Source organism: Mesoplodon densirostris, chromosome 19, assembly GCF_025265405.1.
Source record: "Mesoplodon densirostris isolate mMesDen1 chromosome 19, mMesDen1 primary haplotype, whole genome shotgun sequence".
In the NCBI taxonomy this organism is placed as follows: Eukaryota; Metazoa; Chordata; class Mammalia; order Artiodactyla; family Ziphiidae; genus Mesoplodon; species Mesoplodon densirostris.
Window position 1 is genome coordinate 1,619,405 of NC_082679.1, and position 117,762 is coordinate 1,737,166.

Genomic DNA, 117,762 nt, shown 5'->3' on the forward strand with positions numbered 1-117,762 from the left:
GAGTCTCTGAGCATCGTTAAGGAGACCCCACTCCTCCTGGGAGAAGGACACAGCCACATCCTCAAAGATCACATGGCCCTGTCATGAGGGGAACAAGTGAATTCACAGCAGCCTCTGCAATCAGGACCCCCAGTTCATGGTCATCCACCCCAGTGACCCAGCTCAGAGGACACACCAGGTCCTGATGCCACAGGAACCTGCTAGTGTTATGTCATTCAGTTAAAACAGAAGAGGGAGACAAGCAGTCTCACAAGACGCTCTGGGGCTGCCCCACAGACCCCCAGCCACTCTCTTCAGAGTCGGCTCTCCTGAGATCACACAGATCACATCACATACAATGACACGTGTGCTCAGCCCCCTGGAGTAAAGCCTGGGGACAAGGGCCCTGAGTCCATGCTCACACTCCCTCCCTCTCCACTGCCCAGCCCTGCAGGGTCACAGCTCCCTCACGTGCCCGACCGTGACCCCCACCCCACCCCACGCCACCACCTCGGCCCCAGGCCTTCGGCACCTCATCGTGTTCCCCATGTGCCACCCAGCACACAATGCTTCCCCAGGCCTCTGCGGGACCCGCTGCTACAGGCGGTCCCAGCACTGCTTTCCGTCCCCCCACCTGGCCCTGATCCCTGTTCCCACGTCAGCACCCAGACATCGTGAGGGGTCAGATGCCCGGAGCCCTCGTCCTCCACAGTGTCCCACGTGCTGACCCCACACCACTCACCCCTTCCTCTCTCTGCTCCTCTCATTCCAAGCCCAGCCCCCCAGCCCCCAGCCCAGCCCAAGACCCTGTCCCAGCTGCACTCATCTGCCCTCAGCTGGTCTTTCCTCCAGTCACACACTCTTCAGGCTCCAACCGCAGTCATCACAAGACTTTGAGCCTGTGTAGGGGAAACAATGCCCCAGGCCTTACCTCCCTGTCATCTGACCTCCATTCCTGCCTTGCTTCTGAATCCATACCTTATCCACCCCTTTGAATCCTGTGCCACGACCAGGACCTCCCCCGAGGCCACTCCCACCCCCCACACACTCATGGTCACTGCACTGCCTTGTCCATCTGAGTGATGACAGCCACCCCTGTCCCCGTGCCCAGGGAGGTGAGCCAGTCCACGGAGAACACCCTCTCCACCCTACAACTTTCATGGCACCCAAACATGACCTGAGGGCCTGGAATCTGACCTGGTCCACATGCCATCCACCTGTCAGGGTTATCAATCCTGAACCCCACCTTCCCTGAACTCCAGGTGTGTTTCCAGTGGCCCACCTGACACCTCCTGTGAGACACCCCGGCAATATCTCAGACTCAGCCTGGGGACACGGAACTCTGGACAGTCCTTCTGTCCATTACTCCTACTTCTGACTTCCCGTCTCAGACATGGCGTCCCCACCGTCACCTAGAGGCAAACATCCTGGGGTCATGTCAGACTACTCTCTCTCATCCTGTACAGCAGGAAATCAGCTGTACCACAAACGAGATTCAGAGACTCACCTCCTCTCCTGCTACAGAGCCATTGCCAGGATCCAGTCACAGTCGACATTCACCAGGACTGTGCCTTCCACTGGGCCCCTGGCTCCACCCTCACCCCACCCCCCCACCGTCTTCCTCCTCTGGGCAGGCAGAGCAGCCTCTTCAGACCCAGCGTCAGATCACTTCCCTCCTCTGCGGCCAACGTGGCATGGACACGCCCCCTCGGGAGAGGCCCAGCTCCTCAGGCTGCCATCCCAGGAATGACTCATGACCTCAGTCTTTATCAGCCCACATCATGGGTCCTGCAGTTTCCTGAACACTCCCCTCTCAGTCTCATCTCCAGGCTGTGCCCAAGGACATGTCACCACTTGACCTTCTCCACTGGATACATGGGAACACCTCTGTACAACTTCTGGCTTTGATTAATGATCCTGTGCCTGAGATGATGCCAGGGCCCAGACCTAAGGACCCATAATCCCAGGACAACACTGTCTCCTATATCTGTGTGTCAGGACCAGGGGTAGGGATGACGTCTGGGTAGGTACTGGGGCTTCTTCCACTTACCTGTCCAGGGACCATAAATGCTCCTGCCACCATGGGAACCTGGGAAAAGAGGGAGGATCTGAGATAAAGGTGATTATGGTGAGGATGTAAAGGCTGAGCTGTTTCTTCCCTTCCTTTTCCTGGACATGAGTCATTTGAGGCTGACCTCTGACCTCAGATCCTCACTCTTCAGAGCTATATCTTGAGAACTCGATAGGCCTAGACAAAGACTCAACGTCCTTGGGACTTCCCTGGCAGTCAAGTGGTTAAGACTTCAAGCTTCCACTGCAAGGAGACCAGGTGCCATCCCTGGTTGGGGAACTAAGATCCCACATGCCGTGGGGTGTGGCAAAAAAAAAAAAAAAACTCACCCTCTGTGAGTCTCAGTGTCTTCATGTAAATGGCAACACTTAGGATGTCTAACTCATAATGCATTATTACCTCTTCCATGCTGAGATTCAGCTATTACAGAACACAGGATTAAGATTTCTATAAATGTTTTTGAAAATTAGGTTTTACTTGTCTTTCAAGGCTTTCTGAGACAAAGTATCTTTTTTCAGCCACCAGTTACCTAATTTTATGACACCACCCTGGTGCCCTACAATTCATTCCTATTATTACACTACCTGAACTTAGTGACAGAATCCACAGGTTTAAGGCAACAGGCCCATAAACTGCCCTCTTTTGAGAAGCCAGTTCCGATCCCTGGTCCCCAGGCTACCAGGAGTTCTGTCCCCCTTGGCTACAAATTCTGGGTTTCCCATGAACCCCTCTCGGTTTTGATAATTTGCTGAAATGACCCATGAAGTTAGGAAAACACTTTTCTTACTTTTTCTGGTTTACTATAATGTATACAACTTAGGAACAGTCAAATGGAAGCGACCTCTAGGTCAGGGTGGGGGGGATGGAGGGCAGCAGGGGGTTTCCAGGCCCTTTAAGTACAGGCCACCCTCCCAGCACTTCCACTATTTCAATGTGTTCACCAATCTGAAGGAACCTTGAATTTCATTGTTCAGCAGTTTTTATACTTAATCTCCAGCTCCCCTCCGATCCTTAGGAGATGCCGGGTAGGTCTGGGAGTTGAAACTTCTAATCACTTGTTTTTTGTAGAGAGCAGTCCCATCCTGAGGGTATCTGGAGAATCTACCCTATGTCACTTCATTATAATAAACTTCCACGTGATAAAAGGGGCTAGTTGTGAATAACAAAAAAACAGTCCTAATTCCCAGGCAATTCTAAGGGGTTCAGAGCTCTATGTGAAGAACTCAAGACAAAACCTAAACATATATATATTATTATAACACATATATTCTTATTTTAGGCAGCTATTACTTGCTTACACAAGATTAACTTGCTAAATCTATACATTTTTAACCTTGTAGTTTCCTGGGAGAGCTGAGGCAAGTGTGCCCTTGACTGGGTCTGGGCTGCTCCACCAGCATGGCTGACCTTTTTCTGACTCCACAAGGAGTGGGCAGTCGGCTAAGTGTTCAGAACAGTGAATCTACACAACCTCACACCTCCTTCTCCATCTCCATCCCAGGCAAGGCTCCTTACTCCTTATACCCTTGCTTCCCCAGAAAGCCCTAGAACCACAGGACCCTCCCATCTTCAGGCAGCCTCAGAAAGCCCCACCCACTCTGCCCTGCCCTCCAGCCCCAGGTCTGTCTACTTTCATCTGAGGTCCCCTTGCACAGAAAAGTGACAAGACTTTCCCTCCTAAATTTGAGTCCAGACATGGCCAGAGTCCAGGACTTAGGTTGTCACCACATGGACATTTGAGCTAGCGACCTCCTCCTCCAATTCCAGATTAGGGCCTCCAGCAGCCCCTATGTCACCAATTGGCCCCGACTGTTAACTCCTTCCTTTTTTTTTTTTTTTTGCTGCCCCACACGACTTGCGGGATCTTACTTAGTTCCCCCACCAGGGGTTGAACCCAGGGACACAGCAGTGAAAGAGCCAAGCGCTAACCACTGGACCACCAGGGAACTCCCTCCAAAATCCAATTTTAATCTCTCCCTGACATGTCTTCCAGATGCTCAGCCAAAAGAAAAACTTTATTGTCCTTTACTCTGTCCTTTTGCTTAGAACAACATTCATTGCCAATTATCTTGCAGGTTTATTACGAACCTTATTATTTGTATTCCTTTGTAAAAAAGTAAAACAGAAACCTCAGTTAGAGTTGGCACACCAGAAGGGGGAGCCCTCACTGACCTGAGACAATAACGGAATCCAAAAGGAAGAAGACGACTCCCTTCTCTCCTGGAAAGGACTCAGACAATGAAAAGCCATGGACTCTTTGGTGACTATAGCCCTTCTAACTTCCCTCTTTAATCTCTATAAAAGTGTTAGTTCATCATGGCCGCACATCTTAATTGCAATTCCCTGATGATCCTGAAAGAAACCTCATCTTTGCAGAAGAAATAGCCGGGAGGCTATTTGTTTCAGGTCAACAACTTCCATAGGCACCACTCTGGTCCAGAAGCCACCTTACTCTCTGGAGTGGAATGCACTGGGCTCTCCCAGGTCTCCCTGCCTCCACCCTCAGCTCCCCCTTCCCAGTCTGTTCTCCCCTGGGCAGCCTCTGAAATACTTTAAAACTCTAACTCAGAGTGTCTTCCTGATTTATTCACAACCCTCCATGACTTCCAGAATGCCCAGACTGTTGACTCCTCCATAATGCCACGTCTCTGCAGAAGGGACTCCAACCCCAGGTTTCCAGAATGTTCCCTGCTCTTGTGACTCTCCAAGGATTTGCACGTGCCAAGCCCCCAGCCTTTAACACTCTCCACACGGCCTGTCAGAAATAGGGCCACCACACACGCACACCTAAAGTTCTGGAGACGGGCCTGAACCGCAGTGCCCTGAACAAGAGACCCTCATTGGAGGCTTGAGGATTCGGGTCACGATCTTGGGGTGGGGGGGGCCAACAGTCACCTGGGGCGGGTCCTGTAGCGCGCTGGTTGCCATAGGACCCGTTGAGCGCGGCGGGATAATGGTGGTAACGTGGCCCGAATATTCCGGAAGCAGGTTCCGCATCCCGCTCACTCCCGCGGAGTGTGGACGGCGTCCCCTCGAGCTTTTTCCAGTTTCCATTACCTGGACTGCAGCCAGTGATCTAGAGCTTTGGGTCCTGCAAACGCAGCAAAGGCCCCCAAACCGCCGCCAACAGGAAAGACACCGGAAGTCCGCCCCCTCGTATTTCAAAATCCCGGAAGAACCTCTGTTTGGGGCCTTCATTGGTGCGGAGAACAAGCCGATCCGCGCACAGTCTTCTAGGTAATGTAGTTCCCCTCACGCCACCGAGTGCGGTGCGGACGAGACCCACCCCCAACCTGTTTGGGCACTAATGGGCCAAGTCGGTGCGGGAAGGACAAATTAAAAACACGTCAAGGGATTTCCCTGGCGGTACAGTGGGTAAGACTCCGGGCTTCCACTGTAGGGGAGGCGGGTTCGATCCTTAGTCGGGGAAATAAGATCCCCCAAGGCGCATGGCGGGGCCAGGAAAAAAAATGTATTTACAGCACCTGAAACTAAGGGAACCTTGTAAATCAACTATATTTCAAATTTAAAAAAAATTAAATAAAAACATATAAAATTAGAACCAAGAAAACCTGTATCCATAACCTTTATAAAATTCTGCTTTAGCTCGTATTTCTCAGCATAAAACTTGATATAGGATTAGAAAAAAATGCATTCCTGTTGTGAAAAGACTGAGACAAGCTACAGTCCTTATTTGTTGTTTTTGTTACTTTATGAAAATCTTGGAAGAGTCTTCAAGTAAGAAAAATCAATAAGATTTTGGAATGAAAAAGGGAATTATATGCAACAAAATATCTCGGTGTGCTTCATTATTGGGTAAAATAATAACTACATAGATAACATTAGTCTATCGTTGATACTGTCCACCTCAGTAAACCTGAGAGGCAGTAATCAAGCACAACACATTTACTTGGGATCACAGAATTGCAATTCGGGACACGCATTCAAGTAGCAACCCAAAAGGTATTCTGCTAGGGAGTAAAATTCAGGGGATTTTAAATGCAAAGAGAGTTTTGTATTACAGAATTTTAATTGGAATTGGAGGCAGAAGCTAGTATTGTTTGAACAGGATTGTGTACTAAGGCTATCCCTAGAGGGAAGTAATAGTCCATTAGTGTGACAAGTTGTAAGTGTTATTGCAGTTCTTGGAATATTTGCAGGTTGGCTTGGATCAAAAGTTCATGGTTTCACCAGGTGGGGAGGTGCAGGATGTCCACTAATTAATAGCCTCCCAGCTCCAGGTTAAAACCCCTTGACATCAGTGATTCCATTTTATTTCACATTCTACAACACTATTAATTTGGCATGCCTTGAAGGAGTTCTCAAAGCAAATATAAAAATTTTCACAGCATATGCACAAACTATATAATAGCAGCCTTCTTTTATTTAAAAAAAATTAAAATTGAAACAAGAAAAAAAACCCTTTAAGAAGATATTGAGCTGCCTATAATTTTTAAAGAGTTAATATATAAATAATAAATTCAATAAGTACTACTATTTTTTAAGTACTACAAATTAAAAAGAGGAAGATTTAAAACCTGAGAAGGCAATATTCTTTTTTTTTTTTTTTGGCCCCACTGCCCGGCTTGCATGATCTTAGTTCCCCGCATAGGGATTGAACCCAGGCCCACGGCCGAGTCCTAACCACTGGACCACCAGGGAGCTACTGAAGGCAACATTGTTTTATTTATTTATTTATTTATTTATTTATTTATTATTTTTGGCTGCGCTGGGTCTTCGTTGCTGTGTGCGGGCTTTCTCTAGTTGCAGGGAGCGGGGCCTACTCTTTGTTGTGGTGCGCAGGCTTCTTGTTGCGGTGGCTTCTCTTGTTGCAGAGCACGGGCTCTGGGCACATGGGCTTTAGTAGTTGCATCACATGGGCTCAGTAGTTGTGGCTCGTGGGCTCTAGGCGTGCGGGGTCAGTAATTGTGGCTCATGGGCTTAGTTGCGCCGCAGCATGTGGGATGTTCCTGGACCAGGGATCAAACCCGTGTCCCCTGTATTGGCAGGCAGATTCTTAACCACTGTACCACCAGGGAAGTCCCTAAATTTATTTATTTATTTATTTTTATTATTATTATTTTTTTTTGCGGTACGCAGGCCTCTCACTGTTGTGGACTCTCCCGTTGCGGAGCACAGGCTCCGGACACTCAGGCTCAGCGGCCATGGCTCACGGGCCCAGCCGCTCCGCGGCATGTGGGATCTTCCCGGACCGGGGCACGAACCCGTGTCCCCTGCATCGGCAGGCGGACTCCCAACCACTGCACCACCAGGGAAGCCCCCTAAATTTATTTTTAACATAAGCCCCACCATATGATTTTTCCGGCAAATTTGTTCAATATATTATCCTTTCCCCCTTACATGCCTTTGGCAACTTTACTGGAAATAAATTGACATTATTAGGGTTTGTATATATCTACATTCTCTACGCTTTCCCATTGCTCTAAAGTTAGTGTAGATATACAGTAAATTCTTAAATAAGAAGAAAAATATTTTCATATTTCTTGTTTTCAAAACATCCTTCATGCTGCTCAGCCAGCTGGTGTCTGTGTCCAGCCCTAACTCAGATCCTAATTCTGTTCCAAATGCCCATCCACGTCCTCAATCCAATGCGTCCACTTGAATGTCTCAAACACACCATGAACTCATCATGAATAACAGAAATTCATTCCCAATTTCAGTGAATAGTTTTGCCATCCAAACAAGTTTGAAATTCAGATTCATCCTTTGGCCATAATACTCCACACACAATGCTAAGAAATTGTGACTGTATCACATAAGTCTGTTCTGATGTCTGGGTGTCTCCCTTTTGTGTTTGGGTTCCAATGTTATTAGCGTTTCTCTCCAGGTACCAAGTTTCCATGCATCTTTTATCTATTGTACCAGCATGCACTGATGATAATTGGGTCGTTGATTATTTTATAAGCTGTTGAAACATTTCACCTACTTCTACTGCTATTTCTGCATTTATTAGCTAGAAATCCTCTGTAAAGAAGAGTTTTTCCATAATCTTCCGTTCAGTTACCTCAAAATACAGTTTGTAAAGATCAGGGAGGCAAGAGCTTGATCCCTCAACTCTATTTAGCAATTTTCCAGGATAATTATTTGGGCCACTAACATCATGCTCAAACAGTACTGAAATGTTTATCTCAGGGATAAGGTGCACCTGTTGCACACATGCTACCACTGTGATCGTGGTAGCCACTCTCCTAGTAGGAAAAAACATTTAGTAAGTGGCTCTTCTTTTCAGATAAGTCTCTTATTTTATTTTATTATTAAAAATTTTTATTTATTTATTTATTTATTTAGGCTGTGCCCTGTCTTAGTTGCAGTGCGTGGGGTCCTCCTTGTGGCATGTTTAGTTGTGGCATGCGGGATCTTTTTTAGTTGTGGCATGTGGGCTGTTAGTTGCGGCTTGTGGACTCTTAGTTGTGGCATGAGAACTCTTATTTGTGGCATGTTTGGGAGATCTAGTTCCCCGACCAGGGTTCAAACCCAGGCCCCCTGCATTGGGAGCACAGAGGACCCACTGGACCACCAGGGAAGTCCATCTTATTTTATTTTATTATTTACTTATTTATTTGGCTGCGCCATGCAGCAAGCAGGATCTTAGTTTCCCGACCAGGGATCGAACCCATGCCCCCCGCATTGGGAGTGCTGAATCTTAAGCACTTGACTGCCAGGGAAGTCCCAGATAAGTCTTATATTTTAAAATTAATTTTATCTGTTTTAGTCCATTCGAACTGCTGTAAGAAAACATCATATATTGGGTGGCTTATAATCAACAGGCATTTATTTCTCACAGCTCTGGAGGCTGGAAGTCCAAACTCAAGTTCCCCATGGATTCAGTGTCTGGTGAGAGGCCACTTCCTGTTTCATAGAAAGCCCCCTTTTTCTTGCCATGTCCTCACACTGTAAAAGCAGTGAACTTTCTGGGCCCTCTTTTATAAGGGCACTAGTTCCTTTCATGAGGGTAGAGCCCTTCTGACCTAACCACCTACCAAGAATCCTATGTCCTAATATCATGACATTAGGCATTAGGTTTTGAACATAAGAATTGAGGGGAAAACAAACATTGAGACCAAAGCAGTATCTATTTCAGGAAATTGAGTTAGAAATATATGGAAAAAATAGTTAGACTTGCTGGGGTTTCAGCAGAAACACTGAGATGTACTCATGCAGGAAAGAATTATTTTGTGTGGGACACAAGCAGAATGCCACATCATCTCCTTCCTACTTGGCATCCTGACAGGTATCATCCATTTCCCGTTATGATCTTGGCTTAACTCTTCTTTAATTGTTCCTTGATTGAACATACTGAAGCCTACAAAATTACCTCTGAAGCTTTGAGCTACATAAAGTTGAAGAGCAGTGCAATTTATTGGGAATTCCCTGGCGGCCCAGTAGTTAGGATGTGGCACTTTCAGTGCCATGGCCCCAGGTTCGATTCCTAGTCAGGGAACTAAGATCCCCGAAATCCATGCAGCCCGGCCAGGAAAAAAAAAAAAAAAAAGCATGCAGTTTGTGACTGAGTGACATTGCAGTGTGTGCATTCAGGTTTTCCTTTGTGCTCCTGTTTGCTGAATGCAGTCTACAAAACAATATCTCCCTTTAAAGGGAATACATCTTCAAAAAACAGAAGGGACAAAATAAAGATACTTGGATAATAACATATGCTTAAAATTATAATTTATGTCAAAGCACCCTCATTAAAAAAAAATCTACCCTATATTTTCCCAACTTACTTTTTATGAACTTCATCAATTTATTTAAAAGTTTATAGAAAGGGGGCTTTCCTGGTGGCGCAGTGGTTGAGAGTCCGCCTGCCGATGCAGGGGATACGGGTTCGTGCCCTGGTCCGGGAAGATCCCACATGCCGTGGAGCGGCTGGGCCCGTGAGCCATGGCCGCTGGGCCTGCGCATCCGGAGCCTGTGCTCCGCAACGGGAGAGGCCACAACAGTGAGAGGTCCGTGTACCACAAAAAAATAATAATAAAATAAAATAAAAAATATTTTATTCATTCATTCATTCATTCATTATGCGTTACGTCTTCGTTGCGGCCCTCGGGCTTCTCTGGTTGTGGCGCGCGTGGTAGCGTAGTTCTTGTTCTACAGCCGGCCGGGAGCGGGTGTCTCTGTTCCTTCTAGGAGCCTGGGGCCCAGAGGCCTGGAGAGGAACTGGCAAAGGAAATGCAGAGGCTCTAATGAAGGAGGCGAGGCATGGGATGTTCCTAAAGGGGACGATCCAGATTTCCCTGTTGTGTTTTTTGCGTCTTGTCATTTAAGATGCTCGGAATATAACAAGTGGACATACTGTATTGTAAATGTTTTAATGTTCGTATTCTGCTGACTCAACATCCCCACGGACTGGCTGTGAGCACATCCCCACCCCCCACCCCGGGTGACTGGGTACACCAGAGTGATGAGGCTGTGGCCCCAACTCAAGTTCCCCTTCTTGTCCTCCCATGACTTAGTGATACTCCAACCCACCAATGAAATCCCCTCATGACTTTTGCCTGGGTACTCCGCCCTGATCCCCAGTAATGGCACTTACCTAGGGGGCCCCACTCTTCTCCGCTCCGCGGCATGTGGGATACTCCCGGACCGGGGCACGAACCCATGTGCCCTGCATCGGCAGGCGGACTCTCAACCATTGCGCCACCAGGGAAGCCCCAATAAAATATTTTTTAAAAAAAGAACTGCACTACCCAGCAGGCTGTGCTTTGCGGGATGGCTGTGAGGGCCGGACTGATGGCGTCACAGAAAAAGGGGCGTTACTGGCTCTCGTTGTCAGGGGCGGGACTTCCTGCGCCGGAGAAGCGGGCTTTTCTTTGTGGTGAGGCTGGTGTGTCCCCACCCACTACAAGCTCTTCCCGGGACTTAGGGACGGAGCGGGGAGGACAGCCAGGAGGGCCCACCTGTGCCTTTGTACGACCTGGGGGAGGGTCAGCTAAGCCCTCTGGACCCGCCGGTCTCCGGCGCCCTCACGTGGCCCTACGCTCCCCGCGGTGCGATGGCGGCGCTGGTGACCCCGGCGCAGGTGAGTGGACGGTGAGCCAGGCCACGCCCGCTCGGACCCCACCCACGTGGCCGAGGCGCGCTGCTGTGCACGGTGGTGGTGTCCTGTGAGTCCTCACCTTGTCCTCCCCAGGGCATTGTTTTCGGAGCCTCGGGATGGGGTCGCTTGTGCTCCGGGTGGGAATCCAGGTTAGGGGCTTCACGCGGAGGGTCCCATTTCTGTCAGTCAGTGGGACGCTGTGTGGTAGGGAGAGATGTGGTTTCTCGAATCCCCCTAACCCCATACCGCTGGCGTGGAAGGACCCGCAGGGAGGAGCGCAGGCCGCACAGTCCGGAGACCTTTCTGTGTGTTGCGGCCCCGCCCCTTCCCGAGTCTCGGACCTTGAGCAGCCTTCCCTGTTGCCCTTGGTTTCTGTTTTCTCGGGCACAAAACAGGAATATTAAAGTTCCTCCAACTGGGTTTGAGGGAACTAGAAAAAGCACATGGGTGACGTGTATCCCCCCGCGTCCAGCACGGTGCAGGGAGCATCGCTCTGGCTTTCTTTCCACGGAGGCGCCTCCTGAGCCTTTGTTGATGTTAGAGGCTCATCCCTGGGGGAATCTGACCCTTGGGCTTCCCAGCTGTGTAACCTCTACAAAGATAAGGGCTGGGGTGGGGAAGAGGCAGGAGTAGCCTGCAGCAGCTTGGGGATTGCAGCCCTGCTAGGACAGAAAAGGTGTCAGGACAGGCAGTGCGCCCAGAAGGCCAAGGAATTTGTCTTTCAGTTTACAGCCAGTGGAACTGGCTTCCCACTGAATCTGTTTTCCTGTTTGAGGTTCCGTTACATATGGTAAGTGGTGATAGTGTGCAGGAGTGTGGTGTCCCTTTGGACACAAATACACAAGAGGTCCTGGGTAACTCCATAGCCGTGGCCCTGAGTACCCTCATCATAGTCCTGATCGCTGTCAGGACTTGTCTTATTTGTTAACTTCCCATTCACTTGGCTCCTTCCTCACTTTTTTTTTTTTTTTTTTTTTTTTTTTTTTGCGGTACGCGGGCCTCTCACTGCTGTGGCCTCTCCCGTTGCGGAGCACAGGCTCCGGACGCGCAGGCTCAGCGGCCATGGCTCACGGGCCTAGCCGCTCCACGGCACGTGGGAACTTCCCGGTCCGACCCGCGTCTCCTGCATTGGTAGGCGGACTCTCAACCACTGCGCCACCAGGGAAGCCCTCCTTCCTCACTTTATATCAGACTCACTCCAGTGTGCTGTCCTGAAAGAGGCTTTTCGTGGTGCCCCGTCGAAAGCAGACTGTAACCTCTTGTCATCTCGCGCTATTTTCTTGACTTTGGCATCTTTGGGTCCCTGTGACATTGTCTTCTTCATTTATTTAGTTGCTTGTTTAGGATCTCTTCCCAGCCCCCGAGCATGAGCACCTGTTGCTGCTCATAACCTAGAACAACAGCCTGGGCTTATAAAAGGTACTCAACAAATGGTTCAGTGAATGAATGGGTCTCCCCCTCAGGTGTTTGCCTCACACTTATAATAAATACAGTCTTTCTCCCAACTATGGCCCACAGGGCTCTCTCTACTTGAATTGCCCCTTGCTTACCCCCAAGCTTTTTTCCCTCCATTTTTCCCTCACTCACCGCACATGGCCAGGCAGTCCTGAACTTGTCAAACTCCTGCCCAGTTTGCAGCTTCAGCTTGCACTCATCTTTGTCTGGGGCCCTGTTCCCAGATCTCTGCAGGGCTATCTCACCACTCCTGAGCATCAGCGTCACCTCTTAGGATAGTCTTTTTCTCGCCGTTTTATAATAATTCTGGCTAAGATACCCCTGCCCCCACCTGCCAATCTTCTGGCAACTCTGTTCCTGCTTTTACTGGATGTTCAATTCCCACTTCTGCTCTTTAAATTTGAGGTTGTGGCTGATTTTCTAGAGCTGCCTGGGGCTCAGACCTCTGGCTGTGACACGGAGGTAATGATGGCATTTACCTCATGGGCTGTGGGAGGATTAGTAAGAGTCACAAAATACATTGAACACGTAACTGTGCCAGGCAGTCCAGCATCTGCCATGTAAACATTTTCTCTTTAGTTCTCCAAACTGCCTGGTGAAGTGGGACTGATTGTTGTATTGATGCAGAATCGAGGCTTAGAGAAATGATGGGATGTCCTCCCTGTGGTCGCACTGGCAGGAAGTGTCAAATTCCAGAGTCTTGATTCAAACCCTGGAAGTCTGGCTCCCGAGCAAGGAATCTTATTGTGTAAAGGTCTCAACTTGGGGCAGGTGCACTGTGAGGACCAGGGAGGCTTAGGTGCTATCACTTTACTGTTACCATTGTTGGAATTATCATCACGATCATTTTCCCAGAGCATTTACCGTCTCTCCCCAGTCCTCATGGAACACCACTGTCTGTGTCACTGTGACACTGTCTGTGTCATCTCCAGTGATTTCCTTCATGGGAGGCTTTTCTCTCAGCCACAATTGCATTATGTCCCAAGGTTGCATGTGCTTCCCCCTTGAGCCCAACACAGAACTTGGCGATCCGGAGGCCTCGGTGATTCAAGCCTGGGTCTCTGCATCTTCACCAGCAACAGAGTGACAGGGTTGATCCCATCCAAGTGCACAAGGCCAACACCACTACCTGTGTTTGACTCTCCAGGTGGTGATGACCTTTAAGAATGTGGCTGTGACCAAGAAGAGTGGGGACAACTTGACCTGGACCAGAGGACTCTGTACCAGGAGGTGATGCTGGAGACCTGTGAGCTTCTGGTCTCACTGGGTAAGTGCTTAGCTCTCACACCTGTGGGGGACCCCACCTGCCTTGTTTCTGGGCTGATCAGGAAGGTCACAGGAGTCACCTTTCCTCCTCCCCACAGGTCCTGCAGTTTTCTGGTCCCTTCTCCTTCCTGGTCTCCCTGTGTCTGTAGCAGTGATTGGTGGGAAAGAAACAATGTCCTTCTGAACACCAGCCCCCATCCCAGTGCCCAGCACCCTGGGGCCTCAGTCTGAGGTCCCTGTTCCAGATTCCACAGGAGGGAAGCTGACTGGCCCAGCCTGGTGACATCAGGTGTCCCCACAGCCCAGTTAGCAGGGCTGTTCTCAGAGGGTGAGTCAGGCAGACCGCTGCATGGCATTTGTCATCAATGCCACCCAGGGATCTTCCTAAACAGCACAATCTCGGTTCAAAGGTCCCTGGTGTCTACATAATCCTCACATGTTTCCTGTGGCCTGGGCAGATTGCTATGTGGCAATACTTGGAGGGCCAGGGAAAGATTCTCCAGGAAGCTGTATAGGCTCTGAATCATCAAACAACAAATAGGACTATTTGTCCCATAGCCTGGATTGATGTGTCCGGGAATCAAGGGGTAGATATGTGAGTGGTACCACTGACCGTTAGCCATAGAGAGGCACTAGGGGAAATTTTTGCTTCCTGTCTTCCTGAAGCACTGATTGTATAGAGGTCTTAGTAGCAAAGGGAAGAGTGCTTTCACTCCTGCAGTAGAATGATTCCGTTGTCCTGGAGAGTAACACTTCCAGTCTGCCACTTTGCGCTACACATGCTTCTGAATCAACAGGCAGAGTAAGAGTTACTGTGCTGGCCCTGGTGATTGAATGTGATTATCAGGTGCAAATTGGACTATACTTCCCTCTGCTACTTGCACAAAGGAAGTGTGTGTCTGGAATGCAGAGATCCCTTAAGATGTCTTGTCATGATCTATGGTAAAGTCAATGGAAAACTATCCACAACCTACTTCAGGCAGGACAACTCATGGCCCAGACCCTTCAGGAAAGAATGCTTTGGTCACCCCACCAGGGAATAAAAAATGACCATTCGAGGGCTTCCCTAGTGGCGTAGTGGTTGAGAGTCCGCCTGCCGATGCAGGGGACACGGGTTCGTGCCCCGGTCCGGGAGGATCCCACATGCCGCGGAGGGCCTGGGCCCGTGAGCCATGGCCTCTGAGCCTGCGCGTCCGGAGCCTGTGCTCCGCAGCGGGAGAGGCCACAACAGTGAGAGGCCCACGTACTTCAAAAAAAAAAAAAGAAAGAAAAAAAATGACCATTCGAGGTGCTGCTGAGGACAAAAGGAACATGGAATGGATTGTGGAAGAGCTACATATTAGTTAGCTCATGTGACCATTAACAGAAGTGAGGATAGTAATGTCGTATTCCTAATTTTTGTCATGAATGTGTGTGTACAGCCAATATCTTTTTTGTTTTGGTTTGTTTTTTTTTGCGGTACACGGGCCTCTCACTGTTGTGGCCTCTTCCGTTGCGGAGCACAGGCTTCAGACGTGCAGGCTTAGTGGCCATGGCTCACAGGCCCAGCCGCTCCGCAGCATGTGGGATCCTCCCGGACCGGGGCACGAACCCGTGTCCCCTGCATCGGCAGGTGGACTCTCAACCACTGCGCCACCAGGGAAGCCCCAGCCAATATCTTTTTCTTCCTTATTTCACCCCCTTGTCATTTAACAGAAGATGTGTTGACTTCACATCACAGTATTTAAGTATTGTTAAATTTATATCATAGTATTTGGTTATAGGATATCAAGGAGGAGAGTGAATGTTACCCAGGGAATCTGTCTCCTTTCTGAAGAAAGAGTTACTGTATTTTTGGTTGTACACAGGATAGTTGTATCATGACCTTGTTGTCTTTATTTGGAGATAAGGAGTGGTTTAAGTTTGTATGGTGCCAAGTTGACAAGAGGTAGACTTGTGATGATTAATTTTATATATCAACTTGACTCGGCTGTGATACCTGAATATTGTTCAAATACCAGTCTAGATTTCACTGTGAAGCTTTTTTTTAATGGAGTAAATACCTATTTTTTTTTTGTAATTTTAAAATTTATAGACCAAACACATGTGCAAAAAGAATGGCCTCAACTTAATGGCATGTTGTCCCTTAAAAAAGTAGAAAAATAAGACAAAGCCAAATTAAGCAAGACTTTGGTTCAGTATTATACTGGAAATTTTAATAAAACGAGACTTCTATTCAGTATTGAGATGGAGGTTATAGTCACAATAATGAGGCAATAAAAAGTAAAATTACTCACATTGTTAAGGAAAAATTAAAACTGATCTATGGAGAAAACTCTATGGGATCTCCAAACAAAGCATAATCCAGAATAAACATATACAATGGAATACTACTCAACCATAAAAAAGAATGAAATTTTGCCATTTGGATGGACTTGGAGGGTATTATGAAATTATGAAATTTTGCCACATGGATGGACTTGGAGGGTATTATGCTAAGTGAAATAAGTCAGATAGAGAAAGACAAATACTGTATAATATCACTTACATGTGGAATCTTAAAAATACAACAAACTAGTGAATATAACAAAAAAGAAGCTGACTCACAGATACAGAGAACAAACTAGTGGTTACCTGTGAGGAAAGGGAAGTGGGGAGGGGCCATACAAGGGTAGGGGAATCAGAGGTACAAACTGTGATGTACAACATAAGCTACAAGGATATATTGTACAACACAGGGAATATAGCCAATATTCTATAACTATAAAATGGAGTACAACCTTTAAAAATTGTGAATCACTATATTGTACTCCTGTAATTTATATAACATTGTACATCAGCTATACGTCAATAAAAAACAAAACATAACATTAACCAAATAAACCCTGCTAGAACGACTGAGTATCTGAAGCTTGAAGAATTCAAGATCCATATAAAAGAAGCCATTCTATTTGCAATAGCAGTAAACAGTTGAGAACTTCAGATCCCCCCTCCCCGCCCCAAATGTCTGTGTTGAAATGTACCAGGGACTTGTTTTAATCATGCACTGTGAGACATGCAGACATGGAAGTTATTATGAAGAGGGACATTTACACGGTTCCCTAGAAACAGGAAGCACAGCATGTCACACTGGGCTGCATATGCTGGGCCTCCACCTTCTGCTCAGGAGGCAGGTCAAGAAGAGCATGGCTCACAGCCTTGAAAAATTCTGGCAGACTCTGGGCTTCAGGGGTCATCCCTAGTTGCCACCCAGAAGAGGACCTTCACCCAATCATGAGGCACCTTTATGGCATCGGAGGACTTCCAGTCACCAGAATTGGGATAAATGAATGTCTGTTCTTCATAAATCACCCAGTCTATGGTGTTCTGTTTTAGCAGACCTATAAGACTAAGACAGACAGTTTGAAATTTTTCAGCGGGCTCCGTTTTGGAAGGGTGGACCCTAGTTGTCCTATACCTAGCTCTGGTATAGGTACCAGAGCTAGGTACCTATACCAGAACTAGGTACGGTATAGGGCAGAGAGGATTATTGGTTTGGTGTGTGAGTTTGATAAGGTTATGGTTGGGAGTGTGGGCTCCAGATTGGTCGGTTTTTGTATAACAAGCATGCTTATAGGGGAGGGATTTGTTACCTGCCGGAATTAGCTAGCTCTGAGAGGGATAGCCTCGCTAGGAATAAGGCCCCAAAGGCCAGAGTAGGAAAAATACAAAAAAATAAGAAAATATAGTCAGTACAATTAAAATTTAGCATACCATCAGATGTAGAAAATACATGCAAGATGGGTAAACAGAATTTTAAAAATTAGAGAAAAAAAATTAAGACCCAAGTAAAAGGAGAGATATCTCACATTTATGGATTGTAACACTCAATATTTCCTTCTAAATTGATCTATGTGTTAAGTGAAATCCAAGTCAGAATCTCGGTAAGCTCTTTTTTTTTTTTTTTAATAGAAATTTCAAAGTGGATTCTACAATGAAAATGCAAGTGCAAAGGACCAAGAATAGCCAAACAACCTGGAAACAAGAAAGTACTAGTGTAAATACAAATAGATAAATGTAAGGGAATAGGAGGTCTAGAAATAAACATACACACAACTGATCAGTTGTTTTTCAGTGAAGGAACAAAAGCAATTTGGTATAGAAAGAATGATTTGTTACATCAGTGTGCGGTAGCAGTTGGGTATGCAATTGGGTATGCAAAGAGAACTTATAAAAATTAAATAACTATGGATCATAGACATATACAGAAAAACCTAAAACTGCAAGAGTTACAAAATACTGGGTTGGCCAAAAAAGTTGGTTCGGGTTTTTCGGTAGCATCTTACAGGAAAACCTGAACGAACTTTTTGGCCAACCCGATAAAACAGGAACACAGGTTTTGACCTTGTGTGGAAGTCACATGCCCTACATCCTCTCCAGTATTGCATGTGCTGACTCTATACCAGTCACACCTTTTTTCTATCTACCTCCTCTCATCCAAAGCCCAACCCCACCTCTCCCACCACAACCCAAGAGACTCCCTGCTGACCTCATTTACTCTTGTCTTTTCCATTATGGTTTATTACAAGATATTGAATATAGTTCCCTGTGCTCTACAGTAGGACCTTGTTGTTTATCTGTATATAGTAGTTTGTATCTGTTTATCCTAAGCTCCTAATTTATCCCTCCCTCCACTCCCTTTCCCTTTTGGTAACATTAAGTTTGTTTTCTGTATCTGTGAGTCTGTTTCTGTTTTTTTTTTTTCTTGTAGAATCTTTTATTTCAGTGATTAAAAGAAGGCACTAAACGGAAACTGTGCTGATTTACATTAGGCATGCACCTCTACCTGAAACTGCTGTTAGTTTTTGAGTGGCCTAAATCTTTATAACTTATTTTTTCATTTAGGCACATCTTTAAATTTTTTTGGACCCCAATACACAGGGTAAGTTAACTTCTTCCTTGTGGCAGTTTAGTATGAGAATTATGTTCACTGGCTAGATTCCTTTAACCACAGGGCTCTAGACTCTCAGGCTACCTGTACGAGCTCAAGACTGTACTTTATATAGATATATAAGTGAATCACAGTATAAGGGAGAGAAAGAATCTAGAAAGGTGAAATGTACTGTATGAATATTCCATACATCTTTTTTTCCAGCACTGATAGTCAAACACTAGATAAGGAGGGCTACAGTCAAGTACCAAATTACTCTTCCCCCGCTGCTGCCCTTTCTGAGAGACACAAAGATGTATGTCGATGTCTCTAGAAATCTGAAACAAATCCACACAAATAACAGATTATTACCTATGTGGTCCCACTATCAAATTATAGAGCAGTTCCACTATTAAAACTGTAGGGAACCGTTAATGGGACTATGAGAAAAGCTTCATCCCACATACAGTAATATACATCTAGTAGAATTTTTCATTCATCTGTCATTTGTTTTCCCAAGATTAGCATTAAAAAACACAACCCCAAATACATTTGACCCTCAAACACCCCCCCACACAAAAATTGGTCTTTGTTCATTCTCAGATGACAGGATGTCCCAAGAGTGACAAAGGTGGGAGCCGATCCCCCCATAGCCTTTTCTTCAACCATCCCATCAACTGCTCTTCATTTCTTGAACTACCTTCCTTTTCCAAAGAGGTAATGCTGAGGTCAGTCAGAATGGCTTTCTGAGAAGACTGGCTTGGACTTCTGTGTCTGTTACAGTCGATTCAAGTTGAATTGGTTTGTATCAATGAAGCGCCCAATGCAGTTCACAAAACAGGCCTCAGCCGGACTGTCCAACTTTGGCCCAGGCTTGTCTATGCATTTTTCCCAACAAAGTTTCGTCATCTGGTGCACCAGCTGGCTGGAAGTGCTGCTTCTGAGTCTCTACCTCCATGAAATGCTGCAGCTGCCAGTCAACCAAGCCCAAACCCACTGGGGAGGAAGATGAGGAGGAATCCATCCCAGTGCGGCCACGCGTGCCGAGACGAACTCCGCACCAACTCACCAACCTTCACGTCTGCTGCTGTTTTGTTTTGTTTTTTAAGATTTTTAAATATTTTATTTATTACCATTTATTGTTGGCTGCATTGGGTTTTCGTTGCTGTGCACGGGCTTTCTCTAGTTGTGGCGAGTGGGGGCTACTCTTTGTTGAGGTGCGCGGGCTTCTCATTGTGGTGGCTTCTCTTGTTGCGGAGCACGGGCTCTAGGCGCGCAGGCTTCAGTAGCTGTGGTTCGCATGCTCAGTAGCTGTGGTTCGAGGGCTCTAGAGTGCAGGCTCAGTAGTTGTGGCGCGCGGGCTTAGTTGCTCCGTGGCATGTGGACCAGTGCTTGAACCCATGTCCCCTGCATTGGCAGGCGGCTTCTTAACCACGGTGCCACCAGGGAAGCCCCTGTTTCTGTTTTGTAATAAGTTCATTTGTATCATATTTTAGATTCCACGTATAAGGGATATCATATGGTATTTGTCTTTCTCTTTCTGGCTTACTTTGCTTAGTATGATAACCTCTAGGTCCATCCATGTAGCTGCGAATAGCATTATTTCATTCTTTTTTATGGCTGAGTAGTATTCCATTGTGTGTGTGTGTGTATACACACATCACATCTTTATCCTTCCATCTGTTGGACATTTATGTAGTTTCCATGTCTTGGCTATTGTAAATAGTGCTGCTGTGAACATAGAGGTGCATGTATCTTTTTGAATTAGCGTTTTCTCCAGATGTATGCCCAGGAGTGGGATTGCTGGATCATATGGTAACTCTATTTTGAGTTTTTTAAGGAAACTCCATACTGTTCTCCATAGTGGCTTTACCAGCTTACATACCCACCAACAGCACAGGAGGGTTTTCTTTTCACTACGCCCTCTCCAGCATTTATTTGTTGACTTTTTTTTTTTTTTTTTTTTTTTTTTGCGGTATGCGGTCCTCTCACTGTTGTGGCCTCTCCCGTTGCGGAGCACAGGCTCCGGACGCGCAGCCTCAGCGGCCATGGCTCATGGGCCCAGCCGCTCCACAGCATGTGGGATCTTCCTGGACTGGGGCACGAACCCATGTCCCCTGCATCGGCAGGCAGACTCTCAACCACTGCGCCACGAGGGAAGCCCATATTTGTTGACTTTTTCATGATGGCCATTCTGACCCGTGTGTGGTGATACCACATTATAATTCTGATTTGCATTTCTCTACCAATTAGTGATGTTGAGCATCTTTTTATGTGCCTATTGGCCATCTGTATGTTCTTTGGAGAAAAGTCTATTTAGGTCTCTGTCCATTTTTTTTTGTTGGGTTATTTGTTTGTTGTTGTTGTTGTTATTCAGTTGTATGAGCTGTTTGTATATTTTGGAAATTAAGCCCTTGTCAATCACATTGTTTGCAAATATTTTCTCCCAGTCCGTAGGTTGTCTTTTCGTTTTGTTCATGGTTTTCTTTGTTGTGCAAGAGCTTATAAGTTTGATTAGGTCCCATTTGTTTATTTTTGCTTTTATTTCTTTTGCCTTGGAAGACTGACCTAAGAAAACATTGCAATGGTTTATGTCAAAGAATGTTTTGCATATGTTCTCTTCTGAAAGTTTTATGGTGTCATGTCTCATGTTTAAGTCTTTAAGCCATTTTGAGTTTATTTTTGTGTATGGTATGAGGGAGTGTTCTAACTTCATTGATTTACATGTGGCCGTCCAGCTTTCCCACCACCACTTCCTGAAGAGATTGTCTTTTTTCATTGTATATTCTTGCCTCCTTTGTTGAAAATTAATTGACCATAGGTGTGTGGGTTTATTTCTGGGCTCTCTCTTCTGTTCCATTGATCCATGTGTCTGTTTTTATGCCAGTACCATGCTGTTTTGATGACTATAACTTTATAGTATTGCCTGTGGTGTGGGAGGGTTATGCTTCCAGCTTTTTTCTTTTTCCTCAGGATTGTTTTGGCAATATGGGTCTTTTATGGGTCCATATAAATTTTAGAATTTTTTTGTTCTAGTTCTGTGAAAAATGTCATGGGTAATTTGATAGAGATTTCATTGAATCTGTAGATTGCTTTGGGTAGTATGGCCATTTTAACACTATTAATTCTTCTAACCCAAGAGCATGGGATAGCTTTCCATTTCTTTGAATCATCTTCAGTTTCTTCTATCAGTGTTTTATAGCTCTCAGCATATAAGTCTTTCACCTCCTTGATCAGGTTCATTTCTAAGTATTTTAATTTTTTTTTTAACCCCACATTTATTTATTTTTGGCTGTGTTGGGTCTTCGTTTCTGTGTGAGGGCTTTCTCTAGTGGCAAGCGGGGGCCACTCTTCATCGCGGTGTGCGGGCCTCTCACTATCGCAGCCTCTCTTGTTGTGGAGCACAGGCTCCACACGCGCAGGCTCAGTAGTTGTGGCTCACAGGCCTAGTTGCTCCGCGGCATGTGGGATCTTCCCAGACCAGGGCTCAAACCCATGTCCCCTGTATTAGCAGGCCGATTCTCAACCACTGCACCACCAGGGAAGCCCAAAGTATTTTAATTTTTTTAATGTAATTTTAAAAGAGATTGTTTTCTTACTTTCCCTTTCTGATATTTCATTGTTAGTGTAAAGAAGTGCAGCTGATTTCTGTGTGTTAATCTTGTATCCTGCTACCTTGCTGAATTCATTTATCAGTTCTAGTAGTTTTTGTGTGGAGTCTTTAGGGTTTTCAATATATAGTATCATGTCATCTGCATATAATGAGAATTTTACATCTTTCCTTTCAATTTGGATACTTTTTATTTCTTTTTCTTGTTTGATTGCTCTGGCTAGGACTTCCAATACTATGTTGAATAGAAGTGGTGAGGGTGGGCGTCCTTGTCTTGTTTCAGTTTTTAGAAGGAAGGCTTTCATCTTTTCACCATTGAGTATTATGTTGGCTGTGGGTTTGTCATAAGTAGCTTTTCTTTTGGCTGCGTTGGGTCTTTGTTGCTGCCCGCGGGCTTTCTCTAGTTGCAGTGAGTGGGGGGTACTCTTCGTTGCAGTGCGTGGGCTTTTCATTGTGGTGGCTTCTCTTGTTGCAGAGCATGGGCTCTAGGCACATGGGCTTCAGTAGTTGTGGCACGTGGGCTCAGTAGTTCTGGCTTGCAGGCTCTAGAGCACAGGCTCAGTAGTTGTGGCATACAGGCTTACTTGCTCCGCGGCATGTGGGACCTTCCTGGACCAGGGCTTGAATCTGTGTCCCCTGCATTGGCAGGCAGATTTTTAAACACTGCGCCACCAGGGAAGTCTCATAAATAGCTTTTATTATGTTGAGATATGTTCCCTTTATACCCACTTTGGTGAGAGTTTTTATCATGAATGGATGTTGAATTTTATCAAATGCTTTTTCTGCGTCTATTGAGATGTTCACATGGTTTTTGTCTTTTTTTTTGTTGATGTGGTATATTACATTGATTGATTTACATATGTTGAACCATCCTTGTGACCCTGGGATGAATCCAACTTGATCCTGCTGTATGATCTTTTTTATGTGTTGTTGGATTTGGTTTGCTAATATTTTGTGCAGAATTTTTGCATCTATATTCATCAACGATATTGGCCTGTAATTTTCTTTTTTGGTGGTGTTTTTGTCAGGTTTTTTTGTATCAGGGTGGTGGTGGCTTCATAGAATGACTTTGGGAGTGTTCCGTCCTCTTCAGTCTTTTGGAAGACTTTGAGATGGATTGGTGTAAGTTCTTCTTTGTATGTTTGGTAGAAATTGACCTTATTTACTCTTTAGCTAATCTGTCATCCAGTCTGACACTCTTTAGGCTTCACCAGGAGTTATCACAAAACTCTGAGCCTGTAGAGAGGAAAACAGCACCAGGTCTTATCTCAGTGTCATTTGATTCCATTTACTGCTTTGCCTCTCAATAAATCTCTTATTCACCTCCTTGGAATTTCGTGTCACTCCTGGATCTTCATCTGAGGCCAGCTCCCACACCACACACACACACGCACATGCACACACACACCTCTCTCTCTCTCTCTCTCTCTCTCTCTCTCTCTCTCTCTCTCTCTCTCTCATGGTCACTGTACTTCCTAACCTGTCTTAGTGATGATGACAGCCTCCCCCCCCACCCCCCCACACACTCATGCACACACACACACACACACACTCTGTCTCATGGTCGCTGTACTTCCTAACCTGTCTTAGTGATGATGACAGCCACCACCCCTGTCCAGGGGTCCAGGCAAGTGAGCCAGTCCATGCAGAATACCCTCCCTTCAGCCTTAATGGCATTGCCACATAACCTGTGGGGTGTTCCTCTTAAGTCTGACATAGTCCACGTGCCAATCTCCTGCTTATGGGTAGCTTTACATGAACCCTCTCCTTCCCTGAACTCCAGGTGTATATTTCACATGCCCACTTAACACCTCCACTTAGAGGTGCCTGCAATACCTCAGACTCAGCATGGTGACACCTAACTCCTGATAGTACTGCTGTTAATTACTCCTGCTATTGACTTTGCATCTTTCGCCTAAAGCCAAACTTCTTGGATTTATGTGAGACTTCTCTCACCCTTATAGCAGTGATCATTCCTACTAAAAAACTCAACCTAATACTACAAGCAACTTCTTAGAAAATATTTGGACATAAAGGTAAAAGTCTTTAGGGACTTCCCTGGTAGTCCAGTGGCTAAGACTCCGTGCTCCCAATGCAGGAGGCCCGGGTACGATCCCTGGTCAGCAACTAAGAGTTAGCATGCCGCAGCTAAAGATCCCACACTCGGGCTTCCCTGGTGGCGCAGTGGTTGAGAGTCCGCCTGCTGATGCAGGGGATACGGGTTCGTGCCCCGGTCTGGGAAGATCCCACATGCCGCGGAGAGGCTGGGCCCGTGAGCCATGGCCGCTGGGCCTGTGCGTCCGGAGCCTGTGCTCCGCAATGGGGGAGGCCACAACAGTGAGAGGCCCGCGTACAGCAAAAAAAAAAAAAAAAAAAGATCCCACACTCAGCAGCTAAAGATCCTGCACGCTGTAATGAAGATCCCGTGTGCCACAACTAAGAGGTGACACAGCCAAGTAAAATATAAGTAAATAATAAATAAATAAATAAATATTTAACAAACAAAAAGGTAAAAGTCGTTACCTCATGCTGGGATTGAAGCTATAATAAAAATTTTATGGCTATAATACTAAAATGATTATGGTGCCTTCCCAAATAATTCAAAATAAAAACAATATTCCGTTGGAAAATAAATTTTTTTTAATTTTTATTTTTATTTTCCTAATTTTTTTTTATTAGTTTCTGCTTTATAACAAAGTGAATCAGTTATACATATACATCTGTTCCCACATCCCTTCCCTCATGCATCTCCCTCCCTCCCACCCTCCCCATCCCACCCCTCCAGGCGGTCACAAAGCACCGAGCTGATCTCCCTGTGCTCTGCGGCTGCTTCCCACACTATCTATCTACCTTACGTTTGGTAGTGTATATATGTCCATGCCTCTCTTTCACTTTGTCACAGCTTACCCTTCCCCCTCCCCATATCCTCAAGTCCATTCTCAAGTAGGTCTGTGTCTTTATTCCCGTTTTACCCCTAGGTTCTTCATGACATTTTTTAAAAAATTCCATATATATGTGTTAGCATACGGTATTTGTCTTTCTCTTTCTGACTTACTTCACTCTGTATGACAGACTCTAGGTCTATCCACCTCATTACAAATAGCTCAGTTTGGAAAATAAATTTTTAATTAATGCAAAAATGTAATTTCCACGAGGGAGAGAAAGATTGCTGTTTATCCAATGATAGGGGCCGTGCCTGGCAATAGCAAGCACTCCATAAATAAAATGATGGGTACAGATTTCCTGATTTTGTTTTTTTTTTAGCCACGCCACATGGCTTGTGGGATCTTAGTTCCCCCAACAGGGATCAAGCCCGTGCCCCCTGCAGTGGAAGTGGGGAGTCTTAACCCCTGGACCACCAGGGAAGTCCCTTCCTGATTCTTTCTTTTTTTATTTTTTTCCTGATTCTTTCTTGAAGGCCCCATTCCCCTGTCCCTGCTTCCACCCCCGCAAATGCTTACCTGGCTTTGTGGGCAATCTAGCCATGGTTGGCCGGAGCCAGGTCAGTATTTGTTCATTGGATTGCACAGAACTGAGGAGGGGGAGTACCCCATACCACAAGGTCACCTGAGGTGGGGATGCAGTGCCTACGTCAGCCCCATCTGGGCTGGAGCTGATCTCCATGGTTACAAATAGAGCACAACATGGGTTCCTGTCCGTTTTAGTATTGTGGCCACAAAATTTTTATTATAGCTTCATTCCAAACGCTTTTGAACAAAAAAATTTGTTGGACTTTTACCTTTATGTCCAAATATTTTTTAAGAAGTTGCTTGTAGTATTAGGTTTGTGGGAAAGAGAAGATCTGGGGTGTAACCTACCCGAGACCAAATTTCTCATTGTGCTGATCACTGTTTCTGAATGCTTCTCCCCTTGTGTCCAGACATTTAAAATGAATGTTAGAGGGCAGTGGAGGTACAGTTATGTGCATTGATGTCTGGGCCATGGCTGTCTTTCTCACAGGGCTAAATTACAAAAGTAAGTTTGATCATTCATCATGAATCCCTGGCGGGGAGGGGGCGTTCATTATACACAGAGGCTGCACCCACTGAACATGTTGCTATTTTCTCTTTCCCAAATTTGCCACTTCATACCCACAAATAAAAGACTCAGCCTGTTAGCCTTTACAAAGATTTAAAGAACATTATATAATTTCCAAGTACCCATAAACTATAATAATATATCTTCACCTTGCTTGGATGAGGGCGTTCATTCATTCATTCATTCAGTAGGTATTTATTGAACACCTAGTATGGGCCAGGCATCGTGCTCGGTGCTCAGTGAATACTGATACATGAAAAAGAGACTAGAAGTGTATAGACCTTCAACAAGTGTAAGAAGGGGTTTCCCCAGAGCCCTTGCAGGATTTGACTTTGCTATACATGTCTTCCTGACTTCTGTCTTCTGCTCTGAGCACAACCCTTCACCACTCGACCCGCTTCCACACAAAAAAATGACTACTTCTGCATGTTGTCAATGGGTTGTGCATGGCAATGGGCAGTATTTATGTAGGCAGCACAGACAGTAGCTTTTCACTTAATGTAGCAATAACACAGTATTAATCAATGGGCACTGCCTTCCATAGCGATTGAACAGATGCTTGACGTGGGTCAGGTCTCTTAATCCAAAAGCCACAGAGAGAGTGCAAAATGGGAAAAGTCTGCATCTGAGAAGGAACACTGCTAAGGAAAAATGAATTTGTTTTCAATTTGGTTTAAATCAGGTGTGGGATTCTACCCTCCTTTTGAATCCCCAAATAGGAGAATCTCAGCACATAGATAATCACAAACTGTGTGAGTGTTGAAATCCCTGCCCTGCTGAAAGGCAGCACCAGGCTCACAGAGGTACACATCTGTCTCAAAGTCACCCTGCCCTTTGCAAATGGCAAAGATAACTTCACATGTTCTGATTTCCCCTTATTTCAAGGCTACATCATGTGAACTCCATTTAAAACAATGTGATTTTGCACTCCTGTAATGGATACCATGAGCACATTGAGATGTGAGAGTATGGGACAGGGTGGGGGCACCTTTCTACCAGTGTGCAGAAACTAGGGAACAGTTCTGAGGCTCAGGATAGGAGAAATAGGTACATGGCCCTAGTGGCTTAAACCTCAGTCCTTGAAGGATGTGCCCCCACCATCATTCATAGAAGTCCTAGCCACAGCAGCTAGGCAAGAAAAATAAAAGGCATCCAAATTGCAAAGTGAGGAAACATTGGAATCATAATGGAGTAATTATAGTTCAGGTGTACAAAACGGATTGGGAATACTATTGAGGCTCTGGTCTCAGACACATCCCTGTACCACTGAGAACTTGAACTTTTTGTGAAGTACCAAACCCCAGGACACCTACAGCTATATTTAGAACAACATCTGCCGGGTGTAACCTTATGGTCTCAAGGTTCCCCTTTGTCAGTGCAAGAATTTCAGACCCCAACCAATGCTTGCTTAGCAAGCACCCTTCTTACCATCTCTAAATAATTCCTTACAAACAACACATGTAACTAACTGTGCCCTTGCAGTTTTTTGCCTGTATAAGCTTCCTCCATTTTGTAATCCAGAGGAACATAGTTCAGGTGCTTCTTGAACCTGTGTCTCCCAGGCTGTAGTCTAATGAACCATAAATAAATGCCTCTTTATTTCAATAAGGTCTCCATTTCTGAAATTTAGGTTAACATTGCTTGGTGTAGTTGGTATTACCCAGTGTGAACTCCAGCACTTCTTCAGACTTGGTGTTGGCATTCAGTACCTACATGGACCCATTGCGTTTAGCCATCTTTTCACTCACATAAAGACTGCAGAGAGTCCTCCTGAACCCAAAACTCTCATTTGGTCAAGGTTTAGATCATAAATAAAATTGGGTGTCTCTCAGTGTTGACTTTAGTCCTCCCTTTTGGGAGTGGAGTTTTTATGTTTCTTTGTTTTATTTTGTTTTATTTTAATCTGTGCCACTTGGTAGGAGATTCGGGTTTCAGGTTTCTTTTGATTTTGATGAGTACTCAGAATAATGCCAAGTTCTCATTCAAAACAAAACAAAACCCTGTCAGCTTTGTGTTTAACACCTATGGGCCCTCATCCTGTAATGACCTATCTAAATGGGTCCATTTAACCTGGTATGATTTAAAATTGCCCTGGCCAAAATGGGGAGCTTTTGAAATTCCCAAATTTGTCAATCTTCATGCATGCCTAGAAAAAAATACCAGAAACAAAAATTAATGGAAAGCATATTTTTAAAAATTTATTATTTATAGCTGCATTTGGTCTTCATTGCTGCACACAGACTTTCTCTAGTCATGATGAGCGGGGGCTACTCTTCGTTGCGGTGCACGGGCTTCTCATTGCGGTGGCTTCTCTTGTTGCAGAGCGTGGGCTTCAGTAGTTGCAGCACGCTGGCTCAGTAGTTGTGGCGCATGGGCTTACTTGCTCCATGGCATGTGGGGTCTTCCTGGACCAGGGATCAAACCCATGTCCCCTGCATTGGCAGGCAGATTCTTAACCACTGTGCCACGAGGGAGGTCCCGGAAAGCATGTTTTAATTGATATTTAGAGGCCTCTAAACATAATACTGAGGAAATTGCTCCCCTCCAAGCTGTGATTAAAAATTGACTCAGACTGTTTCTAAACTTAAGAAATCATGAAATTCTTTACCCCACTCCTATTCCCCTCCCAATTCTGCACCTTCTCCTCCATTCCTTTACCCAGCTCTTTCCAAACTCCCTTTTTATTTAACTTACCCCCTCTCTTTCTCCACCAGATACCCTCCTCCTCCATCAGTTAACACTCCTGAGACTAAACCCCACTCAACCCCCTTGTCCTGGCAGCCCCTATTAAAACAAAGTCCACCTGAACCCTTTATTGTCTTTGTCCCGTGGAGTAAACGTGAACTTAGGGCTATAGCTAAAGAATTCTGTGATCCTTTTTGGACCTCATTTCCTTTGCCAAACAATTTAATCTTGTTATACAAACCTATGAACCAAGCTATTCTGATCCTTATCAACATATACACATGCTGGTAATGGAAGGCAGAGCAAAAGAATGGCTTAATAAGGTGGATTGGAAAAAAACTATAGAAGACTTCCAAAAGAAAACAACTGATGATCAAGATAGGGCCAAAGGCTTAGCCAAAACTGTTTACTGGATATTCCAGAAGTTTCCCCAAATATTACTGACTGAAACATATCCAACTGTATACTCAAAACCTAAGGAGCCTGAATTCTTTGAAAGATTTCAAAAAACTTTCAAACAGTATTCAGGGATGGAAGATGTTAATACCAACTCATGAACGGTTTAGATTAAGAACTTGCCACTTTAGTTAAAAGGCATCAGTGAAATTGGGCAGCCATGGATGCCCATGATTTATGCAGTTTGGCACAGCAGCTGTCCAAGACCATACAGAAATAGCCAAGAAGAAGTCTACTCAGATAATGAGTTTACAGCTTCAGCAATTGACTGGCCAAAAAAGGCCAACACGCCTCCAATCTTACAATGAAAGACCCTCCAACACAGAAGACCTTCAAAGGTACCTTTGCTATTATTGCAAAAAAAAGCCTGGGAATTTTAAAAGAGCTTGCTATAAATTCAGAAAGTCACTCAGAGAGAAAACAAAATCCTGCTAGCCCTTCTCCAAACAAAGGTCCTATGCAACTTCCTTTCTGTCTCGCCTAGGGCTGCTCCAAGGAAATACCTTGGGTTTCTCCCTTTCTTCTCACTAACATTCTGGAGAAATTGAATTCACCATTGTTTGAGAGCAGACAGAGCTTTAATTCATATGGGGTACCACTCTTTCTGTTCTGAATCCCACCACTTTGAAACATTCTCTTCTGTGGAGTACTAAAACAATTTCAACTGTGGGAGTTTCTAAGCACCCTATGACTGTTTTTAAATCTCAACCCACTCCATTCCAACTTGGCCCTGTCACAGAGACACATTCCTTTCTCCTTCTTCCTTCCACTCCTGTACACATCCTCAGAAGAGACTTCTTAGAGGCCCATAATGCACGTTTCCTTCCCACAAAAGGGGGAAATGTTTTAAATCTGGAAGAACATTCCAATCAACAAGGCCCTAATGACGCAAATTTAGGCCCTGCATGTGAAGCTGCCATCATTTTTCTCACATCAGTCATAACCCCAAGAAAGGATGAACTTGTACAAACACTACAGTCCCAAATCTCTATGGATAGAGGGAAAATTCGTTCAGCAACCCCAATCAAAATAGATGTAGACTCATCTTAACCCCTCCCCAACATCAAGTAATAGCTCCTCAAACAGGAACCTATAAAAGAAATTCAACATATCATAAAAGACTATATTAAACAAGGTCTAGTGATTCCTTGCACCAGTCCTTGCAATACCCACTTCCTCCCAGTTAGAAAACCTAATGGAAGAGGCATTTTGTTCAGTATTAAAGAGCCATCAATAATATAGTCATTATCCCGCTATCCAGTAGTCCTTAATTCCCGTATCCCTTTATTTGCAGTTCCCACAGACAGCAAGGTTTTCACGTGGCTGATTTATGTGGTGCTTTCTTTGTTATGCCAGTGGATCCAGACAGCCAATCCTTGTTTGCTTTTACTTGGAATGATCATCAGTACACTCGGACAGTATTGCCCCAGGGATATACAGAGAGTCCTATTTACTTTTCTCAGATCTTAAAATCATACCTTGCAGATGTTACTTTCCCAAATGACTTCACTTTACTCCAATATGTGGATAACCAACTTCTTTGCTCTTCAGGCATGCAGGCTTCTCAAAAAGACAGCCTCTAACTACTTGAGCCTGCATTATAGCAAAAGATCAAACTGTTAATATTTATACTGATAGCCAGTATGCTTTTTTTTTAAACAAGAGGCATCAGCCACCATGTCCCCCTTTTTTTAAAATTTTATTTATTTATTTATGTCTGTGTTGGGTCTTCATTGCTGCGCGGGGGCTTTTTCTCTAGTTGTGGCAAGTGGGGGCTACTCTTCGTTGCGGTGCGTGGGCTTCTCATTGCGGTGGCTTCTCTTCTTGTGGAGCATGGGCTCTAGGCACACAGGCTTCAGTAGTTGTGGCACACGGGCTCAGTAGTTGTGGCTCACGGGCTCTAGAGCACAGGCTTAGTTGCTCCACGGCATGTGGGATCTTCCTGGACAAGGGCTCGAACCCATGTCCCCTGCATTGGCAGGCGGATTCTTAACGACTGCGCCACCAGGGAAGTCCCAGTCAATATGCTTTTGATGTTACCCATGATTTCGGTATTATATGGAAGCAAAGGGTTTTGTTTGTTTGTTTGTTTTAACTTCCACAGGACAAACTATTAAGAATAGCCAATATATATTGGACCTTCTGGAAGCTATTAAAATACTAAAACTTCTGGCCATTATAAATATCTCAGGTTATTCAAGGCTTGGTTCAAAGGAAAGGAAATAATTTAGCCGATACTGTAGCAATGACTGCTGCTCTCTGACCCACTTCAATAAAGCTTTAATTATTACCTAACCTTATGTTACCTTACGAGATTTACTGGCAGAAACCTAAAACAATGTTTCTCCAGAGGAACAAGACAAATCTTATACCAGGGATGTAAATTTTGGGAAGATCATAATTTATGGTACGGGTCTAACAATACTCCAATTTTGACTCATAGCCTCCAGGAACATATTATTGAACATACATGGTGGCCCAGATAAAATGATAAGTGCAAAACAATGCTACTGAAAACCATCCCACAAAATAGCCACTGAAGTATATTTGAAGTGTAACCTTTGTCCAAAACGTAATCCAGGTAAACCCATCCATTTCTCTAAAGATTGTTTTCCTTTGCCTTCAGGACCCTTTGAGGTATGGTTAATGGAATTTATCCAACTGCCACCATCTCAGGGATATAAATATGTAGTTGTACTAGTATGCATGTTTTCTCACTGGATTGAAACATTTCCATGTTGCAGGGCTATAGCACTTTCAGTAGGCAAAATTCCTTTGGAAAAAATAATTTCTGCATGGAGTATTTCATCTGAGCTTCAAAGTAATCGAGAAACTCATTTTACAGGGCAAATTATTCAGTCAATCTGTAAAACTTGGCCTTTTATTTCCCCCCCAGTATTTCCACTGCCTCTATCATTCACAGGCCTCTGGGCTAGTGGAACTTACATATAGAACCATTAAGGCTCAATTGGCTAACAAGACATGGAAACAACCTAAATGTCCATTGACAGAAGAATGGATAAAAAAGATGTACCTATATACAATGGAATACCAGTCAGCCATAAAAAAGAATGAAATAATGCCATTTGCAGCAACATGGATGGAACTAGAGATTATCATACTAAGTGAAGTAAGTCAGAAGGAGAAAGACAAATACCATATGATATCACTTTTATGTGGAATCTAAAATATGACACAAATGAACTTATGTATAAAAACAGAAACAGACTCACAGACATAGAGAACAGACTTGTGGTTGTCAAGGGGGAGAAGGGGTTAGGGAGGGATGGATTGGGGGTTTGGGATTAGCAGATGCAAACTATTATACAATATATATTGAATAGAATGGATAAACAACAAGGTCCTACTGTGTAGCACAGGGAACTACATCCTGTGATAAACCATAATGGAAAACAATGTGAAAAAGAATATATATATATGTATAACTGAATTACTTTGCTGTTCAGAAATTAACACAACATTGTAAATAAGTATATTTCAATAATAATAATTTTAAAAAGACTTAATTGGCTAAAGTAGTTGAATCTTTTAATCTACCATGGCTGCAAGCCCTGCCCCTAGTATTGCTCAGCGTAAGGTCTACCCCCTTTGGTAAGCACCGACTTTCTTCCTTTGAAATAATTATGGGAAGAACAATGAGAATATATAATGCACTACATGAGCCCAATGTGGTTAAAGGAGACCTCTTAACATATTGCCAAGAATTAACTAAAGACATTAAAGCTTCATGCTTACTAGTACTAGAATCTTTTAAAAGTGAGTAACCTTTAAGAAAATAAAAGTGAGTTCCCAGGAAACAAAGACATTAAAGAAAACAATTTACAACCAAGTGACTGTATTTATCGGAAAAGACATCTCCCTGGAGATGCTTTGCAACCTCAATGGAAAGAGGTTGTTAATCAGGTATTAACAGGTTGTTCACTAAGCCATGTGCAGCAAAACCTTTGGTGTTCAATCATGGAGTCACGTTTCTCATTTTTAAAAGGCTACCAATCCTGAATGGACCTCCCAACCCATTGATGACCTTCGTCAGAACAAGAAAAACTTCCCTGGGTCAGAAGCAGATGACATCTGAGTAGACAGCTCATCGCAAGAGTCGAGACCAGGCCTGTAACCCCAACTTTGTTGATAGTTTCAGACTGTTTTTCTTTTTGTTAACTGAGGTACCTATACACTTGACTTTGTCACAGTGAGGGTCAATAAGCCTTTTTACCCCTTCCTCATGTTTTCTTTAATCCTGGTAATCCTGATATTGGAATTATTCATCTGTCATAAAACCTTTACCTTGAGGAATGACAAATTGAAATTGTAATGGTGTAATCATACTCAGGCATACAAAATGGATTTGAGCAGCCGTTGAGGATCAGATCTCAGACTCATCCCTGCGTCACTGAGAATTTGAACTTCCTTTGAACTGTACCAAACCCAAGGACACCATCAGCCATATTTAGAACACCCAGCAGCTGCACCCTTTTGGTCTAAAGTTTCCCCTTGTAACTCTGCAACCATTTTGGACCCCAAGCAATCCTTGCTTAACAAGCACCCTTATTTCTTGCTTGCTCCAATTATAATTCCTGACAGACAACTATGTAACTCACTATGGCCTTGCAGTTTTTGCCTTCCATTTTAACCTTTCTCCATTTTGTAGTATAGTAGAATACAATTCACATGCTCCTTGACTCTCTGTGTCCTGGACTAAATATTTTTTTGGGGCGGGGGGTGGCTTGTGGGATCTTGGTTCCCTGACCAGGGATTGAACCCGTGCCCTTGGCAGTGAAAGGGCAGAGTCCTAAACACTGGACTGCCAGAGAATTCCCTCCTGGACTACATTCTTAATAAACCCCAAATAAATGCCTTTTTATTTCAATCAGGTCTGTTTCTGAAATTTCGGTTTACAGAAGGAAGAAGTAAAACTCACTATTTGCAGATGGCATGACACTGTATATATGGAAACCCCAAAAACTCCACCAAAGAACTGTTAGAGCTAAGTGAATTGACTAAAATTGCAGAATACAAAATTAGTACACAGAAATCCATTGTATTTCTGTGCACTAATAATGAACTGTCATAGAAATGAAGAAAATAATCCCATTTACAGTTGCATGAAAAAGAATAAACTATCTAGTAATAAATTTAACCAAGGAGGTGAAAGACTTGTAGTGTAAAAACTATAAGACACTGAGGAAATAAATTGAAGATGACACAAATGGGAAGATATACCATGCTCATGGATTGGAATAATCAATCTCATGAAAATATACGTACTACCCAAAGCAATCTACAGACTCAGTGCAATTCCTATCAAAATACCAATGACATTTTTCACCAGAACTAGAACAAATATTTCTAAAATTTGTATGGAACTACAAAAGACCCCAAATAGCCAAAGCAGTCTTGAGACAGAAGAGCAAAGCTGGAGGTATCATGCACCCAGACTTGAAACCATACTACAAAGCTATCATAATTAAAATAGTATGGTCCTGTCACAAAACCAGACACATAGATCAATGGAACAGAGTAAAAAGTCCAGAAGTAAACCCACAGTCATATGGTCAATTTACCTATGACAAAGGAGGCAAGAGTGTACAATTAGGACAGTTGCCTCAATAAATGGTGTTGGGAAAACTAGGTAGCTACACGTGAAAGAATAAAACTAGGGGGCTTCCCTGGTGGTACACTGGTTAAGAATCTGCCTGCCAATGCAGGGGACACAGGTTCGAGCCCTGGTCCAGGAAGATCCCACATGCCACGGAGCAACTAAGCCCATGTGCCACAACTACAGAGTCTGCGCTCTAGAGCCTGCGAGCCACAACTACTGAGCCCGCATGCCACAACTACTGAAGCCCGTGTGCCTAGAGCCTGTGCTCTGCAACAAGAGAAGTCACCACAGTGAGAAGCCTGCACACTGCAACGAAGAGTAGCCCCCACTTGACGCAACTAAAGAAAGCCCACATGCAGCAACGAAGACCCAACACAGCCAAAAATAAATAAATAAATAAATAAAATTATTTATTAAAAAAAAAGAGGGCTTCCCTGGTGGCGCAGTGGTTGAGAGTCCGCCTGCTGATGCAGGGGACATGGGTTCGTGCCCCGGTCCGGGAAGATCCCACATGCCGTGGAGCAGCTGGGCCCATGAGCCATGGCCGCTGAGCCTGTGCTCCGCAACGGGAGAGGCCTCAGCAGTGAGAGGGCCGCATACCACAAAAAAAAAAAGAATAAAACTAGACCACTTACACCATATACAAAAATAAACTCAAAATGGATTAAGGACTTAAATTTTTTTTTTGCGGCACGCAGGCCTCTCACTGTTGTGGCCTCTCCCATTGTGGAGCACAGGCTCCGGACACACAGGCTCAGCGGCCATGGCTCACGGGCCCAGCCGCTCCGCGGCATGCGGGATCCTCCCAGACCGGGGCACGAACCCGTGTCCCCTGCATCGGCAGGCAGACTCTCAACCACTGTGCCACCAGGGAAGCCCACCCATTCATCTCTTGATGGACAGTTAGATGGCTTCCATATCTTGGTAATTGTAAATAATGCTGCTATGAGTATTGGGGTGCATGTATCTTTCTGAATTAGTGTTTTTGGTTTTTTTCAGATATATACCCAGGAGTGGAATTACTGGATCATATGGTAGTTCTGTGTTTAGTTTGAGAAACCATCATACTATTTCCCAAAGTGGCTGCAACAATTTACATTCTCACCAACAGTGTCAAGAGTTCCCTTACCAGAATGTATTCTTAAGTGAAAAACTATGGTCCAGAACAGTGTATAAAATATACCATGTTTTCTGAGTCAAGTAGAAGAGTATAAATATAGGGACAGAGATTTAACAGATTGGAAGGACAGGAATGAAAGTGATGAAATTTTCTTGTCTTGTAGTTTTGAGTTTGTACAAATTTAAGTATTTTCCATAAAGTTTAAACAAACAATGCTCAATCAAAATGGAATTTTAAAATCCATAACATCAAAAGTAAAATGGAAGAAAAATTGAGAGATTGTTTGTTGCCTTGATGGTATATCCAGGATAAAGAAAGTGGCTTAACCCAGAGGGATATCAACTATATCCCAATATAAAATAAAACTTAAAAAAAAAAGAGGGATAAAACCACACACCTGAGTACAACTAGAGGAATCTGAATAAGATCAGGTGATAGTATCAACGTCAGTATCATTGTTGTGATATAATATAGTCTTACTATTGGGGAAACTGGGTAAAGTACACACAGGAATCTCTCTGATTCCTTCCCTTCCCTTTCCCTTTGCTTCCCTTTCCCTTCCTTTGTCCTCTCCTTTCTGTGCCACAAGGTGTGCAGGATCTCAGTTCCCCAACCCGGGATTGAACCTGGGTCACGGCAGTGAAAGCACCAAATCCTAACCACTAGACCACCAGGGAACTCCCTCTCTGCATTCTTACCCTTGCATGTGAATCACTGATTTTCACAATAAATACTTCAATTAAAAAATCCAAAGGAGGGAATTCCCTGGTGGTCCAGTGGTTAGGGGGTGTTCTCCAAGATCTTATCGAATATTTGTATGAAGTTGTCACTTCTGTCTGGAGAGATCCTCACCAATTGTGAAGTGTTGCTTCTCTGGGATGCGGACTTTGTAAGGGAGGAGGAGTGTAGTGTATCAATGTCATTATTCAGCTTAACTTTATACACCAGTGGGTTCATTCAAAATATTCATAGTGAACATTATTTTTATAATACTATTTAAGGTTGAAGTAAAAAATATCACCAGTGTGATGAAAATAGGTTACAATACTAGAAAATGAAGCAAAATAAGGGACAAAGGAAAGAACCAGAAATCTTGATAAGAATCACAAGATGAAGTTAAGTAACAAAAACATATGCCAGTAGAATTTCCCTGGGAATTTGGGAGTGTGCATAAATCTGAGTGTCTTAACAACCATGACATTGCTTAGGTTGTGGATCAGTCCACTCTTAATGACCTCCAGTTAGTCACAGGTAGTAATGATTGACCACTTCCCCTGATCATAGAGGTTCTGCAGAGACACAGGAAGGGTCTAAATTAAATGCCCTGTTCTCACTGAGTGCAGGGTTACTCCATTCTTCTAAGAGGATGTCTGGTCCAAATTTTTATTTTCTGTTTAAGAAAATTATCTTATAAATGGGACATGTCATTGAGATGAAATCACAATAAGGCAAAGATGATAAGAGATATATATATAGATGATAGACATACAGATGACAGGAGAATGGATCCACTTCTATAGGTGAGGAATGGAAGCCAAGGCCCTAGGAGTGTAGAGAGTGTCGATTACTATGATAAAGAGGACATCCAAGTACTTGAGATGCAATGAACAGCCTTCCGCCAAGGATAAAAATTTAGAGACACATCATTGAAGTCTCCATGACACAACATGCCCCTCATCAGCAGATACCACAGACACTAGGCATCTACTCAGAGTAGGAGCTCATCTTCATCTTATTACTCACAACCTACCTTATCATGAAGCCTCTACAGTGAACCCTGTTTATGATCAGTGTGTTTAGTGAGAAGCCAGTGAAACAAGTTGCAAAACAATGCAACTGAGGAGAGAGGGGAAGTGTCAGGCACTCCTAATGCACGTTGATGAGGGGCAACATGCCTCTGGTTTCCTCAGCAAATGCCTTTCCTGTTTTTATGGCTTTGTTCTTATGTCTGTCTATATCTATATATATATAACCTACATAAGGTGGTTCCTTTTTTATTGTCCTGACCTCAGGAAGTGAAATTTATTTTAAGAATAGTTAATTTCCGGTTTCCTGACAAAAATGTTTTCTAAGAATCAGATACCTGAAGAGATACTTACCAGATGTGTATTTGCTCCCGTAACAAGGATGCCATGGCAGCATCTGAGTGTGCAATGGGGACAGGTAAGCCTGAGATAAACGTTTAGAACCTCACGATGTCATCTGCTCCTTGGAAGTGATTACATCACCTGTAAGTGCACTGACAGTGTCTGCATATGGAGAGGAGACAAACTTTGAAAAACATTTGAGACTGTAACTACCCAGAGCTATTAAAAGTACTTAGGGTTTCCCTGGTGGTGCAGTGGTTAAGAATCCGCCTGCCAATGCAGGGGACATGAGCTCGAGCCCTGGTCCGGGAAGATCCCACATGCTGCAGAGCAACTAAGCCTGTGCACCTAGAGCCCTTGCTCCACAACAAGAGAAGCCATCCCAAAGAGAAGCCTGCACAACGCAACAAAGAGTAGCTCCCACTGGCTGCAACTAGAGAAAGCCCGTGCACAGCAACGAAGACCCAAAGCAGCCAAAAAGAAATAAACTAAAAAAAATAAAATAATAAAAGTGCTTAATGAGATAGATATCCATGAGGAGTGGCAGAAATTGATGGTGGAAAACTGGTTTTTGAAATAATCAAAATCCCACTGGAATGTGAGGAAAAAAAAAACATGACATCTAATAAGTGAGAGAAGGAAACCACTAAAATGCCTACTGGGGATTCTTTAGTAGATTTAAAGGCTTTTCACAAAACATAATTTCTTCCTATAACTCAGAGCATTCATGGTAGTAAAACTGAAGGAAAAGGCAGGGTGAGGAGAGTTAGAAAGTATATCCACAGTTGTGCAAATGAATGTTAAATGTGCATTATCGTTTTGTTCCATATTTTAAGATGTCAGTAGGTACCACATGGGGGACTTGCCCGGCGTTCTACTGGTTAAGACTCTGCGCTTCCATTTCAGGGGACAAGGATTTGATCCCTGGTCTGGGAACTAAGACCCCACATGCCATGCAGTGAGGCCAAAAATCAAAAAGTACCGTATGTGTTTCAGACATGTTTCTAGGAATACAGACTGTATCAGTGCACAACATGTAAATACATACTTTCCTACTGGAACTTACTCTGTATTTGATAGAAAAATAAAATAAGCAGTTCTTCTATGATATTAAGTTGCATCGTGTAATAGAAGGCGATGGGTCCTAAGGAAGTAAGAAGGTCAGCGAATGGGTGATGAAAAAATTATGAGTTTATGATGGGTTGAGGCACTAAAATGAGTTTCCACATTTGGAATCATAGTGAAGATGAAAACTGAGGACATATTTTAGGTGGTTTCTTCCTTTCCAATTGCTACATATTCATTATTTTGCCGTTTTTGGTTTTTTTTTTTTTTTTCGTATTGAATGAAATTGGAACTCCAGGATGATACTGAATAAGAGAACAATGAGCAGCTGCCCTCCTTTTATTCTAATGGCAATAGTTTAATAATGGTTCAAAGGTATAGTATTTCTAATAGCTCTTTGTAGATGTTGTAGGATTAAGAAGGCTCACTTCTGTCCATAGTTTGATATCTCTCTTAGTGTACTAGCACTGAACATTTCACAAAGGAAAAAAATTTTTTTAATTCCCATTCACAATATTATCAGATTTAGAAAATACATATGCAAGACCTATAAAAAGAAATCTAAAAACATTTCCATCCAAAATTAAATAAGATCTACATAAAAGGAGATGTATCATGTTTATGGATTGGGACACTCAGTATTTCTTTCTAATAAAGACTAGGAGAATTCCCTGGAGGTTCAGTGGTTAGGACTCGGCGCTTTCACTGCCCTGGCCTGGGTTCAATTGCTGATCAGTGAACTAAGATCCCATAAGCTGCGTGGAACAGCCAAAAAATAAAAATAAAAATAAATTGAAGACTAAATGCAATCCCAGTGAAACTCCTAGTAGGATTTTTTGTGCTGTATAAGCTGAAAAGTGGATTCTAAACTTCATATGGAAAGGCAAAGAACCAAGAAAGGCTATAATGACTGAAAAAAAGAAAGTCAAAGGAGTATACAACCTTGATTTCAAGACATTCTATAAAAACAAATTAGTTAATACATGAAAATACTGGCATAAATAAAGTAGATAAATGCAACAGAATAGAAATTCCAGAAATAAACATATACATAAATGATTGACCTTCGATGAAGATACTAAAGCAATTCAGGGGAAAAGGTATAATCTTTTAAATCAGTATCACTGCAGCAATTGGGTATCTAGATTTTAAAAAATAACTCCCACAATTAATTGAAAATGATTCCTTTACATCAATAAAAACCCTAAACCATAAAAGTTACAGGAGGAAACGGGAAAAAGTATAAGAATGGACAAATTAGACTACACTAAAATTAAGAACTTTTTCTCTGGAAAAGTAATTGAAAAGACAACACCAATGCTGGAAGAATGTATTGCTAAGTATTTCCATTAGAGAACCTTAATAATTCATGAAGAAATGTCAAAACTCAGTAATTAGAACAGCAAATCAAATGAATAGAAATTTCAATAACAATATATGGAAGACCACTCAGCATCATGTCAGTAGGGAAATGCAAATGAAAATCACTTGATACCACTATATACCTATGATGTCACAAAAATTAGAAACCCTGCACATACCAAGTGTTGGTAAGAATGGAAAGAATGGGAACTGGGGTTCTGGTGTTTCTGGCAAGACTATAAAAGGATACTACCACTTTAAAAAGTTTGACCCCACGTAAGTTAAACATTCACCTACTCTACAACACAGGAGTTGTGGTGCTAGATGTTAACTCAAGTGAAGAAACACATAAGTCCAGAAGGCATTTCTCCAGTGTGAACTTTCCTCTTTTTTATGAGCTTGGAGCTACATACAAAGAACTACACTCATAAGGCCTTTCTCCAGTGTGGATTCTCTGGTGGACAATAAGACTTGTTCTGTAACTATAAGGCTTCCCACATTCATTGCACTGAAAAGGCTTTACTCCAGTGTGGATTCTCTGGTGGACAATAAGACTTGTTTTGTTACTGTAGGGCTTCCCACATTCACTGCACTGGAAAGGCTTTGCTCTAGTGTGGACATTTCGGTGGCTAACAAGTGTATTCTTTAGCTTGAAGGCTTTCCCACATTCATTACACTCATAGGGTCTTTCTCCAGTGTGGATTCTCTGGTGCTCAGCAAGTCTGATTTTCCTCTTGAAAGCTTTCCCACATTCGCTGCACTCATAACGCCTTTGTGCAGTGTGAACATTCTGGTGTTTATTGAGGGCAAAGCTGCTTATAAAGAAGTTCCCACATTTCTTACACCCATACACTTTTTCTCCATTGTGAATTCTCTGGTGTACAATAAGACTTTTTTTGTTGACATAGGCTTTCCCACACTCACTGCACATATGAGGCCTTTCTCCAGTGTGGGTTCTCTGGTGGATAATAAGACTGGTTTTATAACTGAAGGACTTCCCACATTCGGTACACTTAAAAGGCTTTTCTCCAGTATGGATCCTCTGGTGCACAAGAAGTTTATTTCTGTAAAGGAAGAGCTTCCCACATTCACTGCATTTATGAGGTTTCTCTCCAGTGTGGACCTTTTGGTGCTGGACAAGTGAATCCTTGCGGGCATAGGCTTTCCCACATTCATTACACTCATAGGGTCTTTCTCCAGTGTGGACTCTTTGGTGCTGAACAAGTTTACATTTGTAGATGAAGACTTTCCCACATTTACTGCAATCAAAAGGCTTTTCTCCTGTGTGAACTCTCCGATGATGAGAAAGACCCCCCCTGAGTCTGAAGAACTTCCCGCAGTCGCTGCACCCATAAGGTTTTTCTCCAGTGTGAACTCTCAGGTGCTCTGTGAATTTATACTTCTTACTGAAGGCTTTGCCACATTCGCTGCACTCGTAATCCCCTTGCCCAGGGTGAGAGACCTCCCTGCTCTGTCTGCTTCTACCTGGATGCTGTCCATCGTGGGAGGGCTGCTGCTGGGGAAAGCCCAAGCTGCCTAGGAAAGCCTTCTCAACCTCTCCACATGTGAACATATTGTCAGGTAAAAAGACTTCGCAGCTCGTCAAAAGCAAGGCCCCATTCTCCTCACTTCTGAGGTGTTTCTCTCCACTGGGCTGCTTCTGGTGCTGTTGTAGGTGAGAAGTGAACATTTTCCCACAAGCCCCAGAAGAGGATGGTTTCAGCCCGGGATGCACTCCTTGGTGCTCAGCCAGGTACAAAACGTCTTTCTCTACCAGGGCACCCGTATCCGAAGTAAGAGTCTTCAGGATAGATAGGTCTGGATTTGGATTCCTGTCTTGTGCCACTTGTTCTACAGAAACACATTGTTCAGAAGTAGCCTCCTCAGTACTTACTGCAGGCCAACACCCTGAAAGCACAAAAATGCTGATAAACTGTATGGAGACGTTAGTGGGACAGGACCCCACTACAAATCTGTGCATGACACATGTAGGAATAAGCCCATGGGTTTGTTATTAAAACAAGGGAGAAAGGATCAAGTGGTAGAAGGGGATACTGTGCAATGCTAGGCCTCTGATGGTCGCAGAACAGGAAATGTCTCAAACCAGCAAGAACACAGGATACCAGGATGTGGCGCCGTGCCGGGAGGGGAGGCTAGAACAACCCACTCCTCGGCCAATGGCTTTCAGCAGGACTTTCTGGTGGTGACAAGTGTCAGCTCTGTAGAATGTGTGTCTCAATCCAGGAAAATGCAATTACACCTGACTATCAGTGTTCAAAGACAATATAAGTAAACATGTACCTCTCATGATACATTAAGGATATGCATATACAATATACAAAATACATAAAATTGGAGAACAGTGCAGAGGGGGAAAGGAGAGGTGTGGAGGACACTAAGGTGGAAAACAGGAGTCAGAAATCACAGTAGAGATGAACAGTGGGCAAAGTGTTGAAATGGGGAGAAGTGGAAGAAAGAAATGAAGTAAGAGCACGATGAGTCTTGACGTTGAAAGAGGAGAGAACAAAGGACATTTCCCTGTAGGATTAGAACTCATCAATGATATCCTGCCTTCCTACAGCTCCTACTCACCAGGCTTAGGATGCAATTAACCCTCCTCCTATGACTAGAGAGGGGCCTACCTCGTCAGGGACCCAGGGTTGTCTCCACCCCTCAGCTCAGGCTGGGTGACTATGAACCCTACCAGATCAAAGTCCTCAGAGGAAAGTAGGCCATTAGGAGAAAGACACTGGCCCAGAGTGAACCAACCAATGACAGACTTCAGGAAAAAAATGTATCACTAGAAGAACCTTAAGGAGTCTTGCAAAAATAATCTAGGGTTGACCACAAATGCTGACCATGTAAGTGTCTGTAATTCCTGACACAGGCAGTGCAAAAAAAAGGGTTAGAATATGTGACACGGATCTTGCACACATCTGAACAGTCAACACACCTAGCAGTGGCAAAGCTAAGTGGCATCAGTTGGGCAGGCTTCAAGCCTCTGAGACCAAAGGCTTCTGTGAAAGGCTTCAGGGCCTATGGTACAGGGCTGAACACACACAGGGTGGGGGAATGCAGCTCAAGTGCCAGGAAATCGGGGAAGTAAGCAGTGTCCAAGGTCCAGGCTGGGAAGGATGGAGTGAGCCATGCAAAAAAGAAGGGCAGAGTCCCATACGGGGCAATGGTGTGGGAACAGGGGTCCTTACCCAGGGAGGCTATAAGTGACAGGTTCTCCAGCATCACGTCACAGTACAGGAGTCTCTGAGCATCGTTAAGGAGACCCCACTCCTCCTGGGAGAAGGACACAGCCACATCCTCAAAGATCACATGGCCCTGTCATGAGGGGGACAAGTGAATTCACAGCAGCCTCTGCAATCAGGACCCCCAGTTCATGGTCGTCCACCCCAGTGACCCAGCTCAGAGGACACACCAGGTCCTGATGCCACAGGAACCTGCTAGTGTTAAGTCATTCAGTTAAAACAGAAGAGGGAGACAAGCAGTCTCACAAGACGCTCTGGGGCTGCCCCACAGACCCCCAGCCACCCTCCTCAGAGTCGACTCTCCTGAGATCACACAGATCACATCACATACAATGACACGTGTGTTCAGCCCCCTGGAGTAAAGCCTGGGGACCAGGGCCCTGAGTCCATGCTCACACTCCCTCCCTCTCCACTGCCCAGCCCTGCAGGGTCACAGCTCCCTCACGTGCCCGACCGTGACCCCCCCGCCACCACCTCGGCCCCAGGCCTTCGGCACCTCATCGTGTTCCCCATGTGCCACGCAGCACGCAGTGCTTCCCCAGGCCTCTGCGGTACCCGCTACTACAGGCGGTCCCAGCACTGCTTTCCGTCCCCCCACCTGGCCCTGATCCCTGTTCCCACATCAGCACCCAGACATCGTGAAGGGTCAGATGCCCGGAGCCCTCGTCCTCCACAGTGTCCCACGTGCTGACCCCACACCACTCACCCCTTCCTCTCTCTGCTCCTCTCATTCCAAGCCCAGGCCCCCAGCCCCCAGCCCAGCCCAAGACCCTGTCCCAGCTGCACTCATCTGCCCTCAGCTGGTCTGTCGTCCAGTCTCACATTCTTCAGGCTCCAACCACAGTCATCACAAGACTTTGAGCCTGTGTAGGGGAAACAATGCCCCAGGCCTTACCTCCCTGTCATCTGACCTCCATTCCTGCCTTGCTTCTGAATCCATACCTTATCCACCCCTTCAAATCCTGTGCCACGACCAGGACCTCCCCCGAGGCCACTCCCACCCCCCACACACTCATGGTCACTGCACTGCCTCGTCCATCTTAGTGATGACAGCCACCCCTGTCCCCATGCCCAGGGAGGTGAGCCAGTCCACGGAGAACACCCTCCCCACCCTACAACTTTCATGGCACCCACACATGACCTGAGGGCCTGGAATCTGACCTGGTCCACATGCCATCCGCCTGCTCAGGGGTATCTTCAATCCTGAACCCCACCTTCCCTGAACTCCAGGTGTGTTTCCAGTGGCCCACCTGACACCTCCTGTGAGACACCCCGGCAATATCTCAGACTCAGCCTGGGGACACGGAACTCTGGACAGTCCTTCTGTCCATTACTCCTACTTCTGACTTCCCGTCTCAGACATGGCGTCCCCACTGTCACCTAGAGGCAAACATCCTGGGGTCATGTCAGACTACTCTCTCTCATCCTGTACAGCAGGAAATCAGCTGTACCACAAACGAGATTCAGACTCACCTCCTCTCCTGCTACAGAGCCATTGCCAGGATCCAGTCACAGTCGACATTCACCAGGACTGTGCCTTCCACTGGGCCCCTGGCTCCACCCTCACCCCACCCCCCCACCGTCTTCCTCCTCTGGGCAGGCAGAGCAGCCTCTTCAGACCCAGCGTCAGATCACTTCCCTCCTCTGTGGCCAACGTGGCATGGACCCGCCCCCTCATAAGAGGCCCAGCTCCTCAGGCTGCCATCCCAGGAATGACTCATGCCCCGAGTCTTTATCAGCCCAAGTCATGGGTCCTGCAGTTCCCTGAATACTCCCCTCTCAGTCTCATCTCCAGGCTGTGCCCAAGGACATGTCACCACTTGACCTTCTCCACTGGATACATGGGAACACCTCTGTACAACTTCTGGCTTTGATTAATGGTCCTGTGCCTGAGATGATGCAAGGGCTCAGACCTAAGGACCCATAATCCCAGGACAACACTGTCTCCTATATCTGTGTGTCAGGACCACGGGTAGGGATGACGTCTGGGTTGGTACTGGGGCTTCTTCCACTTACCTGTCCAGGGACCATAAATGCTCCTGCCACCATGGGAACCTGTGAAAAGAGGGAGTATCTGAGGTAAAGGGGATTATGGTGAGGATGTAAAGGCTGAGCTGTTTCTTCCCTTCCTTTTCCTGGACATGAGTCATCTGAGGCTGACCTCTGACCTCAGATCCTCACTCTTCAGAGCTGTATCTTGACAACTCGATAGCCTTAGAGAAAGACTCAACGTCCTTGGGACTTCCCTGGCGGTCCAGTTGTTAAGACTTCAAGCTTCCACTGCAGGGAGCCCGGGTGCCATCCCTGGTTGGGGAACTAAGATCCCACATGCCGCGGGGCGTGGCAAAAAAAAAAAAAAAAACTCACCCTCTGTGAGTCTCAGTGTCTTCGTGTAAATGGCAACACTTAGGATGTCTAACTCATAATGCATTATTACCTCTTCCATGCTGAGATTCAGCTATTACAGAACACAGGATTAAGATTTCTATAAATGTTTTTGAAAATTAGGTTTTTCTTACATGTCTTTCAAGGCTTTCTGAGACAAAGTATCTTTTTTTAAACCACCAGTTATCTAATTTTATGACACCACCCTGGTGCCGTACTCATTCCTATTATTACACTACCTGAACTTAGTGACAGAATCCACAGGTTTAAGGCATCAGGCCCATAAACTGCCCTCTCTTGAGAAGCCAGTTCCGATCCCTGGTCCCCAGGCTACCAGGACTTCTGTCCCCCTTGGCTACAAATTCAGGGTTTCCCATGAACCCCTCTCGGTTTTGATAATTTGCTGAAATGACCCATGAAGTTAGGAAAACACTTTTCTTACTTTTTCTGGTTTACTATAATGTATACAACTTAGGAACAGTCAAATGCAAGTGACATCTAGGTCAGGGTGGGGGGATAGAGGGCAGCAGGGGGTTTCCAGACCCTTTCAGTACAGGCCACCCTCCCAGCACTTCCACTATTTTAATGTGTTCACCAATCTGAAGGAACGTTGAACTTCATTGTTCAGCAGTTTTTATACCTAATCTCCAGCTCCCCCCGATCCTTGGGAGGTCCCATGTGGGGATGAAAGTTTAACCTTGTATTCACCTTATTTTCCTGGTGACCAGTCCAATCCTGAGGTTATCTAGGGGACCCATGCTAAGTCAAACTCCTGTGTGATTAAAGAGGCTATTTGTGAATAACAAAAAACAATCCTCAATCCAGGAAATTCAAGGGGTTCAGAGCTCTAGGTGAAGAGCCCAAAGCAAAACCTAAACATATGTATATTATTATAGCACAGATATATATTCACATTTTAAGCAGTTATTACCTGTTTACACAAGATTAACTTGCTAAATCTATACATTTTTAACTTTGTAGCTTCCTGTGAGAGCTGAGGCACGTGTGCCCTTGGCTGGGCGTGAGCTGCTCCACCACCCTGGCTGACCGTTTTCTGGCTCCACAAGGAATAGACAGTCGGCTGCGTGTTCAGAGCACTGAAGCTACACGTCACACCTCCTTCTCCATCTCCATCCCAGGCAAGGCTCCTTACTCCTTATACCCTTGCTTCCCCAGAAAGCCCTGGAACCACAGGACCCTCCCATCTTCAGGCAGCCTCAGAAAGCCCCACCCACTCTGCCCTGCCCTCCAGCCCCAGGTCTGTCTACTTTCATCTGAGGTCCCCTTGCACAGAAAAGTGACAAGACTTTCCCTCCTAAATTTGAGATCCTGGCTTGGCTGGAGTCCAGGACTTAGGCTGTTACCACATGGACATCAGTTGGCCAGTGTCCTCCTCCCCCAATTCCAGATTACAGATTCCAGCAGCTCCTATTGTTACCTCAATTTTGGGATCTCAGAAACAGCATGTCCCGAATCCAGCTTTTAATCTCTCCCTAAAACTGACTTCTCACATCAGTCTGGTCTCAAGTCTTCCCAGATGCTCTGCCAAAAGAAAACCTTTATTGTACTGTAGTCTGTCCTTTAGCTCGGAGCCACATTCACAGCACCAGGAAATCCTACCAATTATCTTTAAAGTTTACTGGGAATCTTATTACTTAACTTCCTTTGTAAAACAAATTAATAAACAGAAACCTCAATTAAAGTTGGCACACCAGAAGGGGAAGCCCTCACTGACCTGAGACAATAACGGAATCCAAAAGGAAGAAGAAAGCCTCTCTTCTTTCCTGGAAAGGACTTGGCCAATGAAAAGCCATGGACCCTTTGGTGACTATAGCCCTTCTAACTTCCTTCTTTAATCTCTATAAAAGTCTTAGCTCACCTTGGTTGCACACCCCAATTGCAATTCCCTGATGATTCTGGAAAAAAACCCAAAAAACCAAACAAAAAAAACCCATCTTTGCAAGTGACATAGCGTGCAGACTGTTTGTTTCAGGTCAGCAACTTCCATAGGCACCACTCTGGTCCAGAAGCCACCTTACTCTCTGGAGTGGAATGCACTGGGCTCTCCCAGGTCTCCCTGCCTCCACCCTCAGCTCCCCATCTCCAGTCTGTTCTCCCGTGAGCAGCCTTTGAAATACTTTAAAACTCAGAGGGTCGTCCTGATTTATTCACAACCCTCCATGGTTCCCAGAATGCTGACTGTTGGCTCAGTTGACGCAGTCTGTTGACTCCTCCTTAAATGCCCTGTCCCTGCAGAAAGAACCTCCTGCCCTGGGGTGGGGAGGTCACTGGCGGACTGATGTCCATGTGGTGACAGCCTAAGTCCTGGACTCCCGAATGCTCCCGGCTCTTGAGCACCTCCAAGGCTTTGCACGGGAGAAGCCCACAGCCTTTAACACGCTCCACACTGCGTCACACAGCCTGTCAGAAATGGGACCACCACACACGCACACCCAAAGTTCTGAAAACAGGGGACTGAACCCCACTGCCCTGAGCAGGAGACCCTCCCTGGGGGCTTGAGGATTTGGGTCGGGGGGGCAGAACAGTCACCTGGGCCGGGTCCTGCACCGCGCTGGTTGACATAGGACCCTGTGGGCGCGGTGGTGCCAGGAGACGCGCGGGATAATGGCGGAGACCTAGGCCGAAAATCCCGGAAGCGGGTTCCGCAACCCGCTCACTCCTGGGCAGTGTGGACGGCGCCCCCTCGGGCTCCTTCCAGTTTCTCTAAGCTCCGCTCCACCGAGTGACCTAGAGCCTCGGGTCCTGCAGACGGCAGCAAAAGCCGCCAAACGACCGCCATCAGAAAGATACCGGAACTCCCGCCCCTGATTATTTCACAATCCGGAAGAGCCCTAATTTGGTGCCTTCTTTGGAGAGGAGAACAAGGCCGGTCCGCACCGTCTTCTGGGTAATGTAGTTCCCCTCGCTGCCGGTTTGTGATGTGAAAAGCCCCAGGGCATTAATGCACCTTGTCCTTGAGGGAAGTACAAATTAAAAACACATCAAAGTAGACCCAGCAAAGCCTTTATGTATAACCTTTACAAAATTCTGATTTAACTCTCATTTCTCAACATAAAAGTTGATACAGGATTAGTAAAAAAGCACTCCAGTTGTGAAAAGGCTGAAAGTAGCCACAGTCCTACTTGTTGTTGTTGTTGTTGTTTTATAAAAATCTTGGAAGAATTTTCAAGTAAGAAAAATCAAGTCAATAAGATTTTGGAATAAAAAATTAAAAAGAGGGCCTCCCTGGTGGCGCAGTGGTTAAGAGTCCGCCTGCCGATGCAGGGGATACGGGTTCGTGCCCCGGTCTGGGAGGATCCCATATGCCGCGGAGCGGCTGGGCCCGTGAGCCATGGCCGCTGGGCCTGCGCATCCGGAGCCTGTGTTCCGCAACGGGAGAGGCCACAACAGTGAGAGGCCCGCATACCGCAAAAAGAAAAAAAAAAAAAAAAAAAATTAAAAAGAGAATTATATGCAACTAAACATCCCTGTGTTCTTCATCATTGGCTAAGAGAATAAGTATATAAAATTAGATAATGGGGCCTCCCTGGTGGCGCAAGTGGTTGAGAGTCCGCCTGCCGATGCAGGGGATACGGGTTCGTGCCCCGGTCTGGGAGGATCCCATATGCCGCGGAGCGGCTGGGCCCGTGAGCCATGGCCGCTGAGCCTGCGCGTCCGGAGCCTGCGCATCCGGAGCCTGTGCTCCGCAACGGGGGAGGCCACAACAGTGAGAGGCCCGCATACCGCAAAAAAAAAAAAAAAAATTAGATAATGAAGTCTGTCGTTGATACTGTGGACCTAAGTAAACCTGAGCGGCACTAATCAAGCATGACACATTTGCTTGGAATCAAAGATTTGCAATTGCGGACACACATTCAAGTGACAACCCAAAAGGTGTCCAGCTGGGGAATAAAAGTCAGGAGATTTTAAAGGCAAAGAGGGGCTTGCGTTACAGAGCATTTTAATTGGAGTTGGCTGCAGAAGCTAGTCTTTGCTGAACAGGGTTGAGTGCTAACCCCATCACTAGAGGGAGGTATAAGCCCATTATTGTGGCAAGTTGCAGGTGTTTTTGCAGTGTCCTTGGAATACTTGCAGGTTGGCCCAGATCAAAAGTTCGTGGTTTCTAGGGGCCTCCCTGGTGGCGCAAGTGGTTGAGAGTCCGCCTGCCGATGCAGGGGATACGGGTTCGTGCCCCGGTCTGGGAGGATCCCATATGCCGCGGAGCGGCTGGGCCCGTGAGCCATGGCCGCTGAGCCTGCGCGTCCGGAGCCTGCGCGTCCGGAGCCTGTGCTCCGCAACGGGGGAGGCCACAACAGTGAGAGGCCCGCATACCGAAAAAAAAAAAAAAAAAAAAAAAAAAAAAAAAAAAAAAAAAAAGTTCGTGGTTTCTAAAAAGAAACGAAACTGAGTTATTTGTAGTGAGGTGGGTGGACCTAGAGTCTGTCGTACAGGGTGAAGTAAGTCAGAAAGAGAAAAACAAGTACCGTGTGCTAACACATATATATGGAATCTAAGAAAAAAAAATGGTTCTGAAGAACCTAGGGGCAGGGCAGGAATAAAGACACAGACGTAGAGAATGGACTTGAGGACACGGGGAGGGGGTAGGGTAAGATGGGACGAAGTGAGAGAGTGGCATGAACATATATACACTAACAAAGGTAAAATAGATAGCTAGTGGGAAGCAGCCACATAGCACAGGGAGATCAGCTCAGTGCTTTGTGACCACCTAGAAGGGTGGGATAGGGAGGGTGGGAGGGAGATGCAAGAGGGAGGGGATATGGGGATATATGTCTATGTATAGCTGATTCACTTTGTTACACAGCAGCAACTAACGCAACAATGTAAAGCAATTATACTTCAATAAAGATGTTAGAAAAATAAAACTTCATGGTTTCACATGATGGGAAAGTGCAGGAGGTCCACTAATTAATAGCCTCCCAGCTCCATGTTAAAATCCCTTGACATAAGTGGCTCCTTTTTATTTCACATTTCACAACACTATCAATTTGGCATGACTTGCAGGACTTCTCAACCCATATGTAAAAATGATCACAGCATATACACAAACTATATCATAATAGCAGGTTTCTTTTATTTTAAAAAAATCATAAAAATTGAAATAAGACGAAAACACATAAGATATTGAACCACCTATACTTTTTAAGCGTTAATATGTAAATAATAAGTAAATTCAATAAATACTACAAATTAATGAGAGGAATATTTAAAACCTGTAAAGGCAAAATTCTTGTTTGCCACTTGAAATTAGAATTACCAGAAAGAAACTAAATTTTCTAAAAATAAAAGAACCGTATTTTCCAAGAGGAAAAAATGCAAATGCAAATGAACCCACTCAGATTGATGAGACTCAGTAAGTCTGACGTTAGTTACTAAATGTTGGTAACACTGAAGATATTAGTAAATATCATAAACTAGCATTGGGTATCCATTAAAATTATTTTGCAGTAGTGTTTAGTATTATACATTTACTTTAAACCTGTGTCCCTTCATGCAAAAAGTACTTTCTATTGATATATGCACTACATAAACCAGTATATCAATCAGGGAACATGTCAGATAGCTCTAAGTAGCATTGCTATACCTGCCAAAAACAAGAAAGGAAGCAAAGAAATTAAAAATTCAAGAGTAGAATATAAAATTGAATTTAAAATATTTGGACCATAGAAATCTATCTTTTTTAAAAAAGGAAAAAAGTCTTGACATGTGTGTTAAGGGAAAATTTCAGAGACATTAATTTTGGAATCCAGTTGGCTTTTATGTACTGATTCACAAACTGGGAATCATCCAGTGTAGCAAACAGGAAGGAGCTCCAAAGAGCTATTCAGAATGCACAGATTACTTCAGATTACTTACACAAAATTCCTGTCCTTGAGGACAAGGAATTCATACTAGGCAATTGCTGATTGGTCATAGCTGGGTTAAGTTTTCTTAAATGGGGTACAGGGAAGTTTTGGAGCTAGGTGTGAAAAACTAAAGCTGAGCAGGCGTATTCTGATTGGGTGGCCTTAGGTTTCCACTTCTGACTGAGCCAGATACTTACAAAAAATAGAAATTGAGGTAGGTTCCAGCATGGGGACTTGAGATGTAGCATGAGCCACTCTATCTTGGGATTAGTTTAGATATTTTAACACATGATGGGGGAAAAATAAAAGTAAAATCACAAATATTATATTGTTTTTTGGCTTTTATGAATAAAGCTGCTATTTTTGTGACTATTTCCACAGAAGTGTTTCTGAGTTATATGATTTAATTTTTCTTAAGGATATACCTGCAAGTGAAATTACTGTGTATATCATATGATATGTATATGTATACCATCTCAAAAGAGTACAGCTGTATTTTCTAAAGTTAATTACCGATTTCTATTTATTATTATTATTATTATATTTATTTATTTATTTTGGGGGGGCTGCATTGGGTCTTCGTTGCTGCACACGGGCTTTCTCTAGTTGCGGCGAGAGGGGGCTACCCTTTGTTGCAGTGACTGGGCTTCTCATTGCAGTGGCTTCTCTTGTTCCGGAGCACAGGCTCTAGGCACGCAGGCTTCAGTAGTTGTGGCACACGGGCTCAGCAGTTGTGGCTTGCAGGCTCTAGAGTGCAGGCTCAGTAGTTGTGGCACATGGGCTTAGTTGCTCCACCGCATGTGGGATCTTCCCGGACCAGGGCTCGAACCTGTGTCCCCTGCATTGGCAGGCAGATTCTTAACTACTGCGCCACCAGGGCAGCCCTATTATTATTACTATTATTGGCCGCACGGCATGTGGGATCTAGGTTCCTGGACCAGGGACTGAACCCTCACCCCCTGCACTGGAAGCATGGAGTCTTAACCACTGGACCTCCGGAGAAGTCACCCAATTTCTATTCCCTCAAGAAATATATGAGAGTGGTAACTGTTTCACATCTTTAACAATTTGGTATTATCTGTTCTTGAATTCCAGTCATTCAAATGAGTGTGTAGTAGTACTTCACCATGGCTTTAAATTGTGTTTACAATGGTGATTAATGACAAGGAACATATTTTCATTTTCTTCTTTACCATTTATACTTCTTTGGTGATGTATACCTTCAAAACTTTTGCAAATACTTTAAATTGTGTTTTTTTTTATTATTGGTATAAGGACTATTTACAAATTGAGAATCAGTCATTTATCACGTATATTTCTTACAAATATATTTCCCCAGGTTGTGACTTGAGTTTTCACTTTCTTAACTGTCTCTTGAACAACAAAGTTTTATTTTTGATTAAGCTTCAAATAATAAATTTATTTTCTTTGGTTGATGATATTTCTATCTTTTTAAATAGAGATCACCATCGTGCCAGGACTTGGCCCATTCTGGAGCAGTGCTGCATAGCTCTGTGGTTATACATTACAGACACCAGATGCAGCCAACCTGGTGGACAACTTTGTTCAGTTGCTCACCATATCTCTGCCTTTCAGCAAGTACATTTATCTCCCTGAGAGTTGATTTCATCCTATGGAAAATGATGCCTGTGAGGCACCTGCTTCATGGGGAGGCTGTGAGGAAAAGCCAAAATAGAACCATTTAGGGTGAGGCCCACAGGAAGAGATGCCTAAAACTTGCAGATGAAGATGCAAACCATGTTCCTGAAAAGGAGACCAAAGTATGTGTACACAAGGACAACCATGAGCTGACTGGATGTGTGCCACAGCTGGCTTCAGACTGCAAGGGAACTCCTGCCTCTGGATGTCTGTGGGAAACTCCTCAGTGTGGCCTCGTTGGGGGCCTGGTTGTTTCTTGCTCACATCAAGGTCCAGTGTGGGTCAGAATGGAGCTCTGGGGAGCACAATTGTTCAGGGACCCTTCTCCTGTTACCATCTGCTTTAAGTTTGCTCTGGCATCATCCTGTTTGCATAGGAGAAATGAGAGAGGAGGGCAGAAGTCATAACCACTTGCACACAGACAACCCTTCCACTCTCATGCCATCGACAGGAGGCCACACCTGGGTGCCAGTACTGGGACGTGTGGTTTTCTGTGTTCCTGAGGAGATAGGAAAATGAGCTTGGTTTACAATCCCATGGGATGCTGAGAACGTGAAGCTCACCTTGCTGGAGTCGTTTTCTAATTAACCTAGTTAATTGGATCTGAAATATTCTGTTCATCAGTCTACTACTCTTTATTTATTTATCTATCTATCTATTTATTATTTATTTTTTGCGGTACGCGGGCCTCTCACTGTTGTGGCCTCTCCCGCTGCGGAGCACAGGCTCCGGACGCGCAGGCTCAGCGGCCATGGCTCACAGGCCCATCCGCTCCGCGGCATGTGGGATCTTCCCGGACCGGGGCACGAACCCGCGTCCCCTGCATCGGCAGGTGGACTCCCAACCACTGCGCCACCAGGGGAGCCCCCCAAACATACTTTTGAAGAACTTCATGAATTTATTTAAACATTTATAGAAAGCAAAGTTTTTCTATTGTCCACCTGTTTAAGGGACACCCAACCTCTTCTGCAACATCCTAGTAATGACCATGTGTGAAGTCGGTTCTCTCTAGACCCTGAGCAAACACGCTGAAACGCACAGAACTGTGAAACTTCAGTCTGCATGTATTTGAACAGTAGCAAGATAAAGTTTATTAGTTCACATCTATGACTGCAGGTACTTTGTATCTGAGTGATATCATGATATCCTCGGAGCAGGCTCAACCAATCGGGAGGAGAACCCAGAGAGAGAGAGGGAGGCCCCCAAGACAAGGTCGGGCGGCGCGGGGCGGGGAGTACACAGGCAGATGTCAGGAGGGAATTTCATTGGTACCTTGTAATGTCACTAGGTCACAAGGGAGGACAAGGGGAGCTTGTGTCAGGGGCCACAGCCTCATCACTCTGGTGTACTCAGTCATCTGGGCGGGGTGCTCACAGACTGTGGGGATGGTGAGGCATCAGAATACGAAGTTTAAAAAATTTACCATACAGTATGTCCACTTGCTCAGTTAGGAGCATCTTAAATGACAAGATACAGGAAACACAACAGGGAAACTGTTAGAAACATCCAATGCCTTGCCTCCTTTGTTGGAGCCTCTGTAGGCCCTTTGCCAGCTCCAGTCTCCCGCCTCTGGCACCTTGGCTCCATAGAGCAGACTCCCTCTCCCGGGCGGATGCTGGACAAGAACTACATTACCCTGAAGGCTATGCTCCGCGGAACGGCTGTGAGCGCCGCTCTGATGACGTCACAGAAAAACGGGCGTTTGTGGCTCGCGTTGTCAGGGGCGGGACTTCCTGTGTCGCTAGGGAGGCCGTTTGTTCGTGACGGGGCCGTTGTGTCTCTATCTTAGGTGACTTCTACCTGGGTCGTCGGGACGGAGCGGGGAGGACAGGCTGGAGGGCCCACCTGCGCCTTTGTACGACCTGGGGGAGGGTCAGCTAAGCCCGCTGGACCCGCCGGTCTCCGGCGCCCTCACGTGGCCCTACGCTCCCCGCGGTGCGATGGCGGCGCTGGTGACCCCGGCGCAGGTGAGTGGACGGTGCTCCACGCCACGCCCGCTCGGACCCCACCCACGTGGCCGAGGCGCGCTGCTGTGCAGGATGGTGGTGTCCTGTGAGTCCTCACCTTGTCCTCCCCAGGGCATTGTTTTCGGAGCCTCGGGATGGGGTCGCTTGTGCTCCGGGTGGGAATCCAGGTTAGGGGCTTCACGCGGAGGGTCCCATTTCTGTTAGTCAGTGAGTGGGACGCTGTGTTGTAGGGAAAGATGTGGCTTCTCGAATCCCCCTGACCCCATACCGTTGGCGTGGAAGGACCCGCAGGGAGGAGCGCAGGCCGCACAGTCCGGAGACCTTTCTGTGTGTTGCGGCCACGCCCCTTCCCGAGTCTAGGACCTTGAGCAGCTTTCCCTGCTGTTCTTGGTTACGTTTTGTTTTGTTTTTCTTGGCTGCGTGGTGAGGCATGCGGTATCCTAGTTCCCCGACCAGGGATGGAACCCGTGCCCCCTGCATTGGGAGCGCGGAGTCTTAACCATTGACCGCCAGGGAAGTCCCTGTCCTTGGCTTTTATGCTAAAGTTCCTCCAGCTGGGTTGAGGGAACTCGAAAAACCACATAGGTGACGTGTATCCCCCCGCGTCCAGCACGGTGCAGGGAGCATCGCTCTGGCTCTCTTTCCGCGGAGGCGCTTCCTGAGCCTTTGTTGATGTTAGAGGCTCATCCCTGGGGGAATCTGACCCTTGGGCTTCCCAGCTGTGTAACCTCCACAAAGATAAGGGCTGGGGTGGGGAAGAGGCAGGAGTAGCCTGCAGCAGCTTGGGGATTGCAGCCCTGCTAGGACAGAAAAGGTGTCAGGACAGGCAGTGCGCCCAGAAGGCCAAGGAATTTGTCTTCCAGTTTACAGCCAGTGGAACTGGCTTCCCACTGAATCTGTTTTCCTGTTTGAGGTTCCGTTACATATGGTAAGGGGTGATAGTGTGCAGGAGTGTGGTGTCCCTTTGGACACAAAAACACAAGAGGTCCTGGGTAACTCCATAGCCGTGGCCCTGAGTACCCTCATCATAGTCCTGATCGCTGTCAGGACTTGTCTTATTTGTTAACTTCCCATTCACTTGGCTCCTTCCTCACTTTATTTCAGACTCACTCCAGTGTGATGTCCTGAAACAGGCTTTCCCTGGTGCTCTGTCGAAAACAGACCGTGACCTTTTGTCTTCTCGCTCTATTTTCTTTCTTTTTTTCTTTATTTTTAAAAGTTATTTTATTTTTAACTGCGTTGGGTCTTCGTTGCTGCATGCAGGCTCTCTCTAGTTGTGACCAGCAGAGGCTACTCTTCCTTGGGTTGTACAGGCTTCTCATTGCGGTGGCTTCTCTTGTTGTGGAGCACAGGCTGTAGGTGCGCGGGCTTCAGTAGTTGTGGCTCACAGGCTCAGTAGTTGTCGCACACGGGCTCTAGAGTGCAGGCTCAGTAGTTGTGGTGCACGGGCTTAGTTGCTCCGTGGCACCTGGTATCTTCCCGGACCAGGGCTCAAATCCCTGTCCCCTGCATTGGCAGGCGGATTTTTAACCACTGCACCACCAGGGAAACTCTATTTTCTTGCCTTTGGAATCTTTGGGTCCCTCTGACATTGTCTTGCTCATTTGTATCTTTGCTTGTTTAGCATCTCTTTCCAGCCCTAGACCGTGAGCGCCTGTTGCTGCTCTCTGCCAAGACCTAGAACAGCCTGGGCTTGTAAAGGGTACTCAATATATGGTTAAACGAATGAGTCGCCCACTCAGGTACTCCCATCACACATATAATAAGTACAGCCTCCTGCACTGTGGCCCACAGGCCGGCACTGGAACTACCCCGTGACTCCCTCCACGCTTCTTCCTCTCCCCTTCTTCCCGGACTCACCGCACTCAGCCAGGAGGTCCTGAAATTGCAGAATTCCTGCCCAATTTGCAGCTTTTCCCCTTGCATCTTCCTTTGTCTGGGGCTCTGTTCCCAGGTCTCTGTAGGGCTGTCACTCCCTACCCTTCCTGTGCATCACTGTCACCTCTTAGGACAGTCTTTTCCCGGCTGTTTTCATTCTAGCTAAGGTACCCCTGGCTCCCCCCTGCCCATCTTCTGGCAACTGTGTGCCATCTTCTGCCAGCTGGATGTTCAATTCCCACTTCTGTTCCTTTATATATATATAACAAAATTTTAATTCTGTACTAAAAATAAATTACAGGAAAGAACTTTAAAATGCTACAGAAGACAAAGTCACTATAAGCATTCCCATTGACTTCCCTTGGTGGAGGGAGCTTACAGTGCTCAAGACGATAAATAACACAAATGTCTCAAGACCTTCGAATCGTCTCTGCATCCACACCCCGACATGAGCCGCAAACAGTCCTTCACAGAGACTGTGCTCATCAGCCAACCACAGAACCAGAGTTTGTCATAAACTACGAAACGGCTAATACAAAATCGTGGTTATATACCTAGAATTCATATACATGCCCTGTCTGCAATTTTAGAAAATAAAAGCTGCACACTGTACAGACACGCTTAACTCATAGCTGTAGGCAACGTTTTTGGTTGGAATTTCTCCCTCAGTAAAATTAACGGCATAGTTTATGTACATGAAGGCTAAACTGCATAAAGACAGTTCAGTTTCCCAGATATGCATCTCCTTTTAGGACAGGTTTATAAATTTTAAAAGGCAAAACAAATGCACACCTCAGAGTCATTTTCTTAGCTACAAGAGTTATCATGTAATTTCTGTGAAGTTTCTGATACATGCATTTATGTAATACTGGTATTGAAGGTAGTAAAGCAATATGTACTTTTTTTTTTTTTTTTTTGTGGTACGCGGGCCTCTCACTGTTGTGGCCTCTCCCGTTGCGGAGCACGGGCTCCGGACGCGCAGGCTCAGTGGCCATGGCTCACAGGCCCAGCCGCTCCGCGGCATGTGGGATCTTCCCGGACCGGGGCACGAACCCGTGTCCCCTGCATCGGCAGGCGGACTCTCAACCACTGCACCACCAGGGAAGCCCAGCAACATGTACTTTTAATGTTGTGGCTCAATAAAGGCTTCATTGTCATTCCAATCTGATTCTTGATACAGTGATTCATAACTTCTCTAAAAATTAAAATTTCAATGGGACACTGTGTTAAAGAGACTCTAAATAGATTTCTTAAAATATTTCCCTGAAATATCCTTTACATAAGACAGATTTCACTAACATTAGATTAAGTAAAAAGGGAAAAAAAAGAATTAAACATGGCACAAGTATGCATGAAAACTAATGCTCCTCAGCCAGTCTTCACGTCTTAGGAGCCATAAATAGAATGCTTAAAACCAACAAACAGTTTCACACTCTGTGGCAGCCATCTGTGAAGCCAGTTATACTAAACTACTTCTACAGTTGATTGTAAACTTTGGTTTATTTTTACTTGAGTTCTCATTGTACAGCAAGCATGAAAAGAAGAAAGAGTGGAGTCCATGAGGAGATGAACTGTCAGTCTGTTTTTAATCTGGCATGATGAGACACTTGTCAGTCAGGCCTGCTTTGATAGAGTTTGTTACAGACTGCCTTTTGTTTTCCTCTGTCAAATTATCACCCAGGGGCTTCAATACCTGTTCCCGTAGTGTTTCAGCAATCTGATCAATCATTGTTCCAATTTCTCTGAACTCCCCAGAGTATGTAACATATGCCCAAGTACAAAGAGAACTCAGTGCTAACCTCATGACAAGGTTACACAGACGGCTATAGAGTTTAGGCCAACGAAGCCAGTCAGTCCTGAGATTATATACGTAGCAAACATGACTGCAAACGGTGTGGCAAGCGTACGAGCAGCATAGAAGATATTTTTGCCATCATTGCGCTTTATAAAATTTGCATAGGTTTCTTCTATTTCAGCCTCAAGCTGGTCCTGTTAACGACGGTAGAATTCATCTCCACCCATTTTTTTTACTGAACGAAACTGTTTAATCGCCACTTCCTTGAGGTCCAGGTGTTTTTGCTTCCAGATCTGAAGGTGCAATGTAAGGCTTGTCCCCACCGCCTACCTACTCCATACTTTCTCTCTTGCTCCTGCTACTGCAGCAAAATTATTAGCTTCAGCTGTTGCCTGAAGCATGGACTTCTTACATAAATTTTAATGTAAGCCTTAAAGTATTCTACAAGATCTCTACAAGTGACTTGTATCTTATCTCTTTTGCTACCAAATTTTCTGGGGCAAGTAGCACTGGAACCAGATTTCTAAGCTCGTTTAAACTCTTCATCAATATCTTTCAATCTCCCATCAAAACTAGGATTAGTTGCAACTTTAAGACTAGGATGTGGCAAAAGGAAGCAACCAAGATTTGAGAAACGATTGTGAATGTGCTTCCTTATATTCTGTAGCTCTTCAGGTTGATTTTGTTTTACCTGCAATCTCTTTTCAAGGAATTGTTTTCCATCTTCCAAACCATATGAATGTTCATAAGGATAACTCCAGTTTCGAATCAAAAACATTAATGTCTGAAATGGTTTCTGGTAGATTTCTTTCATTGCAAGTCTGCCATATTCTGTAAATAATTGCAAGCGTTGGAGATCATCTTCTTGAATATTTTGAGACAAATTATATACCTGGAGAGAGCTAGTCACAGTGCTCAGAGCAAACACTGTTGCACAATCTCTGATAGTTGACTGGCTATCAAAGGCACCCTGGGTATCCATTAGCAGCACAGCCACTTTTGTTCACTCCAGACATATGCCTGTTGTTTCTCTTTCGCAACCAACTCGCCACGTAAAGCCAGTCAGTGGTTCATTGTTTCCACCAATCCAACTTTGAGAATCCTTGTTATACATATATCTAAGCATGAAGTCCAGTAGAAATGATTTCCCTTTACGAAAAGCTCCTGCCACTGATACCACAACTATGTGAAGATCTCTTATGTGCTCCTGTAGCAATATCTGCTCCAAAGCTGCTTCATCGAGCTCAAAATTACGGTCATCTTCATGTGCAAGAACAATCTGTACTGGACATGGTTTCTTCATAACCTCATCAGAGTTTCCTAGGTCGTCATCTTCATAATTCTCACCTAGGAGGGTGGTGGACGAGACGTGGTTAACCCAGGTGTTTGGGTTGCTGGTTCGCCTCTGGCGCCGCGGCCCCTCATGCAGCTGCTGCCTACGCACTGCCTCGCCACCCCCCCCCCTTTTTTTTTGCCACGCAACATGGCTTGTAGGATCTTAGTTCCCTGACCAACTATTTAGCCTGGGGCCTCAGCAGTGAAAGCGTGGAGTCCTAACCACTGAACCACCAGGGAATTCCCCCACTTCTTTTCCTTAAATTTGAGGTTGTGGTTGATTTTTTAGAGCTGCCTGGGCCTCAGGCCTCTGGATGTGACATGGAGGTGATGATGGCATTTACCTTGTGGGCTGTGGATTAGTGAAAGTCACAAAGTACACGGAACACTTAACTGGGCCAGGCACTCCACAGCATCTGGTGTGGGAACATTTTCTCTTTAGTTCTAAGAATTGGCATAGTGGGAATGATTGTTGTATTAATGTGGAAATTGATGCTTGGAGAAATGATGGGATGTCGTCCTCCCCATGATCACACTGCCAGCAAATGTCAGATTTTATATATATATATAAATTTATTTATTTATTTTCGGCTGTGTTGGGTCTTCGTTGCTGCGCGCGGGCTTTCTCTAATGGTGGCAAGCAGGAGCTACTCTTCATTGCAGTGCGTGGGCTTCTCATTGCGGTGGCTTCTCTTTGTTGCAGAGCACGGGCCCTAGAGCACATGGGCTTCAGTAGTTGTGGCATGCGGGATCAGTAATTGTGGCTCACGAGCTCTAGAGCACAGGCTCAGTAGTTATGGCACTCGGGCTTAGTTGCTCCGTGGCATGTGGGATCTTTCCTGACCAGGGCTCGAACCCGTGTCTCCTGCATTGGCAGGTGGATTCTTAACCACTGCACCACCAGGGAAGTCCCAAGTGTCAGATTTAAGAGTCTTAATTCAAACCCCAGAAATCTGGCTCCAGAGCGAGGGATCTTTAGTCACTTTACCACAGCGTGTGAAGACCTCAGCCTGGGGCAGGTGCACCGTGAGGACCAGGGAGGCTCAGCACCTGTCACTTTGCTGTTACCATTGTTGGAATTATCATCATGAAAATTTTTCCCAGAGCACGCACCATCTGCCCCCAGTCCTCATGGAACACCATTGTCTGTGTCATCTCCAGTGGCTTCCTTCACGGGAGGCTTTTCTCTCAGCCACAGTTGCGTTATATCCAGAGGCTGCTTCCACCTCGCCCTTGAGCCCAACACAGAACTCGGCGATCAGCAGGCCTCGGTGGTTCAGGCCTGGGTCTCTCTGCATCTTCACCAGCAACAGAGTGACAGGGTTGATCCTATCCAAGTGCAAAAGCCCAACACCACTACCTGTGTTTGACTGTCCAGGTGTTGGTGACCTTCAAGGATGTGGCCGTGACCTTTACCCGGGAGGAGTGGGGACAGCTTGACCTGGATCAGAGGACCCTGTACCAAGAGGTGATGCTGGAGATCTGTGGGCTCCTAGTCTCACTGGGTAAGTGCTTAGCTCTCACACCTGTGGGGGACCCCACTGCCTTGTTTCCGGGCTGATCAGGAAGGGCACAGGAGTCACCTTTCCTCCTCCTCACAGGCCCTGCATTTTTCTGGTCGCTTCTCCTCCTGCCTGGTCTCCCTGTGTCTGTAGCAGTGATCGGTGGGAAAGAAACAATGTCCTTCTGAACACCAGCCCCCATGCCAGTGCCCAGCACCCTGGGGCCTCAGTTTGAGGTCCTTGTTGCAGATTCCACAGGAGCGAAGCTGACTGGCCCAGCCTGGTGAGGTCAGGTGTCCCCACAGCCCAGTTAGCAGGGCTGTTCTCAGACGAGTGGGTGAGTCAGGGAGACCCCTACATGGCATTTGTCATCAGCGCCACCCAGGGATCTTCCTAAACAGCACAATCTCGGTTCAAAGGCCCCTGGTGTCTACGTCATCATCACATGCTCTCTGAGGCCTGGGCCGTGATCCTCCCCTGGGCAGGAAATCATTTAGAAGGTGCACAGGAATGTCATGGAATGCCACAGGTGGACACCCTGCAAAAGCCAGTCCTTTTACCTTCTCTGTCTGGCACGCTGATTGTTGTCAAGAGAAAGTCTCAGATCACTGTGAGTGAGTATTCCATGGCCCCCTTTGTGGCTAATTTTTCCGTTCAACAGAGGGACCAGCCTCTAGCTCACAGCCCTGAGCCTTCTACGTGAACTTGCTAGGACCTTAATGCCATTATTTTGACTTCAGCGTTGTGGGGGGGGTTTGTTTTTTTTGGAGTATTCCCAGGGTCCCGTGGCTGTGTGTGAAAGTGGCATGCCCCTTCATGGGGCTGGCTTCCACTGATGAAGTTCAAGGGAAGTGGTGTTGTGTAGACAGACAGCACCACCCTCTACAGCAGTTGCAGCCCAGGAGTGGTGTTTGTGCTGTTGGATTCCCAGTCACAAATCAACATTTTCTTTACTTTGGGAGCCGCTACATTCATGGTCTTGTTCCTGTCATGAAGTCCCAGATAGGATGGAAGGGTTTCATTCTTCTCATCAAAACACCTGCATCCTGTTCTCTTTTTCCATCCACAGGGCATCCAGTTCCCAAACCAGAGTTGATCCGCTTGCTGGAGCGTGGGCAGGAGCTGTGGACGGGCACGAGAGGCCTCCCACGTAGCATGTGCCCAGGTAGGAGCCAATAGCTGCTGGGCAGGTGGGTTCACAGCATCCTTGAGAATGCGTGGGGACCAGTGCCTCTGAGCTGCTGTGTGAAGCCCCCTTTGTGGGATCTGGTGGTTTCTCTCACATCAAAGTATAGTGTGCACCAGCTGGCCAGCTTGGGACCACACCATTATTTAGAGACCCAGGCACCTTCTTCTTCTTTTTTATTTTTTTAATTTTTATTTTCTCTTTTTTTTTTATTGAAGTACAGTTGACTTACACTGTTGTGCTAATTTCTGCTGTACAGCAAAATGACTCCGTTATACACATATGTATTTCTTTTTTTATATCCTTTTCCATTATGGTTTATCACAGGATATTGAATACAGTTCCCTGTGCTATACAGTAGGACCTTGTTGTTTATTCATCCTATAGATAATAGTTTGCATCTGCTAACCCCAAACTCCCACTCCTTCCCTCCCCACGCACCCTCCTCCTTGAGAAACACAAGTCTGTTCTCTGTGTCTGTGAGTCTGTTTCTGTTTCATAAGTAGGTTCATTTGTGTCATACTTTAGATTTCACATATAGGTGACATCATATGGTATTTGTCTTTCTCTTTCTGACTTACTTCACTTAGTGTGATCATCTCTAGTTGCATCTAGAGACCCGGGCACCTTCTGACGTCAACATATAGCTCTGAGGTTGGTCCGGCATAATCCAGCTGGTGGAGGGGAAACGGCAAGGGATAGGGGACAGGTCACACCCAGATGCACACATACTTTACTCCCCTGTATCCCACAGGCAAGGACTAGGCATTTGGCCGCAGCTGGGTGCTCAGGACTGGAGAGGGTGGTTTTGCTCTGGGCCCAGGGAGAAGAGCCAGTGGGCCTGGTTTGTATGACCTCTGTCTACTCTGCTCACCCTGCTCTCAGGAAGTCAGAGCGAGGCTAGTTTGTATGTGAGTGGGTTGTCTGAAGGTATAATGAGATAATGCAGCAAACTGCTTAGTACAGTGCCTGGTCTATAGAGAGGGTCGCCTAAGGTCAGTTCTTACAGTATCCATGTAATTGTCTTAATCACAGTGAGTGGTGGTATCACGCATTTTTCCTGGACTTCTAGACTCAGAGGAAAAGGGGCCTTTCTTCCCCTTGAAGTTATGATCTATGCTATACTCTCTATGGAACTCTTTCCCACCTTCTCCATCCATTTATCCATCCTCCTGTTTGTCCACAAGACACTCAGAAGCAGCCCCTTGCGCTGTACCTTCCTGCCCCTCTTGCCCTTAAGAACACCAAGCGGATGTCTGGCGTTTTCAGCCCCACATCTGTGCTGCTGACTGTAGCTTGAATAATCCACAGTGAGTCACGGTCTCGCCTCTCTGTCGGTCCTTCAGGCTTCTCAGGCCGCCTGTAAGTGTCTTTGGCCAGCCTCACCACCGATGGCTCTGTTCCACACGCCACCCCGCCCCCCATTTCCTTATTCCCAGATCTCCACTTTCGTGTCTCAGAGACCCCTCAAGCTTGTAATGCCTTAGAAGACCCCTCCCCCGGGATCCTGCCCACTCCTGCCCCGTGCCCCGTTCTGAGAACGTTCTGCCATCTAAGCAGATTGGAAGATTAGCAACACCTCAGCCAGCGTCTCTCTCCATCAAACCAACATCCATCCATCCCCAGGCCTGTCCGTTTGAGATTATCCGTGTGTCCTGAGTCTATCACCAGCACCCTAGTTCAAGCTCTCGTCATCTTTTTTTAATATAAATTTATTTATTTTATTTTATTTATTTTTGGCTGCATTGGGTCTTCGTTGCTGCGCGCAGGCTTTCTCTAGTTGCAGCGAGCGGGGGCTACTCTTCGTTGCAGTGTGTGGGCTTCTCATTTGTGGTGGCGGAGCACGGGCTCTAGGCGCACGGGCTTCAGTAGTTGCAGCACGTGGGCTCGGGGGCTCTAGAGCGCAGGCTCAGTAGTTGTGGCACACGGGCTTACTTGCTCTGCAGCATGTGGGATCTTCCATGACCAGGGATCGAACCCGTGTCCCCTGCATTGGCAGGCGGATTCTTAACCACTGCGCCACCAGGGAAGTCCCTCTCATCATCTTTTTTTTTAAATCAATTTATTTATTTTATTTATTTATTTTTGGATCTGTTGGGTCTTCGTTACTGCACGTGAGCTTCCTCTAGTTGTGGCAAGTGGGGGCTACTCTTCGTTGTGGTGCGTGGGCTCCTCATTGCAGTGGCTTCTCTCGTGGAGCTCGGGTTCTAGGCTCATGGGATTTAGTAGTTGGGGCACGCGGGCTCAGTAGTTGCGGCTCACGGGCTCTAGAGCACAGGCTCAGTAGTTGTGGCGCACGGGCTTAGTTGCTCCGTGGCATGTGGGATCTTCCCAGACCAGGGATCGAACCCATGTCCCCTGCATTGGCAGGCGGATCTTAACCAGTGTGCCACCAGGGAAGCCCACAACTCTTGAAAGAGTTGTCTCATTTTGGAAATGATGGACAGTTGTCCTGTGGTGTATGTGGGGGATGGGTTCCAGTGCTCCCGCAGATACCAACATCCGTGGATGCCGAGGTCCCTTATGGTGGGCCGTCCCCCTCTATATGCACGGTTCCACATCTGCAGAGTCAGTCAACTGCAGATTATGTAGTATTTTGATCCATGGTTGGTTGATTTCACGGGTGCAGAGCCCACAGATACAAAGAGCTGAAATCGTGTATGAGTGGACCTATGGGGTTTAGACCCGTGTTATCCAAGGATTGACTCTATATATTTGACTTCCATACCTTTTGTTTTAAAAATCTACTTAATTTTTTTATATCGGAAGTATACAGTGATACATATAAATCCTTCAGGTTCAGCTTCACTTTTTCTTTTTTCAATTTTTAAAAAAATTTTATTGCAGTATAGTTGATTTAGAATGTTGTGTTAATTCCTGCTGTACAGCAAAGTGATTCAGTTATACATATGTATCCATTCTTTTCATATTCTTTTCCGTTATGGTTTAGCACAGGATATTGAATACAGTTCCTATAGTGCTATACAGTGGGACCTTGTTTTTTACCCATCCTATATGTAATTGTTTGCATCTGCTCATCCCAAACTCCCAATCCATCCCTCTCCACCAACCCCCTTGGCAACCACAAGTCTGCTCTCTATACCTGTGAGTCTGTTTCTGTTTTGTAGGTAAGTTCATTTGTGTCATTGTGTCATTTTTTTTAGATTCCACATATAAGTGATATCATATGGTATTTGTCTTTCTCTGAGTTACATTGCTCAGTATGACAATCTCTAGATCCATCCATGTTGCTGCAAATGGCATTATTTCACTCTTTTTCATGGCTGAGTAATATTCCTTTGTATGTATGTACCACATTTTCTTTATCCATTCCTCTGTCAGTGGACATTTAGGTTGTTTCCATGTCTTGGCTATTGTAAATAGTGCTGCTGTGAACATAGGGGTGCATGTAGCTTTTCAAATTAGAGTTTTGTCTGGATATATGCCCAGGAGTGGGAAATCAGCTTTACTTTTTACATACGTATAAACTGAGGTATCCTCCACCTCACCCAAAATTTAGACTATTCCCAGTTCTGTGGCAGGTTCCTGGTGCCCCATCCTTGTCAATAGCTTGTCCTGCAGTGTTATCCGCTGTTTACACTCTATCACCGTGGATAGGTTTGATTGTTATTTTCCTTTTGGGTGAGGGGGCATGCCTCAAACAACAGAAATTTATTGTCTCGGTTCTAGGTGCTGGGTGTCCACAGGGTTGGTTTCTACTGAGGCCACTCTCTTTGGGCTGTAGAATAAGATGGCTTGTTCTTGCTAATGGCATTGCTGTCATCCTAATTGCCCAGTACAACAATGAGAATAATAACATCAGACTTCTTCAGAGAATCAGAGCCAAAAGGAGATAAATCAGAGTTTTATTCTATTGATTAGGCTTTGTGTGATTGTGAGGGCTAAGCGATTTCAAAACCTTCAGGGCAGGCCAGTAAGCTGGAAGAGTAGATGCTTGCAGTCCTGAGTCTGGAGGCAGAATCCCTTCCCTCCCAGGGCATCTCAGTCTTTTCCCTTAAGGACATTGACTTTTTTTTTTTTTTAAGTTTATTTATTTATTTATTTTTCTGGCTGCGTTGGGTCTTCATTGCTCCGTGTGGGCTTTCTCTAGTTGCGGTGAGCGGGGGCTACTCTTCATTGCAGTGCGTGGGCTTCTCATTGTGGTGGCTTCTCTTGTTGCGGAGCACGGGCTCTAGGCGCGTGGGCTTCAGTAGTTGCAGCATGTGGGCTCAGTAGTTGCGGCACACGGACTTCAGTAGTTGTGGCTCACGGGTTCTAGAACGCAGGCTCAGTAGTTGTGGCTCACGGGCTTAGTTGCACCGCAGCATGTGGGATCCTTCCAGACCAGGGCTCGAACCTGTATTCCCTGCATTGGCAGGTGGATTCTTAACCCCTGTGCCACCAGGGAAGTCCCAAGGCCATTGATTGATCGGATGAGGCCCACCCACATTAAGAAGGGTAACCTGCCTTTCTCAAAGTTTGATGATTCCAGTGTCAGTCATATCTGAAAAGTACCTCACAGCAACCTCCACAATGGTGTTTGACCAAACAGCTCAGCACAGTAGCCAAGCCAAGTTGACATATAAAATTAACCACCATACATACTCGCACTTCGTCAAGAACTGTGCTGAGAACTTTACAGGCATTTTCTCATTTAACCCTCATGACACCCAGAGAAACTGAGAGTCCTCTAGTCTCTTAGGTGAGGAAATTATGACATAAAGAAGAAAGGAGGGGGCTTCCCTGGTGGCGCAGTGGTTAAGAATCTGCCTGCCAATGCAGGGGACACGGGTTCGAGCCCTGGTCCGGGAAGATCCCACATGCTGCCGAGCAACTACTGAGCCTGCGCTCTAGAGCCTGCATGCCACAACTACTGAAGCCCGCACTCCTAGAGCCCGTGCTCCGCAACAAAAGAAGCCACCACAATGAGAAGCCCGCGCACCACAACGAAGAGTAGCCCCCGCTTGCCGCAACTAGAGAAAGCCCGCGTGCAGCAACGAAGACCCAACGCAATCAAAAATAAATACATAAATTTAAAGAAAATAAAAAAGAAGAAAGGAGGGACTTCCCTGACGGTCTGGTTGTTAGGGCTGTGCCCCACGACTGCAGGGGGCACACGTTTGACCCCTCATCAGGGAACTAAGATCCCACAAGCCGCTCCTCAAACTGAGGCATTGTGACTCCAGAGCTCTCCCTGCTAACACCACTCTAATGCCTCTCAACAGAGCAGAAACTCGTCTTTCATACTGTTTGACTTTGTGTGTCCCACTACCCCTTTTCTCCTGAGATTTTTATTCTCTTCTTCCTGTAACCGCCCCTTCAGGCTTGCCTTCACCAGGCTTCTGGTGCCATTTTCTTCATGTAACTCTCTTTTTTTGCTGCTCTGTTTGGCTTGTGGGTTCTTAGTTCCCTGACCAGGGATCAAACCCAGGCCCCCTGCAGTGGAAGCACAGAGTCCTAACCACTGGACCACCAGTGAAGTACCTCTTTTTTTTTTTTTTTTTTTTTTAATTTAAACAGTATTTTCAGTGTTTTATTTATCAACCACTTATATAGCACTTATTACATCCCAGGCCATTTTCTAGGCACTTTTTTCTTTTTTAATTGAAATACAGTTGATTTACAATGTCGTGTTTCAGGTGTATAGTAAAGTGATTCAGTTATACATATACATATATACATTCATTTTCAGATTCTTTTCCCTTATAGGTTATCACAAGGTATTTAGTATAGTTCCCTGTGCTATACAGTAGGTCCTTGTTGTTTACTTTATATATAGTAGTGTGTACCTGCTAATCCCAAACTCCTAATTTATCTTTCCCTCCCCCCAGCCTTTCCCCTTTAGTAACCGTAAGTTTGTTTTCTATGTCTGTGAGTCTGTTTCTGTTTTGTAAATAAGTTCATTTGTATCATTCTTTTTAGATTCCACATGTAAGTGATATCCTATGATATTTGTCTTTCTCTGACTCACTTCACTTAGTATGATCATCTCCAGGTCCATCCAGGTTGCTGCGAATGGCATGACTTCCTTCTTTTGTATGGCTGAGTGATAGTACCTTTTCTTCTTAGAACCCTTAAGCACTCTCCAAAGGTAAATCTACCCACGCTTATCCCTTCCGTTTCAACCCAGTACCCCATCCTTCTTTCTTTCTGGCAACTCTGACGTCTGCATTAGGACCCAGCTCGCGGGACACCTCCCAGGGAAGATGACCTTTTTCTTCCCAGTCTTGCTAGGTGCCACTTCCCCACACTCTCACAGAACCAAGACATCAATCCTTGAGGCAGATGCTCTCCAGACAGTAGGATTGAAACTGTCCTCCCTCCTCTACTCCACATCCTCTGTCTCCCGGTCCGGCCTGCTGCCAGATTTTCCCTTTACTGGTGTCAGGGTACAAGGGTCATAAAAAGGAGCTGGAAATCTAGGATACATTGACGTCAAAACATAGCAGATATCAGAGGTGCTGCTTTCATCCGCATTTGTTCACTGAAGTGTTGCTTCTGTTTCTTCTGTGTTGCATCACCGAAAGTCCCCCTTTGTGTATTGGATTCTTTTCAGGTGACAGGGCAAAACGTCAGACCAGAGAGCTGGCTTTGTCTGAAGGAGGCTTGCTCCAGGGAAGCCTGACTCTGGGATCTTCAAGGGACTGCAGGTCGAGGCAAGCCAGGGATCCAGAAGGGCTTTTGGAAGTGCAGAAAGGTCAGCTGAGGCCAGAGACAGACGCCCACAAGGAGACCCATCCTGGGAAAATGAGCCTTGAAGATGATGGTTTGGAGGCAGATGATGGTGTGCACTCCAGGGCATTCCAGGAGAGAGTCTCTCAGGGAGATGTTCTCTGTGAGCATGACCCACAGGGACCAGGAAAAGGCCCCCTGATTCATAACCTCTACAAGTGCAAGCAGTGCGGGAAGAGTTTTAACAGGAAGTGGTACCTCGTTCGACATCAGCGGATTCACACCGGAATGAAGCCCTATGAATGCAATGCGTGTGGGAAAGCCTTCAGCCAGAGCTCAACCCTGACCCGGCACTACGTCATCCACACCGGGGAGACGCCGTACAAGTGTGCCGAGTGCGGGAAGGCCTTCAAACGCAGGTCGTACCTCCTGCAGCACCAGCCGATCCACACCGGGGAGAAGCCCTATGAGTGCGGGCAGTGTCGAAAGGCCTTCACCCACCGCTCTACTTTTATTCGCCACAATAGGACCCACACTGGAGAAAAACCCTTTGAATGCAAAGAATGTGAGAAATCATTTAGCAACAGAGCACACCTCATCCAGCACTACATCATCCACACTGGAGAGAAGCCCTACGATTGCACAGAGTGTGGGAAGGCCTTCAGGTGCAGCTCAGAACTCCTACAGCACCAGCGGATTCACACGGGGGAGAAGCCCTACGAGTGTGCCCAGTGCGGGAAGGCCTTTCACCGGAGCACGTACCTCATCCAGCACTCTGTCATCCACACCGGGGAGACGCCGTACAAGTGCGCCGAGTGCGGGAAGGCCTTCAAACGCAGGTCACACCTCCTGCAGCACCAGCGGGTCCATACTTGAGAAAAAGGCCTTCACCGCCGCTCCTCTTTTGTCTTTCATGAGGGGATCCACGCTGGAGGGAAGAACCCTTTGAGTGCAGAGAATTCTGGGAAGGTTTTTTGTCTGCTTTTCAAATGTACAAGTGGTCACGTGGGAGAAGATGCCTTGCGAATGCAGTGGAAAGATCAGAAGCCTTCGGCCCCTGCTCATCGTTCAGAGGATTCATTCTGTGGAGAAACTCAGCTCAAGAAGCCATGCCACCCGTGGGTCCATCCACCTCTGTCAACATCGAGAACATACCGGGGAAAGACGTTCTGAATGTAACCAGAAGGACGCTTCTCAGCCAAAAGAAAAGACTCGTCCTCGCCACCTGAGAATGTGTAATGAAGAGGAACCACTTAATTATTGCCATGAGAAAACCTCCTGGGACAGGTCACCACTAGTCACGTAGAGTCATATTGGAACTTGACGGAGCTTGGGCTTTCCCTGTGAGGAAGCGCAGAGGAGACAGACTCAGGGGTCGTTGTGCGCTTATAACAACCTTCAGCCACAGGGCTCCCCCTTGGTTTGCACTTAAGCCATCTCAGCATTATGTTAAAAAGAAAACTAACGAGAATTCCCTGTGGAGTCCCATTGGTTAGGACTCCACGCTTTCACTGCCGGAGGACCTGGCTTTGAGCCCTGGTTGGGGAAGTAAGATCCCATAAGCCCCATGGTGTGGCCAATAAAGAAAAAAGAAAAATAACAAAGAGGTGGAGGGGATAGAGACAAAGACTATAAACGGAAAAAACAAATGCTTTCGTAAGCGCTTTCAGACTTTCCTGCCAAGCCTGTTGCAGTTTTTCATCAGTTCTGTTTTTTGGTGGGGCAATGTTTGAGGAAGCAAAGGACCCCATCCCTTTGTTTTTATGTGTTCACTACTCTGTTGTGTCAGGAAAGTTGGATGTTGAGGGCAGCTCCACCAACATTTGTTGGAAGGCTTTGTTCCGAACATCTCTAGCCATTGGCCTAATTCTTTGTGAGAAATATGAGGGCTTGAGTCATGAGCTACTTGAACTTGTAAGAAATTAGAATACCGAAAATAACATCACACAATACTTGTATTTTATATCTAAGGAGAGAATGGTCCACATAGGGATCGCCACATTAAAATGTGCACCCCTAAAGACGTTGAATTTTTTTTTATAGGTAAACTTCTGTTCATCTGGTTTTAAATGCCTGATACTATCTCTCACTCTTTCTTCTTTTTTTTTAGTTTAAAAAGAAGTACGTTTATTAGTATATGCACACAGTTTGCAGAATAGAAACATTTAGGGCATTTAGGGAAATTCAAACTCAAATTCAACAAACCTCAGTGAAAATACGTTGTATTTGTTTAATGGCAGACAGGTGATTACTTGAGTCTATTAACTGGCTGCATTTTCAGTCTTCAATAGGTTCTTTTTTTTTTCTTTTAATTTTTTATTTTATCTTTGGCCGCGTTGGGTCTTCATTGCTGTGTGCGGGCTTTTCTCTGGTTGCGGTGAGCGGGGGCTACTCTTCGTTGTGGTGCGCAGGCTCCTCATTGTGGTGGCTTCTCTTGTTGTGGAGCACAGACTCTAGGCACGCGGGCTCAGTAGTTGTGGCGCACGGGCTTAGTTGCTCCACGGCATGTGGGATCTTCCCAGACCAGGGCTCAAACCCGTGTCCCCTGCGTTGGCAGGTGGATTCTTAAGCACTGCGCCACCAGGGAAGCTCTCAATAGGTTCTCTGAAAAGATGTTTAGCAAGGTGGAAGATAACTTGATCCATGTCACTTAGAGGCTTTATTTATCTATTTTTTAAAATTTTATTGGAGTATAGTTGACTTATAATGTGTTTCAGGTGTACAGCAAAGTGATTCAGTTATACATATACTCATTCTTTTTCAGATTATTTTCCCTTATATGTTATTACAAAATATTGAGTATAGTTCCCTGTTCTGTACCGTAGGCTGTTGTTGGTTATCTGTTTTATATATAGTAGTGTGTATATGTCAATCCCAGTCTCCCAATTTATCCCTCCCCGCCAATTCTCACTCTTGATTCCATTCTACGTGGGTTTTTTTCTTTTTCTTTTTTTTAATCATTCATTCATTCACTTCGATATTTATTGGATGCCAGAATCACTGTTCTGGGCACTTGAAAGGCATCACTGAACAAAACAGATTGAAAAAAGAAACAATCTTGCCCTACGGAGTTTACATAAGCAGCGTAATAAACAATAAATTGTATAAAATACTAGAAGGTCATAAGTGTTACTGAAGGGAAAAAACTGAGCAGTGTTAAGTTGAATGATACACACCAATCTGTGAGGGGATAAGAACACGTCATAATTTTAAATAGAATGGTTAAAGTGGGGCCTTTTCTCAAAGCTGACATTTATGCAAAAACTTGGGAAGAGAACAAGGTGCTAGCTATGTGGGTATTTGGAGAAAGTTCTCTCCATGTAGAGGGAACGTCCAGTTCAAGGGCTTTACGGCTGGGACATAACCTGGAATATTCGAGGCACATCAAGGAGGTGATGGAGCTGAATCAGTGATGAAGAGAGGGAATAGTAGGAGATTAATTCAGAAAGGAAATTGGGAGTCCAATTGCAGTCAAATGCTGCATAACACTGTTAGGGTCTTGGCTTTGACTCTGAATGAAATGAGGAGACATTGGAGGATTTGAAGCAGAGGAATGGCTTGATCTGCCATGTCTTTGAAGGGTCACACCGGCTGATGTATTGAAAGTGGTTTGTCGGAGGGTTTGTTTTCTTTCTTGTCTGACAGTGAGGTGCTCATCCTGTATGGCTGTGGCGTTCTGAGGTGAGTCCTAGTTCTTTCCTCTTTCCGCTGTTTCAGCCTCTCTAACCCTGTGGAAAGGACTGGACATTTCCAAGTCCCCCTCTGCAGCTTTCTAGCGGTTGAATTATAGGTAAAACCAGTAAAATAAAACACACATCCAAGTTAAATTCATGATAAAGGAGAAGGATCCTCCTTGTCCGATCTTATAAATGTTTGTGTGAAGTTTCTTTTTGTCTTTACAGAGTAAAGTGCCAGGGATTTTAACAGGTGAGTCCAGATGTATACATGCAGGTCTCGTGTTTGTATGGGTTTCACAGTTGCCACCATGGACTTACTCCCTTGTGCTGGCATTGGATATGAGTACTTGAAATTTGCCCTGAGATTTTTTTTTTCCTTTGAGGCTAGTTTTCAAGCTACACAAGATAATCAGTATTAACTGAAATAATGTGAAAAAAATGTGCCGTACAGGGGATTCCTTGGTGGTGCAGTGGTTAAGAATCCGCCTGCCAATGCAGGATACACGGGTTCAAGCCCTGGTCCAGGAGGATCCCTCACGCTGCAGAGTGACTAAGCCCATGCACCACAGCTACTGAGCCTGTGCTGTAGAGCCCGAGAGCCATAACTACTGAGCCCGCGGGCCACAACTACTGAGCCCACAGGCCACAACTACTGAGCCCGTGTGCCTAGAGCCTGTGCTCAGCAACAAGAGAAACCACCGCAATGAGAAGCCCACACACCGCAACAAAGAGTAGCCCCCGCTCGCCACAACTAGAGAAAGCCCACATGCAGCAATGAAGACCCAATGCAGCCAAAAAGAAATTTAAAAAAAAATGTGCCGTACAGAAAAATATAAAATTATCATTTTCTTCACTCGGGGCCTTCTTCAGAGCCCTTTGTTTGTTTGTTTTTTTGTTTTTTTGGCTGCGCTGGGTGTTCATTGTGGTGTGCGGGCTTAGTTGTCCCGCTGCGTGTGGGCTCTTAGTTCCCCCACCAGGGATCAAACCTGCATCCCTTGTATTGGAAGTCAGATTCTTAGCCACTGGACCACCAGGGAAGTCCCTTCAGGGCCTTTTTTTTTTTTTTTTTTTTTGGCTGCGTTGGGTCTTCGTTGCTGCACGTGGATTTTCTCTAATTGTGGCACATGGGCTCAGTAGTTGTGGCTCGTGGCCTCTAGAGCGCAGGCTCAGTAGTTGTGGCACACAGGCTTAGCTGCTCCGCGGCGTGTGGGATCTTCCCAGACCAGGGCTCAAACCTGTGTCCCCTGCATTGGCAGGCGGATCCTTAACCACTGCGCCACCAGGGAAGCCCGTCATTTGTTTTGAATCTCAAAATTTCCCAGATTTGAGTCCATGGGAGTTCCTTTATGCTGGTTTGTCCCATTTTCATGTCACCATCACATTTTGTGCACTTAGCTCTGATGCAAAAGATATTACAGTTTCATCCTGCAAATTTCCTTTCTCTGCCAGGAATCAGTCTTTTCTCTAAGGAGATTTTCTTTTTGGTAGAGAAAGGTATTGAGAAATCAAGAACTGGGTCTTGGATGTGCTCAAGGACATAGGTGAACCGTTGCTTCCGGGCCTTCTTTGACTACACTGCATTTAGGTTCACAAACACTACCCATGCCATGGCAAGATCCAAGTCATTAACTAAAGTTCAGAAAGTGTTTTTTTTTTGTTTTGTTTTTTGTTTTTTTGCGGTACGCGGGCCTCTCACCGCTGTGGCCTCCCCCGCCGCAGAGCACAGGCTCCGGACGTGCAGGCCCAGTGGCCACGGCTCACGGGCCCAGCCGCTCCGCGGCATGTGGGATCTTCCCGGACCGGGGCACGATCCCGTGTCCCCTGCATCGGCAGGCAGACTCTCAACCACCGCGCCACCAGGGAAGCCCCAGGAAGTGTTTTAAACTTTTTCAATGTAAAGTTTATTTCAGGGGAATACACGAACATCAGCTGTACAATGTGATGACTGATAAATGCATTTATCCATGAAAAAACTTCCCAATCTAGGTATAGAACAATTCTGTGATGCCGAAAAATGCCCACTTGCCTGATTCCGTGAGTCTCTGAGAGTCATTCACTTTCTGATTTTTTTCAATGTAGTTGTTTTGCCTTTTCTTTCATTGGTATCTAAATTTAACCCGTACTGGGGAATTCCCTGGCAGTCCAGTGGTTAGGACTGGGTGCTCTCACTGCCAAGGGTCTGGGTTCAATCCCTGGTCAGGGAACTAAGATCCCACAAGTTCTGCAGAGTGGAAAAAAAAAAAAAATTTAGCCTGTACTAGTTTTATGAAATAGAAGTATTTTATTGGAAATGTTAAATAGATTTATCAGTTTTAATTAAGGTTTTTATTGATACTTTTCATGGGCTTTTTAATTAATTACCCAGGCATACCAAAATTATGCATACCATCCAGTCAGCTCATGGCTGTCCTTGTGTGCACATACTTTGGTCTCCTTATTCAGGAACATGGTTTGCACCTTCATCTTACAGCGTTAGGCATCTCTTCCTGTGGGCCTTGCACTAAAGGATTCTATTTTGGGTTTTCCTCACAGCCTCCCCATGAAGCAGGTGCTTGACAGGCCTCATTTTCCATAAAAGGAAATCGAGGCTCAGGGAGATCAATGTACTTGCTGAAAGGCAGGGAACTGATGAGCATCTGAACCAAGCTGGAGACCCAGTTTGGCTGTACATGGTGTTTGTGCTGTATAACCACAAAGCTATGCCACATGGCTCCAGAATGGGCCAAGGTCTGGCACGATGGTGACCATGATGATGATGGGGATGGTGATGACGATGTTGATGATGGCAGCTGGGATTGTAACCATCAACAGACCCATTCATTAGGGAGCACCAGGTGCTGCCCTATGCACTTTTCCTACATTAACCAATAGACCCTCCTACGGCCCTGAGCAGTAGCTACAACATTATCCTATTTTACCAAGGAGGAAACTGACACACAAACAGCTCATTGACTAGCACAGGGTCACACAGCGCGTAAGCAGTGAAGCTGGAATTTGACGCATCAGTCGGCCTCCAGAACTGGACTCTTGGGTGCTACACAAAGGAGGAAAGGACATGCAGCAGGAAGGGGAAAGTGGAGGTGAGGGGGCAGTGGGATCGGGAGAATTTAATGGGATAACAGAGGGAACCTATGGGGGGGATGATTTGGTGATTCCCAGATGTTAGCAGTTCATGAACCACTAAAAAATTTTTTTAACTAGAAAGCTCACACAGATTTGGTAAAAACGGACATTTCACACCCACATTTCTAAAAATGACTTTTACCGGGAAAGAAGGCAGAGGATAGCATCTCACACTGGAGGGGCATCTTCTAATGTAAGTTGAGCTTAATGAGAGACTTAATGCATTAGCTGTATTTTCCTGACTTGGAGAGCACAGGGGTGTCAGAATTAAACGTGTGGTAATCAACAGTGCCTGGAACAGGCCTGACATGTGCTCAGTGTCAGTGGACATTAGTGACGGCCATTGATACCAGTGCTTTCAGTTTAAATGGATGTACTTTTTATTTAACTTAAGTAGATTTATTCCAGGAGGGAAACATGCATTACTCTGGTAAATTGGAAAACCAGTTTGATTGGCTACAAATGAAGACTTGCCCTCAAAACACAATGAAATTGAAATAATGAAATCAAGTCCCAGGGAACTCATGCTGCCTTCTGAAGCCTGTGAGTATAAAATTGTTCTCTCATAAAAGAGGGAAATTATTCACAGTCAGGGGAGTATCAATAACCAAGCACGAATGGAGACTTCCTTTTGAAAACTTTAAGGCAGAAAAAAGGGAAAACGTTCATCTTCTCGGTGAGTCCATCATGGCATGTGAAGAGGGTAATTATAATCCAGGCAAACAATCAGAAATATAATACATGTTGGCAGAAAGAAAAAAAAATCCAATTGACCGTGCGTCCACTGCCGGGGCCCGGTTCGATCCCTGGTCAGGGAGCTAAGATCCCCAAGCCACGCGGTGCGGCCACAACAAACATACAAACAAATCCAATTGAATAGTAACATACAAGGATAAGTAGACGATGTTAAAATAGTTTTTACAAATATCCTACATTTGTTCTTGGAAGTCTACAAAAGAAAGATCTTGATAAAGGTAATCCATGTACATCAGTCTGAGCAATCAACATTTTATTTTCTTCATATTTATTTATTTATTTTCATATTTATATATTTATTTAAGTCCCCCCACACAGTTCTTTATGTCAGAGAAAAAAAATGCAGTAGAAAAGATGACTTAGGAAAAATGCCTTTGTTTTTGGTTAAGGGTAAGGATTATTTAAAAACAAAAAGGTAGGACTTCCCTGGTGGCACAGTGGTTAAAAATCCACCTGCCAATGCAGGGGACACAGGTTCGATCCCTGGGAAGATCCTACATGCCGCCTAGCAACTAAGCCTGTGTGCCACAACTACTGAGCCTGCACTCTAGAGCCCGGGAGCCACAACTACTCAGCCCTCGCGCCTCCAGCCCGTGCTCCGCAGCAAGAGAAGCCACCGCAATGAGAAGCCCACGCGCCGCAAGGAAGAGTAGCCCCCATCTCCACAGCTAGAAATAGCCCGCGCAAAGCAACAAAGACCCAGTGCAGCCAAAAATAAATTAATTTATAAAAATAAATAAAAATAAAGAAAAACACAAAGGTCATCAACCAAAGAAAATAAATTAATTGAAGCTTAATCAAAATTAAAACTTTGCTTTTCAAGAGAGAGTTAAGAAAGTAAAAGCTCGGGCCTCCCTGGTGGCGCAGTGGTTAAGAGTCCGCCTGCCGATGCAGGGGATACGGGTTCGTGCCCCGGTCTGGGAGGATCCCATATGCCGCGGAGCGGCTGGGCCCGTGAGCCATGGCCGCTGGGCCTGCGCATCCGGAGCCTGTGCTCCGCAACGGGAGAGGCCACAACAGTGAGAGGCCCACATACCGCAAAAAGAAAAAAAAAAAAAAAAAAAAAAAAAAGAAAGTAAAAGCTCAAGTCACAACCTAGAGAAAGATATTTGTAAGAACTATCTCTGAAAAATGACTGTGATTCTCAATATGTAAATGGTCCTTATAACAATAATGAAAAATAACACAATTCAAAATATTCGCAAAACTTCTGAAGGCATGTGTCACCAAAGAAGTATAAATGGTAAATAAGAAAATGAAAATATGCTACTCCTTATTACTCAGCATTGTAAACACATTTTAAAGCCACGGTGAGGGACTACTACACACTCATTGGAATGACTAAAATTCAAGCACTGACAATTTCAAGTTAATGAAGAGATGAAACAGCTACAACTCATATATTTCTTGAGGGAATACAAATTGATAAATAACTTTAGAAAATACTGTTGTACTGTCTTGTAATGCTATACATACACATATCATACAACACGGTAATCTCAATTGTAGGTATACCCTTAAGAAAAATTAAATCTTATGACTCAGGAATACTTAGGTGGAAATATTCACAGTAACAGCAGCTTTATTCATAAAAACCAAAAAACAATATAACGTTTGTGATTTTACTTTTTTTCCTCCCCATCATGTGTTAAAATAGCTAAACTAGTCCCAAGACAGAGTGGCTCATGCTAAGACCCAAATCTGAATGCTGAAACTTACTTCAATTTCTATTTCTTGCAGATATCTGGCTCTTTCAGGAGGGGAAGCCTAAGGCCAGCCAATCAGAATATGCCTGATGAGCTTTAGTTTTTCACAACCTTGTTCCAAAACTTCCCTGTGCCCCACATAAAGAAAATTAACCTTGCTATGACCAATCAGCTATTGCCTAGTATGAATTCCTTGTTCTCAAGTATTTTTGTCTATGTAATCTGTGCCTTCTGAATAGCTCTTCAGAGCTCCTCTCTATTTTCTAGACTGGATGCTTTCCAGTTCATGAGTCACTACATAAAAGCAAATTATATCCCAAAATTAAAGTCTGTGAAATTTTCTTTTAACACATGTATTAAGTTTTTTTTTCATAATTGTATAGGTTTGCATAGTCTGAATTTTTAAAATTTATTTATTTTTGGCTGCTTTGGGTCTTCATTACTGCAAGTGGGCTTTTCTCTATTTGCGGCAAGCAGAAGCTACTCTTCGTTATGGTGCTCAGGCTTCTCATTGCGGTGGCTTCTCTTGTTGTGGAGCACGGGCTCTAGGCGTGGGGGCTTCAGTAGTTGCGACACATGGGCTCAGTAGTTGTGGCTCCCGGGCTCTAGAGTGCAGGCTCAGTAGTTGTGGTGCATGGGCTTAGTTGCTCCGTGGCATTGAATTTTTTTAAATTAAATTTTACATTCAAATCTTGAAATCTTTCTTTGCTTCTTTTTTTTTTTTCATGCTTTTGGCAGGTATAGCAGTGCTACTTAGAGATATCTGGCATGTTTTCTTATTGATACACTGGTTTACATAGTGCATGTATCAATAGAAAGTATTTTTTGCACAAAGGGGCAGAGGTTTAAAGTAACTGCATAACGCTAAACACTTCTGCAAAGTAATTTTAATAGATACCCAATGGCAGTTTGTGATATTTACTAATTTCTTTAGTTTTACCAACATTTGGTAATGTCAGACTTCCTTAGGCTCATCAGTCTGATTGGTTTCATTTTCATTTTCCTAATGGAAAATAAAACTATTTTGTTAAAAATGTTGTTTGCTTTCATAATTCTGATCTGAAGTGGCATAGAAGAATTTTGCATCCTCAGGTTTTAAATCTTTCATTTGTAGTACTTATCGAATTTATTTATTATTTATATATTAAATCTTTAATAATTTATAGATGTCTCAATATCTTCCTAAGTGTTTTCTTGTCATTTCAATTTTTATTCTTTTAAACAAGTCTGCTATTATCATATAGTTTGTGTATATGTTATGATAATTTTTATATTTGCTTTGAGAAGTCCTGCAAGGCATGCCAAATTAATAATGTTGTGAAATGTGAAATATAAAGGAGTCAGTTCTGTTAAGGGATTTTTTTAAAATTATATATTTATTTATTTATTTATGGCTGCATTGGGTCTTCGTTGCTGCGCGCGGGCTTTCTCTAGTTGCGGCGAGCGGGGGCTACTCTTCGTTGTGATGCGCGGGCTTCTCATTGTGGTGGCTTCTCTTGTTGTGGAGCACGGGCTCTAGGTGCACGGGCTTCAGTAGTTGTGGCTCGCGGGCTCTAGAGCGCAGGCTCAGTAATTGTGTCTTGGGCTTAGTTGCTCAGCGGCATGTGGGACCAGGGCTCGAACCCGCGTCCCCTGCATTGGCAGGTGGATTCTTAACCACTGCACCACCAGGGAAGTCCCCTATCAAGGGATTTTTTTTTTTTTAACATGGAGCTGGGAGGCTATTAATTAGTGGACCTCCTGCACTTCCCCATCTTGTGAAACCATGAACTTTTGATCTGGGCCAACCTGCAAATATTCCAAGGATTCTGCAAAAACACCTGCAACTTGTCACACTAATGGACTATTACTTCCCTGTAGTGATAGCCTTAGCACTCAGTCCTGTTCGGCGGAGACTAGCTTCTGCCTCCAACTCCAATTAAAATCCTTTGTAATGCAAACCTCTCTTTGTCTTTAAAAGCTCCTTACCTTTATTCTCTAGCCCACCCCCGCACCCCACCCCCACCCATCCCCAAACCCCCCACCCCCGTGAAAAATTGTCTTCCACGAAACCGGTCCCCAGTGCCAAAAGTGTTGGGGACTGATGGCCTAGCCCTACATCTTTTTTGTTGCTACTTAAATGTGTGCCCCGAATTGCAATTCTTTGATCCCAAGATAACGCGTTGTGCTTGATTATTGCCTCTCAGGTTAATTTAGGTTGACAGTATCCATTATACAGTTATGTTTTCTAATTTCATGTATTTTTTTTAGCCAATGATCAACATACTTTATTGCACATATTCCCTTTTTTATTCCAAAATCTTATTAACTTGGTTTTTCTTATTTGAAAATACTTCCAAGGTTTTCATAAAAAACAAAAACAACAAATAAGGACTCTGGCTACTCTCAGTCTTTACACAACTGGAATGCTTTTTTTCTAATCTTGTATCAACTTTTATGTTGAGAAATGAGAGCTAAATCAGAATTTTAAAAAGATTATACATACAAGGTTTGATGGGTCTGCTCTGATGTGTTGTTCTTCCCGCACGGACTTGGCCCATTAGTGCCCCGGAGTTTGGGGGAGGGTCTCCTCCACCCCCGACTCGGTGGACCGAGGGGAACTACATTACCCAGGAGACTGTGTGCGGACCGGCCTTGTTCTCCACACCAGTGAAGGCCCAGAACAGGGCTCTTCCGGTATTGTGAACTAGGAGTGGGCGGGACTTCCGGCGCTTTCCTGAAGGCGGTCGTTTACCTGCTTTTGCTACCGTCTGCAGGATCCGAGGCTCAGGATCACTCGGTGGAGCCGAGCTTAGAGAAAGTGGAAAGAGCCCGAGGGGCGCCGTCCACACTGCCGAGGAGTGAGCGGGTTGCGGAACCCGCTTCCGGTATTTTCGGCCTAGGTCTCCGCCATTATCCTGCGCGTCTCCTGGCACCACCGCGCCCACAGGGTCCTATGTCAACCAACGCGGTGCAGGACCTGGCCCAGGTAACTGTTCCGCCCTCCCCGCCCCCCCCATCCTGACCCAAATCCTCAAGCCCCCAGGGAGGGTCTCCTGCTCAGGGCACTGGGGTTCAGTCCCCTGCTTCCAGAACTTTAGGAGTGCGTGTGTGGTGGTCCCATTTCTGACAGGCTGTGTGACGCATTGTGGAGCGTGTTAAAGGCTGTGGCCTTGGCCCGTGCAAAGCGTTGGAGGTGCTCAAGAGCCGGGAGCATTCGGGAAACCTGGGGTTCCAGTCATTTCTGCAGGGAACAGAGAATTTAGGGAGGAGTCAACAGTCTGGGTCAACTGTCAGCATTCTGGGAGCTGTGGAGGCTTGTGAATAAATTAGGAACACGGTCTGAGTTAGAGTTTTAAAGTATTCCAAAGGCTGCTCAGGGGAGAACAGACTGGAACAGACTGGCTTCTGAGGGTGGAGGCAGGGAGACCTGGGAGAGCCCAGTGCATTCCACTCCAGAGAGTAAGGTGGCTTCTGGACCAGAGTGGTGCCTATGGAAGTTGCTGACCTGAAACAAATAGACTGCCCGCTATTTCTTTTGCAAAGATGTTTTCCCACCTCCGCCCCTGTCCTCCCCCCGCATCCTCCCCACCCACCATCATTAGGGAATTGCAATTGGGGTGTGCAGCCATGGTGAGCTATCACTTTTATGGAGATTAAAGAAGGAAGTTAGAAGGGCTGTAGCCACCAAAGAGTCCATGGGGTTGTTGTTTGTTTTTTTTTTTTTTTTTTAAAGAGTCCATGGCTTTTCATTGGCTGAGTCCTTTCTAGGAAAGAAGGAGTCTTCATCCTTTTGGATTCCGTTATTGTTTCAGGTCAGTGAGGGCTGACCCCTTCTGGTGTGCCAACTCTCATTGAGGTTTCTGTTTACTAATTTTTTTATGAAAGAATATAAGTAATGAGATTCTCAATAATTCTTAAAGATAATTGGCAGGATTTCCTGGTGCCGTGAATGTGGCTCTGACCTAAGGACAGAGTAAAGGACAATAAGCATTTTCTTTTGGCTGAGCATCTGGAAGACTTGAGACCAGCAACTGATGTGAGAAGTCAGTTTCAGGGAGAGAATAAAGTTGGATTCGGGACATGCTGCTTCTGAGATTCCAAAGTTGAGGTAACATAGGGGCCGGTGGAATCTGTAGTCTGGAATTGAAGGAGGTCTGTGGCTCACTGATGTCCATGTGGTTACAGACTAAGTCCTGGACTCCGGCCAATTCTGAATCTCAAATTTAAGAAGGAAAGTTTGGTCACTTTTCTGGGAAAGGGGACCTGAGTTGAAAGAAGAGAGACCTGGGGCTGGCGGGCAGTGCAGAGTAGGTGAGACTTTCTGAGGCTACCTGAAGATGGGAGGGTCCTGTGGTTCCAGAGCTTTCTGGGGAAGCAAGGGTATAAGGAGTTAGGAGTCTTGCCTGGGATGGAGATGGAGAAGGAGGTGTGAGGTTGTGTAGATTCACTCCTCTGAACACTTAGCCGACTGTGCATTCGTTTTTGAGCCAGCAAAAAGTGGGCAATGTTGACCAGTCATTGAAGCCCAGGCCCAGTCAAAGGCAGAGGTGCCTCAGCTCCCCCAGGAAACTACAAAGTTAAAAAGATATAGATTTAACAAGTTAATCTTGTGTAAGCAAATAATAACTGCTGAGTATGTCTGTATAAAATAATAATTAATACATACATATATATATATATATATATATATATATATATATATATATATATAATTTAGTTTTTGCCTTGGGCTCTTCACACAGACCTCTGAACCCCTTGGAATTTCTTGGAGGTTAGGACTTTTTTTCACAACTAACGCCTTTTGCCACACAGGAGTTTATTACGATGAGGTGACTTAGAGCAGGGCCCCTAGGTAGACTCAGGAGGGGACTGTTTTTTCACCAGAAAAAACAAGCAATTAGAAGTTTATACTTCCCCCCACCCTCCCAACCCTGGGGCCTCCCAAGGATCAGAAGGAAACTAGACATTAGGTATAAAAACTGCTGAAGAATGAAATTCAAGATTCCTTCAGATTGGTGAACACACAGAAATTGTGGAAGTGCTGGGGGCGTGGCATGTACTGAAAGGGCCTGGAAACACCCTGGTGCCCTCTAGCGCCCCACCCCCCCAGACCTAGATATCTCTTCCATTGGGCTTTTTGTAAGTTGTATCCATTATAATAAACCAGAAAAATAAGAAAACTGTTTTCCTAACTTTTGTGGGTCCTTTTAGCAAATTATCATAACTTAGGAAAGGTTCATGGGAAATCCTGAATTTGTAGCCAAGTAGAACAGAAGTACCATTAGCCTGGGAACCAGACATTGGAACTGGCCTCTTTAAAGAGGGCAGCCTTGTGGGACTGAGTCCTTAAACCTTTAAATTCTGTCCCAAACCTCAGGTAGTGTCAGAATATGATTAAAATGTCGGTCACCCAGTTGGTATCATAGAATCAGATCATTGGTGGTGGGAGAGACATCATATATTTGGTGTCAGATAGGGAATCACAGAAACTTCAAGGTATTGATTAAAAGTCACATTTATATAATGACTTGAAAGACATGTAGGAAATACCCAGTTTTCAAAAACATTTACAGAAACGTTAATCCTGTGTTCTGTAATAGCTCAGTCTTAGCATCAGATATACACTAATGCATTTGATGTCTACACTAACATCATGAGATAGGCACCATAAATATTGCCATTATACACATAAAGACACTGAGTCTCAGGGACGTTGATTCTTTGTTCAGGGCCATAGAGTTGTCAAGTTATAGCTCTGAAGACTGAGGATCCGAGGTCAGAGGTCAGCCTTAGATGACTCATCTCCAGGAAAAGGAAGGGAGGAAACAGTTCAGCCTTTACATCCACACCATGATCACCTTTATCTCAGATCCTCCCTCTTTTCCCAGGTTCCCATGGTGGCAGCAGCATTTATGGTCCCTGGACAGGTAAGTGGAAGAAACCCCAGTACCTACCCACACGTCATCCCTACCCCTGGTCCTGACACACAGATATAGGAGACAGTGTTGTCCTGGGATTATGGGTCCTTAGGTCTGGGCCCTTGCATCATCTCAGGCACAGGATCATTTATCAAAGCCAGCAGTTGTACGGAGGTGTTCCCATGTGTCCAGTGGAGAAGGTCAAGTGGTGACATGTCCTTGGGCACAGCCTGGAGATGAGACTGAGAGGGGAGTGTTCAGGGAACTGCAGGACCCATGACTTGGGCTGATAAAGACTCGGGGCATGAGTCATTCCTGGGATGGCAGCCTGAGGAGCTGGGCCTCTCCCGAGGGGGCGGGTCCATGCCACGTTGGCCACAGAGGGCGGAAGTAATCTGACACTGGGTCTGAAGAGGCTGCTCTGCCTGCCCAGAGGAGGAAGACGGTGGGGGGGTGGGGTGAGGGTGGAGCCAGGGGCCCAGTGCAAGGCACAGTCCTGGTGAATGTCGACTGTGACTGGATCCTGGCAATGGCTCTGTAGCAGGAGAGGAGGTGAGTCTGAATCTCGTTTGTGGTACAGCTGATTTCCTGCTGTACAGGATGAGAGAGAGTAGTCTGACATGACCCCAGGATGTTTGCCTCTAGGTGACGGTGGGAACGTCATGTCTGAGATGGGAAGTCAGAAGTAGGAGTAATGGACAGAAGGACTGTCCAGAGTTCCGTGTCCCCAGGCTGAGTCTGAGATATTGCTGGGGTGTCTCACAGGAGGTGTCAGGTGGGCTACTGGAAACACACACCTGGAGTTCAGGGAAGGTGGGGTTCAGCATTGAAGATACCCCTGAGCAGGTGGATGGCATGTGGACCAGGTCAGATTCCAGGCCCTCAGGTCATGTGTGGGTGCCATGAAAGTTGTAGGGTGGGGAGGGTGTTCTCCGTGGACTGGCTCACCTCCCTGGGCACGGGGACAGGGGTGGCTGTCATCACTAAGATGGACGAGGCAGTGCAGTGACCATGAGTGTGTGGGGGGTGGGAATGGCCTCGGGGGAGGTCCTGGTCATGGCACAGGATTCGAAGGGGTGGATAAGGTATGGATTCAGAAGCAAGGCAGGAATGGAGGTCAGATGACAGGGAGGTAAGGCCTGGGGCATTGTTTCCCCTACACAGGCTCAGAGTCTTGTGATGACTGTGGTTGGAGCCTGAAGAGAGTGAGACTGGATGACCGACCAGCTGAGGGCAGATGAGTGCAGTTGGGACAGGGTCCTGGGCTGGGCTGGGGGCTGGGGGGCTGGGCTTGGAATGAGAGGAGCAGAGAGAGGAAGGGGTGAGTGGTGTGGGGTCAGCACGTGGGACACTGTGGAGGACGAGGGCTCCGGGCATCTGACCCCTCACGATGTCTGGGCGCTGACATGGGAACAGGGATCAGGGCCAGGTGGGGGGACGGAAAGCAGTGCTGGGACCGCCTGTAGCAGCAGGTCCCGCAGAGGCCTGGGGAAGCATTGCGTGCTGGGTGGCACGTGGGGAACACGGTGAGGTGCCGAAGGCCTGGGGCCGAGGTGGTGGCGTGGGGGTCACGGTCGGGCACGTGAGGGAGCTGTGACCCTGCAGGGCTGGGCAGTGGAGAGGGAGGGAGTGTGAGCATGGACTCAGGGCCCTTGTCCCCAGGCTTTACTCCAGGGGGCTGAGCACACGTGTCATTGTATGTGATGTGATCTGTGTGATCTCAGGAGAGTCGACTCTGAGGAGGGTGGCCGGGGGTCTGTGGGGCAACCACAGAGCGTCTGTGAGACTGCCTGTCTCCCTCTCTGTTTTAACTGAATGACGTAATGCTAGCAAGTTCCTGTGGCATCAGGACCTGGTGTGTCCTCTGAGCTGGGTCACTGGGGTGGACGACCATGACCTGGGGGTCCTGGTTGCAGAGGCTGCTGTGAATTCACTTGTCCCCCTCATGACAGGGCCATGTGATCTTTGAGGATGTGGCTGTGTCCTTCTCTGAGGAGGAGTGGGGTCTCCTTAACGATGCTCAGAGACTCCTGTACTGTGACGTGATGCTGGAGAACCTGTCACTTATAGCCTCCCTGGGTAAGGACCCCTGTTCCCACACCATCGCCCCGTACAGGGCTCTGCCCTTCTTTTTGCATGGCTCACTCCGTCCTTCTGAGCCTGGACCTTGGACACTGCTTACTTCCCCGATTTCCTGGCACTTGAGCTGTGTTCCCCCACCCTGTGTGTTGTTCAGCCCTATACTATAGATGTTGAAGCCTTTCACAGAAGGCTTTGGTCTCAGAGGCTTGAAGCCTGCCCGACTGATACCACTTAGCTTTGCCACCGCTAGGTGTGTTGACTGTTCATATGTGTGCAAGATCCGTGTCACACGTTCTAACCCTTTTTTTTGCACTGCCTGTGTCAGAAATTATAGACACTTAGATGGTCACCACTTGTAGTCAACCCTAGATTATGTTTGCAAGACTCCTTAAGGTTCTTCTAGTGATACATTTTTTTCCTGAAGTCTGTCATTGTTTGGTTCACTCTGGGCCACTGTCTTGCTCCTAGTGGCCCTGTTTCCCTCTGAGGACTTTGATCTGGTAGGGTTCATAATCACCCAGCCTGAGCTGAGGGGTGGAGGCAACCCTGGGTGCCTGGCAAGGTAGGCCCCTCTCTAGTCATAGGTGGAGTGTTAATTGCATCCTGGGCCTGGTGAGTAGGAGCTGTAGGAAGGTGTGATACATTGATGATGTAATCCTACAGGGAAATGTCCTTTCTTTACGACTGTTTTAGTCTTAAACTCATCATGGCTGTACCTCATTCTATTGTTCTTCCCCGTTTTGACACTTTGCCCCTTTTACATATCTACTGTGGGTTCTTTCTCCTGGCTCTTTCTAACTCAGTGTCATCCACGTTTCTCCTTTTCCTCTCATTCTGCAATGTTGTCTAATAGTCTCTTCTTAATGTATCTTGGGAGGTGAAAGTACTTATGTATTCCTTGAACTCTTGGTAGTCAGGTGTGAATGGTGTGAATGCCTTTTCCTGGAGTGGGACACACATTCTACCCAGTACACTTGTCACCACCAAAAAATCCTGCTGAACATCGTTGGCTGAGGAGTGGGTTGTTTCAGGCCTCTACTCCGAGTACAGTGCCATATCCTGGTGTCCTGTGTTCTTGCTGTTTATAAGATCTCTCCCTATTCTGTGACCATCAGAGGTCTAGTACTCACAGTAGCCCCTTCTGCCACCTGTCTGCCTCCCTTGTTTGAATCCTGCACCATGAGACTTCTTCTCTGATGTGTCAAACAAAAAGCTATAATGGGCTGCTGTCCCACAAAATTCTCCGTGCACTTTATCAGTATTTTTTTTTTGTTTTCCTTTCAGGTTGTTGGCATGGAGGAGAAGCTGAGGAGGCCATTTCTGAACAATGTGTTTCTGTAGAACAAGTGACGGAAGACAGGAATCCAGTGCTGGAGCCATCTATCCTGAAGCCTCTGACTTCTGATACGAGTGTCCTGGCGGAGAAAGATGTTTTGTACTTGTCTGACAATATGTTCACGTGCGGAGAGGTTGAGAAGGCTTTCCTAGGCAGCATGGGCTTTCCCCAGCACCAGCCCTCCCACGATGGAGAACATCCACGTAGAAGAAGGCAGAGCAGGGAGGTCTCTCACCCTGGGCAAGGGCATCACAAGTGCAGTGAATGTGGCAAAGCCTTCAGTAAAAAGTTTAAATTCACAGAGCACCTGAGAGTTCACACTGGAGAAAAACCTTATGAGTGCAGTGACTGCGGGAAGTTCTTTAGACACAGCTCCAGTCTTATTCATCATCGGAAAGTTCACACAGGGGAAAGGCCTTATGAGTGCTGTAATTGTGGGAAAGTCTTTGCCCACAAATATAAACTTCTTGAGCACCAGAGAATCCACACTGGAAAAAGACCGTATGAGTGTAATGAATGTGGGAAAGCCTTCCTTCGCAAGGATTCACTTGTTCAGCACCAAAAAATCCACACTGGAGAAAATCCTCATAAGTGCAGTGAATGTGGAAAGTGCTTCCTGTACAAAAATAACCTTCTTGTGCACCAAAGAATCCACAGTGGAGAAAGGCCTTATGGGTGTAGCAAATGTGGAAAGTCCTTTGTCTTCAAAAAAAGGCTTCTTTATCACCAGCGAATCCATACTGGAGAAAGGCCTTACATGTGCAGTGAATGTGGGAAAGCCTATGTCTACAAAGGAAGTCTTATTGTACATAAGAGAATTCACACTTTAGAGAAGGCTTATGGGTGTAACAAATGTGGGAAATTCTTTACAAGCAGTTTTGCCCTCAATAGACATGAGAATGTTCACACTGCACGAAGGTGTTATGAGTGCAGCGAATGTGGGAAAGCTCTCAACGGCAAAGTTAAACTTGCTGAGCACCAGAGAATCCATACTGGAGAAAGACCCTATAAGTGTAATGAATGTGAGAAAGCCTTCATGCGCAAGTATACACTTGTTCAGCACCAAAAAGTCCACACTGGAGTAAAGCCTTTTAAATGCAGCGAATGTGGGAAGCCCTTCACTTACAAAACAAGTCTTGTTGTCCACCAGAGAATCCACACTGGAGAAAGGCCTTATATGTGCAGTGAATGTGGGGAAGTCTTTGTCTACAGAAGAAGTCTTGTTGTCCATCAGAGAATCCACACTAGAGAAAAGCCTTATGAATGTAGTTCTTTGTAGGCAGCTCCAAGCTCATAAAAAACAAAGTTCACACTGGAGCAATGCCTTCTGGACTTATGCTTTCCTTCACTTGAGTTAATATCTAGCAGCACAATTCCTATGTAGTAGAGTAGATGAATGTATACCTTACATGTGGCCAAACTTTTCTAAAATGGTAGTACCTTTTTATAGTCTCACGAGAAGCAGCAGAACATGAGTTCCTGTTTTTTACATTTTTACCAACACTTGGTATGTTCAGGCTTTCTAATTTCAGTGATGTCATAGGTGTATCTAGTGATTTTAACTAACATTTCCCTATTGACACAATGTGAGCGGTTTTCCATGTGTTAATTTCCAACCATATTTCTTTTTCAAAAAAATTTTTATTGGAGTATAGTTAATTTACAATGTTGTGTTTCAGGTGTACAGCAAAGTGAATCAGACAGTCATATTTTTTGAAATTTCTGTTCATATAATTTTGTCATCTTAATTACTGAGTTTTGATGTTTCTTCATGGATTATTGATTAAGGTCCTCTAATGGAAATATTTACCAATATTCTTTCAGACTTGTTCTTCTCATTTTAGTCACTTTTCCAGAGAAAGACTTTATTTATTTGGTGGGGGGGGGGGTTGGCCATGCTGTGGCATGCAGGATCTTACTTCCCTAACGAGGGATTGAACCTGTGCCCCCTGCAGTGGAAGCGCAGAGTCCTAACCACTGGATCTCCAGGGAATTCCTCAATATGAAGCTTAGAATCCACTTTTCAACTTGTGCATCACAAAAAAATCCTACGAGAATTTTGACTGGGATTGCATTTAATCTTCAATTTAGAAAGAAATACTGAGTGTCCCAATCTATAAACCTGATAGATCTGCTTTTATTTAGATCTTGCTTAATTTTTGTTAGCAGTCTTTTTTAGTTTTCTGTTTGTAGGTCTTAAACATCTCTAGGTAACTTAAACATCTCCAGGTATTTTCTACATCTTATGATATTGTGAAAGCGAATTTTAAAAAATCTTCAGTTTATGAATTGTTCATACCTATTACACTTAGGGAGATATAAAACTAAGGACAGAAGTGATTTTTTTTTAATTGGGCGACCTGTGGGACCTCAGTTCCCTGACCAGGAATTGAACCTGGGCCATGGCAGCGAAAGCCCAGAATCCTAACCACTAGGCCACCATGGAATTCTCTAGTAGTTATCCTTCTTAATCTTATAAATAACATCTACAAAGAGCTATTAGAAATACTATTATTAAAGTATTCCCACTAGAATAAAAGGAGGACAGCTGCTCTTTGTTCTCTTATTCAGTATCATCCTGGAGTTCCAATTTCATTCAATACAAAACAAAACAAAGAACAAAATAATGAATATGTAGCAATTGGAAAGGAAGAAATAAACCATCTAAAATATGTCCACAGTTTTCATCTTTACTATGAGTCCAAATACGGACACTCAGTTTAGTGTCTGGACCCATCGTAAACTCCTAATTTTTTCGTCACCCATTCGCTGACCTTCTTACTTCCTTAGAACCCATCACCTTCTATTACACGATGCAACTTAATATCATAGATGAACTGCTTATTGTATATTTCTATCAAATACAGACTAAGTTCCAGTAGGGGAATATGTATTTACATGTTGTGCACTGATATATTCCATATTCCTAGAAACATGTCTGAAACACCTATGGTACATATTGATGACTTGAAATACATAACAAAACGACAACGCTCATTTAACTTTCAATTGCACAACTGTGGGTATACTTTATAACTCTCCTCACCCTGCCTTTCTCCTCACCCTGCCTTTTCCTTCAGTTTCACTACCCTCAATGCTCTGAGTTACGGGACAAATCATATTTTGCAAAAAGCCTTTAAATCAACTAAAAAGTCCCAATGGTTATTTTATTGGCTTCCTTCTCTTATTAGATCTCAGAGGGGTTTTTTCCTCACATTCCATTGGGATTTTGATTGTTTATTTCAAAAACCAGTTTTCCGCCATCAATTTCTGCCACTTCTGATGCATATCTATCTTTTTCTTTGGCTGTGTGACATGCGGGATATTAGTTCCCTGACCAGGGATCGAACCCCCTCTCCTTGCAGTGGAAACGTGGAGTCTTCACCCCTGGATCACCAGGGAAATCCTGATATCTATCTCATTAAGCACTTTTAATAGCTCTTGGTAGTTACACAATCCCAAATGTTTTTCAGAGTTTGTCTCCTCTCTGCAGACACTGTCAGTGCACTTACAGGTGATGTGGTAATCACTTCCAAGAGCAGATGATATCGTTGGGTTCTAAACATTTATCTCGGGCTTTCTTGTCCCCATTGCAGACTCTCAGTTTCTGCCACGGCAGTCCTTGTTACGGGAGCATATACGCAGTTGGTAAGTATCTCTTCAGGTATCTGATTCTTAGAAAACATTTATGTCAGGAAACCCGAGAATAACTATTCTTAAAATAAATTTCACTTCCTGAGGTCAGGACAATAAAAAAGGAACCGCCTTAGGAAGGTTATATAGATATAGATACATAGATATAGACAGATAAGAACAAAGCCATAAAATCAGGAAAGGCATTTGCTGAGGAAACCAGAGTCATGTTGCCCCTCATCAACGTACATCAGGAGTGCCTGATACTTCGCCTCTCTCCTCGGTTACGTTGTTTTGAAACTTGTCTCACTGGCTTCTCACTAAACACACTGACCATAAACAGGGTTCACTCTAGAGGCTTCAAGATAAGGTAGGTTGTGAGTAATAAGATGAAGAAGATGAGTTCCTACTCTGAGTAGAGGCCTAGTGTCTCTGTGGTATCTGCTGATGAGGGGCATGTTGTGTCATGGAGACTTCAATGATGTGTCTCTAAATTTTTATCCTTGGCGGAAGGCTGTTCATTGCATCTCAAGTACTTGGATGTCCACTTTATCATAGTAACCGACACTCTCTACCCTCCTAGGGCCTTGGTTTCCATACCTCACCTATAAAAATGGATCCATTCTTCTGTCATCTATCTGTCTATCGTCTACCTCTATATCCTCTTTGCCTTATTGTGATTTCATCACAATGACATAATTTTTTAAGAAGATTTTCTTGGTTTGATGTGGACCATTTTTAAAGTCTTTATTGAATTTGTTACAATATTGCTTCTGTTTTTATGTTTTGGTTTTTTTGGCACAAGGCATGTGGGATCTTAGCTCCCTGACCAGGGATCGAACCCACACCCACTGCATTGGAAAGTAAAGTCTTAACCACTGGGCCGCCAGGGAAGTCCGCCATTTATAATTTTTTTAGAGAGAAAAAAATTGGACCAGACACCCTCTTAGAAGAATTGAATCATCCTACACTCAGTGAGAACAGGGCACTTAAAATTAGACCCTTCCTGTGCCTCCACAGAACCTCTATGATAAGGGGAAGTTATCAATCATTATTGTCCGTGACTCACTGGAGGTCATTATGAATGGGTTGACCCATGACCTCAACAATGTTATGGTTGTCAGACTCTCAGTTTTATGCAAACTTCCAAATTTCCATGCTAAATTCTGTTGACATATGTTTTTGTTATTTAACTTCACCTTGTGGTTTCTCTCAATATTCCTGGTTATTTCCCTTGTCAATTTTCTTATTCTGCTTAATTTTCTAATTCTGTAACCTATTTTCATTATACTTGTGGAATTTTTTTTTACTTTAATGACTAACAGAACATAGTCAAATTTTAGAAATTTCATATAATATCTAGAATATTTATATCAAAGACATTTACCCATACATTATAACCTGGGAGGGTTTATCACCACTTATTTGGCAATGCTTCCCATGTAATTTCACATAGCAAATAATCCTAATTAGCTTAATATCTCTGGCTCTGAGATTCTTCAGGGGCCCACTAGAGGTCAGAAGAAACTGAATTAGAATTTGATCCTTGGGAATTTTGTCAAAAATATCAAAAAGCTTTTAAAACAGTTGACTAAGAAGTATCATAAGTCACTGTCAAACATGTTTAATTATTCACTTTACCAAAGTGACAATAAAAGATTTCAAAGGCAAATACAGGAAGTCATAATAGATTACTTAAAAGATAAGGAAGCTTTACAATCTGCTATCAATAGCTGATCAATATATATATATTTGTCTTTATTGAATTTGTTACAATATTACTTTTTTTTTATGTTTTGGTTTTTTGGCCATGAGGCATGTAGGATCTTAACTCCCCAACCAGGGATTGAACCCACACCCTCTGCTTTGGAAGGCAGAGTCTTAACCACTGGACTGCAAGGGAAGTCCCAATAGCTGAACAGTATTCTAAGAAAACACTGTCCTCAACAGAGACGAAACCAAATTTAGGTTTTAGTACCATCTTACTCTTAAAATTCATTTACTCAATTAAATTTATTCTATCCTAACTCCTGACCACACACAAACCCCTCCCCCCTTCCCCCAGGGTTTCTTTTCCACAAACCTTCTATAACTTCCTTTTTTACCTTCAGATTTTGTCCTATGCCTTCTCTTTATCTCTCTCTCTCTTTAACCTCTCTTTAGGTCAAAATTACTTTCTCTTAACTAAGTGTATTTCCTTTCCTTGTACCTTATTTTTTCTTGCATACAAAGATGTTTTCCTTACTAATTTTTAGTGGTTTTCATTACATATGTTAATTAGAAATATTCACCTTTAAAACCTTAATTTCTAGTGAAAACTAAGAAGCAAGCAATTTTGAACTATCTTTTTTTTTTTTTTTTTTGCGGTATGCGGGCCTCTCACTGTTGTGGCCTCCCCCGTTGCGGAGCACAGGCTCCGGACGCGCAGGCTCCGGACGCGCAGGCTCAGCGGCCATGGCTCACGGGCCCAGCCGCTCCGTGGCATATGGGATCCTCCCAGACCGGGGCACGAACCCGCATCCCCTGCATCGGCAGGCGGACCTCTCAACCACTTGCGCCACCAGGGAGGCCCTGAACTATCTTTTACATTAGCATTCTGTAAGTTGGCAAACTTATAAATACTATTTATAATTTCTTTTAAAAAGTGCTTTCTTATAGAAAATGTCTCCTGTGGCACCAAACATATATATATATATTTTAATTTATTTTTGGCTGTGCTGGGTCTTCATTGCTGCATGTGGGCTTTCTCTACTTGTGGCAAGTAGGGGCTACTTTTCGCTGGGGTACGCGGGCTTCTCATTGCGGTGGCTTCTCGTTGCAGAGCACGGGCTCTAGGCGCGTGAGCTTCAGTAGTTGCAGCACATGGGCTCGGTAGTTGTGGCATGCAGGCCCTGGGATGCATGGGCTTCAGTAGTTGTGGCACACAGGCTTAGTTACTCCATGGCATGTGGGATCTTACCAGACCAGGGATCGAACCTGTGTCCCCTGCATTGGCAGGCGGATTCTTTACCATTGCACCACCAGGAAAGTCCCTGGCCAAACATATTTATTAATAGTCTTAAATATATTTAATTTCCCTGTAGGAGGAAGCCTATGTTCCGTAATTAATTTCCCAGTGTCTTATTTGGGAATGATCTAGATATTCAATAAACTTCCATCATTTAACTTAACTTAGCAAAACTCAAAAGTTTCAAGTTACCGAAATCTGGAGATACTTTTTTCTTTTTTTAAATTGATTTATTTTATTTATTTTTGGCTGTGTTCGGCCTTTGTTGCTGCGCGCAGACTTTCTCTAGTTGCGGCGAGCGGGGCTATTCTTTGCTGCGGTGTGCAGGCTTCTCATTACAGTGGCTTCTCGTTGCGGAGCGTGGGCTCTAGGCACGCGGGCTTCAGCAGTTGTGGCTCACAGGCTTAGTTGCTCTGCGGCATGTGGGATCTTCCCAGACCAGGGCTCGAACCCATGTCCCATGCATTGGCAGGCGGATTCTTAATCACTGCACCACCAGGGAAGCTCTTTTTTTTTAAAATTGAAATATAGTTGATTTACAATATTGTGTTGGTTTCAGGTATACAGCAAAGTGATTCAGTTACATATATATAATTTTTTCAGATTCTTTTCTATTATAGCTTATTACAAGATACTGAATATAGTTCCCTGTGCTATACAATAAATCTTTGTTGTTTATCTGTATTAGTGTGTATCTGTTAATCCCATACTCCTAATTTCTCCCTCTCCCTCCATCCCCTTTGGTAGCCATAAGTTTGTTTTCTATGTCTGTGAGTCTGTTTCTGTTTTGTAAATAAATTCGTTTATATTTTTCTTTAGATTCCACATATAAGTGATATCCTATAATGTTTTTCTTTCTCTGTCTGACTTACTTCACTCAGTATGATAATCTCTAGGTCCATCCATGTTGCTGCAAATGGCAATATTTCATTCTTCTTTTATGGCTGAGTAATATTCCATTGTGTATATATACCACAACTTGTTTATCCATTCAGCTGTTGATGGACACTTGGGTTGTTTCCATGTCTTGGCTATTATGAATTGTGCTGCTATGAACATTCAGGTGCATGTATCCTTTTGAATTAGAGTTTTCATCTTTTCTTGATATATGCCCAGGAGAGGGATTGTTGGATCATATGGTAACTCTGTTTTTAGTTTTTTTAAGGAACCTCCATACTGCTTTCCATAGTGGCTGCACCAGTTGACATTCCCACCAACAGTGAAGGAGGGTTCCCTTTTCTCTATACCCTCTCTAGTGTTTATTATTTGTAGACTTTTAAATGATAGCCATTTTGACTAGTGTGAGGTGATACCTTATTATAGTTTTGATTTGCATTTCTCTAATAATTAGCAGTGTTGAGCATCTTTTCATATGCCTGTTTGCCATCTATGTCTTCTTGGAGAAATGTCTGTTTTGGTCTTCTGTACATTTTTTATTGTGTTGTTTATTTGTTTGTTTTTTTATATTGAGTTTTTTGAGCTGTTTGTATATTTTGGAAATTAACCCCTTGTCAGTTGCATCATTTGCAAATATTTTCTCCCAGTTGTAGATTGTCTTTTCTTTTTTTAATGGTTTCCTTTGCTGTGCAAATGCTTATAAGTTTGATTAGGTCCCATTTGTTTATTTTTGCTTTTATTTCTTTTGCCTTGGGAGAATGAACTAAAAAAACATTAATATGATTTAGGTCAGAGAATGTTTTGCCTATGTTCTCTTATAGGAGTTTTATGGTATCATATGCTTAAGTCTTTTTTTTTTTTTTTTCTGCACCACAAAGCATGCAGGATCTTAGTTCCCCGACCAGGGATCAAACCCGTGCCTCCTGTAGTGGAGGCACAGAGTCTTAACCACTGGATGGCCAGGAAAGTCCCAGCCTTTAAGCCATTTTGAGTTTATTTTTGTGTATGGTGTAAGGGTGTGTTCTAATTTCATTGATTTACAGGCAGCTGTCCACCTTTCCCAACATCCTTTGCTGAAGAGGTTGTCTGCTTCCCATTATATATTCTTACCTCCTTTGTTGAAGATTAATTGACTGTGGGTTTATTTCTGGGCTCTCTATTCTGTTGCATTGATCTATGTGTCTGTTTTTGTGTCAGTACCACACTGTGTTGATTACTATAGCTTTATAGTATTGTCTGAAGTCCAATGGGTTATGCCTCCAGCTTTGTTCTTTTTACTCAGGATTGCTTTTGCAATTCTGGGTCTTTTGTGGGTCCATATAAATTTTAGGATTATTTGTTCTAATTATGTGAAAAATGTCATGGGTAATTTGATAGGGATCACATTAAATCTGTAGACTGCTTTGACTAGTATGGCAATTTTAACACTATTAATTCTTCCAATCCAAGAGCATGGAATATCTTTCCATTCCTTTGAATCATCTTCAGTTTCCTTTATTAATGTTTTATAGTGTCGGTGTCTTTCACCTCCTTGGTCAGGTTTATTCCTAGGTATTTTATTTTATTTTATTTTTGATGTAAGTTTAAATAGGATTTTGGTTTTTTACTTTCTGATACTTCATTGTTATTTTAAAGAAATGTAACAGGTTTCTGTATATTACTCTTGTATCCTGCTACCTTGCTAAATTAATTAATTAGTCCTAATAGTTTTGTGTGGAATCTTTAGGGTTTTCTATATAGAGTATCATGTCATCTGCATATAATGACCATTTAACCTCTTTACCTTTTTCTTGTCTGATTGCTTCCAATACTATGTTGATAGAAGTAGTGAGTGTGGGCATCCTTGTCTTGTTCCAGAATTTAGTGGGAAGGCTTTCAGCTTTTCACCATTGAGTATTATATTGGCTGTGGGTTTGTCATAAATGGTTTTTATTATGTTGAGATATGTTCCCTCTATACGCAGTTTGGTGAGAGTTTTTTTTATCATGAATGGACATTGAATTTTATCAAATGCTTTTTTTGCATCTTTTGAGATGATCTGTGGTTTTTGTCTTCTTTTTTTGATGTGGTGTATCACATTGGTTGATTTGTATGTGTTGAACCATCCTTGTGACTCTGGGATGAATCCAACTAGATCGTGGTATATGATCTTTTTTATGTGTTGTTGGATTTGGTTGCTAACATTTTGTTGAGAATTTTTGTATCTATATTCATCAAATATATTGGCCTGTGATTTTCTCTCTTTCTTTTTTCTTCTTTTTCAAAGTCATTTAAATTGGTAGAATGCTTAGAAGTTTGCAAAATGCTTTTACATCATCACACTTAAAAACCTTCCCAGGGGGTTTGATCCCTGGTCTGTGAAGATCCCACATTGCCATGGAGCAACTAAGCCTCTGTGCCACAACTCCTGAGCCTGTGGTGTAGAGTCTGCGAGCCACAACTACTGAAGCCCACAGACCACAACTACTGAAGTCTGCATGCCTAGAGCCCGTGGTCTGCAATGAGAAGGCACTGCAATGAGAAGCCTGCACACTGCAACAAAGAGTTGCTCCTGCTTGCTGCAACTAGAGAAAGCCCACGTGCAGCACCAAAGACCAAACACAGCCAAAATTAAATAATTAATTAATTAATTTGAAAAAAAAAAACCTTCCCAGGTAGGCAGGGCAAATGAATGAGCATTTTGTAGATGAGAACATGGGGCCCAGGTAGATGGGGTGACACACAGCTCATATTGCTTGTAAGTGGTGGGACCATGGTAGAGCCATAGATTGCAAGTCTCTTTCACTCCAGACTATTATGGGTTTTACCCTGGGGGATTTTCTTTTTTGGTATTGTCCGTCTGATTTTGGTATCAGGGTGTTGGTAACTTTGGGAGGGTTCCCTCTTCACTCTTTCAGAAGAGTTTGAGAATGATCAGTATACGTTCTTCTGTGTATGTTTGGTAGAATTCCCCAGTGAAGCCATCTGGTCCTGTACTTCTGTTTGCAGGGAATTTTTTTTTTAACTACAGATTGTATTTCACTTCTAGTGATTGGTCTGTTCAAATTATCTTTCTTCTTGTCAATTTTGGCAGGCTCTGTGTTTCTAGAAGCTTGTCTGTTTCTTCTAAGTTTTCCAATTTGTTGGCGTATCATAGTATTTTCTTATTTTTTTTTCCTGTGGTATCAGTGGTTATTTCTCCTCTTTGATTTCTTCTTTTGTTTATTTGGGTCGTCTCTCTTCTTGGTGAGTCTGACTAGAGGTTTTCAATTTTGTTTATCCTTTCTAAAAACCATCTCATGGTCTTAGGATCTTTTCTCTTGTTTTTTGTTTAATCTCTAATTCCTCTCTTACATTTATAATTTCGCTCCTTCTGCTGACTTTGGGTTTTGCTTGTTCTACTTTTTCTAATTTTTTTAGGTGGTAGGTTAGGTTGGGTTTTTTTGGGGGGGTGGTTTGAGATTTTGTTTGTTTGCTTGTTGAGGAAGGCCTGTATCACTATGAACTTCCCTCTTAGGACTGCTTTTGCTACATCTCAGATTTTTGTAAGGCTGTGTTTTCATTGTCATTTGTCTCAAGGTATTTTCTGATTTCCTGTTTGATTTCATCTTTGACCCATTGCTTTTTTAGTAGCATTGTTGTTTAGTCTCCATGTAATCATTTTTTTCCTCATTTTTCTTTGTGTGGTTGATTTCTAACTTTATACCATTGTGGTAAAAAAAAGACACTTTAAATAATTTCTATCTTCTTAAATTTGTTAAGGCTTGTTTTGTGTCCTAGTATGTGGTCTATCCTAGAGAATGTTCCATGTGCACTTGAAAAGTATGTATATTCTGGTTTTTGGGAATTAAAAAAAAAATCCCAGGAAACAAAACTTCAGGACTGATCGGCTTCACAGGGGAATTCTACCAAACATATAAAGAAGAGCTAATACAAGTCCTTTTCAAACTATTCCAAAAAATTGAAGAGGATGGAACACTCCCAAATTTATTCTACAAGGCCACCATTGCCCTGATACCAAAACGAGACAAAGTCACTCTAAAAGAAGAGAATTACATGCAGGGACAGGGGGAGAAACTATGGTTCTGAGTGTTGTTTGTGGTTGAAATCTTAGTGCATGGTTTGGCCACGTAACTTGTGGTTTTATTCTGTTGTCTTTGTGAAACAACTGAGTATCTTGTTACAAACAGGATAGGGCCAGTTTTAGTCTGATTCTGCAGTTACACATTTAAGGCAGGTTACCTGGTCTTTGCTCATATTCTCATGGAAAAGAAACTTAATATCACTGACATACTTAACATGATTAATATTTTAGGTTTTGACCAAATGTGTTCTGCCTAAGGTTGGGTTTTGCAAAAGCAGAACCTGACATAGGGTTCGAAGACATATGATTTATTTAGGGGAAATTATCAGGAGAAGTTTAATGATAGAGTACAAGGCAAGGAAAAGAGCTAAGTAAGGGTGTGGGCTCAACTGGAATCTCCCTCAGCCTGATCCCTTTTGGAGATCCGGAATGTAAATGGTACCACACATTTGTCCCACCTTGAGACAAGGGAGTATCTTTTTGTAACTCCAGGTCAGACAGTCCTTAAATATTTCCCAGATAGACTGCTTTCTTTGTTTACTTTTTCTAAAACATTGGACTTACCCATAACTGCAGGAATCCATATATGAGGCATTTTACTTGGTGTTCTTTCTTTCTCTCTCTTTCTTTCTTTCTTTCTTATTATTTTTTTGGCTGCATTGGGTCTTCGTTGCTGCACGTGGGTTTTCTCTAGTTTCAGCGAGCAGGGGCTACTCTTCATTGCGGTGCACAGGCTTCTCATTGCGGTGGCTTCTCTTGTTGCAGAGCATGGGCTCTAGGCACGTGGGCTTCAGTAGTTGTGGTGTGTGTGCTTCAATAGTTGCGGCTCATGGGCTCTAGAGTGCAGGCTCAGTAGTTGTGGCACATGGGCTTAGTTGCTCCATGGCATGTGGGATTTTCCCAGACCAAGGCTCGAACCTGTGTCCCCTGCATTGGGAGGCAGATGCTTGACCACTACACCACCAGGGAAGTCCCACTTGGTGTTATTTCTGAACATGAATTTCTTCTGTTGCAGAGTCTAGATTGCATAGCTATGATCATTCTAAAAAAGTCCATCAAAGGGCTTCCCTGATAGTGCAGTGGTTAAGAATCCAACTGCCAATGCGGGGGACAAGGGTTTGATCCCTGGTCCGGGAAGATCCCACATGCCATGGAGCAACTAAGCCCATGCGCCACAACTACTGAGCCTGTGCTCTAGAGCCTGCAAGTCACAACTACTGAGCCCACGTGCCACAACTACTGAAGCCCATGCGCATAGAGCCTGTGCTCCACAACAAGAGAAGCCACCGCAATGAGAAGCCCGTGCACTGCAATGAAAAGTAGCCCCTGCTCGTCACAACTAGAGAAAGCCCATGTGCAGCAGCAAAGACCCAACGCAGCCAAAAATAAATAAATAAATTTGTTTTAAATAAAATAAAATGAAAAAGTCCATCAAAGAATAAAACTTCTCACTTGTTTTACAATAAATAAATAAATAAATCAGAGTCCTATATTGAAATGCCTAAAGTCTGTTTCACTTGGCTGTTTGATTGACTCTAAAACAAAATATGTTCAAACGTGAGACTCTAATATTTCCTCCTAACCTCCTCCATGTACACCACCACTACCCTTTCTATCTCAGTTAATGACAAATCCATCCTTCCGGCTTGGACAAAAACCTTGAGTCATCTTGATTACTGTAGTGTGAGGCTGATTAGGAGGTGAAGCCATGGTCTGATCTGAGGACTTGGAGCCGTGTAACCACAATCATGTGCATATCCTCAGTAATAAAGATACTATATAATGAAAACATGTGGCATCTTCTTAGTGAATTTTTATTGGATAAAGTTTAATGTATAGAATGAAGTAATTGTGCATAATCTTGCTAGTAGACTGAAACTGGTGGGGAGTCACTTGCCTTTCACAAATGTTTTTCAGAGATACTTTCAAATCCTTTGGCAGATGTTACTGCCATTAGAGCAAACAGATTGAAATCAAGAAAACTGGAACGTTTATCTCAGAGTTTAGGTGGCCATTTTCTACACAATTCCACCACTGCAGGAAATGTCATAGCAGGAAATGAAATTTGGTGATATCTCTCCTTTTCAAATAGATCTTAGGTGTCACACTACTAAAAGAAATGAACATGCCTTGGAAAATGGTGTAAGAAATACTATCTTGATATAACAGCTGGGTTGGATACAAATACAATCAGTGAGTATAGAGGCAGAGGTGTTTTCTGACGGAAAAGCAGACAGCACCTTGCCCACGTGATTCAAGGCTGCCTAATATTGCTGCCTTTTCCTCCTCTATGGAGTCTTTTCCCCCTTTACCCTCACCAGCATTGGAGCTCACAGAATGACTCTCAAGCTTCAGTCTCCCTGAAATTGAAGAGCAGCAAGATAATATTAGGTCGAATCTTTGAATGGAGTCACTTTCTATCTGCATGATATCATGGTCTGGTGTGTCCCTTGGGGATTTTAGCCTTTGGGCACGTATGAAATAACACGTCTAAGCATTTTCCTTAGCTGCAGAAGACACGACCCGTAAATGGGGTGGTGGCCATTTAAGAAGCAAAGACGCCTCGCTCCGCCTCTAGAGCCCGATGACTTCGTTTCCCAGAGACCCTCACGCGGGCACCTCTGATCCTTCGCAGAGATTCCCGGAAGGGCGCCCTTCGAGGTGCCTGGTGGTGCTGCGGAAGCAATATTACCCAGGAGGCTCTGCGGCAAGAGGCGGTAGCTCCGGGCCAATGACTGTGCAGGACTGGGATCCCACGTTGGGCGAGACTTCCGCCGGCATTCTCGTGGCGGTCGTATTGGCTGCGCCTGCGTCTGTCCTCGGTATCGCACGCAGCTCCCGAGCCATGAGCGGGCTCGAGGGCCAGCAGAAAGTCTCAGGAAGAGGCTTCCTCCCCTCCCTGCAGGGAGGCAGGGCTGAGGGTGGGCGGGGCAGGGGAGGGGCGTCAGCTGAACCGTTGGGACCCTCCCTGGTCTCCTGCGTTGCAAGGTCCAGGTCCCTGGAAAGGGTCTCATGGCCGCGGCAGAGGCACAGACGGACCCGGCACTGGTGAGTGGATGGTCCCTCAGGCCCTTTGGGCCTCCAGCCACATCATCCCGGCGCCCGCATATAGAGCGAAATTGTCCTGGGTCTCTTCATTTCCCCTTACTCTGCCTTTGAGTCTGGGGGCCGTGGAGGCCGGTCAGTCAGTCCCAGCCTAGTGCCCTGAATCCAAGCCAGGGTTTATATGGAAGAGTTCCCAACTCAGTTAGTCGATGATCTGTGCAGGGGTGTCCCAGGCACTTGAACCACTAGGTGAAAATGCTGGGAGGTGAGGCTGAGCTGGGTGGAATTGCGACTCTCCATTTTGCCTGTTGGGGGCAGAGTGGCGAGACAGAAGTCGGGTCTGCAATGGCAGGCTGAGGGGCGGGGTCTCGTTTTGGTTTGTTGTTGTTGTTGTTTATTTATTTAGCTATTTATTATTTATTTTTGGCTGTGCTGGGTCTTCGTTGCTGCGCTTGGGCTTTCTCTAGTTGCGGCGAGAGGGGGCTACTCTTCGTGGCGGTGCGTGGGCTTCTCATTGCGGTGGCTTCTTGTGTTGTGGAGCACGGGCTCTAGGCACGTGGGTTTAAGTAGTTGCAGCACGCGGGCTCAGTAGTTGTGGCGCACGGGCTTAGTTGCCCCGCGGCATGTGGGATCTTCCCGGACCAGGGCTCAAACCCGTGTCCCCTGCATTGGCAGGCAGATTCTTAACCACTGCACCACCAGGGTAGTCCCGGGGTCTCTTTTTGGGTTGACGGAAACGATAGAGGATTTGGAGGCCAGGAGGGAAGGGATCTGATCCAGGTTTTAATAGGTTTCCTCTAGCTGTCAAGTGGAGAGCAGGCTTGAGAGTGAGTGGAGTCAGCAGCAGCGAGGGAACTCCCTGCAACCCCCACACAGACATGGAGCTCCCCGTTCCACGTAGTGTCTTCAGCCATCCTCCCAGCCCAAGCGTGTGTGGCAGGTGTGCAAAGCAGGTTTTGGAGCCCACGGCCTGGGTGCAGCTCCACGCTCTGCCACTGCCCAGCAGCAGGAAAGTCTGCTAAGTCCTGAGCCCTCAGTTTCCTCTGCTGTGAAATGGGGCTAATCCCAGCGTCTTCTCTTTGGGGTCCTTGTGAGAGGTGAGTGGGGCGGGGAGTGAAAACCACTGCATGCAGCACAGTGCACCCAGGAATGCTCAGGAAATGCTAGTGGGGCTATTCGTTACTCTGATTTCCAGGGTCCAAGGAGGCCGTTTCCCTGGTTTTGTCCTGAAGGCGGTGCAAGCGAGGGAGCAGTGGGACGTCTCAGAATCCCCTCCGTACCTGCACCATCTGAGTGGACTGAGCCTTAGGAAAGAGCTCAAGCCACGGTGTGGGGACTTCAGTGTACATCGGTCCCCGCCCTTCCCAGGGCTGTGACCTTGAGCAAGTGGCATCGCTGCCCTTGTCTCCCGTCTCTTGGGGTTAATGAGAAGGTTAACATTTCCTCCCCCGGCTTGAGGTGATCAGAGAGGGCATATGTGTGATACGTGTTCCCCAGTATCCGACCAGGTAGCATAACTCCAGACACTTTTGAGGGAGCAGCGCCCCTGTCCTGTGATGATCTTAGGGACTCACCCGGGGAACCTGGTCCTGTACTCAGTCGAGGCCTGGAGGGGGAGCCTGCAGACTAAGGCACAGTGGCAGTGGGTGCACTATGTTTGGCATCACTGCTCCTCTGCTAGGAGTACCCTTGGGCAGGCTAGGAGCCAGGGAAGTCACTGGATTCATCTTGGCAGTTGCCATCTGTTCACGGTATGGAAAGCTGGTTTGCCATTTACAGCAGTAAATTCGTTTTCCTGTTTAAGACATTTCCTTTTATGTGAAAAGTGAGTCCATTAAAGATTGGGTGATGGTGCTGTGTGGGAACGTGGTGTGCGTTTGAATGTCAACACACAGGAGGCCCCAGGCTTCTCTCCAGCATGTGACCCTGTTTACTCTTGTCATACCCCAGTCACTATCAGGAGTTGTCTTGTGTATTTGCTTTTTGTTCCTTCATTCCAGTCGTGTGGCCCCTCCTCAGAGAGGCCTTTCTGGATTTGCCCCCAGCCTCTCTAATCCCCCCACTCTGTTTTCTTGTCACCAGAACCCTTAGGGCCACCTGACATTGTCTTGCTCGGTTACTTGTTGAGGATCTGGGCGTCGCTGTTTGCTGCTCTATGTCTAGACCTAGAACAGGGCCAGCCCTGTACGTAACAGGGGCTCAGTAGCCGGTTGGAGAGCTGGTGGGCGCTCATCACACTTAGAATCAGTTCAAACCCTCCCCATGGCCCGCTGCAGCTGTCCCTCTGACTACCTCTGTGCTGACTGTGTGTCCTCCTCCCCTCCCATCCTTCCCCGGCTCACTGCCCTCCCAGCTACACCATCCTCCTCTTGCCAAACTCTTACCCACTTCCCAGCCTTTGCCCTTGTAGTCCCCTCCGCCTGGAACACTTTCTCCCTGTGCATTGTTCAGGCCTCTGCTCAAATGGCACCTCTTCATTGAGGTAGGTCCTGGTCTTTTTTTTTTTTAATTTATTTAGAGTTTATTTATTTATTTTTGGCTGTGTTGGGTCTTCGTTGCTGCACGCGGGCTTTCTCTAGTTGTGGCAAGCGGGGGCTACTCTGTTTTGTTTTGTTTTGTTTTTTGCGGTACGCAGGCCTCTCCCGTTGTGGAGCACAGGCTCTGGACGCGCAGGCTCAGCGGCCATGGCTCACGGGCCTAGCTGCTCCGCGGCATGTAGGATCTTCCCGAACCGGGGCACGAACCCGCATCGCCTGCATCGGCAGGCGGACCCTCAACCACTGCACCACCAGGGAAGCCCAACGGGGGCTACTCTTCATTGCTGTGAGTGTGCTTCTCATTGATGTGGCTTCTCTTTGTTGAGGAGCACAGGCTGTAGGTGCGCGGGCTTCAGTAGTTGTGGCACATGGGCTCAGTAGCTGTGGCTTGAGGGCTCTGGAGCGCAGGCTCAGTAGTCGTGGAGCACAGGCTTAGTAGCTCTGCGGCATGTGGGATCTTCCCAGAGCAGGGCTCGAACCCGTGTCCCCTGCATTGGCAGGCAAATTCTTAACCACTGCACCACTACAGAAGTCCCTCCTGGTCTTTTTAATCCTAGCTAAAGTACCCACTGCATCCACATGCTTAGGATCTGGCATTTTTGTGCAGAGCTGAGTGCTGGGTTGAGATTTTCCAGGGTGTTTGAGGAGCAAAGAGGAAAAATAATCAAAACAATGGTTGGGGGTGGGATGAATTGGGAGATTGGGACTGACATATACACACTAATATGTATAAAATAGATAACTAATAAGAACCTGCTATATAGCAAAAAATTATTTAAAAAATGGTAACAGTGGGCTTCCATTGGGCCCTTGATTTACTCTGAGGGACTGTGATTATGTTTCATTTCATTCAATCCCCCCACTTCCTCGGAGTTAGTTTCTGTTATTATACAAAGTGCTTTACAGAAGAGGAACTTGAGGCTCAGAGACGTTGTTACCTGCCCAAGGTCACACAGCTCTCAAGTAGTTGAAACTCACACCTTGTCCATCAGCCACCAGAGCCTGTGTTCCCAACTATAGTAGGCTGGGAAGGACAACGCCTAAATTAACCAGGCTCTGATCCCATCCAACCACCCCCAAGTGCACGATGCTACTCTATTTGACTTTTGAGGTAACCTTCAAGGATATGGCTATGACCTTCACCCGGAGGAGTGGGAATTACTGGATCCGGCTCAGAGGACCCTGTGCCCGAAGGTGGTGCTGCAGACCTACGGGCTCCCGGTCTCACTGGGTGAGGCTTCTCCTCACCTCCATGGGGGTCGGGGGGAGAGCTGCAGCCTTCTCTGTTCCGTCCTCTCTCTCAAGGCCCGGATGGTGGAGAAGGTCTCTGGAGCTACCCACCCTCCTCCCCATCATCCCTGCCATGTTCTGGGCTCGCTTTCTCCTGTCTCCACCACGGATCATCGAGCAAGAAGCATGGTCCCCCTCATGGAAGGAAGCGGGGATCCCAGGAACAGGATGTCCAGAGGAGCTGTCCTCAGGAACTGGGAGGACGCGTGCCTGTGCCCTGGCGCTGGGTTTCCTCCTGGCTTCTCTCTGTGGCTCTGCTTGTGTCACTCTCTTTTCACAACAGCTTTGGGTAGAAGTGAGCATCTCAGTCCTTGCTCTGTGAGACCCTCAAATTTCTTATCTCTACTTTTCTCTGCGTGTTTCTGTCATGCATTTTCTGTGTAGGTGTTTTGTTTGTTTGTTTGTTTTTGTGCTGTGTGGCTTGCGGGATCTTAGTTCCCCAACCAGGGATTGAACCTGGGCCCTCGGCATTGAAAGTGCAGCATCCTAACCACTGGACCACCAGGGAGTTCCCTTGCGTAGGTGTTTTTGTGACAGGAACTGACCACTTGAGCCTACACTTCCCTCAACCTCTCACCCCAGCACTCAGCACAGGCTCAGCCTGGGACCTTTATGAAAGATTCCCATGAGGGGGATCTGACTGGCCCAACCTGGTTGGGTCAGGTGACCCCGCTGCCCAGTTAGCAGGGTCGTGGACGATGGGCTGACTCTCCAAGGAGGGGGAGAGGCAGGCAGGTCCCCAGGAGGCGTCTGCCGTCCGTGCTGCCCATCGGCTTTGTAAACAGCACAATATCATGTGGAAGTCTTCTTCGGCCCTCGGTGTCTGCATGACCATCCGCTTCCTCCGGCCTCCCCACACTCTCTGCTGGGACCACAGGTGATTTTAGAGGACACACAGATGTATCACCAGGTGGCTTTGATGGACACCCTGAGAACGCTGTTTCCCTCCTGACTCGTGGCAGGAAAATGTCTCAGATCATGCTGAATCATCCGTGCCTTCCACCCATGACCGTTGCTGATTTCCCTTTTCAGCAGAGGGAGCGGCCTCCAACTCTCACACCCCCGAGCAGGCTGATGAGCTCTCTGGGACTTAATCACCTTACTTTGATTTCATTGTTGTGTTTTGATGGTAACCTTTCATTTGTAGCAAGGGAAATGTTTTCCCATTTTTCTAGAGTGATAAGAGATTCCATTTTTGAAGAAATTGATTTAAGGGGTTTGGTCGGAAGAAGAGCCTTTGTAACAGTTAGTCACAGCTAATGCCCCCTGAGCACTGATGCCGCGTCACGCCTGTTCCAGGCCCTTGCCCTGCTCTGCTCACTGAATCCTGTGAGGTGCAGGGTTTTCCTGAAGCTGCCTGACCCTGAACCCAGTTCTCTCCCCTCTGGGGACCTCCTGCCCAAAGGAATCAGTCAGATTTGGGAGCAAAATATTTTATTGTGATAATTTAAAGTCTCATATATTATTCAGTGATATTATTACATTATTAATGTTATTACTTCAGTAAAATGCACAGTCTTATGTATCCAGCCCAGTGCATGTTTTACTCATGTACCTACTATTGTGGCTTCCACCGGATCCATCTTTGGAGCATCTCCAGCCCCCAGCAGGCTCCCTTTCCCCACAGTATAAGGAAAACACAGCCGCGGCAGTGTTTAGTTTCTCGGGAAGATAAAATGCTAACATTTGAGCTCAACCTTAGAAGATGTCCCTTCATGGTGAGATGCAATCCTCTGCCTTCCTTGATGGTCAAAGCCCTTTCCTTTGTGAAATGACGCTGAAAGGAGATGAAAGGTGATGTCTGTGGGAATGTCCACAGTTACGCAAGTCACCATGTGGGTTTCCCCGTGTCTGACTCTTTTGTGATTCCTACAATGCACAAGTTGGGGAATCACCAAGAAGGCCCCTCGCACCATCCCCTGGTCCCCGACAGTTAAATCTTCACATTCACATTCCCCCCAAATCAGCAGCCCACTTTTTCCCAGCTGCTGACCTCACACAGGGCTTCTGAGCCGTTTTCTCCCCAATGCGATGCTCAGCAGGCTGGGGTTCAGAACCGGGTTGCCTGGTGTTGAATCCCAGCTCAGTTGCCTTTGGGCTGTGGCAGGTACTGAGGCCAACCCTGTTCTCTGTTTTCCTGCTCCTTCTCCCAGTGCACGGGTCTGCTTGGGCCTCATCCAGGTACCTCACCAGCCACAAGATGCTGCAGCAGTGACTGGAGCAGTCGAACACCCAGTTCAACCCTTCCTTCTCCCACAATCAAGGCTCTCCCTTCTGACTGAGCCACAGGCTTAAGTCACTGGTCTGCTTGAGACTGCTGATGGTCGGGGGTACCATTTGCAGGTTGATGGAGACCAGGGCTTTCATTACTCCCAGGTGCCAGAATTACCCAGGGAGCCTTGGAAACTACTAATGCCCAGGCCTTACCCCAGAGATCTAGTTTGAACTGGTCTGTGGTGAGAATCAGGCATCACCTGGTGAGACACACTGACTTAAATTAATTAGAAGACAGCTGCGGAAGGAGTGGGTGACTTTTCCAGTGTCCCGTGGCTACATGTGAGTGGGGTGTACACCTGCCCAGTGTTGGGTTCTATAGGATGGAGACTATTGGGTAGACATTGCCCAAGGCTGGTGTTTGTGCCTTGGTTTCAGGATCCAGGTCAGCTTTTTTTTTTTTTTTTTTTTTGCTTGCATGGGAGCACCATTATTCTGAAATCTTCCCTGTCCTGAATACCACACTCTATAGAGAGGGTCCTCGTGGTGTTTACAAAACACCTTTGTCCTGTATCTCCACAAGCAGGGCATCCCGTTCCCAAACCAGAACTGACCTACCTGTTGAATCTTGGGCAAAATCTATGGATGGTGAAGAGAGGCTTTTCCCAAAGCTCTTCCTCAGGGGGGTTGCCAAGAGCCAGGCAGTGGGGGTCACTACAGCATGCAGACCGGGAGGGAATGCTGCCTCTGAAATTCCGCGGAAGCTTCTTGTTGGGGCCTCCCTGGGGACACCAGTCACTTCCAAGATGTTGAGAAGGCCAGAACCAACCCTGAACACTTATTAGATCCCTCATCCAGCCATCTGCAAGTCCTGTCCATTTTATACCCCACATCCATTTCCGGAGTCCATCCCCTTCCTGAGCATCACCATTACCACCAGTATCAACTCTCTGGTCACCTCTGGTCTGCGTCCTGCTGCACACCCTGTTGTCTCTGTGCATCTGCTCTGTGCGTCCGCCCAACTCTCCCCTGCACCAGCTGTCCTAGCCACCCACCGTATTCCAAACCTTCACCACTCCCCAGCTGCGGGGGCCTCATCCCATGAGAAAATTCGTGTTGGAAATAAAGATTGCTTACTTCTCTTTCTCTTTCCTCAGTCCTTTCAGACTCATTTGTATTTGATTGCTGCCTACAGCTTCTGCTCTCACCTCCCTCTGAAGCTGTTACCAGTTCCTGCACCAGGAATATCTCCCGCCTTCTTGGAAACTCTTTTCATCTCCTAGTTCCTTCCTGAGCTCTAGAATGGCCTCTAATTGGTGTGACTATCCGTACAACCAGCTTCTTAGAGGAGGTGTTTCATTCTTAGAAGAAAGGTCTACACTAGACTTCCATGCATCCCTTCACTCTTCATATTTTTCTGCTTTTTCAAAACTGAAGTGCAACTGACACATATCAGTATTCATGAATCTTAAAGGGCTTACCCTGATGATTTTTTAGATTTTTTAAAAGATTAATTTATTTTATTTTTGGCTGCGTTGGGTCTTCGTTGCTGTGCACGGGGTTTCTTCAGTTGCGGCGAGCAGGGGCTACTCTTCATTGAGGTGTGCAGGCTTCTCCTTGCAGTGGCTTCTCTTGTTGCGGAACACAGGCTCTAGGTGCACAGGCTTCAGTTGTTGTGGCACGCAGGCTCAGTAGTTGTGGCACACGGCCTTAGTTGCTCCGCGGCATGTGGGATCTTCCTGGACCAGTGATCAAACCCATGTCCCCTGCATTGGCAGGTGGATTCTTAACCACTGTGCCGCCAGAGAAGTCACAACCTGATGAATTTTTACACATGAATAAATCCAAGTAACCACCATTCAGGTCAAGATACAGACCTTAGGAGGCTTCTTGTGAGCCCTCCTAGTCCATACTACCACCTACGAAGGTAACCTCCAATACTCAGACACCGTCAATGAGTTTTCACTGTTCTCGAGTCGATAAAACAGAACTTCATAGTATGTTTTCTGCCCATCTTCTATTGATCATCAGGATGTCTATGAGATTCATTCATGTGGTTGCAAATGGTTGGAGTGTGATATTTTCATACTGTGAAATATCTCATTATAGTAATATATTGCAGTTTATCCATTCTCCTGTTGATGGACATCGGAGTTGTTACCCTTTTTTTGGATGTTATGAACAAAACCGCTATGAGCAGGTCTGTTGGGCATATACCCAGGATTGGACTGGCTCAGACATGGGATAGGTGTATATTCAACTTTAAGAAAAACCGCCAGACAATTTCCAGTGTGGTTGACCATCCCGCACTCCCACCAGCCATGTATGAGAGTTCCCATTGCTCTACATTCTCATCAGTGCTTGGTGTCATCTCCTTACTCTTTGTGGCACTCTAGAGGAGATTCTCAGGACCACAACACTGAAGCTGAAGTGTTTCTTTCTTATCCCCATACCCCCAGCACAGAGATAACCATTTTGCATAATTTGGATTTATTATTCATTCCTTGTTTTGTGGTAACTTATGTTATTACAAAATCTATTTCCTTGTAGATGTAGAGCTATTCAGATATTGTTTTTCTTATGTTAGTTTTGGTATGTTGTGTTTTTCAATCGGTCCACCTCATCTAAATGTTCAATCCATTAATTAAAAAAAATAAATTTATTTATTTTTGGATGCATTGGGTTTTTGTTGCTGCGCGCGGGCATTTCTCTACTTGCGGTGAGTGGGGGCTACTCTTTGTTGCCATGTGTGCGCTTCTCATTGCGGTGGCTTCTTTTGTTGTGGAGCACGGGCTCTAGGTGTGTGGGCTTCAGTAGTTGTGGCACGTAGGCTCAGTAGTTGTGGCTCATGGGCTCTAGAGCGCAGGCTCAGTAGTTGTGGTGCACAGGCTTAGTTGCTCCATGGCATGTGGGATCTTCCCAGACCAGGACTTGAACCCATGTACCCTGCATTGGCAGGCGGATTCTTAACCACTACGCTACCAGGGAAGTCCCAATCCATTACTTTTTAAAATTGTTTTATCATACCTGTGTGTATATATGTGCGTATACCTGGGCAATATATTGTGTAGTTTTTTTTTTTCTCAAACTTTATAAAAGGAGTATCCTGTAGTCAGCTGAGCTGGCTTTTTTTATTCAGTGTTGTGTTACTAATATTTATAATACATATAGCTGTATTTCACTCATGTTCTTCAGCTGTAAAATATGCTGTGGCGTGAATATGCCACAGAATATTCATTTTCTTGGACATTTACTTTTTCCCAGTTTTTCACTCTTACAAACAATGCTGCTGTGAAAATTCTTCCACATGCGTCCTTGTGCACATGTGCAGGAGTTTCTCTCTTTTTTTAAAAAATAAATTTATTTATTTTATTTTTGGTTGCTTTAGGTCTTCATTGTTGCATACGGGCTTTCTCTAGTTGCGGCGAGTGGAGGCTTCTCTTGTTGTGGAGCACAGGCTCTAGGCACACGGGCTTCAGTAGTTGTGGCACATGGGCTCAGTAGTTGTGGCTTACAGGCTCTAGAGCTCAGGCTCAGTAGTTGTGGCACACGGGCTTAGTTGCTCCGCAGCATGTGGGATCTTCCCAGACCAGGGCTCGAACCCGTGTCCCCTGCATTGGCAGGTGGATTCTTAACCGCTGCGCCACAAGGGAAGCCCAGGAGTTTCTCTTGATATTGTTCCTTGCAGTGGAATTTTGGATAACTAGGTGCCTGGAACATTAAAATGATACTCAGTTGTTTTCTTTTTCTTTTTTTGTTTTTTGGTCGCACTGCACAGCATGTGGGATCTTAGTTCCCAGACCAGGGATTGAACCCATGCCCCTTGCATTGGAAGCGTGGAGTCTTAACCACTGGACCACCAGGGAAGTCCTACCCAGTTGTTTTCTGAAAGTGGATATAATAATTTTCACTTCCAATGTCTGAGCAATTCCATTGGCCCATATCCTCTCCAATATCTGATATTGCCAGGCTCCTTAATTGTTGCCAGTAAAGTGGATGTAAGAGTATCTCACCGTAGTTTGTTTTGAAGCCCTTCATTTCTAAGAAAGTTGAGCAACTCTTTATTTGTTTAGTGGCCACATGTGTGTCATCTTTTATTAATGTCAGTTTATGAATTTTTTTGCCACAACTTTCTATTAAGATGGTTGCTCTCCTCTTTTTGATTTATCAGATTTTTTGCATATTCTTGACACTAATCTTTTACCCATCATATGTGCTGCAGTAGTTTTCTACTAGTGCTAAGCTTGCATTTTTATTTTCTTTAAAGTATCTTTTGGTGAAAAGAAATTCATATTTTGTTTAGTCATGTCAATTTATCTTTTGTTTTATGATTTCTGCTTTTCATGTCTTGCTAGGAAATCTTTTTCTACACCAAAGTAAAAAAGATATTCTATTTTTCTATTGCTTACAAAAATATTTTGAAATTTGGCTTCTGCCACTTAAGTTGTAACGAATCTGGAATTAACCTTCTGTGTGGTGTGAGGTGGAAATGCAATAACTTTTTTCCTCATCTGGGAAATCAGTTTTTTAGCTGCATTTGTTGTATAGTCCCTTCTTTTCCCACTAATCTGCTATGCCACCTCTGCTGTATCTCTGTCTATGTCTCCACCACCCTCGCATGCCCTGCAGTTTCCTGGACATCCAGGATTCTCTCTAGACTCTGCACCTTTGTACACTCTGTCTCCTTTGGCTGTGATGCCTTCTCACTTTCTGTATCTGTATCTGGTAACTACTCCTAGTTATTTAGGACTCAGACCTCAAGGCACCTCTTCTGGGAAACCTCCCTTGACATCTTTTTCTCATCTGGGCTGGGTTAGATGCCCCCTTCCCAGTGTTCTTGTAGCACCACGTGACGTCCTTTCTTAGAACAAATACAGCACACACAGTATCATCATTACCCGCTCCTTGGACAGTGAGGAGGGGACTCGACTCTACCTTCTCTGGCCCCTGCCCCAAATTCTCCTTGAGGCTGTCCCTTTAAAGGTGTCATGAATCCAAGGACTAGCAAACAACAAAACAAAACAAGGGCTTACCTGGTGGCGCAGTGGTTGAGAGTCCGCCTGCCGATGCAGGAGACACGGGTTCGTGCCCCGGTCCGGGAAGATCCCACATGCCACAGAGCAGCTGGGCCCGTGAGCCATGGCCACTGAGCCTGCGCGTCCGGAGCCTGTGCTCCACAACGGGAGAGGCCACAGCAGTGAGAGGCCCGCGTACCGCAAAAAAACAAACAAAAAAAACCCCCCGAGTTTCAGAAATGTGAAAACCCAGCTGGTGTCAGGTATCAGGGGCACATTTCCATCTTCCTTTTCCTGCTGGCTTGGTGATTTTTATTTCTTCTGTGTTGGTATTGCTAATATGCGTCTTTTGTGTATGGGATTCCCTTCAGATGACAAAGTAAAAACCAAGACCACAGGGCTTCCCTGGTGGTGCAGTGGTTGAGAGTCTGCCTGCCGATGCAGGGGACACGGGTTCATGACCCGGTCCAGGAAGATCCCACATGCCACGGAGCGGCTGGGCCCGTGAGCCATGGCCGCTGAGCCTGTGCGTCCAGAGCCTGTGCTCCGCAACGGGAGAGGAGAGGCCACAACAGTGAGAGGCCCGCGTACAGCAAAAAAAAAAAAAAAAAAATCTGATGTGGGAGAGAGGAAAGTGGCCACTGTAGTCCAAGAGTGTGTTGACAGTGGACTGGCCCAGGATGGTGGCACTGGAGATGATGGGGTGAGGATGGCCTGGGACATGTTAAGAGGCTGAGCTGACAGGACATGTGCATCGTTTGGATGTTGGGGTGAGCCCCAGGGAATGACTTTTCCCTCTTAGTCCTCAAGAGAGAGCCTTCTGCTTTCATGGGAAACGTGACTCATGGCTTGGCCTTGTGTTCCATTTTCTTGAGCAGCACCTAGCAAGTGTGTTGAGTGAGCGAGTGAAGCTGAAGGTCCCTTTCTGAGACACAGAAAAGGCAGGATGATTCCTTGTCCCCATGATGGTAGTATGGGCAGTTGAATTTTCCATGACCTTATTTCTCTGACCAAGGAGGGGCCCTGGCCCTGCCCAGATTTGATGACTTTAGGCAGGAGGGTGCGTAGAGCAGTGATGAGACTTGAATCATTTCAGGTACTATTCTCGACTGTGCTACTTACCGGTGGCCATAACTCAGGGCAACTCAGGGACCTTTTGGGTTCTTGGTTTCCTCCCCTGTAAACTGGGAGATTGAATAACCATTTGAACCCTCATTTTCATTGTTTACGAAACAAGTGTGTTGACCATCCCACTTTACCAGGTTGTGCAGGTTAAAGAATAGTGTTGTAAAGTGCCTGTCACAGTGTTGGGTATGTGTATGTGCTTAAAAGTCAGCTATTGTAACTCATATGTTACTCGTTTGGGTTATTCTATTCCTTCCTCACCAGGAGATGTTCTGATGGGATTTCTAGTACAAATATACAGCAGTTCCTGATGGCATCTCAGCAGATTTTAGTTCTTAAGGAGCTTGATCATGGCCTCTAGTGACATTCTGCATAAGATCTTGGTTCCCCGTCAGACAAAGCCAACATTTTTCCCTGCCCCTTGTTTTTTTTTTTCACTGGTGGAGATGGGGTGGCTGAGGATGACATGGAATATTAGTTGTGCTTTGAATGGACATTTACACCTCCCCTTGAAAATCCCTTGTGAAGGGAATTTTGAGCCATCAAAAAATACTTACTTCTAATTTAATTTATTCCATATGTATTTAATGTAATAGTTGGTATACATAATTTGGGTTTAAATATGTCCTCTTATTTTTCGGATTTCTTGTGTCACTTGTGCTTTCTATGCTTGCCCCCCTCCACTCCAAAAAAACTTTCTATTACTTACAGATTTTCTTTATTCTAGTTTGGAAAGCGTATACTCTAATTCTGTTTGTTATTGTCTAAGCTGAGATTTACAAGCACTTATTTAAAGAGTACAGAGTTATACATACTTTTTCCTCTTCCCAGGCTATATAAGGGACTTGGAACATTAACCGATACGTCCTGTCTCAGTATCTGTGTTGAGACTTTGTGTGTTAATCCATCATTATAACTCCAAAAGGAAGTGTTATTACTGTCTAATACAAATCCTGAGCAGTTGTATCCATCCACATGTGCATTCCCCTCTTGGATCCTCTATTGCAGATCTTTCATCTGGGATCAGTTTCCAAATTCTTAAATATAAACTTTAGGATTTCATTTTATGTGTGCTAATCTTCCATTAAATTTCCCATTTGGGGCTCAAAATAGTCATACTCTTTCTTGAAAGACAGCTTTGCTGTGTATAGAAATCTAGATTGGCAGGTTTTTTTCTTCAGCAGGTCCTCGAATAGTTCCTTCCACTGTATTCCAGAACCATAATTATATTGGGAGTGAGTGGCAACTTACTTTGTTTATAGCCTTCTGGTCTTCGTTTAGATTATGAGCAGAAATAACTAACATTAACATGGAGGAATGGGGCTTGGGGTTATCACCCCCAAAGTAATAAATAGTGCTGAATGTGTAGGAGGAGTAATAAAATGGATTATCTGGTGACTAAACTGATGGATCGTGCTAGAAACTGGGTAGATGCTCTCCTATCGAATTTTCTCTTTATGGACACCCTGCTTCCCTTAAATGAGCTTGAGGCAATGGAATATGGGCAGAAGTGATCATGAAATTATGTCTTCTAATTTTTGCTCCTCCAGTGGGATATGCCCTTGGGTATTAGTGGTTTCAGTTCTCACACTTGCTCAGGATTTAGTGCTGTCTTGGGAACTGCAGTTTCAGGCTACCTATGGACTGATGGTGTGGTGGGACCCTTGTACTGGCAATGTTAGCAAATTTCCTGATGATACTGATGCTACTACTGGTTTGGGAACAACTGAATTAGATCGGGCTCTAGAGCGCAGGCTCAGTAGTTGTAGCACACCGGCTTAGTTGCTCTGAGGCATGTGGGATCTTCCCAGACCAGGGATCGAATCTCTGTCCCCTGCATTGGCAGGTGGATTCTCAGCCACTGTGCCACCAGGGAAGTCCCTCGTTTTGTTTTTTAATTATATATTTTTCCTGAGGTTCTGACAGGTTGAGGAGGTTTGCCTAAGGCTGCACAGGCAGAGGTCTCCAGTTAGATATCTTTCAGGATGGGACTTCGCCCAACGTGGCCACAAAACTCTGGCGTGGTCCCTGTCTTTGGAACCGCAGAGCATTATTTCTCAGGGTCCCTCGCAGGGCTGTTTGGCCTTTGCCAT

General features: G+C 45.2%; 3 protein-coding genes, 1 non-coding gene and 2 pseudogenes across 5 annotated transcripts in view; 1 reads left to right on the forward strand and 5 right to left on the reverse strand.

The window, feature by feature from the left end:
* LOC132480654 (zinc finger protein 501-like) overlaps window positions 1-516 on the reverse strand; it is a 3,422-nt gene extending 2,906 nt beyond the window's left edge. Inside the window, exons 1-2 of the mRNA XM_060085035.1 lie at window positions 451-516; window positions 1-78 (exon numbers count right to left, since the gene is read on the reverse strand). The exon at window positions 1-78 is cut by the window's left edge and continues 49 nt beyond it. Of these exons, the coding sequence (XP_059941018.1) occupies window positions 1-78; window positions 451-516 (144 nt within the window). The remainder of the gene's footprint in view (window positions 79-450) is intronic.
* Window positions 517-19,446: 18,930 nt separating this feature from the next.
* Window positions 19,447-19,741, reverse strand: LOC132480965 (mitochondrial import inner membrane translocase subunit Tim8 A-like; annotated as a pseudogene).
* Window positions 19,742-40,847: 21,106 nt separating this feature from the next.
* On the reverse strand, window positions 40,848-46,114 carry LOC132480655 (zinc finger protein OZF-like). Its single transcript, XM_060085036.1, has 3 exons — window positions 46,037-46,114; window positions 43,967-44,093; window positions 40,848-42,668 (listed from the first exon to the last, which is right to left on the reverse strand). The coding sequence occupies exons 1-3, from the start codon at window positions 46,067-46,069 to the stop codon at window positions 41,152-41,154; spliced, it is 1,677 nt and encodes a 558-aa protein (XP_059941019.1). The 5' UTR covers window positions 46,070-46,114; the 3' UTR covers window positions 40,848-41,151.
* A 9,740-nt stretch (window positions 46,115-55,854) lies between these two features.
* On the forward strand, window positions 55,855-90,483 carry LOC132480957 (zinc finger protein 550-like). 2 transcript variants are annotated; one of them, XM_060085585.1, is made up of 4 exons: window positions 55,855-55,895; window positions 62,282-62,408; window positions 63,475-63,570; window positions 70,148-71,139. In XM_060085585.1, exons 1-4 carry the CDS (start codon window positions 55,869-55,871, stop codon window positions 71,137-71,139), a joined length of 1,242 nt encoding a protein of 413 aa, XP_059941568.1. In that variant the 5' UTR covers window positions 55,855-55,868. The 2 variants fall into 2 exon arrangements, with proteins under 2 accessions (XP_059941568.1, XP_059941567.1); XM_060085584.1 differs by lacking the exons at window positions 55,855-55,895; window positions 62,282-62,408; window positions 63,475-63,570; window positions 70,148-71,139 and adding exons at window positions 82,338-82,493; window positions 85,396-85,434; window positions 87,378-87,504; window positions 88,792-90,483.
* Window positions 59,348-62,201, reverse strand: LOC132480508 (atlastin-2-like; annotated as a pseudogene).
* A 17,267-nt stretch (window positions 90,484-107,750) lies between the features above and the next one.
* On the reverse strand, window positions 107,751-107,823 carry TRNAE-UUC (transfer RNA glutamic acid (anticodon UUC)). The gene has a single exon. It is a non-coding gene; the product is annotated as a tRNA-Glu (tRNA).
* Window positions 107,824-117,762: the final 9,939 nt, after the last annotated feature.

Coding starts and splice junctions, on each gene's coding strand:
- LOC132480655 (XM_060085036.1), bottom strand. CDS start 46,069: ATGGTGGCAGGAGCATTTATGGTCCCTGGACAG. Junction 44,094..46,036: donor CATTTATGGTCCCTGGACAG/GTAAGTGGAAGA, acceptor CCCTCATGACAG/GGCCATGTGATCTTTGAGGA. Junction 42,669..43,966: donor GTCACTTATAGCCTCCCTGG/GTAAGGACCCCT, acceptor TTGTGCTTTCAG/GGTGTTGGCCTGCAGTAAGT.
- LOC132480957 (XM_060085584.1), top strand. CDS start 82,461: ATGTCAACCAACGCGGTGCAGGACCTGGCCCAG. Junction 82,494..85,395: donor CGGTGCAGGACCTGGCCCAG/GTAACTGTTCCG, acceptor CTCTTTTCCCAG/GTTCCCATGGTGGCAGCAGC. Junction 85,435..87,377: donor CATTTATGGTCCCTGGACAG/GTAAGTGGAAGA, acceptor CCCTCATGACAG/GGCCATGTGATCTTTGAGGA.